This window comes from Syngnathus typhle, linkage group LG3, assembly GCF_033458585.1.
Source record: "Syngnathus typhle isolate RoL2023-S1 ecotype Sweden linkage group LG3, RoL_Styp_1.0, whole genome shotgun sequence".
Lineage (NCBI taxonomy): Eukaryota > Metazoa > Chordata > Actinopteri > Syngnathiformes > Syngnathidae > Syngnathus > Syngnathus typhle.
The window spans coordinates 2,101,118-2,231,699 of record NC_083740.1 but is presented as its reverse complement, the minus strand read 5'-3'; the positions used below and the strand labels follow the sequence as shown (position 1 = coordinate 2,231,699).

Below are 130,582 nucleotides of genomic sequence, written 5' to 3'. Positions count from 1 at the left end.
CAAGACAGGAAATCACACCTTCAGCCGTATTTTAAGCTGAACAGTTTCACACAGCAACACAGCATCTCGCAATCAGATGGCGTGATGATATCGTTGTCTGACGTGAGAATTGCTTCCAGTGGAGTGTCAGGTGTGAAACGTCTCAACCTGACAGATTTCAGCAAAAGCGCTTTTACACGCTAAAGCAGCGTCTCACAATCAGGAAATGAGATGACATCAGCGTCTGATGTCATCATTGCTTGCAACACAACAAGGCTGGAGAAGTGAAATCCCCGCAGTTGCAGAATAACCTGCCATCTTTTCGCGGGTGGTGTAAAAGGGGCTAGTGGACGACCAAATAACAAAGGGAAGAAGAGGAGGAGGAGGAGGTGGTAGCGAATGGCGATGTATATTCCCCTATAGAGCTTACCCACTACTACTTAGTATTGCAAAAAAAAAAATAATAATAATGGGAAAAAAAAGCATAGCATTATTATGATAGAGGGGGGTTTATTTTTCTAAGCGTAATAATATATGGGAGAGATTGGTGTTTATAAAAAATATGTTTTACACTAAGCTTTGTGTCCATTTGGTATACTTGCAGCTTGCTTTTTAAGCGCCCTTCCCCTAAACACAAAGCGCCACTACAGTTCCATCACGTTTTTGTTCAAAACGGTGTTTTTGTTTTTGTTTTTTTGTATTTGTTCACCTCGTTGAGGTGTTGCTGACATAATACGTCTACCTGGTCAAGTCCACAATGGAATTTTTATGCTGTAAAAGGTCTATTTTTTTGTTGTTGTTTTTCTTTTTTTGTTAGCACTTAATGTGAACGTTGTTGCATTGTAGCTGCTGAGTCGGCATGGTGTGAATAGAATAACCATTTTCATTATTTAAGTAGTAGTTACACAAAATGAGATAATTATTTAAGTATGTCATTGTACTGTATGTGTGCGGTTTTTTTTTCCTTTTTTAAAAATTTGTTTTGTATTCATGTATTGTAAATACAACTTAGGGATGATAACTTCCTCTTCAGAAATATCAATATGTCTATTAAAATTTATAGCATGTCTCAAATGTTGGTTTTTAGTGTTTACTTCCAACAAGACAGAAGCACAATCCATGTTGATTTTCGAAAGACGCCAATTTATTTTTATTTTTAAAAAGAGCCCAAGAGGAAAGAAATGAGATATTTATTTGAGGTCTGGCGTTAAATCTTTCACAAGAAACCCTCCTTGAAAACTTTTTATTTTTATTTTAATAGCCTGAGAGCAAAAAAGCAAGGATGCTGATAAACACAAGAAAATGTGGGTGATCCTTTTCAACTTCACATTTTTTTGGACGTATACGCACACACACCATGTAGATATTAATTTCCTTCTGAAAATACCAATGAGGTTTCGGCTTGTTTAATGATAGCGAGTGCAGACCACCCACCTCGCTGCCTCGCTCACACACATCGCAATATTACGAGAGGTAATGCAATCCTAGCCTTGTCTATTGGCATCCTTTCCAAACTCTGCGATCTATGTGAGTTTATACATCATATATCATCTGCGTGAATCATAACTTTTCATTTTTTTAAAAAAATCATTCCCCCTCACACAGGAGCCTCCGTGGTCCGGTGGTCTATCGTTTCCCAAACAGCACTGGAAATAAACATGGAGGAGGACTGTATACCAAACATTTGAACTGGCTTTAATGTTGTATACAACAACATCAACGTCCTCCATTGATGTTTTCATGCACTTTTTTGGTGATGTTTTGACACAGTCAAAACACCAAAGTGAACCCACAGAGGAGAAGTTACGACCCACCCACGACTGCTAAAAAGCCCCAATATCGTGAGATACAAAATGTATGTTTGGCATAAAACATCCCCCTCACCAAAAATGGACTTTGGAATTATTTGGGGAGACTTTTGCACAGCACAATTTTTCTCTGACCACCTGAAATATTTCTTAGTTACAAAAAAAAACAATTAAATGCAGCAAAAATGAGCAATGTTGGTATTGACTGTCAAATGATATTTCATATTTGATTTATTTCCTTATTTGTCATTACACGGCAGGTTCCAAGCTTGTTTATTTGCCCAGACCTCAGTACTGACTCTTGTCCATGAAGTGATGCAATTAAATGTCCCGCTGAGGCCCAATCTGTCATGTGAAGACCCCCGTCGCCGAGATTTGGACCACAGGTAAGACTGACAGTTTGCTGCTTTGTATGAAACCTTATTAATTAAAAAAAATGATACTTTCAAATTTGAAGATTTTTAAAAAATAAACTGAAACCAAAATTTGACGATATTTAAGACAGATAGCATTTATTTCTCAATGCTAAACTGCCAATAGGTGCCAAATAGCACCTTTGACCCCTGTGAAATATTATTTTACATTTTCTTTTGGGGGCGGGGGGGGTGGAATCTAGTCAGATGCAACATACAGGTATGCTATGCTACAAATTTGTAAATTGTATCAGTAAATTGATAAAAAGTTGACATACCCTACATGCTAAGCTAACATCTCTCCTCTTCCCAATTCAAAAACAAATTTCAGCTCAGAAGGTTGCACTGTAATAGACTTTGGGCTACATGCTAACCTGCCAAGTTGGCTATGCTCTAAAAACAAAATTTCAAACCCACACACAATGATTGATAGGCATTCAATCAGGCTCCAAAAATGAGCACGAAATAAATCCGCTCCCAAAGTGGAGACGCGTAAACAGCACACGGAGAAAATTATTGCCTATTCACTTCTTTCTTGGCGCTGCGCTTTTCTTTGCGCCGCCTTCGCCACAGCGCTAATCCTTGTTTTGGTACACGGGGCCGCCCGCCCGCCTGCGTCGCATCCTAATCTGTGCAAAGCTCCGTGTCCAAAGGCTGCTGCCGTGGCGAGCTGGCGGCACGGAGAACACGCTGATGCAAACCACCAAAGGAAAGCAAGGAGGCGGCGGAAAAGGGAAATGCGTACGTTGTCTCCTCCATCTCTAATTATTACATTGCAAATGTTTAAATGACTAAAATGTGTCTGTTCTATACGGAGATTTTGAAAAAGAATTTGTGCAAAATGCAAGGCGCAGTGAATTGAGTAGGATTTTAAACAACAATAAAGCAAAAAGAAAATCATGATTTCAACCAAAATACCGTAATTTTTGGACTATAAGTCGCACCGGAGTATAAATCGCACCAGCCATAAAATGGCCAAAAAAGTGAAAAAAAACATATATATGTATAAAAGTCGCTCCTGAGTATAAGTCGCCCCCCCACCCAAACTATGGAAAAAAACGCGACTTACAGTCCGAAAATTACGGTAATCAATTTACCCCCCAAAACATTATTGGATCTATAGGAAAAAAAAGTGGATTATTCAAACCAAAAAAAATGATAGAAGATCCGACAAAAATAGTGCTAATGATCAAAAAAATGATAGCAAAAAACATAATTTGGGGAAAACAAATTATATAAGCGGCTCTCCATCTGGTGGACCTCCAACAAGCACAGTGCTCCCCTGGAGCTTTTGCTCCCCCCCCCCCCAATCCTGCATGTCGTCTTGAAGCATCCAGACCACTTTGGTGGGCACTTTGCTCTGCTATTTCCTCTCCTTGTCTGTACCAACTCACATTTTTCTTTTCATGTGCACCTGCTTGTCTCCAACAAGCACACGTGCAAAAACATCAGTGCAATTGTAATAATGTCCTTCGAATGTCCATTTAGTTTGTGTGTGTGTCTCTGTGTGTGTGTGTGGGGGGGGGGGGGGGGTTGTGTTTTATGAAACTTTTTATGAGTTTTTAACTTTCATTCTGCAGGCTCACACCTTTTCACCTCCAGCACCCTGCAATTAGACCAGGTAACCTCCCCCAAGGCCACAATCATCCCTCCTCAGAGGACAACGAACGACCCAGCAGAAGAGCACTCAAATCAAAATCTGCTGGACTACTTTAATAGGTACTGTAAAAATGTGATGTCATATGTGTGTGTGTGTGGGGGGGCTCACTATCGAGTGCCAACAATCATTTTAATCACGCATTTACATTCATAGTATTGCTTTTGTAATGTCTGATGTTTTCATACCTCGCCGTCTTCTGCCACGGGCGGGAATATTTTCAGAAGTCAGGTGCAAGCCAGCTGGACTCAAAGAAAGACGCATAGACAGGTCAGCAACACCCGCCAACCGGGGATCTCCGTCTGGAAGGCTCTTCCTGTGTCGGGAGAACAGCAATTATTGTTTCATGTTTGATCTCGGGTCAATTTTAGAATTTCCTTTCCAGAAGACCCTTCGAGGGAGGTGCAACAACTTGACCAAAATTAAGAAAACAAAAGCGCAGACTCCCCAGAGGAGGGAACATATATATATTATATATTTCCGTATCTTCAGTATAATAATAATATTAATAAGTGTAATGAGAGTTGCTGTTGCTAGGGGGCGTCGCATTCTGCTTGCTGGGGGTCTCGCGGTGAGAACAAGCAGCTGCTGGAGGGCCCTGCCACTGACCCTATTCATCCCAACAGCAGGTGTCACAACGTGTCCCGCCTCACACACACACACACACACACACACACACACACACACACACACATACACTCGTTTTCTAACTGTGTACGTGCATGTGCGTGTGTGTGTTTGTGTGTGTGTGTGAGAGTCAGGGTTTGGGGGGCTGGGGGAGTCGAGGGGAGACCTGGAACTACTTACCGAGAACAAAGAGGCAAATCAGGGAAAAATGCAGCCTCCTCGAATAAATCTCACCACAATGCTGAGAAAAGTCCCCAGCGCGCCCTCGGAAAAAAGCAGGAAAAACCTGGTTTCTTTCTGCCCAAAGTGTCTCTCCAAAAGGCAGAAATAGAAAACATTTTAGATAAAAGCAAGCAGGCAGCCCCCCCACGCACACACCCCTCCCTCGCTGAAAAGGACCTCACACCAAGACAGGGTGTAATTCTGACCAGAAAACTGCTTTATTTACCCGGGAAGGGAAAAGAAAGAAAAAAAAAAACACTTCGACAACAAGTGGTGAGTGCGAGCTGGAAACTTTTTGCTATTTTCTGCTCGGCCATCAAAAATGTACACCAAGATAAATTTACATTTAAAAAAATATATATACATTACAAATAAATCAAATGTACTGTAACATATTCCATTTATTTATTCCTTAATAAATATAGAATTTCATGCCGGGGCCCCTTCAAATGACTCTAAGGAGCCACTTTGGAATCAAAACTTCCTGTTATCTTGGCCGTGCCCTCTGACTCACTTTTAAATCACATTACATGGGCTCCACACGCTCTCTCCTGTGTGACCCCCGTCCCTCCCCCGGCCCCGATCGGGCCCCCAAAAACCCACTCAAACATCAAGCTACCGTTTATCAGTGACCTTAATTCATCTTTCCAATCCGCATGATGTCTTTGAAGTGAACACACAAGTTACCCCCCACAGCTGCAACGGGAAAAAAAAAAAAAAAAGAAAAACATGAAAGGGGGAGACTTGACCTGACCGGAATTCACCGCGAATAAATCGTTCATAAGAGAGCCACACCGCCTTGTTCAGGGACGGGATTATCCCGGATGAAGCAGGAAAGATTTCCCCCTGCTTAAGATACGGAGGAATGCCCCACTCAGGACAAGGTGAAGGGAAGTGAGAGGGACCAAAGAAGTGCACTTTATTCCTCTTTTTGTGCACCAATTACGAGGAAAGAAATAGCTTGTGTTTCCGCCAGGAGATCCATCTTAGAAAACAAGAAGGAGCTACTCAATGGATATTCAATAGTAATGGAATTTATTGACCCTGAACATAAATTTCAATATGGACACTTGTTGCTTGGCAGAATTGGCGGGGCAAAATCATTTGTGCCCCCAAAGCCGAGAAAACGCTTTTGGATTTTTTCCTTGGCAAGTTGTGACGGAAGAAAAGAACAGGGAGAGGTGGCAGATTTACTGACGTTTTGTGAGCAATACTAAAGTCTCTCAAGTCTCATAAATTCAAGTCTCGCGAGATTTGCATATGCCCACCCACAGACTGGGCCATGCTGGCAGCCATGTCAAAACTCTGCAATCACACTCGCTAACTGCAGCCAACTCCCTTTCAGTAGTGTGTGTGTGTGGGGGGGGGGGGGGGGGGTCATGTGTTACGTTACCTTCGTGTGCACTTTGGCCCACCCCGATCACAGCGGCACGCTCCAAACCTCCTCGCGTGGATTGTTTGCTTTCACATCCACGGACTGACAGGGAATGTTTACACACAAACACCGTTATTGTTGATATATTCTGTGATTGCTGGACCACAATGAACAACGCAAACCACTGCATTGTTGAGGTTTTGATGATAGCAGCAGATATATGACTCTTCACTTGGCCTCCGTGCGTGCACGTTGAGCCTTTTTATTGGGATTAAAATGACAGCAGTGTTTACATCAGTTGGCAAGATGTGTTGGATTTTCCAGTGTTTTTCGTAGGAGTCCAAACAGGTGCTTGCCAACATGACGAGAGCAGAAGGCTCCCATTTAGGGGACTTTTTCACAGGTACAATACTGACATCTTGTGGTCATACGCAGGTGGTGCATATAATTACCATCGCTGACCAGTAATGAAGTGTTTTTTTTAACAAGGCGATGAAATGGCGACACCCCTTGGCAGCATTGAGTTACTATCTTACAAGACAGTCAACCGTTCTTATATAGACACACTGTCGTCGTTTCGCCACAAGAGGGCGCACTAGACAAGTCAATAATAAGAACATTGGCCAATGTTTGTTACGATTGATATAAAATGACTTTCCAGATGCTGACCCCCGCATACTCGCGCTTCAGCATCCACATATTCACCTATTTGTGGATTTCTTTTCATTTTTTTTTAAATATAGTTTCATTTATGTCGATTTTTTGCATTTTTGCAAGTCAAATGAGTGCGGCTGCCACATTTCTTTATTGGTTCAAGCACAGTGAAGTGCCTGGTGGGATGTTCTTTATCGTGCAACACATGACACCACACAGCACTCATGTGTCTTGATGCTATCCCACTGTCATCTATCATCTACTCTGGTCACATGACCTCAGGCATGGTTTAAGGATGGGTGACATCATCCTCAGCTATCATTCGTGTCCCTCCCATCCCCCTGGGACTCAGTCGGAATTCAAACATTCACAATGGGATGAGTTTAGAAATAGATGGCCCACACAACTGAATAGTGTTGCTAAATATAAAACATTGTAAGAGCTAATTTGGTACGCGATGTTACTACTAGCCATTGTATCCTAATACATATATATATATAATAATAATATAGACTACACATAATAACTACTGGATTCACACATGTAGTGTGAAGGACAGCTGATAAAGAAGATACAGGTGCAGCACCGCCCTGTGACCCCAATGCTGGTTTAACCTCAGCACCCCCCCCCTTCACTCCCAGTAGTGTCCAGACTTCTTTGAACGGCAGCTGCACTGTGTTTGTTGTCCCTGCCGGCATATGACTTGACAGCTGCTGTCACTCGGAGGCTTCCCACCCTGCACTGGGAAAGACCACCCTCTGCATGGGGGTCTAACTCGGGCGTCAATGCTCTTCTCAAGGGTGTCACATTTTACAACATGGGATTTAGATGAAGAAGCATACAGCAGTGTCTGGACAGCCAGCAACGAATGTGGTGAGTTGTCTGGAAAAACGAACAGTAATTTTGAAGGAAATGGCTCCCCTCAATTACAAATGTAATATAAATAAATTGTGTTCCTGATTAAAAAGACTAACAACTCACAAAACAATTGTATACAAGATGTTTTTATTGGACAATGATGATATTTTATACTTTTATTTGATATTTTGTACGTTTTGTGCAAAAACTTCTGTGCTTTTTGGAGGATTTTGTAGTAGTCTTATTCTCTAGTCAACAGATCCAATAGGTTGTACGTTGAATAGGAATTTGTACGACTTTGTAGGGGATATAAGTGTAAAAAAATAATTTTTGGAGGCGTTTTTTTCTGTCATAGCGCAACAAGAAAATAAAACATACATGCATTATAAAGTTAAGATCTAAAGATGATGTCCTCTTCTCATCATGTTGAGCATCGTCTTGCTCCTCCTCGTCCTTGCTCCTTTTCCTTTTTTCCTTTTTTAAATTTCACGTGCAGCGCGTTCCCGACTCACTCAGACATGCTGTCGCCAGTGGCGTGACGTCATGTGCAGCAAGCGCCTCCGCGCCCCCGAGAGAAACTAGTTCCCCTCAACTCCATGCAGTCAACTCCTAAGAAGTATTGCAACGTTTTTCTTTTGTCACCAAGCATCATTTTAAAAAAAATAATAATAAAATTAAAAAAAATAACTATTTTTTAGTTCGAACTTTTATATGCTGATGCACCCCATCCGCTGCCTTTTGCCCTTTCACAAAGACAATAAGATATTTTTTTATGCACACAGGACAACCATAAATAATCATGTTAAGTTATATTATATTTGATTGAAGAAAACAATAACAATATGTCAAATAAGGTTAAAAAATGTACATGTCTGGCTTGATTTGGCTCATTTCCAAGGCAGGCGGACAAATTCAGGCTGCTTCGCTCTCCTACCCAGGCTGATTTTCTTGGATTTGCCTGCATTATTAATGAGATGCTTCGAAATGTCCTGCTCTTGATAGCAAAGGATTATTATCCAGACTTTATGACAATCCAATGTATGTGAATATGAATAAAGAAGACTGTTCTTTGCACATATTTAATCTCTCACACTGATCAACACATTTTTACAAATTGTGACGGACATCCTGCACCAAAATCCATCATAATTAAAATTTCATATTCTACTGATCCAGCCCGTTGAATGTCCATTGAAAGAAAAGATCAATAAAAGATGATGCACATCACATATCAATTTTAAGAATGCTCTTTGCATTGTTTTTATTCCCATGTGAGCTCGAAAATGAGTGAAAACATGAGACAACCACATGCGCATCCCACATTTAAATTTATGTTTTTAAAACGGGGACTAACCGCGAAACAGGGAGGAGTGAAAAGACTCCAAAACTGGGCCAACCACTTAAAACTTGGCCACGAGACAGAGCCACAGTTGCATAACTTGCACGATGTGAATGAATGAGACGACGACAAGCTTTGGAGTTGCGTATGGAAAAAAAGTAGGTCTTGTTATTGTCGGAGGCGGCCCGGCGGCGTGATACTGGCGCCGGGGCGGAGGGTGATGAGGCCCCGCGACTGGCTGACGCCAGGCCGAATCACGCCGCCGCGAGGAGCTCCTGCGAGTGGAGGAGACGATAAGCCCGCCGCATCAACACTGGCACAAGGTAACATCAACTTTCTTTTAAATGCTTTTGTGCGAACTAAAATGCTCGTATTTCTCGGTGTTCTCTTTCCCCCGTCGTTTGTGCTGCAATTGTGTACGAGAGTAGCGCGTTAACGGTTCCCACTCGAAACTTTTCCCTCTTCCCCGCCTCCATAGTTGCACGTTTATCCCCATTTTAAAGTGAATTAAAGTGACATTTTGATACAGTAACATCGATAACAGTGAGTCTTCTACTGTGTGTAAAGTCACTTGCGTACCTGCCAGCAACACTCCAATGTATCAAAACACCAGTCAGCTCACACGGTATTTACTTTTACTTTTACACTTATAACCTTTCTAGACAGGTTGCTTTAATTATCCCCTTATAACGCACGTCTGTGTCTTATTTATTATTGGAAATCCTTATTTATGGAATAGCAAACCCCTTTAGCGTAGACAAAATGGATGCTCACGTGAAAGGTAATCAATCATTATGATTCATATACAAAATGGATGCCAACATGGATCATTGTCAATTCTATCCATCTATCTATCTATCTATCTATCTATCTATCTATCTATCTATCTATCTATCTATCTATCTATCTATCTATCTATCTATCTATCTATCTATCTATCTATCTATCTATCTATCTATCTATCTATCTATCTATCTATCTATCTATCTATCTATCTATCTATCTATCTATCTATCTATCTATCTATCTATCTATCTATCTATCTGTCTGTGATAAGAAAAATATAAAATTTTGTGCCATTTTCCGGTCTTCATTGGAATTTAGTGCACATTTTTTATACACGTCCATGCTTGTGCGTGTTCATCATGTGTCAGGGAATTAGTGTGCGAGCACTGACATCATTGAAGGTGACATATCAGATTACTGAAAGAACCTACATTTTGACCTTCCATCACCGAATTGTCGTCCTTTGTGGTCGAAATCGGCATCCAATTGTCTTGGAATACCTGAAACGAAACATTTGGAAATGTACTCCAGTGCGAATGCAGGTTTGTGGCATTCCGGCATGGAGCGAGGCAGTCACAACATTTGCTAGACGACATCGTACGCCGGCCGCCATGTGTCGCGTTGAGGTGTCCTTCCTAAGGATGCTAACTCCCGTGACGAGTGCCAAACGTGGTTGGAATACCTCGCTTGATCGACACCGACGTCGTGTCGTAGAGTTCTGTGGGATGATCCCAAAGTCAATGCTGCTAATGTTCTGATCATTATTAGGATAGATTTCCTAATGTGTGAAAAATGACTTATTGTAGTTCAGTCATGACTTTCTTCTACTTTTTATTTTAAGGGTGTATCTACATGCATTCGCCGCACGACGCTGCCCCCAAGAGGCCAAGGCGAACACAGCAGAAACAGCAGGTATTGATTTGAATGTATCCATCTTCATTGCTATTATTTTAATATATTCTTATTTTACTTGTTCCTGATTCATTTTCTGGTTGTTCTTTGTAAGTTTTGAAATCAAGGAATGATAGTTTATATTCATCGTCATTCCAATATCAATCGATTATTTTCCACAATCGCCCAGCTGTAGCTGGAAGGATCTTTATGGCCGAGATCAGTAGCGATCCCCGCTTAGTGCGTAAGATGTGTGTCATTACTGTCACTTTTGCTTAACGCCGACATAAAAGCTGTTCCTCCGCCATCGCTCTCTCTCCCTGCACTCCAGTGACCCCCTTAAGCGGGGGGGCTAATGGATGCCCAGTCCAGGACCCTGCTGATAAATAATGTAGCTTCTTTATAATGCACCTCCGCTTCCTCCCCCTTACTTGGAGGACGGCTGGAGAGCATCATTAGTGCCTCATCGTCCCGCGCAGGGCCGGGCCTAAATTGATTAGCGGACACTGGAGCGGCGCAAAACGATCCTCAGGGCTCGCACGCCGCTCCAAAAGCGCCGCTGTGTTGCTGTGGCCAATGTCGGAGTGTTTTTTACGAGACTGTGGCGTAAACGTAAACTTTTATAAGGAAGGCCACGGCTGCCGCAGGCAAACCTGAGCTATTTAATTGACAGTATGCTAATTGTTGTGGTTGTGGTTTGGAGTCAGTTTTGGCTCCACAACCTGTATGCATTTACCGGAACAGCTCCTGTATGAGTTTGAGGTACCAGAAGAAGGAAAAGCAAAAAGCAGTTTGTTTTTGCCGTGTTACACGCTCTGCAGCAAATGACCAAGCGCACTTTTCTAAAAATAGAACAGGAGGAAAATGCCGTATTTACATTTCAAATAGCTCTCAGATAACACCGGCGAACACATATCAGGGCCTGCAAGAGCCCGAGGGCGGGTGGAGATGTATGGGGCGGCCAGCTGCAGCGGCAACACAATAGAGGACGCGGAAGCGTGCTGCAGATGTTACACCTTTGTTGGAATCTTCAAACGTGCGCAGAAACAAATGTGCTTACCTCAGCACTTTTTTTTTTTGCCACCGTCCCATAGGGTTAAAAGTTCCACTTTGTAAGTCACTTGATTGTTGGACAGAGTTGCTTATTCTGTGTGATAAGAGGAATGCCGGAAATGTCCATGTTTTACTGTACCGCTTGTGAAGTTTAGCGACAACGCTAACAAATTCTTACTAAATTACGTGGCCCCCCACACAGGTCGCCCCGCACCTGTGGAAAAAAAACTGCACTGCTCAGCAAAAAAAAAAAAACTTGTTGTGATGGTGCTGACAGACGCGAAGACACAACCACGGCATCTGTTTCCTGTTGCTCCACCCGCGGCGGTGCTGATAGTCTCGTCCCACATGGCCCGCGAGGATTTTTTTTTCCCGACTTTCCCCAACACGTTCGGCATCTGTTCAGAATCGGCTCGAGGCACAAAAGCACCCCTGACGCACATTCTCCTTGCGGATTTGCGCAGCATCGCTCCGGTAGCCAAGACAGTCATTTCGGAAGCCGAGCTAAACGTAGCTCCAACGTTCCTGTCAGGATGGTCGTTTTTTTAGCAAGTGACCAACACACCCTGTAAAAAGCACCTGCTCCCGCCATATTTAACCCCCCCCCCCCCCCCCCCCGTTTGTCATTACCGCCTCGTCTACACGCGTGCCGCCCGACAAAGATAGCAATCGGAATTTAATCCCATAATCTGACGGGACCGAGAATAACTAAAGGGGCATTCTTAATCATCCTGCCGGTGGGAAATACAATATAGCGCCGGCTTTACTGTCAGTGATGCGCTCTGAGCCATGAGTCACTCGCTTGCGGGCGTAGAAAATGTAAAAAGATGACAAAGAGCTTCGCACCGTCTTCTCTTTTAAGAGCTGTGCTCTCTGCACCCCGCCCGCCCCCTCCCTCGGGAGTCAAACGAATGGACAGATTTAACCGCGCGCTTCCTCCTTATTGTCCTACTCGGGCCGAGTGTCGGTGTGGTCGCTCATATTTTCCTCGGCGGGCCGCTCGCTGGACTTCCTTTGATAGCTCCGAAGCATTCTTTTGCTATCTCAATGAGATACAGTAGAAGCAGAAAAATTTGGCCTTCACCCAAAATAACTCGAGTCAGTCGGGTGAAAAAGAATCCACGTGGCATATTTGCAGCTGTCTCGTTTTGAGATACTGATCTCCATGATGTGTTCTTGCAGAAAATCTGAGGACTATCTCCCCCAGTGATTCTCTCCTGAAGGATCTCCCCCCTCCCCCTGCCGCTCCACCCGGAGAAGGCGGGCGCGAGGGTCGCCCCGTCCATCATGAACGTCACTTCGCTCTTCTCCTTCACCAGCCCGGCCGTCAAGCGCCTGCTGGGCTGGAAGCAAGGCGACGAGGAGGAGAAGTGGGCCGAGAAGGCGGTGGACGCCCTGGTGAAGAAGCTGAAGAAGAAGAAGGGCGCCATGGAGGAGCTGGAGCGGGCGCTCAGCTGCCCCGGTCAGCCCAGCAGCTGCGTCACCATCCCCCGCTCCCTGGACGGCCGTCTGCAGGTGTCCCACAGGAAAGGGCTACCTCACGTCATCTACTGCCGCGTGTGGCGCTGGCCCGACCTGCAGTCCCACCACGAGCTCAAGGCGCTGGAGTGCTGCGAGTATCCCTTCGGCTCCAAGCAGAAGGACGTCTGCATCAACCCGTACCACTACAAACGGGTGGATAGCCCAGGTCAGTAGGCTCAAACTCACTTTTGGGAACGAGTGACGCACGCATATAGCGGGCTAGCTGCTAGCAAGTGCTAAGCGCTCAACTTGGTGTCCCGCTTTGGACACAGGGGAGAATTATATAGATGTCAAGAAGATGGAGTTTGGTGGATAAACAAGTGGCAAAATGGCTGCTTCTCATCTTCTTCCAGTAAATCCGCCGTTTCATTCGCTCTAATCGCTTTAGTTGTTTTCATGACTTTGGCGATTAAAACCCACACACTGTTCACCTTAGCCGCATTCTTTTGTTTCGATAATTGACCTTATCTGTGTGACAAATCAAACCTTGTTTGATCTTTGAGCACAAACGTAGGGTTGTGTATTTTTTTTCCTTCTTCTTTTGGAGAATGCTTGGAACGGAAAGTCCACCACCGTCCCCGGACAATTGCAGGAAAGACTCGGAGCCTGCCTCGCACACTTTTTGTTTTAGCAGCAGACGCCAAACCCACAGCCACCTGTCTGCCCACATGACCCCCCCCCCCCCCCACACACACACACGCGCTTACATACACACTTCCAGTCAATCAATTTGCACTATTCCGCATCAGCTGTCAATTTTCAAGCGTTCACGTCCCATCTAAACTGCGTTGACCGTTTTGTCTGCAGTGCTGCCCCCCGTGTTGGTACCGCGCAACAGCGAGTTCAACGCCAAGCACACGATGCTGCCTCGCTTCCGCAACCCGCTGCAGCAGAACGAGCCACACATGCCCCAGAACGCCACCTTCCCCGAGTCCTTCGCTCAGGCCAACCCCGTGCCCTTCCCCCACTCGCCCGGAAACAGCAGCAACGCCACTTTCCCGCATTCGCCGTCCAGCTCCGACCCCGGCAGCCCCTTCCAGATGCCGGGTGAGTCCTTCGCCGCCGCTTTGCCTCCTTTCCCTCCACATGGCATCTAACTCTTTATTTTCTTGCCGCTGCAGAGACGCCCCCTCCTGCCTACATGCCCCCGGAGGAGCCGATGACTCAAGACTGCCCCCTGGCGATGGACACCAACCTCATGGCGCCACCTTTGCCGATCGAGGCTAACAACCGGGGAGGTGATTGTAGCCACAACAACAACAAAAGTTGTCATTTCATTTGTTTTATTTAGTTAGGGTTTGATCGTTTTTCTTAGTTTTAGTTACTTCGAAAATGCAAACAGTACGAACTCAAGTAACTGCCAAAAAATTATTTTGAAAACAATTTCAAAACAATTGACAAAAACAGTTCACAGACTTTCAAGTACAGTAAGTGCAGTGCATAACACTTCTTCTGACATGAGAAGAGTCACAACTCGTCTTTCTTTTGTTCCGAGAGCGTGCCTGCGCATGACCTCTGCTCGTGTTCCCCGCAGTGGATGTGCAGCCCGTGGCCTACGAGGAGCCCAAGCACTGGTGCTCCATCGTTTACTACGAGCTCAACAACCGCGTCGGCGAGGCCTTCCAGGCCTCGTCCACCAGCGTGCTGGTCGACGGCTTCACCGATCCCTCCAACAACCGCAACCGCTTTTGCCTGGGTCTGCTCTCCAACGTCAACCGCAACTCCACCATCGAGAACACCCGGCGGCACATCGGCAAAGGTGCGGCGGGACGCAAAATGCCGCTCCAGCGGCTGTCATGAGACCAAATCCATCAACTTAATCGCTCTGATTCCTCAGGCGTCCACTTGTATTACGTCGGCGGCGAGGTCTACGCCGAGTGCCTGAGCGACAGCAGCATCTTCGTCCAGAGCCGCAACTGCAACTTCCACCACGGCTTCCATCCCACCACCGTCTGCAAGATCCCCAGCGGCTGCAGCCTGAAGATCTTCAACAACCAGGAGTTCGCCGAGCTGCTGGCCCAGTCGGTCAACCACGGCTTCGAGGCTGTCTACGAGCTCACCAAGATGTGCACCATCCGCATGAGCTTCGTCAAGGTCGGTACTGGCGCTCAAAATAATCTTATGGCCAGGAGGTCAGTCATTGAAAGAGATTTTAACTTGATTCAGGGCTGGGGTGCCGAGTACCACCGCCAGGATGTGACCAGCACCCCCTGCTGGATCGAGATCCACCTCCACGGTCCCCTGCAGTGGTTGGACAAGGTGCTAACGCAGATGGGCTCCCCCCACAACCCCATATCGTCCGTGTCCTAGACCTTCCTCGGGGTCAGCCCGGCCGTTTTCGCCCAGGTGGCAAGACGAGCAGATCCCAGAGCAGTCGACACCCCGTTGCCTCGCTTCGATAAAGTGTCTGATTGAAGCACAAGCGGCTGCTCTGGGATCTGCCGAGGAGGCCGGTTGTCTCCCTGGGGGTTCTACTTGAAGGACTTGTGGGCACATAACCCAAACTGGGAGAGGAGCGAGCAGAGAGAGCTTCATGCAACTGGAAGAAACTTGATCTTTGTGACCAACACTAATAATCCAAGCGTCACACTCTTTCTTGGTGAGCGCAGGCGTCCTCTCCAAACTCGTCTCCTTTTTTCGTCGTTGCTTGCATGCCCCCCCCCCCCCCCATACACGTATTCCCTCCTTTTCAAAGCGGTGAACGCCAAGCTTGGCTTTGCCGTTGTCAAGTTGTGACAGTGTGGTATGACGCCCCGACGAAATGCTGGATTCCCTTCACAGCTGCCGTTTGTTCCTGTTAAAGACAAGTTGCACAACGTGGCCAAAGGCTCCACGTGCACTATATTGTACTGTATGATTTTTATGAACAGCTAAGGACAAACATGAAAACGGACGCGGGCGAGAATGAAGACTGCAAGTTTCGCTGTTTCATTCACAGGTACATTTGAACGCGTAAGAATAGTTAAGTGTCGTAAAACCAGTGCTAGTAGAGTGCGTAAACAGATTCTGACGCCGGCTCAAGACAATGCTAAATACCGAAAATGCCGTCCATACCGGTTCTTTCAAACAAAATCCTCTTTTACACAGAGGTCCCGTCCAAGCCTGGCATTCACCCTACTTTGCCTTTCACACAGAACCCAGCCAAGCAGGTTATGGCTGACACACACCAACTGGACAAATACAACATTTTGGACAGCTACAATTGCTCTCTTCACAAAAAGGCCAGCTCAGGATTTACTGCTCCTAAACTGAACCGTCCTGCATGGTGGAACCGCGTTTCCACACACGCGTTGTTACTAGTGTTTTATTTTTGTGCGACATTCCAGGTCACTGGAATTGCAGTCGGACGCTCCAATGCAAAGACATTGATGTAGAATTTTCTTCTGTCGTGTAAGGAGACTCAAAGGATGACCAGTGTGAAATTTCAAGCATTTCCTCAAGAGAATATTAGGGACATTTAGGAGGTGGGGGCATTGCACGAAAAAGGCATTTCCGCTATTAAATAAATGTTGCTCGTGTTTTATTCTTGTGGTTTCCCCCATGGACTTAGGTTTAAATAGTGTTTCTAGATATCTTCATCTTTAGACAATGGTGCTGTGTTGTCTGGTTTGGCCATGCGTAATTTGGTTAGTGTATTACTAGACGGCGCATTGACGTGGCCAAGCATGTACTGTATTCAACAAAACTAAAGACACATCATGGATGGATGTTTTCAAGGACTGTTAACATGAAAATATTCTAATTGAAATCATTTCACAAAAGGCCCACCCATATCTTTTTTTTTTTTTTTTTAATAAAATATGCTGTTCTTATTTTCTTTGATAGGCGTTATACTCCATACATTCTTGTTGGTTTTGTCCGCACTTTTCACGTGTTTCCTCTTCCTTTTATGTTGCTGTTTTTCCACTTTTTTTGGCCTGGTCAAACTCCCAGAAAAGCAGTTTTATTCTACTAGAGTATTAAAATAAGTGTGTTTCATATTTAGTATTGTCTTTATTTATGCATCAGTATATGTGTATAGTATAGTATATGGAGTCCAAAAGAAAAATGGGCCTCTTCTTCCATCTACTGGTGTAAAATGTCACCGTTTAGCAATTTTGCTGTGAAGCGAACGTGCTACCCAGTGCAGCTACCCGAGCCAATTATGACAATTGTGAGGGCAAAATGTCAGCGTATTCCGTGTCAATTGATGGCATGAAAACCTCGGTTAATAGTGCCCCTACTAAGATGGCCGCCAATTGCGCACGTCGCTTGGTCATGTTAATCGAACGCTGGCATTATACTTGATATGTTATCTATTTATAAAATGTACAATCAATATCATGTTTGATTCTGAATATATGCATATATTTATTGTATTTATTTCTAATACTGAAAATTATAAAACGACCCAAAAAAACGGAGACGGAGGTAACTACGTCACCGGAAACAGAAAGCGACACCTCCGGAACCAGGAAGCAGGTGAGCCAATCATTTCCACGGAGCTCGTCCCGAGGTCAGCGTTATATTGAGTGTGGCACTTAGTTTATATATTTTAGCCACTAACGAATTTGACGTTTTACTAACTAACCGGTAGCAGTCTATGCCACATTGTTGTTACGTTACGTGTGCCGTTTTAAAGCTTGAAAACACACCACAGCTTTCGATAGTTTGTTTATTCATATTGTGACGCCGTACATTGCCCGGTAATTCCACTTTGCATGTCGTATGTACATTTAAAGGCTGTGTGTTCTGTTTAATGTCTGTTTTTCTAGAAACTCACTCACTTTTTTCTCTTTTAGGTAAAATGAGACTTCTGCACTGCCCGCTCATCCGCCACATTACTACGACCCACTGTTGCCTGTGTCACCCCAAGACTGTGTCCAAGTCCTTATGCAGACCATGGCGGGCTGTGAGCACAGCTTTGAACCAACACATTAATGACCTCAGCGGGGCCGAGCAGAGGTTGCTGAATAAACTCTACACGGGCCTCATCGGAGGTCAGCGAGCTTCTCTGGCCGAGTCCATCACGTTGGTGGAGACGCAGCATCCACGGAAGAAGGAGTTGGCCCAGGTGCTGCTACAGAGGGTGCTGGCCTACAAGGGGGAGCAGGAGAGCTGCAATGGTGGCAAGCCGGTTGCCTTCAGAGTAGGTTTGTGACTGCTTCATTTGTCTATTGTGGTATATTGGTACCTCAACTTAAGAGTGACACCGTTCTTCAAGATTGATATATTTTTATTTATTATGCATTCTTCTCAATTTTCAAAGGTCTCTCAGGTCCTCCGGGAGCCGGGAAGTCGACGTTCATCGAAGTGGTGGGCAAAATGCTGACGGGACGTGGACATAAAGTGTCAGTGCTGGCAGTTGACCCATCGTCCTGCACAACAGGAGGTAACGTCTCAGCCTCATATTTCAAAGGCAATAATTGATGAGTTGTCGATTATCGATTGCACTTCTGATTCAAAAGAATGATACGAGTATATTTTATGAGACCACCTTCCTACTTTCAGGTTCCCTCATGGGTGATAAGACCCGCATGACCGAGCTCTCCCGCGACATGAACGCCTTCATCCGGCCGTCGCCCACGTCGGGGACACTCGGCGGCGTCACCAGGACAACCAACGAAGCCGTAGTCCTCTGCGAGGGGGCCGGTTACGACATCGTCCTCGTGGAGACTGTGGGTACGATGTGCAGTCTACAAACAGTCGACACAATCGGCTGCTTCTCTCTTTATCTTCCCAGAGTTCACTCAAAATGTACATATGTTTATTTTCAGGTGTCGGTCAGTCAGAATTTGCAGTGGCGGACATGGTTGACATGTTTGTGTTGCTAATTCCGCCAGCAGGAGGCGACGAACTGCAGGTAATGTCCAAACGTTACCCGGAGCTCGCACGACTCGACAGTATTTACGGAACTAAATGATCGTTCAATATGAAGGGCATCAAGAGGGGCATCATCGAAAGGGCTGACCTGGTGATCGTGACCAAGTCCGATGGAGACCTAGTGGTACCAGCCAGGAGGATCCAGGCCGAATACACCAGCGCTATGAAGCTGCTCCGGCGGCAGTCCAAGTCCTGGAACCCCAAGGTCAGTGGTACATATTTGTATTCCCGGTTCACACCCCAAACATTAAGGAAGGGACAGGATGTGGAATTGTCATACGGCCATCTTATTTGCAAACAAATACAGTGCAGCTCAACCTCTGACCCACAGTCATATCTCCCCTTTTTGTTGAGAAACCGGTCTTTTTGGTGAAACTAATCCATGTTATCATCTAGTCCAGGGGTCACCAAACTACGGCCCGCGGGCCGGATACGGCCCACGGGACCGTTCAATCCGGCCCGCCAACCCTGAACAAATTGTATTAAACTTTTTTTTTTGGTCATTTTGCCTGCAATGACTGCGTTTCCCCAGTAGATGGGGAAGCGCTCGCTTGCGCATTTACTACCGGAAGCCGTGTCAGAAAGCTCGGTGCACACTCACAAGTGCGTGTACGGACATGGCGCACTCGCGCTCTATTTGTATCAGTCCCGAATTTAGAGCGTGGGCTGTGACGACAGCATTCTTGTAATTCGCGCGCTGAGCTTTCAGATGCAGTTTTGCGCTAAAGCCACCCACAAACCTTCCCCTGGAATCCTTCCATTAAAATGAGTGGCCCGAAAAAAAGAAGTGAGTGCCGAATGTTAAAAAAGAGTGGCCAATTTGGCTCGACGTACGCGACGTGACGTTCAGCCACATGAACGGCAACATCTACCCGTCACAGATCGAGGTAAACGGACCAACACCTCGGATCTCGCCTAAGAATTGCCACAACAAATTTTACTCCAGACTATGACGCACTATCAAACTTTAACAAAAAAGACAGCGGTGTCTACAAGCCTACTGGAACCTACAAAAGGATTATAAGGAAGGAACACAAGAACTTTAAGCGACTGCTCATATGTGTCAGAGAGGTTCTGCTCTGACAACTGAGCTGAACTTTTATCTGTTAAGATTGTGCATGGCACAACAGAAAGTTAATGTTCCATGGTTTTTTTTCTATGAAGAACCCAGAGAGAGTTATTTAGTTATTATTTATTTCCTGATTTTTCTGTGAAGAACTCGGAGAGGGTTATTTAGTTATTATTTATTTCATTAATAGTGTTATTAGTTTCCTGACTTTTTTTGTGTAAAGAACCTGGAAAGGGTTATTAAATAACCGTTATTTGGTTATGTGTGGCTTTCTGGAAAACAATGACTTTTTTAAGCTCGCCTACGATCGTCACACTTTTTCTGTTACAAACTGACACCGGCCCGCCATCAGAGAAGGGAAAGGTTATGTGGCCCTCACAGGAAAAAGTTTGGGGACCCCTGATCTAGTCTTTTGTTCCGTGGTTGTTGCGCAAAACACAATATTCTGTGGGCCTTGAAAAATCATTCTAAATGTTCTAAAGTCGCTGTCGCTAGCGGGAATTCTCACAAGGCACAACACTTTGGCCAAGAATTTTGGTATCAGCTTTGATTTCACGCCCCACTCATATCGTCAGGTGGTCCGCGCGTCCTCGGACAGCATTGAGGGGATCTCGGAGGTCTGGGCCATAATGGAGTCGTACCGGCAGGCCATGTTGGCCAGCGGCGAGTTGCAGGCCCGCCGACGGGCCCAGCAAAAGGTGTGGATGTGGACCTTGATCCAGGAGAATGTCCTGGCCCACTTCAAACATCACCCCGCTGTCCGGGAGGCCCTGCCTCACCTGGAGGAGACTGTCACCCGGGGGGACATCTCGCCGGGCCTGGCATCCGACCTGCTCCTCAAGGCCTTTGTGTCATCGTCCCCGTAGTCAGTGAGGGCTTCGTCCAGTAGAGGGCGCTTGTACAATGGATGCTTTCAAGACTTGACAGCCTATCCAAATGGAAGACGTGCGTATTTGTAGACTGAAACTTGGACAATCTTACGACACGAATCACTTTTGGGATGAACCTAAACTTCTTTAGGGCTTATCTTAAATACACAACTTGCTCTCCAACAAGGATTTGAGCGACAAAATACACTACTAGGCATCAATATTACATTTTGATGGTATGATAACTGAGCAAAAATCTTGCACAGTAATAAAATTGCAGTGTCTATCGAACACAAGCTATTTTACTTTTATTCTTATCATGAAGTCGCTGTGTGCCATCACCAGTGAGCTCATTTTAGAACACAACCGTGGGCTACTCATGTTGTCCTTGGGGCTAACTAGTACCTGCTGGTGGTGTTTTCTTTATGGCCTTAATTGACAGAAAAAGTTAGTTTCCCTTCTCCTCGTCCTTACAACCACCCACCCCTCCCCTCTCAAAGTCTTAAGTTAAACCGGTTGGGAACTACAACTTTTGTGGGTGCACATTCTTTTGTACTGATGGCCCTCCTGTTTGGTTCGTGATTTTTCTATGGCCTGTATTTTATACCGAATTTTTAAAAAGCCCACCTTCAAATGTAAGTGCACGTCCCAACTGGCCAACAACACTGCATCTGCTGGTGTATGGCATTTCACGCTCCTATCTTTTTGCCACTAGAGGTCGCCCTAGTTCCACTCTCGCCTAAATGGATCCCACGTCCTGGAGCCTCCATGACGCCCATCTTCCAGCAATCCTTCTATTTGGGTCAGTCAGAGGTGAAAACATATAATCAATCACTCTTATGCTTTATCCTTGCCTTTCTACAAGTGCTTACCTTGTCTGGAAATTCACAACCGCCCCCCAACGTCTTGAACGGACTCCTGTGGGTTGACGCCGGCGCGCGTTGACCAGGATGCCTGCTGAATGCGGATGGAGTCATTAGACCCGGCGACCCATCTCTGCCATTACCGTGGCACAAAGGCACCTTTTTTCTTCTTTTTTTTTCTTTTTAAGCCACTTGTGCAGCTGTGAACCCGCATGTTAAAAGTTAAAGTCCCAATGATCGTCACACACATCTGTAATTCGTCCTCTGCGTTCAACCCATCCCCGTGTGTTTTGGGCCATCCCCTGGGGGAGAGGGGAGCAGTGAGCAGCAGCCATGTCGCGCCCGGGAATCATTTGGTGATCTAACGCCCCATTTCCACCCCTTCCACTGAGGGCCAAGCAGGGAGGAAATGGCTCCCATTTTTATAGTCTTTGGTATGACCCGGCCAGGGTTTGAACCCACGACCTTCCAGTCTCAGGGCGGACTCTACCACTAGGCCACTGAGCTGGTACATGCATTCTGGATGGGGAAGTGTAAAAAGGAGAGCAGAACTTTAAAATCTAATGTGTAAAAGCCTTTGGCTAATTCTGTTGAGATGACAACACTGCAGGGAGTTTGTTGCGTGTAATTTAGCGGGGCTGTCCCTTCGGCAAGAAGGCGCGTACCGAGCCTCCACGCCGGTAATTGGACTTGAGAACTGATCGGGGAGCTTGATTGACCCCCGGTAATGGATTCGAGTGTATAATTATTTGTAGTTATGGTTACGAGATGATATCGAGGTGGACGGCGGTGGCTCACCCCTGCCGCCAACGCTGCCAGCGCTCAATTAATGAAATCCAGCTGCTCGGGCGCCACGAAAGTCTGCTCGGCTTGGGCGCCATCCCAATACTTCCCTTTTGTGCCACTGGCAAGTCTGTCATAATAGTTATTATAAAATCTTGGTTACAAGACATTAAGCTTGATGATGTGTGTCGCCATTACTTTTGAACACCCTGCGGCGTGGCTGGTGACGGCCCGGCAGCAGTCATTTTAATAACGCCGCTCGTGGTAGCGGGGGCAGCGCCTCCGCAGGACACGAAAGGCAATCACGTCTTAATCCGCAGCTTTAATTGGCGGCCGAGACCCCCGTTCCGCCGATAACCCGGCCGGCGAAGCAAACGTTTGGTGAACATTGCGCTTTGGAAAGTCAACCCTCGAAGCCAGTTACTCCTGGCGACGTGAAATTTGGTAGACATGTTTAGCATGAGTAGATCAGCGGAAAAAGAACAAACATTTTAAATTTGGAGATAGAGGAAACCACCATTTCGGTTGATTTTTGTCCGATTCCAAGAGTCCTTCAAAAGCTAACTTGCCTTTGAGATTTCGTCCGATTGCTCCCAAATTTGAATTTATCCGACCGATCGGCCGCACCAAATTGCGAAACATTTTCCTTTTTGTCACTGCTAAAGTGCCATCAAAATTGAATCCTTGCCAGAAAAGGGGGACTTGTAATCCGTCATCCCGCCAAGGTCAAAGCTTGAGCAAACGTCTGGGAGCTTTGTTTCTGCTACTAAGTCTTGGCAAGCCTTGCTCTCTTCCCGTCATGAGTCCCTTGAAGCCCCCTCCCCCCCCTTCGCCATCCCCCACCTCCTCTTCCGCTGATGTGCGTGACCCCTCGTTGCCCTCTTGCCAGTCTCTATTATTTCTGGCTGCCCAGTGGCCTGCTTACACTGGTGCCTGTTATGACAGGTAACACTGAGCCATACACACTCCAGCTAATGTTTGGCTCTGCCTGTCAGCCCCCTCCCAACCTCAGATGAAGTCCAAAGCCACGTTTCCATCAGGCAACGTTGTTCATCAGCCAAATGTTGATCTGGTTTACATTTTCTCCGCGACAAAAATTGTGCGCTATCATAACAGCGCGGTTGTCTCGGTGAAGGTGCCGGCTATCGATTAGCGGTCGACTTGCTAATAACCTCGCGCGGCTTGCTGCGCTGACAGGAAATATATCACGCGGGAAATATGTGTTTGTCCTCCGAGTCAATTTGCTTTGACCTCTTTTTAAACACGGCGAGATGCAAAGTTGAATTGATTTCAATCATCTCAACCACCTCTGCCGTGCTTGCAACTGTTACAGTTAGCTAAATTTGACCCTCAGCATAACAGGAGGGTTTAAGTTTGCGCTAGGATGGCCTACACTACCGCAGCAATCCCCGGAAAAATCAGATGAGTTTCAAGAACCATTTCCTACCAGACCTCACTGAGAGACTCAACAAAAAAAATATTTTATTAATCAACAGTTTGAAAAAAAGTGAGGGCTATGCTAAGGCATCTGTCAAGGTAATTGCTCGCTATGTTGTCCTTTTAGGCCAGAACAAGATGTATCGCCTCGGTAGTCCAACGCAGGTTGCTCGCATGCCCGGCTCTCTGTTTGATCCCGGGCAGCTGCCAGCAGCGCCGCGAGAAGGGCGCCGGGGCCAGCGTGGGTTTTGTCACAGCCGAGCGACATTTCGGAGGCGCTCTGCCAGGGCGGCGCCGCACATTTCTGTCCTCGCCGGACAAGCCGGGGCAGCGGCGAACGGCAACGGGCAGATGGGCGAGTTGTCCGCGCCAGACGCTCCGAAAGCAGGCGCGCCGCTGGCCCCGCCAACTGTCGGCCAGACGTTGGCCTTGGCTGGCACGACTGTGGGGAAGCACAGGTGTCGTCTGTTGGCCGTGTGAACTCCTCTCCTGGAGCTGCGGGATGATATCTTAAGTACGACGCTGTCGTTTTAACAACTCGGGGCTGGGAATCACACAGCGACGCAGGTCTTGTAGCTGATTTTCACTTAACCAACTAGTTGTCCAAAAAAGCCACGGATGGACGGCGTTTCATTTACGTGAGCGAGCCTCTTCTTCAAATGAAGACGGATGAAGGGATTCCTGATTGGAAGATGGATGGCTGTGCGGCTTTTGCTTTAATTGATGGAAGATGGCTGATTCACTTAACGTTAATGAAATCATTAGAAGGCTCATCAGGCGCAGCAGTGCCGCGTATCCGCCGTAAAACTCGTCTCTTCTGGAGTTTTCTTGGAAGATTTAGGGGGCACGTTGAAAAGTAATTCCGTTTGCTTTGTGATTGGCCGCCTTGGGTTGTGAGTAGTCGCGGTGGGTGCGGGAGGGAGGGGCAGGTCAGCCGGGGGAGTCGGCATTCTACTTCATTAGTCGGCGCGGGAAAATGAGAAGCTTGATTAGTTTGGTCTTGACCTCGTAGTCTTCCCTTAATCTCTCCTGGAAGTTCTTGGGCTGGGCCCAGTCGTCTTGGGGATTTTCCTGCGTGTCATCTACTTGAGGAAATTAAATCCTCCCTCAAATAGATGCCTACATTTTACCCATCAAGCCATAAATAGTGTACTATAGGTACTAGAAAGGTATTTGTATTGTCTGTCATTGGTGGATATCCCAGAGGTGCACCATCTATGAACCTTTTTTTTTTATGAAGTTTTTTTAATTATCGTAGTTCATAAAAAGTGGAGGTTCACCAAACCCAATCAAAGAAATTGTCTTCAAGGGGAGAAAAAGTCACCCGGTGACTCATTCATTTGAACAAAAATGCCTCCATCTTGTCATCAATAAAAAAGTTACAGTGGTGACTTGAGATATGACTTGAAATTGTCATAACGCTTTCGTCTCAAGTCATCTATTCCTTTGGACGCCGGCTGTAAAATGTTCCTGTCTCAAGCCTCCGCCCCAGGTAGTTGGTTTGTTGTTGCTTTTTACAGTTTAAAACTATTTCCTTCTGCCACGTTTATTTAAGGTGTCATTCCACGATCAACCGCTAGAAGGAGCCTTTAACGCTCATGCTGTTGTATATAAAGCTAATTGTTACTGTTCATGTGTATATTTATTCGTCAAACGAGACTGCCATTTTGTATTCACTACAATTATTATATACAGTTATATTAATATACAGTTATTAAGTCGACCTGGTAATTTTCCACCTAGGTAGTATAGGCAGTAGCTCCCCTTCCGTTGTGTGGACAGCAATTCTCATTTTTGTTGTTTTATATGTGTCAACAGATACTCCAGATAGATGCAGCAATATCACAAGGAAATGTGGGATCTTACGGCTCCAGATCGGCAATTTTGCAGAGTCTCTGTGTGAAAGCAGTGATGGGAGAAAAAAAAGAGGAGATAAACACGTGGAAGTGAGCGCGCAGTGGAGCAACAACAACAAAAAAACGGCGGGAGAGGGTTTGCTGGGAGCTCCCGCCGACGCGAGCTCATGTCTAAGCAGCTTTCCTCAGTCGGCTGGGTCGCGACGGGTCACAGCGGGATTACACTTTTGGCAAACAAGCGGGAGCTCCTCTCTCTCTCTCAGACTCCCCCGTGACGGCACATAACCGTAATAAAGCCGCGCACCTGCTAACAAAAAAAAGAGCTAACGCGCAATCGGTCCACGACGGCCGAGATGCTGTCAAAAAGGCTTCTTTGTGGAGACCTGAGATGAAAAAACTTAGCGGAGAAATTTCTCGATTAGTCGCCACCTCTGACGGACAGGATATTGCGTTATAGCTAACCAAAAAAAAAAAACTCCATCCATCCATAAATACATTTCTTTTACAAAATAATAAAAATGTAAACTCAATGTTTTTTTCTAATATTAATTATATAGCCCTTCATCTTCTTTATTTGTGTAATGTCTTACAGATAAACTAATACAAAAATTCTTTATTGATCTATTGAAACCATTTCTGTGTCCAAATCGGGTGCAAATGGCCTCATTAGTATTCCATTCACTTGTTAAAAAAAAAAAAAACGTGGAGCTGTCTCAAGAGTCGTCGTCCGTGTAGCTAACACGCATGTTTTAGAATATGTTGGGATAGCATAGCGCCCAAGGTAACATTCGCCTAGCGGGAAAGCTAATGTGAATGAACCCGCTGCAAAGGAAGCAAGCGCTCCTGTCCAAGGTGTTCCATAGCCGCAGGGGCTAACGCTGATGAATGACTCCCTTAATGTCGCCAAACACTTTATCTCTGCTTCATCTGTTTTCATTAGGCAGTGCTGACCTTTGGCTGGCCAGGAACGTGCAAGTGTCGGCTCACGAGTGAACGATTCGTTCAAAAGAACAAATGTTTTCAGTGAACGAGAGTGAACAAATACCTCCCTAAAGTGATTCGTTCCTTTTCCAGGTCATATGACTTCAACCAGTAGATGTCGCGGTGGTGCGTTTACGGGCAGTCGGAGAAATCAACGCCAACAAAAAGAAATTACATCCAGCCTAGTTAAGACCATACCAAAGACTATAAAAATGGGACCCATTGCCTCCCTGGGTGTGTGACGATCATTGGGACTTAAAAAAAATAAATTAAAAAAAATAATTAAAAATTAAAAAAAATTCATAAAAATTGGGTGCGTATTATACATGGGTACAGGCTTTTTTTCCAGCATCAGCATGCCATTTTTAGGGTGCGTATTATACATGGGGGCGCATTATACACGGAAAAAAACGGTATCTACTGCATTTTCACATTAGATTGCTGGTTTGAAATTTACTTTTATTATTATTATTTTAATAAGCATTAAAACCTGTTAAAATTTGTCTGGTGTTTTATTCCTTGTTTTAATTTTTCTGTGCATGAAAACAAAAATCTGACATTTGGGTAACTGCTTTATATGACAATATGTATGTGTTTTACGTTGTGTAATATGTGTTGGTGTCTCCTAAAATAAAGAGCAAATACACATTCTTGACATGTACAAAAAATGCATAAAGTTATTAGGTACACCTAAAAATGGTGGTGTACCTAATGGAGTGTCCGTGTGACGTCACAGATCAACCAGCCAATCAGGAGGTGGGGGTGAGGGCGGGTGTGGCACTTTTCACTTTCAGTTCAACCTCGACCATTACATTTCCCTAATAAAGTGGCCTGTTATGAGGTACACTTGAAAATGGCGGTGTACCTAATGGAGTGTCCATGTGATGCCCTCGTTAAGTGCACCTGCGTGAAAAGTTTTAGCTTCTGCAGAACGTGAAAGGAGCTAAAACTTTTCACGCAGGTGCGCTTAACGAGGGAATCACATGGACACTCCATTAGGTACACCGCCATTATCTTGGAAAACATGTTGGAATGCGGCCCTGAGGACTACAGCTTGACACCTGTGACCTTTGACCATAATATTTCCCTAATAAAGTGGCCTGTTATCAGGTACACTTGAAAATGGTGGTGTACCTAATGGACTGTTCAAGTGACGTCACAGATCAAACAGCCAATCAGAAAGTTGTGGCACTTTTCATTTAATCTTTGACCATGATTTTTCCCTAATGAAGTGGCCTGTTATTAACACCTGAAAATGGCGGTGTACCTAATAGAGTGTCCGAGTGACGTCACAGATCAAACAGCCAATCAGAAAGTGGGGGTGAGGGCGGGTGTGTCACTTTTCACTTTCCGTGAAGCTTTGATCATGATTTTTGATTATTTAATTTATAAAAAAAAATTCTATCACTGCCTTTTTCATTTATTCATCATCTTTGAATTGATTTTTAAAAAAGTCTAAAGTGGACCACCAAAAACTGAGTGTCCACATTGCGTCATACTCTGGACCCACAAGATATGGAAATGTAATTTTAATTTGACACTTAAGACACAATTGGGCCCAACAATAATGTTAAGTAACTGAAGTAAGATGTCAAGAAAGTGTGATAAAACAAAAGACAAGACAATAGGACAATATTTGATGTAAGCTTTACTTTGAAATCCTGTTACATTTAGATCCGGCATGTTGAACATAAAAAGAATACCAAAGAAAACAAATACAAAAAAAAAAGTACAAATGATCTATTTACCAGTTATCGTCACAACCCTGTACAGCCTTAACCATGGAGTAATAATAATAATAATAATAATCAGGTATAAAAAAAAAAGCTTTGTACAGCATATACCAATTGTTACCAAAGCAGATGCGGTGGGTTGAGCCTTTTTTTTTGTCTCGATCGTAAAAACGCTGCTAACCAAGAAGATGCTAACTCAGGGACTGAATGTTGAGATGTCATGCTAACAGCAGGGGAGTGCAAAGTAAGCAAACCAAAATTGATGAGGCAATGCTCAAAGAAATACTTATTATTATTACTGTGTTTTTTTAAGGAGGAGTTGATTGAATTGCAACTAGCGGCTAAAAATAAATGACACTGATAGAGAGTTGGCAAAACAAAACAGCACGTGACGGATTGCATCCTAACATCACGTCCTGCGGCTACGTACGTTTTGGTCGAAAACATTTCTCTCGTCCAATCTGGCATCATTTAAAGTAGAAAATGAAGCAAAACAAACGATTGAAAATGGACAAAAAAAAGGAAGAGGAGGAGGATTCTCTTTAAAGACAAGGGATCGAGGCTTTCAAGGCCACATGATGATGTCCAGTAAAAAAACATGTAGCTCCATATTTTAAGATATTTGGGGATTTTTTTTCTCCTTTAGAATTTTGTCCATTAAATAATAGCTGATAGCTTTTATCAATTTTTGAAAAGATCTATTTTTTTTAGTATGTTAAAGATCAAATTTAGAAAAAAAAGCTAAACCAAAACTGTATGTAATTACAAGAAAATCACAAAATGTGGAGATACATGTTTTTTCACTCAGCAATGAGTAACTTAACTGCTAAAGCTTTTCAAAAATCAAATTGAATTTGAAATCAAAAGCTCTGCCGCCCTACTCTAGTCAGAACACGTCTATCGAGTCTCATTGTGAAATAAAAGTGCAGCGTTGTGCAAAAGAAACAAAACCCACAAATTTAGCCTGGGGTCCCTTTTTAGCTCCCAGGATGAGCTTTATCTGTGACTCTCCGATTCACACAATTTAATGATAGTATCCGCATGGGCGGAGCTTAAGGGTGTCTTGATTGACTTGTTTTCTTGGCAAGCACGTTTGAAGCTTTTTAAGTGCTTTCTTTCTTAGACGTGTTAACGAATGTAAGTGCAAAGTTGATGTTTTAAGGGATGGGGTGAATTTGTGACTATAAGTGATAGGCATGATAATCGATGACAGGGGGTCTTCGGTTTACAACAGTTCAGACATTCTTTCCTGATAGCCTTCGCTGTGTTCAGACTTACTTACAAATTCGGGTTTTGTCACTGCGTACCAAAACAAAATTCAGGTCCTTGGTTTACAACGGTTGCACCATAGGATGTTTGGAGGCACGCTTAGTTAGTGGCGCACTTAATGTTTATCATTTGAAAGTTTTACGTTCTGATTGAGGCAGAAATAGAGTGCAATACTTGACTGTGATGTCAGCTCATCTCTATCGATCATTATTATGGCATTGCAACAGGAGTTCAGAACACTTGGGGGGAAAAAAGACAAGATTGTAAAATTCTGATTGAATTATGCCCATCCCGTAGTTGGTGTGTCTGCTGGAATTGGATCTGCGGATGTTAGTAAAAATGTATTCCATGACAAAGGCTCAGTAAAAAGAAACAGAAGAAAACATTAAAAAGTAAAAAAAAGGCATTTTTCCATCTGTTTACCAGCCCATCCGTCCCTGTTCACACTTTTTTTTTTACATCAACAAAAATACATTCATTCAAGTCATTTTGGAACTTTTTTTTTTCTAGTTATTTAGCTTCTTTTTTGTACATAAAAATTACAAAAGCTTCAAAAAGCACCATTTGAATCGGCTCTGCGGCGACCAACCAAACTGCAGCCGGCCGCCTCTGCTAACCCGTTAGCACGGTATAGATAATTTTATCGTTGGGGATCGGGTTAGTGCAAAAATGACCTTCAATCGGGATGTCAAATTTTTCGTTTTCATTCTCATAGCTTAGCAGAAAAAAGAAGTGACGTCAGGCAGCAGCTAAGCACAACATGGTTTGACCATCGTACAAAAGAAAATGAAAAAAATTAAAAAAGATGGACCAGGGGCTACAAAACTATGTACAAGATTGATAAATAAGTGCGCGGTTTGAGGCGTCTGCTTTGGAAACGAGCCTTTGTCCGTTTCATTGGTTCCGTCTGTGTTGCACCCGACCAAAAACTCCATGTCAGCTTCCTAAGCTAGCTTGAAACACAGAAAGAGGCATGCTATCTCGATGCAGCTTGAAAACGAGCTGGAGCTAAGCGCTCGTCCAAAATGAAATTCAATCAACTCGGGAGAAGAAAAAAAAAAAAAAAGCAGCTTTTGGATATAAATGTTTTTTTTTCTGTTAGCATGTACAACTCTTAGAAATGTTTGTGGTGGTCTGATTGAAAAGAAAAGGCAAGTCAAACAGTCTCAGCCCTCTTCGTGAGTCCCAGGTAGGCCATGAAGGAGTGTTTGTGGGAGACTGGAGAGCGGGCGACGGCAGGGAGGGGCGGGGGGTGGAATGTGAAACTGTGGGTGAACAGGGTGGTGAGGGGGATCAGGTGCGCTCGCTCGCAGTTCCTGTACGGGTCCGTGTCGCCGCCCGACGGGGGCCGGGCAAGGCGAGGCCCGCCGCCGAGGGTGCGGGTCAAGGCGACGGAGCGCAGCGCCCGGGACGCGGCGAGTCGGCCCGGTGTCTCCCGGCCCGCCCCGCCGCCTCCTTCTTCCGCTGGGGGGGCGGGCGGTGCGTGCTTGAGCCTCTTGTGCAGGTTGAGGTTGTCCTTGCGCTTGCAGCGGTACGGACAGCGGTCGCAGTGGAACGGCCGCTCGCCCGTGTGCACGCGCACGTGCTCGATGAGCTTGTTGGCCGTCTTGGACAGGTAGCCGCAGCGCTCGCAGCGGTAGTGGTTGCCCAGGCGGTGGGCGCGCGCGTGGGCCTCCAGGGAGAGGCGGTCGGGCCACAGTCCCTGGCAGATGCGACAGCGGTGCTCCGTCTGGAGGTGCGTCTTCAGGTGGCACTCCATGGCCGCCGGACGACCGCTGGAGTAGATGCAGAAAGGGCACCTGCAAGAAAGGGGGAGGGAGGGAGGGAGGGATGCACACGAGAACAGTTGAAGGCGGCGGCGCGACCACCGGAGACGTCGACGGAAATCGATAGTGATGGACAGGAGGGGCGTGGGTGAGGAATGTAGCGGCACTTACATTTTTAAATAGCACCTTTCATCTGCTCTGGGCCCCAAAGCGCCTCACAAACCCTGCAGAACAGAATCACAGGGTTTTTCCCGCGTGCGTATGAAATTTAGAGGCAGCCATCTCCGCCTACTTTCAGGCCGCCTCCGATTCGAAAACAGAACATATCTTACTATTTGATCGAACTGGCACTAAATTGGGTTGTCATTTTTAACTGCAGGTGGGAGCTGCTCCAAAGAAGACCGCCAAGAGCAAGATGACGATGATGAAGATAGAGGAAAATTACAATAAAAAGAAGACAGTGAAAAAGATCATTTATATTAAAAAAAATAAAATAAAGCTTTGCTATACATGGTCATTAAAAAAAAAAGCTGTACTTTTTTCTTCTTCTTTCAAATAAAAACCTTACCACATAGTTTTTTTTAAATAAAAAGAATTGCTATACATGGAGTGTCTTTTAAAAAAAAAATAAACATAAAAAGCATGGCCTTACATGGAGTGCAACCCACACTGGAATGGGAAGATCATGCAAATTCCACACAGGAAGGGCACAACCAGAATCAAACCCACAACCGCCGTGCTGGGAGGTAGACATGCAAACCAGTTGACCACTATCCATTGTTATTTTTAAAAGCCTTACTATACATGGGAATTTGTTTTAAAAGCCTGTTTACGGTCATTTAAAAAAAAAAAAAAAAAAAAATTCCGTTAGCGTTCAAAAGCTCTCTCAACGATCCCTTCCATAGTAGGTAAACATATTGGTATGGTAACACATTGTTCGCAGTAGCATTTTAGCACGGATTAGATGGCGCATTGGTTAGAGCAGATAGTGTGTGTGCGAGCTCACACTAGTTCAAATCCTGCCACAGGCATGTTTCTTTATCCCTAGTTTGAAATTCTACTTGGAAACCCAAACTCTAAGTTGAAAGTTTTAGGGTCTCCAACCAGTACTCAAGTACTTAAACTTAAGGCAACGATGCAAATTTGGAGTTACTCAGACGGGAGTTCATAAGAGTCCCTAATTGAATACTGAGCGTCATTCTCCTGTGGGCTCCCCCTACTGGTGTAAAGCATCATTGACATGTTTGTACTGCACACGATTGTGAATAGCAATTAGCGTTGATGCTAGCTTCGTAGCTTTGCTCATGAGTTCAAAGGTGTGTGTGATGAGTGAGAGAGGGAGGGGGGAGGACGGGCGGAGTTTAGGAAAGGTGTGACTGTACTTGCTTTCCTTACTTGAGTCCTCCGGTGGGGACGCTGTGACACTTCTTGTGCTCCAGCAGTTGCTCGGGCGTCTTCAGGAACTTGTGGCACACGTCGCACTCGAACATGCGGGTGATGAGATGGATCTGCAGGTGGCGCTCATACATGCTGCGCGTCTTGCACACAAACGTGCAGAACACGCACTCGAAGCCTGAGCACAGCGATGTCAAAGTTAGCGAGTGCGACTGCTGACAATTCAGACTTTCTTTTTTTTTACCTTTATCGGCGGATTTGTCCTCCGAGCCCGAGCGGCTCCCGGAGCTGGATTGGCTGCCGCCGGAAGAGAGCGGGGCTAGTAGACTTTTGAGTTCTTCGCCGCCGCTGTGCGTGAGGTCGCCGCCCTCCGAGCTGTTGAGCGAGTCGCTGAGGGCCGAGAGGGAGGACGACGTGCTCTTGGTTTCGCTCAGGGGACTCCTCGAGTTCAGGCCTGGAAGAGATGACAATCAGAAAACTTAGCAACAAAGATGCAGATGATTTTGAGTCGTCAGATGGTACCAAAATGAACCCTGTAAAATATGCCACTTGGCTCAATAAAAGTTGGGAAGATAAAAAAAAAATAGTCATTGTGCTGAGCGTTTTATTGTAGCATGCACAACGTCGTTGTCGTCCGACAGTGACCCGTAGCCTCACATTTATCCGTTATGTAGACACACACACACATACACACACACACATCTGTGATTGAGGCCCCCGCTTTGCTGCCAGACCAATCAAGAAGCAGCATGCTATTATCGATCCACATCTTTCATTCACCAGGAAGCGAGAGCGAGGGAATTAAAGTGTGTGGGGGGGGAGGCGTGGAGGAACAGAGAGGGTCACGGCCAAAGATGGCGGAGGCGTGCCTCAACAAAGGGTTTTTGCCAAAGACGTCAGCCACGGGGAAGTGGTCCGCCTTCCCCGCTGAGTCGGGTGGCGTACGCTCGAGTTTGGACTCCGCGGGGGATCGAGCCCCTTGAACTGCAGACGCGGCGCTGAGCTCGGCCGTTCGGATCCACGCACGTAGGCGACGTGGCGCAAACGACTAGAAGGGGGCGTGAAAATCAAGATTTGCACTCTGTATTGTTTCCGTCGCTGCACGTCCAGATGGATCGTGATTTCAAAACTGGACAGATGGACCAAGTCATTAGTATATATATTAAAAAAAATATATATATATATTTTTCTAAATTATTTATTATTTTATATATATAAGAAATAGTTACCACAGCGCCACCAAAAGAGCTGTTTTTGTCGACACCGGCAAAATCCCCCGACGGACGTTTTGAAATACGGGATTTGAAAGAGATGTACCTGCGTGGCCGGTGCTTATGTGACTCTTCATGTCGCCTTCCTCCATGCACACAAAGTCGCAGACGCTGCAGCAGAGCGAGAACATCCACTGCTCCTTGTCCACATGGAGCGACATGTGGCCCACGAACTGGGCGTTGAGCTCCGTCTGGAAGCCGCAAACGTGGCAGCTGCGAGAGAAGAGCGAGAGGGAGACGCCGCGTGTCAAGCCAAGCCAGCGCGCATTCGCTAAGTGGCACAGCTTGGCTTCTCTTGAGCGCTTCCGTGCAGATCAGGCCAACGATGGATTCGGCAGAAATCGTTTCGCTCGAAAAAAGCCAGTCACGACACCTGTCTTGATGCTAAGCTATGTCTCTTGGAAATAGATAAGTGAGCAGAACGTGTACCGATGGCTGAATTATTTTTAGTCCTGACAAATGGAGCACTTTATTAATTGGTTTACAGCCAGATCATAAGGATTAAGATCTTTTCATTTGAATGTTTTGGGGGCCAAATTTATCACAGCGTCTCCCAACACAGCCAAGACTGAACTCTAATTTATTGTTAAATAAGTCAAGAGACCTAACGGCCGTTGATGATCACCTGTAATAGTAGGCGCAGTTCTTGCGCTCGGCGCCGTCGTTGACGGCGGCGACGGCGCTGACGATCTGCTCGGCGTCCGTGTTGACCAGCTTGACGGAGTGGATGGTCAGGTGCTGATTGAGGTTAGCCCTGCACTTGGCGGCGTAGGGGCACAGATGACACTTGTACTTCCTCTCCTCTGCCGCAACAACATACACAAACCTCGCGTCATGTATTCACATAGCGGCACGTGATTGCTTTGTCGAAGCACGTACGCACTCCGTTTGCCCCAAGGACACCAAGCCAGGCAACCTTTATGTCGCTGGGAGACCAAAAAGACCACCACGGTGACATATGCCCCGACTTCTGCTCTCTGTGGTGTGGCCAAGCTGCTCGCAGCCAACACGCTCAGATGGTGTGTGTGTGTGTGTGTCCAATTGTGTCGGAGGGCATTTTCTACACGGGTCTCAATTTGTGCTGTCTTTGATTAGCGCTAGGCTAACCCGACAGCAGCCCTCTTTTCAAGTGAAATTCGGCAAACGACTGGTGGATTTGGGAAGTAAAGAATTCTGGCGTGTGTGGATGCATCCTTCAAGAAGGTAATGAGACTAATGACGGTTGTAATCTCTTTAAAGGTAGGCTAATCTAGTCTAGTCACCCTCATTTACCGATGTTCGCACCGGTGCGTGTGCGTATGAATAAAGCGCTCTGCCGATGAACCGTGATGCTCGTTCGTTTCAATACCGTTTGTGACTATTTTGGTGCGTCGAAACGGCTCGTTACCTGTGTGTAGGGCAAGGTGGCGCGATAACGTCTGTTGCCTCCCAAAGACTTTGCCGCACACGGGGCACGGGTAGAGCTGCTCGTTGAGCCGCCACTTGGCGATGCCGTTGCCCGGTTCGCCGTCTTCCTTTTCCGAGTCTACAACGCATACAAAAGGACTGATGCCACCTACAGTCGGAGGACGGCACTGCAATGATCGTGATTTCATGACCAGATTATTTGTGTATCTTTCAGGAATTTGTTTTGCAATTTCAAAATGATTTTTTTTAGATGTATAATTTTCCCCACTGGCGCCAAGTGTCCAGTAGCAGCCAGACACTTTTTGATACAATGCAGCATTTTTATTAAAAAGTGTCGAAATGTACGCGGTAAGACAAGTGGAATGAGCAAGCCCGAGTGTGTTCACACAAAGAGCTGATAACGACTTAAAAGAGTGCAGTTAAGGGGAGCGAGCGGCACAAGTTCAAACGCACAAGGGAAAATGTGTGTGTGTGTGTGTGTGTGTGTGTGTGTGTGTGTAGGGGGGGTTGAATTAACTTTCAGGCCACTCTTTGACACCCAGGAGCCAATCAGATTTCCATTAACTGGCAGAGGGACAGGTAAAGCTGGCACAGGCTAATTAACCTCTGGACCGCCGGCAGCCACAGGAACGGAGACCGGGGGCGACGCCCCCGGCGAGGGGGGGGCACGGAGCCCAAAGGCTCGTTTGAGATCTAAGCGGCGAGCTGGAGCTTGACACAGTGTTGTTAATTGAGATGTGTGTGTGGAAATGCCTTTGTCTTTTCCTGTGTTTCGTGTGTGTAATGGTGTCTGTGTGTGGTACCGTTGAAAGGCGGCCGGGTGGAGGAGCCGGCCTCTGCGGGGGAGGAGCTTTTGGAGCGCGAGTTGAAGGGTGATTGTCGAAAGCACTCGTCCAAGAACGGACTGGAAAAGACGCGGAGGAGACCAAAGCGGCGTTTTACAGCAAGCACATTTTTTTTTTCTGGTTTTGTTCTTCCCAGTCATTGACTCACCTGTTAATTCCCACCATGTTGCCCCCGTCTTTGTGGTTGTTGGCTTTGCTCACTTTTTCTGAAAAAAAATGAAAACGAGCACATTTAAGAAGGTTACACATGACGATGATCGGGCTAATTTGTCGAGGGAAAAGAAGCCACACGTGCCACTTTCAAGGAGACTAGGAGCATCTCCACATGCGGCCCAGCGTACCCCCCCCCCCTCGCCGACCTTGCCACCGACGCATCTCTGAGGTCTTACCGCTGCGGGTAATTCATATTGATTGCTCATTGTGTGACAGCCTTGCAGCAAGACCCCCGCACCCACCCTGCACCATTTCCCTTTGCATCCAGATCCTCCTTTGTGGCGGTCGTCGCAGTTTGCCAGGCCCCAGAGATGCCCCGGCCTCCCTGGGTGGCACTACCCCCCCCCCCCCCCAGTTTTGTCACACCGCTCGCCAAGGACAGAGGTCTCCTTTTCACGTTGCCATGGCGATGCGGCACGGGAGAAATGTAAAGGCGGCAGGGAGGGAGGGCGGGCGGGCGGCGCAGGGATGGGGAAGTGTGTGCAGCCAAGTGTGCTTGAGCCGCCATGTCTGAAAGCGAGTCAAGGGAGACAGAACGAGAGGAGAAGAAGCGAAGGATCGGTGCGGACATTTGTACATGCCCGCCGGAGAGCGTGTAAAGGTGGGCGTGTTTGCAAGACCACGCGCGTGAATATTGTGGAAAGGAGTCCGGCCAGATGGAGAAATACAAACAAGTCAGCTGAGGGGCCACTTGTGACTTTGGACATGATGGAAACGGAAGGAAAGGCCCATTTTAGTGACTGATGTCCAAGTTTATCAAGACTCAATGTCAGCCGTGTGGTCATACGTCGCGTCCTTGACTTTACGACGGCGCCGCCGCCAAAGGACGGGAAATGGAAGGTTTTACAGCTCACGCACACACACAGACAGCCGTCCTTGGTTGCTCAAAACACACCTGACAATTTGAAGAGGAGCTCGGAGGCCATTTTGACCGAGATGTCTTGGGAGAAGAGGTCCTTTTGGGGGCGCGCTAGATGCTCCGGGGGCTCAGTCTTCTCGCGTGGCCCTAAAGTGCCGAAAGGCAGCAGGCGAGCAGGGGGAGGAGCGGGCGACGAGACTTCGGCAGGGGCCGGGTCCACCTCCATGGGCTCCGCTTTGACCTTCACCTTCTGGAAGTGGCCGTCTTTGTTGTTCTCTGTGCGGGAAGAAGACATTTGCTCTTCAGGCTTTGAGCACAAAACGGTATTCCGTCGCACAACTAGCGATGCTAGCCGTTAGCATGTCAGTGGCATCAAACAGCTCGACACCTCTTTTTTTGATGAGTTCAATATCTGCCAAACTGCTTTTGAATTTGAAACTGTGGTGACTCAAACAAGACATCTTTTGTCAAATGATAAATGCGTACAGCAGATAGCTGTCCACCTCCAGTTTGGTAACATCTGCATTAAGCCCACAACACACAGCAGCTGTCTTTAAATAGTTTCAAGTCCCTACCGACTCGCATTTAACCTCGGCGAGTCAGCCGCCGGGGACATTCCTAACAGATGCCACATCTCCCTTAACTATTTTTAGCGGGCCTGCTTCTCGTCACCTTTTCAAGTCGACTCGCTCAGCCAATCAAGCCCGTTTGCGCTCAGTCAAGCTAATCGTTGACGTCACGGCTATCGTAAACATTTGGGCCGCCGGGTTCACGCCGAGTGTTTCGCTATTTGGCGTCGGCGGCCCCCTGACAGCTCTGAGCCGCCCTCTTCCCGTCAGACGGCGGCGTGCCCTCCCGGTGGCCTCTTGCCCCAATAAACGCACAGCGCCACGCTAAATGGCTAAGCCCGGCTATTTGGACTGCTCCTTGGATTTCCTTTTTTTTTTTTTTAAGCTCATTCATCCTCTGGAAAAATCTCCCGCAGGAGCAGGTTTGATTTACTTCTGCTGATACGATTGACAGAGCAGAGAGAGAAGTTCGGATGTACGCAAGGAATCTGTACGATGAATCACATTGTTGTTACGCAGGAATACTAATGTGTGAATATTGCGATGATCATTTGGTTCAAGGCCAAAAAAGCTTCCGCACATTTGACGGCAATTAATTTTGATAGGCTGAATTGGATTTGGTGGCAAACAGATTGCAACAGTTAGGACGTGTTAATGAATACACGCCGTGCTTTTTAATTACGTTCTTTTCTGATGGTTTGAGGTTCCTATAGGAGGTCATGGAATGTTTGCCTATAGCAGGATTGAATGCAATTTTTTTTGTCAGTACTTTAAGTAAAATTTTGTACAAAAACAAGCATCTTTTTTTTAAATTAAACTTCACAATTTTTTCAAATTTCCAACTGTAATTAAAAAAAAAAAAAAAAAATTGTAAATCTTTGTTTGCAAAGACATTATTATCTCCAAATATCTCAGCAATTTTATTGTATATTATTTAAATTTCCAATTATTTTTAAAATAATTGAAAAATGACCATCTAATGTAAAATTCTGTAAAACTGAAATGACAATGCTTTAACCAATCTGTGCTTAGGCCATAACAAAGCTATAAAGCAACCTATAAAAAAAAAATTATGCTGGCATCAAACAAACAAAGGCACAAAAAACCCTTGTGGGGTTCATAAAAGTCCAGGTGTCAGTTTGATTAGAGAGCAGGACAAAGAGAAGAGCCACAGACAAGCATCAAACCCCTCTAATCCCTTAATCAGGTGGTCGTGTTGGTGTAGGAGATGCGGCGGTGGGAGGGGGCCGTGCAGGCTTTAAGGGGGCATGAGGGGTCAACCAGGGGACGCTTGAGCATCCGTCACTGGATCGCCACCCTTAACAACTAGGAGGGGGAAAAAAAAACAACACTCTAAATGTCACGGCCGCGAACTCCCACACTTGGCTGACACAAACATGTTTAGCGGCGTTACCCGGCGATGGCACGGCGCGGGTGGGAGCTATCTGCTGGGGAACACCCGTATTCCAAAGTCCACCTGTCATCACGTAAAACGAAAACATATGGCTTCACTCCTACGCCCGTGACACTTTTTCCGCTGCCATAAAAAGAAGTCCATTGCAAAATACAGTCTAACCCCCAAAATGGTACAATTCGGGAAAAATAGGAACTCCAATTTTGTACATGGCACTTTTTGCTTAGTTCAAGCGAGAGACTCACCTTAGCTTTTATAACACGCACAGGAGTTACAGAGTTGTAAAACATCACTTTTCTGTCCCTTTTGTTAAAGTCAAGTGTTGGAATATTTTAGCGAGAATGCTATAAAATATTGCAAGTCTTCCGAGAGACAAGACTAATTGCAACAGCACGTTATGAAGCTTTTAAAAAGCAAGAAAAGTGCTCCCGTCGGAACTGCTAAACATGCCTCGCATAAAAATCGGTTTAATTAACGCGACATCATTTCTGGCGTTTTTTTTGTCGTCCTTGATTTTGAAGCCACTTCTTTGTCGTTTAACCTGTAAACGAGTCCAAGCATTTTCTAGTGTGAAGGTGGCTTGTCGTTGAATGAATATGGAAAAAGGGGGGGGAAAAAAAAACATGTAATATACAAAATTCTGATAGCAATTAATAAATGATTGATGTAAAAAAAAATATATATACTCTATACGGAATAAATAAAATAAATAATAAATAAAATAACTTTTGAGGTCACTTAATGGAAGACAGAAATTAATTACAGGCGGCTAATTTTATTGACTATATTAATGTGTAAAAAAAAAAAAACACAAATCTTTACTAATTGGTTTTGGTTCGGTTGCGGACAGAGTCTGCTGTGCTTCCACTATCAAGTACGAAAAATGAAAAGTTTATAGAACTGTAGGTTGAAACGCAAGTTAAAAAAAAAAAAAAAAGGCCCCATTCAATATATTACACATAAATTTGGAATAAATTACCAGTCATTTATGGTAAAACTAAGTCAGTAAGCGCCGGAGGTTATTATGTTTTGAAGCGATAAACTCTTGACTTGCCATGTCAACAACAAGAGTGCACGTACACTGACGGCAAAACAAAGTCACGGCATTAATAACCAAAATCCGTATCGGCCCAATTTGACACCTCGGTATGAAAACCGGGCCGGCGTAGGAGTAGACGGAAGGCTAAAGAGAGGGGAAACATTGTCAAGCGGTGCCAGAAAAAGAACACCTGGGGGGAGTGGAGGGGGAGACGGCTCGATTCAAAGTGACAACACCCTCCCCTACTTGGTACATCCGAGTCTACCCCTGTCCTTGCTCTGTTATTCCGCATCCCTCCCTCCCTCCCCCACAAGCACATCTCCTTCCTCCACTCTTCTCTTCTCTTCTCTCCAACCTGCTCCTCAGACTTGGGGTGAAGAGTTCGCGCTGCTTCAAAGGGCTGCAGTATGGAGACGGCGTGTCATGTGGGAGCCTGTAGACTTCACACGCATCTGCTGCAGCTAACATTGATCGCCAAGCCAAGCAGCTTGCGCCCGACCAGAAACATAAGTCACCAAATAAGGTCAAAGCGACAAAAAATGATAGAGAGGGGGAAAAGGGCGGGGGGGCAGGACTTCAGAGATAAGGGGACGGTATGGGGGCGGGGGGGTCAGTGAACGGCCACACACTGAAGGGGGCACGGCGAGGACAGCCGCCCAAAGCTAAGCGCTAAGCTTACGTGTGATGCCAGATTACGTCATTGTTGACGATCGACATGGATGGATGTGAATCATTAAAAAAAAAAAAGAGGATGAAGTACGTATGAATGTGCAGGCAGGTCAATGGTACTCGAAGTTCCTCAATGCTCGGACTGGCTTTTAATTTGCCCGCGAACAAGCGCCAGTTAAAAATCCTCAGAAGACGACGCGCTCCGTTCCTAAGGGGCGAGCACAACGTGTGATGTCAGAGCGATGGCAAGTGACGGCTGTTACCCGCATTGATGCCACTCACCTGAGGCGTATACCAGCCTTGCCCCGCAAACACCCGTGCCCATCTGCTGGCACGCTTTTAGCCGTCGGCGCCGGGGACTGTTTAGACCAGCATAATTAGCCCCCAGACACTGCCAGTCTGTTTTTTTTAAGCAGATGTGGAAGACTGCATGAACAATGCTTGATAGAAAAAAAAAAAGCGAGGAGCGATGGATTGTAGGAAGATGAGGGGTGGGGGGGGGGGGGTGGTAGAAGAAGAAGTGACCTAGTTAAAAACGGGATGATGCAACTCACGTTACCGCACAATGTGCAGTAACGATGACAGCATGTCTTGTGTTGATTGGAACCCCTGCTACCATATCGCCGCTGATCTTTTGTGCCAACGCTTTTCAAGCTCTTGTGAATGTCGCCGTTACCGCGGACATGACCAAAGCCAGAAACCAGGTGGGCTGTGATTGGTCGTAACCCGAGCTGAACCGTGATGTCATTTTCAGTCAACACTGGTGGCAAAATGGCTGTGCCCTGAGACGGAACAAATAACACTGGGAGGAACAGCTACGAAGGTTTTAAATGTGTTTAACGCACAGGGGGGGAGGGGCCAAAACACAACGAGCGTGGATTCTGGAACATAACTCAGCGAGAAATGTGGAAGCGCTGTAACGATGACAACGTGGGCTGCATTGATTTCCCGCACACAGCTAAGACTCGCCTCCGCCCCCCCCCCCCCCCCTTCTCGATGTGATTTGCGTATTATGCATCCTTATTGCATTACGGCTGCGCTGCCGCTGACCTTTCCGCCGTGGACACAGAGAGGAGGCGATTGCGCGGACGCCCTTGAACCTCATGACTGTAATCACATGTGACTGTGAACGCGCTGACCTTTCCGTGGCCCCCTTTCTCCTCATCCTCACCCCTCCCCCACCCACCCCGGGGTCACTCCAGGGTCCAGACTCTTGTCAAGGCTGTCACTCTTCCCCAATCCTCTCCGTCTCCTGTCCCCTCCACCGCCCGTTGCCGTGGCAACCAGACACTGCGCTCCGAGGACAGAGAGCGACGCGTCGGATGAACGTTTCGATATCTCTCGCCTAACCCGGGTCAGCCGAGCTGCGGCGCAGACAATCTGACACGAGGGGAAAGTAACATCAACGACATCATCGCAAAGCAAGCCTAACTAGCGCCCGAGGTGGTCAGCAATTTACGTTTGTGACCGAGAGAGGCTTACAGAAAGTCCGCCTCGCTTTTCTCACTCGCACCAGCGGAGTACGAAGGTTGTCTGCTTGCAACATCTTATTACCGAGTTCATTATAAACATGCCACCCGGAAGGTTTGTATTTCATTCGGACGTTTTCCAAATACCAAACGGACGCTGAACTTAGCCTCTTTGGCACCCGGTTGACATTTTTAAATTGCCTGAGAGTCACTTTGCAGCGGTAGACAAACAACGCACTCCAACTAGAGCCGACATTCGCGGCAGCTCATTTTGGATTAAAACAAGCAGTGGCCTGGGCGATTTAGCAATGATGCGTCAGTGTCCGGAGGCAAAATCACTTTGCTCCATTCGCGCTTAACCGGCGAGGGGAAGTCTTGGTTGGGTTAAAACGAGCATCTCATTTTCTAATTGTTGGCCTCGCTTAAGAAATGAAAGCAGTCGCAAGTACGTTTTTGGAGCTTGTCGGCAAAACGGTACAAACAATCTGGAACAGACCAGATTCACACAAATTATATCATTCAGATTGTTTTGCTCTCAAGTGGTGTTTGTTTTTCACATCAGCGTGGGGGGAGGGGCGGAGCCCAAAAATGATTTTGTTCCTTACATTTATCTTTAAATTAATTTAATTAATTGATTATTAGACTTGTCTGCATTTATCTGGATCTCAAAAAATAAAGAAAATAAAAATAAAAAAATCAACCTACCAGAGAAAGAAGAAGAATGCCCTTTTTGCCATTTTCTTTTTGTTAACGACACGTTCACCTACTCTACCACTGAGCCGTGAGCCTTACAAAATAGTTTCAGCCCGGCGGAGTACAACCAAGAATCGAACTTGCTGATCGGCCAAACTCGAGGAACACCACAGTAAAAAATATCAATAGTAGCGCGTGACCTGGAAGCGTCAGGACGAATTCTCTCGGTAAACGCGAGCGTTTGAAGGGATACCTCCACCGAGGAGGTCATGTTGTTGTCAGACGATTTATAGACAAACTACTGGCTGGAGGTTGACGTGTGGGTCAAGGAGGATTTTGATCGTTTAACAAAGGACTGGAGATATATTTTATTATGCTTCAAGTCGCGTCTTTGATAGCAATCAAGTTCCAAGACCAAATGATGGGATCTTAACGCGGGTTTTTTTTTTTATCCTACCTGATAGCTTGATCAGCAACTCGGAGGCCACTTTCATGTTGATGTCTTGGCTCAATAAGCTGTTGGTAGCCGGGGGGCTCCCTTCCCTCGGTTTGAGGGACCCCGGACGTTCCGAAGCCGCCGACCCCGTGATAGCGTCCTGGCAGAATGTCCCGGGGAAGCTCGGCGGGATTTGACACTGGGAGGCCGGTCTAGGACTCGAGGCTTCCTCGGATTTGGGTTCTTCCTTCACGTGGAAGGGCGACTTCAGTGCCTCCCTCTGGTTGGCCGCTGCGGAGGATAAGAAGTTGTAAATCAGCAATCTGAATTGCGTACATCTTGAAATATTGAGTGAACTTCTTTTATTAGTGTTTGAAAGTGGGAAGTCCAAGTTTTGATTCCTTCTGAATAGTTTTACGGTTTTCTGGCTTTGAACATCTTAGGATTTAGGAAACTCATCCCCAACTGACAATATTGAGTTTGTTGACTTTATTCTCAACTTGCGGCCTCCTACGAGTCTGTGATCCAGTTCCATAGCGCCATCCACAAGCAGCACCGATGTGAATCACGGCGTCGTCGTCCTTATCTCGCAATCTCTGTAGGAGAAAGCTGTCACACCGTCACCGCCGCTTTTCAGACGTCTTCAACGGAATCTGGGCCACGTCTAATCCGCCTTTAGATGAATAATTAATAATTAGCCACGGAGCAACTTCTAATACAAGTCCTCTTTGTATCACACGTCGCATCTCATTACACAGTGCCGCTACAACGCAAGACAACTAGCTTCAAAATTTAGCGAACAATGTTTTCGTTCACACAGAATCCCTCTTCGGGGAACATCGCTCACCATCAGACGCTTGTCTGTCCACCGGGGCAGGAATCTGGACCATCTCACCTAACATCTTTAACAACCAAAGGCCCGCCAACCCCTTCATCCCGCCTCATCCATCTGCGGCGACTCGGGGCCCCTCTGATTAATGGCCCTCATGCCATCGGGGTGGAGGGGTCAGCAAAAAAGGGGGGGACAGGTGCTGGCGTTCCAGGCCACCCGTACGGTGAGCGATGCCACACCATGGCAAGCTGGGATTGTGTGTGCGCTACATGTGAGAGGAGTGAGGAAAAAAAAAAAGGGGGGGCTGGTGGCATGGCGACCTTCAAGTTCACGGGCAGTGGCGTGGGGGTCACAGCCTGTACCAGCTGGAAATGTCACGTCGTCGGATGTCGGCGGACAGGCTAAGTATAACCTGGTCGGCACCTGGAAGGACGTCCTCTAATTAGAAGTGTGTCGGGCCATGTTGGATCAGACCGGGGTACAGGACATTTGCACCCCCACTTTACAAAACACCTTAGAGAAAAAAACATGAGCCCATACACACGCTCGGAGGAAAACTGAAGACAAATTAAAGGTGCAAGCGGAAACAAAGAGGCCATTGCTCCCATTCCATTTGTCACAGCCATTGTGTACAGTGTAGACCACCGGCATCAAACATATGGCACGGGGGCTGTTTTCCGGCCCCATCGATGAGATTTTGCGGACCTTTACTTGACGTCAAAGTTGAATATTATTCCAGCTCCCCCACATTTGTTGTTAGGAAAGGATATCCTGAGACCCCTTGCAGATAATAAAGACTATATGACTGTGAGTACTGTTAAATTTAATGTCAAAAAGAGTTTCTTAAAATTACTCAAGGAATCGATGGAGTAACTAATAGTATAATACATTTATTTGTGACTAACCTAGATGTGAAAGAAATATGATGGGTCTTTTTTTTTCTTGAATTTTGAATGATACTTTGCTGACTCAGTAACGGACTTCAAATGTTGGTTATATTGCACTTCCTTACAGCTTGTTTCAAACTTTTAACACCCTTCGAACGAGCAACAATTCCATCCCGACAAAACTGAGCTCACGCTGCAGCCTTTTGTCTGTCGGAATCTCACCAACACAACACGGGGACGGGCGTCCAGTTTTTCTCGCGTGTCATCTTGCGAATGGAGCCGAGAAGCAGAAGGAGGGCATGTTTCTTCGCGACTCGTCATCTCGAGTAAGATCTTTTTTTTTATGCAAGTTTGAATGAACATGATGTAAAAACTATTTGATTCTGTTTGCCATTTCTAAATGTTTCGATAAGGCATAAAAGTGCCTCTTATGTCAAGGCACCAAGGTAAACCGGACTTTGAGGCAAAATAACAGGACTCCGAACCACATAAACACATCAAGGAGAAGAGCATCGACTTTTTCCTCGCATGACACCTTGCGAGGTGAGCCGAGAAGCATCTTTCTGGGTGACTGGCCATCTCCAACTCCCGAGTCAGCTCCCTTTCTGCCGCCGCCGCCGCGGCGCTATCAGTTTGTCTGCGTGTTATCACAGCCTTGTGACACCTGCCAGCGACGCTACATACATCGGCGTTCTTTTCGCCCGCGCCTCCCACCCCTCCTCGGCCGCCTCCTGCTTTTCTCGCCTCGCGCCTCATCCGTCTAGCTGCCAGCCGCTTGTCCGCCGCGCCTCACCTCTCGCTCTGCGGCCAGGCCCGCCGTCAAATAACTTCATTAGCTTTCCACCTCTGTCACGCCGGCCTGCTCTCCCTCTGACAATTGGCTGCTGTTTTATACCGGTGGAAGAAGAAGAAAGAGGAGGAGGAGGAAAAAAAAAAAAAAAAGCACAGGGCTGCGTCGGGCGGGTTTGAGAACCCAACAGGAGCTGACGGCGTGCAAGACGGCGGCGGACAGCGATGCTGATGGCTGCAGAGGAGATGTATGGACAAGAGAGGTCACGCTCAAAGGGCCTTCCTGTGCATGTGCACTCAGGTGGAAGAGGAAATGGGACGGCTTTTCAGACCCACCACGTATTATATGGACAGCGACAAAGCGGACAAGGACTCCAAATATATCAAGTACAATGTCAGCAAGGACAGACTGTTTTCATTATATCCGTCGCACGCCCACTCCGTTGCACTCGCCCACTCCATTATGAATATTTGTCCAATGCGTTTTGACCTTTTTGTCGACACGCGTGCGACGCTTTTTAGGTCACCGAACAGACTTGAGCATTCCCAACCTCGGGATTAGACATGCCTTGACTTGCAAGTTTACTTTCGTTGGTTCCGTTAAATTTTCTGTAAAGGACTTTTTACGTGATTCAGACACTTTTTAACTATTTGAAATTGTGTTACGTAAAATTGACTGGTTTCTCTCCTTGAAGCTTTCGAGCTGTTCTTCATGCGGATGATTAGCTAAGGAGGTCAATTAACTGAATCGTTACTAGCAATTAGGTCCAAATTGATGATGTTCAAATATAAAGCTGCTTCTGTTCTAGATGTGCTGGACGGTGTTAGTTTTCCGCCTGCGGTTCGAGGAGAGAATAATATGCACGGTATTCTCCTGGGGGCAACAATCATAAGAGCGACAACACCTCCCACAATGCCCCGCGTGGCAATTACTCACACCCAGCCAAGGTCGAGCTCACAGTGCCTATGTCAGAGCGGCTGGGGGGGGGAGTGGGTGATGTCTGGAGGATGCCCACATGATTAGCTCTGGTCCACTGGGCACGGGGAAGGGAGGGGGCGAGCGGCGTGGCTTTCATCTCAAAATCAAAATGTGGATCACGCCGGACGGCCCACGGCTGTGTTAGCGTGCCGTTGTGCAAAATCAAAGTGGATCGCCGCAATGCTCAATAGAAAGTCCCCTCCAAAATATGCTGCTACTGTTTTTCAAAATGGTGTCAGAAGTAGGATCCATGACACCCTCCCCCTCCCAATATTATGTCATGGTTCAGGGGGAGTTCACTGGCTTGGAGTGGATACAACTCCTCGTTTTAACATCTCTGGCTCGCTCAGATGTCACTTCATCTGTCTGGTCTTTATATCTTTCACCCGCCGCCTCCCTCGCTTGGCCTTGGGGGACCGAGGCGAGGCGGGGAACCGGGGGTGTAAAAAGTAGGAGGAATGAGCTACCCGTGAACACACTCAATCTGGCTTGCCAGGGAGAAGTGGAGTCCCGAGAGGAAGTCCCTCACCTTCCCTTCGCTCCCACCGATATTTTGAAAAGATCTGAGCCCTCGCTTCTTCTAAGTAGCCATTTTTTGAGACAAAGTATCTACTTTGTGATCACAGGGGCGGTATTCATTAAAGTCCATAATCATCTGGACTTCATCTTTTATACCCATCCGCCCACATTCACCTTGAATGACGGCCTCAACGTAAGATGTCTGCCGCCTGACACTGCGCTGACATTGGAAGAAGTCACCGCTGGCTCCTCCCTGGAGGAGCCGGGGCTTGATTGCGCAGTCTGGAAGTGAAGTGCAACTGCCATTTGGAGTCGGGGGCACAAAAAGGGGGGGCGGGGCGGAGTGGGGTGGTGGGCAGTTAGTTAACCGAGTCCTCCTAGTCCCCCCGGCGCATACTGGCTGGGTCACAGGATGGTGAGCCAAGGGCGCTAATCATTTCAAATTATAAATTCCTTTTTAATTATGAATTATGCATACATTTTTAATTAATCTAATGTTCCTGTTTTTTTTTTTTCCCGAAGATCTCAATCTAATTACGCGGCATTAAGCGCGAGATTGGCAGCCGTAGCCTCGACCCGGGCGCCGAACCTCACCTGACCTTTTTCCATCAATCTTGCTGACGTCTCTGAGTGGCTCTTTTTATATTCTGCAACACTACAAAATGCCTCTAAACAGCATCGCGGGATAAACATTCCCAAAGAACGACGCGTTTGTCACGTTGGTACAAACTATCTTTGGTTCTTTTAAAATTCAATGGCAATAAAAAAAAACAATCTCGACATGAATGGCAGCTGATTATGAAACGTGGAGTCCCAGATTAAACTATTTATATTTTTCACATAAGCCAGGGTTGAAAAGTTTAGGTTCTTTTCTTATGCTCCGATTGCATCTGAAACTGAGAATTCCCCGCTGGTCTCGTAACCTCCGCATGGCATGCTATGAATTTGTCTTCATGCAAACAATGTTTCACGGTTCAGTGTGAAGGTCTTCAGAAAACAACGATAGACGCGAGTGGCATATCAACTCGGTGTACTTTTTCAGATGGAGTGGAGCTTCACGACGCTCAACAATCACTCTGTGACTGAAAGATTTGCCCATTGATGCTAATCAGTTAGTCGTATGCTAACAATGAGAGCCCAGTTGGAAGCACCTTGATCCACCTGACAATACATGTTACGCGTACTAACCTGATAGCTTCATAAGCAGGTCAGTGGCTGTCTTGGTGGTGATGTCCGGGCTGAAGAGGGAGGCCGTGGTTGGACCGCTTGGGCCGGAGTGCACCCCGCCGCCTGCGCCCGGCAGGTCCAAGGAGTTGGCGCTGCTCCTAGGTCGCTCCCTGCCCATGCTAAATGGCGACAGGACAGACAGGTCCCGCTCCAGCGGCTCCTCCTTGACGTTGACGTGATTGGACGACGCCTCGCCCGGCGGGGACGACTGCAGCCGGGCGTCCGGATGCAGAGGGGACAGCCGGTTCCCCCTCGAGTCGGCTGGGCCGCCGGCGTCGCCCATCAGGGAGCCCTCGCCTTCCGTGTCGGTGGTGAGCTCCTCTTTCACCTTGACGTCGGTGCGGGGAAAGTGCTGATGGCAGCGCATGTGGAGCTTCAGGCTGAAGTGACGGGAGGAAGTGAAGGGGCAGAGTTCGCACTGGAACGTCTCGCCCCGGTCTTGGTGCTGATGGACCTGGGAGGAGAAGCCCAGGCGTCAAATTGATTTAGTTCGTTAGTTTAGAAGATTTAGTCGTTTCTTTACACGCGAGATCAGATTCTGAGATGTTCAGGGTTTATCGGATAGAGACGGCGACTCACCTTCATGTGGGACTTAAGATTGTCTTTGCGGGCGCAGCGGAAGGGACACAGCGGACATTGGTGGCTTTTCAAGCCGGTGTGGATGACCATGTGTCTCTTCCAGTAGCTCTTGCGCTTGATGACCAGACCGCACACAGGACACTGGAACGGTTTGCCGCCGTCTTCCGGTGAGGCTTGAGGGAAGAGACGGCACGTTTAAAAGTGACATTTACAAAAGCCCAATTAAAAGCAGCCTTTTGATGTACTGTGTGATAATGCTGCAGCTTTGTTCCTGTTAAGAAAATCAAACGGAAAGCCTTTTCAGCGTGAGGCGGGTTGGCAAGAAAATTGAACAAAGACCACTGCGGGAAATGTCAGCTGGAAACACCGGCAAAAACTTGAGGTGTTTTTATTTTTTCTAACGTCTCGATTATTGTTGTTGGCTTTATATCCGGCATCCATTACGGCTTAATTGGTCTTATTAGAAGGAGACATGATGGCATTACAAATTCTACGCGGGGCTGTCAGGACGGCTTCATGAGTATTCCGGCCGTGTTCCTCGGTAAAAAAACATCTGGTAATCAGTGTTTGGCGAAATGACTGCGCTCAGCCATTCATTGACCTGAGGTGTAAAAGCTCGAGACTGCCTATTTGCAACAATAAATGGCCATCTGCAGCCAGAGCGGAGAGGCAGGGCGGGGCGGGGGGACATTAAGCTTCTCGGCCGAAGCAAAAAAAAAAAAAAAAAAAGGTACCTCGAGACATTCTAAGATTTCGATGCTAACCTAGCGAGTAAGATGAACAAGAAAATGGTGCAGTATGCTAGCATGCTTTAGCGACGATTCACAAGACTAGCATGAAAGGCAGAGAACCCAGAGTGACGTCATTGCACAATTACGCCTTCAATCTCGAGCGCACTGTTGATTAACACAAGTGCCTTGAAGGGCTTTTGCCGACAGCGGCCCGAGAGTTCGCCGTCTACCGCCCGCACTTAAATTGTGTCTTAATAGCTCCACTTCAAAGGTATACGTCTGTGTACAATACATCATGTGCTCGTGTACAACCTTTTAAAGCGCTCACTGGCGCAGCGACCGCCGCAGCCTTCGGAAAATGTACAGAATTAAATCAACGCCTCCGGGCCACAGTGAAAATGAGTATTTATTGCACGGGGTCATTTTTGATGGTGAAGGGCTTTTCCGTATGGCTCCGTTTAGCCCAGGCCATCACTTTGAATTGTGCCGTCGCGAAAATGCATATGCAAATTGTAGCGCGTTTGCTTTACGGCGTTAAATCAATGAACAAACGAAACACCGGCGTGGCGGCGACGCTATTTGGTGTCGCTTTACGTGTGTCGTTTTCCATTTGTTGTCACACCTGAAATGTCTTCTATTAAAAATAATTAGGCAACAGTCAGTAGACTTTTTGGTCTATTTTATATTTTTTTTCTTATAATAATGACAATGACCTTGAGCACCTTGAGAATTTCTGAGCACCGAGTCATTAAATTGATGAATTTGGACATTTTGAGCCGGACGTTGAGTTTATTATTTTCGAGGGAGAGTGAATTCTCACACGATGATTTTCTTCTCCTAAAACGTTTTTCCTCTGCCTTTTCTTCCCGTATTAAGCGTTTGCATCCGTTTCAACTTTTAAATCCACTTCAACTTCTTTCTTGTCATCACTACTCAATCAATGATTCTAAAAATCCTTCGCTTTTGTCAAATCAACCTGGGAGTTAATCATTGATCTTTGCGGAAGTGCAAAACAACAGCGGGATGACCGCGAGTAAAATCCAGTGAAGGAAAAACAAAATGGAGTTGGGAGCGCTAGATGGGGGAAAAAAAGAAGCAGACGGAATGAGCACTAAATGGGCTTTACGGTGCGAGTAGCGCGGGGAAGCTAATAAAAAAACAAGGCATGGCCGTCAATAATCAAGGTCACATTTTTCAGTCTGGCGACCAAACAACATACCTGCATTTTTACAGCAGCGCTCGACCTTGACGGCTCGCCGGGTTACAGCAACCCCCCCCCCCCCTTAGCCCCTCTTTCGGCACCACCTTTTTAACATGCACATCACACAATATTACATCGGCCGCCTCATCCGTCTCAAGTCAATTTCATCCCGCCATTTTAGATTTGCTCAGGGCTGCGACGCAATCCTTCAAAAAGTGCCCATCCGTCTCTTTGAAAACATTCTGTTCTCCCCTAAAGGTTACTTAGTCTCGCCGTCTCTTCTCTTTTCCCCTGTTTGGGTTACACGTGCGCGTTTTCCAGAATAAACGGCGCGCGGGCGGCGAATGTACACACATCTGTATCCAGTCAGGGGAAAGGATGACGCGCTCGGCCTTAAGGTCTGCCCTCCCGATCAGCGTGCCGACGGCTCCAGCGGACTTGGTAGCGCGCGAGGGAGGGCTTCCACCCGCTGCTTATTTGGCAGCCCCCCCCGAGCGCCATCGAGCCCGGCGAGGTCTCGGTCGGGAGCCCCCCCCCGTGGAGCTCGCCCTGGCCTTTTGCGAGACTTGCTTGGTTGGCTGGCTGATGCTTCAGTGTCTTTTTATAAAGGTAATTAAGACTGCGGCGGCTGAAACAAGTTTCAAGGAGTGTTAGGGCCACACTGTGAAGAAGGGCATTCATGATGCCAAAAGTCCTTGAGGATAAAGTTGTCATATCAAGTTTTTTGTATATTATTGAACTTTTTGAAATAACTGTCTGACCCTATTACTATCTGTCCATCTATCTATGCCGATGACATATAGTGACAGGCAGAACAATTAAATATTTTAAACATATTATAAATGTATTTAATATTTTTAAATATATTTCATATTTTTAAATATATTTAAATATGATCTGCATTGTGGTGAAATTATTCCAACAGCAATCGCTGCGTTGGCTCCAAGGTTGGGAAACGCTGCAGTAGAAGATACCAATTACCTGCTTGGTTGTTGGGTTTCCCTCTTCCTTTGGGTGTGGAGGGCAACAACAGGTCCAGGCCCTGGTTGGGTGTTGACGGCGAGGAGGTTTTGTGGTTCTTGTCCAGCAGGGGCTTGACATCCTCTTGGAGGATGCCGCCGCCACCGCCCGGCAGGGGGGAGCCTTCCTTCTTCTCGGTGAGCAGGTTCCCCGCCGCCCTGGCCGCCACCTCTTTGAGCAAGGCGGCCGACGAGGTCATGGACACAAACGACAGGAAGGACGTCGCAGAGTTCTGCTGGTCGGCGGGCGCAGCGGGCGCCGACGAACCGTGGCTCCTCTCGCTGACTTTCTTGGAAAGCGCGGCCAAAGTGGAGCTCGCCGACTGCGGGCTGAACGGAGAGTTAAAGGCATCGAAACGCACCACGTCGTCGCCCCGGGCGCCGGCCCCTCCGAGGGGCGGCACGACGGACGAAGCGTTGGTGGAGGAGGTGGTATTGGCGGCCGACACGGCGTTCTTGTCTTGAAGCACCGCGTTAGCCGCCGCTTTTAGCTTCTGGATGGCGGAGTCCGGGGAGAGGCTGGACCCGCTGGGCGTGGAGCGGCCGGTGGGTGGCCACTTGTCGGCGACTCCCGCCCATACAAAGCTACCGCCGTTGCTCTGGGAGTTGAAGTGGTCCAGCGGCTCTTGTTTAACGTTGGTGAGCGAGGGCGCCAACGAGGCCGGCGAGGCGGAGCCGCTGTTGTTGTTGGCCAGCTTGCGGGCGAGCGCGCTGAGCTGTTGAGCGTGGTGTGAAGATGGGGAAAGGGTGAGGGGCGACGCAAGCCCTATGGGCGGGGACTCGCCTCCCCGGGACGCCCGCCCCAGAAGGTCCCCCGCGTCCAGCTTCAGCGACCCGGCCTCCAGGAGGCGACGCAGGTTGCTGCTGAGGGGCTTCCCGAGGGCGCGGGACGCCGCCTCGCCGTACAGCGATGACACCACCGACGAGACGGTGTCCTGCGGCGAGAAGGCGCCGCCGCCCAGTCCCAGGAGTTCCAAGGAGGCGCGGTGGACCGGCGTGGGGCAGCCCGTGGGACTCTCGTGGTTGGCGTCCGGAGACGATCCCCTCGGCAGGAAGAGCTCATCCTGGGTGTCGCCGTAGGACGAAGACTCCGAGCGCGTGTCGGATGCATTCCCGAACCAGCCTTCGTCCTCCGCAGCGCCGCCGTCAGGCCCTCCTTCGTCATTGCTGTCCACATCTACAGGGGGAAAAACGAAGATTAGACATACGCCTTTATCCTTGCTGCTGTTTTGGTTAGCAACATGAGTGATGAATGAATTCACAGGCTTCTCCCCGTGAACTGAGGTAATCACGGCTATGGGGAGAGTCTGTGAAAAGAATTGGGCCAATGAAAATGAACGCCATTACCTTGCTTAAAATGAGCAACCATTTTGAACATTCACGACACAATTACCTCTTTATGTCAAAATTCAACGACCATTTCTCATTCAATTTTTTTCCGACATAACCTGCACTCTCTGCAAGAGGCTTGGGAGATGTTTTAAGTAATTTTGAGGTCCCTGACATTATTTTTTTTTTTTAATTCTTCCCACTCTTGGTCTCAAGGAGTAACGACGTTACCATGACAACCCAATCCATCTGGGAGGCTAGACAGCAAAGATTAGGGTAATGGAGGTTATGGAACTGCATTAATATTCATGAGCCCGCAAGATACCAACAGGGAGCCAATAAGGATAGGGTTAAGTTCACCCGGGGTCATTAATATACACTTTGTGTATCAATATTCATAAGCAAAATATTACAGCTTGCCAGACAAGGGCGAACAAAAGAGGAGTGAGCATTCCTGATACATATTAACAAAACGGACAAGGAACTGTTTCACGCCTTTGTATGTTACTGGACGACCCCCCAAAAAAAAAAATTTCGATCCAACCGATTGAGAAAAAGCAATTTTTCACCTTTCACAGGCCCAGCGGCCGCTCTGTGTTTACAGGCTAAAGCAAAACGGTTGCCAGGAAACGCAGCCCCGGCAGCGGCTGGGATCATTAGAGTTGGCTCGTGATCGGGCCCGGAAGGATGCGCCGTGGTCGTCACCGGCTCGCCTCAAAGGGCCCTCCGAAAACTGCAAGTTCCGTTTTGTGACACTTGGTTGAACTTCCGAAATTCCCAATCGGTAATCACGCGAGATCCCAATCAAAGTCACACAAGGGTAGACAATACTCAAAGCTAACTGACTAGCCTAGCATAGCACCATTTTACAATATCGTCTTTTCCGTTACTCGGCAATTCCCACTTCCCAGGATGTCAACGGAAAAGCTGCATCCAAAGGTTACTTTGCAACCCGAGTCGGGTTGAACCAGCGTTGAGAGAAAGTCGCAGAGAAAAGAGTCAGTGTGAGTCATGCGGGGCAGGACTCGACCCATTTCTACGTGACATGCGGAAGGGCCGCTAATGGCTGTAATGTGGTTAGCGGCAAATCACTAGATTGCTGACCTGAGGTGTCTCAAGCTTTGAGGGTGGGGAAGCATCTCAGCTCCGGCGCCAATCCGGCTTTTTGCGGCTACCCTTTGTGCCCCCCCCCCTCACAAGTCAGTCTCAAGAACAATAAACCAAACAGGCCAGAGTACCAGGACAAAAACCGCGAGGCTGACTTGCTCGCCATTACTCTCCCGCGCTAGCCCAGTACACACATTAAAGTCCAAATCACGACACTGACAAGGTTTTCATTTGGCACGAGCTCATCCCTGAGAGCACAGCACACGGAGCCGGCCGGAGAGATGATTTAAAGTGGATCGCACACTCGCGACAGCTAGAACTGCTTAGCCTGCGGTCCGGCGAATGGTCCCGCTGCTGACAGAGTGACGGCGACACGGGTTGCGGCAGCTAGCATCTGCCACAGAAAAGGTTGTGGCGGGAGGGAGGGGGGTTGTTTAGCGTTTTGTCGAGGAAAACGGCCTGCAGGGCGCAGTGGTCCGGACATGTTATAGCCCACCATTCGGCGGCAGCACGGCGGCCAGGAACATTCTCACCCAGGTCGCACGGCCGTTAGAACCGGCACATTGTAGACAAAAGCGGGAGCCTTAAGGAGTCAAAGTGCAAACGCCGGCTGCGCAAATGGTGACTCGGTAATATGGGAGACGTAGCGCGGGGCGCAGAGTGCCGTGTTTGCTGTATTAACCTTTCACGAGCCAAGCAGCGGGGAGTCAAAGCCTGGAAATTCAGCTAAAAGGGCCGCTTGGCGTATCACACTCTCTATTTGTGGATTTGGCAACATCATTTCGATGATTTGAGGTCAGCGGGGTGGCATCAGTCAAGGTCATGTCCACAAAAACATGTGTAGCCTGTTTTTTTTTCCTCTCTTACTATTTCTGCTCGGTATAAAATGGTACAACCTGAAAATGTCCCGCCTTTGGAGGCGCTGCATTTGGGGACGGCTAAAAGAGCAAGTGGAAGGGGAATTCCACAGGGGTGTGAAGTTTAATGCCAATCACTCAATTCTTTGGCCATGTTGAGTTGAAAGCAAGTGTAGCGCACACATTTCACGGACAACGCAGTTGCTGGAATAGAAACCGCCTGCGATCCGCCGGAATGACCGACGAGGTCGCCGAAAACTAGACCTTAACTGAACTCGCATCGGAACAAAAATGAAGGTGCGCCACTTTTTACGCTGAGCGGAAATCAGAGCCCGTGATGTTTGCTCATAACAGTGAAAGTTAAAGTCAGGAGAGAAAAGGGGGAGGAAAAAAAAAAAAAAGCAAGGACTAGACTAAAGGTAGGTCGAGTTGTGGGGGTGGTTCACCCGCCATATGACTTGTGTTAGGCCGCACGCACACACACGCACTCACACACACACACACAGATACAAAGCCATTCTGTCACTTAGCCAGGCATGAAAATTGGCCTCACTGACCTCAGGCCCTGAAGAGCGCAGAGGGAGGAGACGGCAAGGCGAAAGGGACGGATGGAAGGATGAGAAAGGGGAGGGCAGGAAAGAAGAGGAGGCCATTAGCCGATTAACGGGGGGAGAGGGGTGCGCATCAATACAGCGGCTATGTCAAAAGGAGAGAGACGTGTCCGAGAGTGAATACAGTGCAGAGGAGGTCGAGGAGGAGGGCGGCAAATGCTGACATCAGAGGATAGGCTAACGTGCCGTTCCGCGGCGGCCATTTGGAGAAATACAACTCGACGACCAAACAATTCTTCTTTTTTTATCAGACTTCATCAAAGGATGGCTTTGACCTAAATGAGGGGAAAACTGGCAGTATGTGTGATTAGCACCTGTTGCTAACCAAAACAGCAGCACAGCCCAAAGGCACTTTAGTCTCCATAGTCAAGCAGTAGCACGATGCTTATCATAAATGATGCAATGCAGCCTTGAATTGAAGTGGGTTTTTGTGGAATCTGTTTTTCAGCCTCCGGAATCAACTCTCGCAAAGAACTTGACGCGCGGCAGGTTAACACTTAACACTAGCCGGCGGTGAGTCACACTTACACCTCTGACGAATATGCCACCCATGCTGTTACTTAGATACTACTTCTTTTTTTAGCCTGACACTGTTATACAGGACAAGTGACAATATTTGTCAAAATGAACGTCGCGCCGCATAAATAGGAGGATGAATTACATCGGGGCAACAATGTAAATTAGGCGCTGACCCGCTTTAACGGCTATTTTCATTTAAATGTCTGCCTGGATGCACAAAATGGAGGCATTGTGGAATTTACTATTACAGCTGGCGACGCAGCGTGCATATAAACAGCTTGGATTCATATTAACAACTAGCGCACCCTTTTTTTTTTATTTTATTTATAGACATCACCACATGTCCAACACTTGCTCTAGTCGCAAAAAGATGTGCAGGTTTTCAATTTCAATCGTAAGGGAGCATCGCAGATTTTTGACTTTGACATTCGCTGGCGCGCCATCAAACACTGTCGTGTAATTATTATTAATTACAATCCTTGTTTGCAAGATACGCTACTCCTTCAAATCCCAATAAAGTTGGCGAATGACATTTTACGTATCCAACCTCGATGGAAAGGATGTGAGAGGGCGTGTGATTATGACACCAGACTGACATTCCACTTCACACTGTCAAGTTGGTGCACCCCCGTCCACTACACTCACCCTGGGGGGGGAAAAAAAGAAAAAAAAGAAAAGTCACGTGTAATTGTTAGACCAGATCTTGGACTCTCAAGTTGCACCCCCAGTTTTAGAATCCCTCTTTTCAAGTCATGCGCACCCTTCCTTACAACGACAGATCTGGCGCAGCTTTACGTCCCGATTGCACCTCGGGGAAATAAAGCATCCCAGTTGCTAATTACTTAACCAGACGAATTTTCACGGGTGCTTGCACCCCTCCAGTTTTGGAGGCCTTGCCCTAACTGGATGATTTAACACCATTACTTGATCTATTGTATATTTGGTCAAGTTTTCAAACGCCCCCTCTCTCCATCATTTTAGGCTTGTTGACTCAATGACACATCTAAGGCTATACGAGTGAGCGTACGCTGTGTTTTTCCTCTCCTCGTAACGCGAGATGCCAAAAAATGTAGGAGAAAAATAAACGGGTGGGGGTAAAGTGCACTTGGTCTGCAATGAGGAGGTCTGGCTGTTTTTTGGGGGACTTTTTTGGGGGGAGGGGGGGGTCTTGATCCTCTTATTCCCTTCCAAGAACACTTCTCCTTCCTGTTTCACCTCTGGCGCAACGCCCGACGTCGCCACAGAGGCCAAGGCCAAAAATACACAGATGGTAATTTGCGCTACATTTCGATACAAGTCAAGGACTCGATTGGACTGTCCTATATGGACACAATGCTTACCGTACTTGCTATCATTTCAAATGACCTTAAATACATTTTTTTATGTCCAGTTAGCTTGACTTGCCCATTTTGAGACTCAACCGACAAGAAGGGTTGCCTCGAATGCAGCGCTCCCAGTTAGCTTCTGCGGATAATGGTGACATTCAGAAGAGCTAGAGAACTAAAGCGAAGGATTCCTCGGCGAAGCCGTTCCCATCCGCCGTGTGCCAATTAATAGAATTACCTTCCTCCTCGGGAGGAGCGTTAGTCATTTGGCGAGACTCGGCGGGCGCCGGCGGAGCGTCTCTCCTACCATATTGTCCGGCGAGCGCTAATAAGGCAGTCCTGACCGCCGGGCGCGCTCATTAGCATAGCCCGCAGCCGTAGCAACCTCTGCCAGGGCCCAGCCGGACACTTAATTACTGCCACAGCTCCTTCTTCACGACATCCATACTCGCTGGCTTCCTTCCTGCGTTCTCACCCCCTTGCCCTGACCTTCTTAACCCACAAGCAAGAAAGACGCCACTTCGGGGAAGATGTGTGCTGAAGCATTTTTTCGATGTGAGGGCTTTAGTTAAGTATCTGCTGGTGGCCAAGGGTGAGGAACCTAGGGGTCGTGGGCCATAAGGGGGCCGGCCTTGAAATTGCTTTGTTGCTAGCATCATTTTTAGATTAGCGTTGCGAGTCCACAGGTGGTGGCTATACTTTGTTGCTTCGTTGGTCAGGATTAATTGATTCCAACCGAAGTCAAACTAACTGCGGCTTTTACAGTGTCGCAATTATTTTGACACCATGTCATAACCACATAAGAGGATACGAGAAATAAAAAATGGTACAGTCCATCTCCAACCGAAATACGGATGGGCAGCAATAAGCGCAAAATGTCCCTTTTTTGCCACTATGGCGATTTACAAACAATCCATGGACGCCTCACATACTCCCACCTTCCACCCTCCTACTCGCTCTCACTTTTCTAGCACACACACACGCATTCGGACACACACACACAAGCACACAATCACCTCTGTGAGCTGCTTCGGCATGCCAGAAAACTACACAGCAGGGTGATGGCCTGTTCTTTTCACACTTCCCTTGCCCAAAAGAATCGCAGGCTGTCTTTTCGAGATTGCCACTTTGACACTTTCCCGCGTCTGCTGCGAATGAATTAAAACGCCTTTTCATCAGCGGCGGCCGAGTCTTTTTTCGGAGTCGTCGCGAGATACGATGTGCCAGTTGTGTGCCATGTCAAGGTAAGTGTAAAAAAGAAAAAAAAAAATCGTTTGGACTTAAAACGAACAACCTCTTGTTTTTATCCGCCGTCTCCGCGTGAACGCACTCCCAACGCTTGTCTCTCAGCATCCCCCGCAATCAGCAGAGGAGCCAAGAGGATGAGCGAGGAGGGAAAACCGGGCCGCTATTGGTTTGACATCCGTTTGGCCGGGGCGCCGCTCAAGGACGACGAGAACACTAATCAGGATTTGTCCCGGTCCCTGCTCCTACTAGCACTCCGCAGCCTAAAAAGGCAAGCGAGAGAAAAGAAAAAAAAAAAAAAACGAGAGGCGCTAACGGCTAATTTACATGCAGGTCCAGGGAGGATGAGGCAAGTGGGTGGAGGTGTTATTCTGTTTTCAATCTCTATGTGAAACCAGGACAGCGGACGGGAACGAGAGACGTCGTTACGTCCGCACCCGCCTCGCTTTTCCAACATGGAGACGCACGGGCGACGATGCGCTTGTTTACTCGGCTCCGCATCAGCTCGGCGTAACCAGGTTGCGACCTCAGGCCGCCGCATTCCTAGGCATCCTTCACTCGCCCGAGCAGGCTCGGTGGCATAATGATCGCTATGACAACCGTCACTTAGGTAGGTGGAGGAGACGCGTCAGCTTCTTGTCTCCGCGATGATGAGCTCATTTCTGCCTGCCGGGTACGACAAGGTCAAAGCGCTCAAAGTGCGGATGCCCGTCACATGCTCAGGACGCGACGGCGTTAGCAAACATTTACGCGGTTCTGGTGATCGGGTGGGAAGACGGAATGCGGTGGGCGGGACTTTACCACGGCACTGTGAGTTGCTTTTTACCGAGTCACGCAGATTTCCCAAACTTTTAAAGTCACTTCCTTAATAGAAAATTCTGCATCCTTGTCAACCCATCCCAAAACACGCTATCGCCAAAACGATAGTAACTTCTCTGGATTTTTGCCGGCGGCCAAACACTTTGTCTTTTTATCCAGTATTAATAGAGGTGATATAGTGTTTCGCCAGAGAGCTACTAACGCAAGTGGATAAAATAAAATAAAAAAACTCCATGCCTGCTCTATGCGCTGTCCCCGTTTAACAGCATCACACGGGCCGATGTTAGCAGACCTGGTTAAAAGACATTAGCCCCATGGCTTCCTCTTGACTGCAATGTGAAAACACACTAAGAGGAAAGAGCGAGTAGAGGGTGGCGGCGGCGGCGTAGCCTGGCTAGTGCATTAAAGGCTAAATAGAGGCAGGCCGAGCACGAGATGCCTCCCGCACTCGTCTACCCACACAGGAAGTGAGGTCACAGCACAGTGCCGCGCCAAACGGAATGCGTTTGTTTGGCAAGAGCGGAGAGGTGGGGGGCAAAGATCATCGTGTTGGCCTGCAGCCATTTTTAGGAGCCGGCAAATATACGGAATAATATACATCTGCTGATAAGCACTACGTTAAGGCTTCGATTTTCTGCTACTTTAGTAAGCAGCTCTTGATTAAGTGCACAGCCTTAGTTGCAAGTCACAATATAACGTGGCGTAGTTGGCGTGGCGTCACAAAAAAACAAATCGAGTTTGTCGGGTTTTTTTGGTCATTGCCACTTAACTAGGTTAGGATTTGATTGGCGATATTGATTGCTCGATTTGAGCCACAAACTTTCCAGTTCCACGCGGCGGTTAGGCAATGCGCATGTTCCGCATTGGCGAAATGGCTCTTCTCAGATGATAAGCAGTCCCCCCCCCCCCCCCCCCCCTACAAAGTCATTTAGCGGCTTTCTAGGAGCGAAACGTGAGCGCCGGGCGATAAATCAGCACACCGTTTAGAGCGGGCGTCTGGCACAGACCACCACCACCACCTCCTCTACTTCCTCCCCCTCCTCCTCCTATGCTCTCCATCCCTCATGCCTGTTAAAGGCTTGTCCTGCAGGGCCTGGATGCACTTGTGTGGTACAACAACAACAGAGAAACCGCCCAAAGCTCTTAGCGGCTCTTCCTCTCCACTTCGCCGCCACCCCCCCCCCCAATCTATCTATTGCGCACTCTCTCCGCCACCAGCAGCATGCTCCATCGCTCTGTCTTTCCCAGCTGCACCGGCGAGCTGTTCCGTGTGTAACGCTGCCAGCTAAAAGCCTCGCTACTCCTGCGAGATTGCCTCTACTCGCCAAAACGGGCTCCTCCGTGAGCTGTGGATCTACATGTTGCGGTTAGTCAACACAGGACGGGCGTCATTCATGGTTCTGTCCGAATGTACACACTATTCCTTATTTCGTGCACTATTAAGGGGTTACGCCCTTAAGTAGGGGTGTCCAAACGTCGGACCTGTCCAAATACTCCCTACTGCGCTATTTGCGGCCTTGCTAATGGACGGCAACTATACTAGGACAAAACAGGTAGGTGACCTAAAAATACGTAAGCGTTTGTAAAGTGGATTAAATTGTAAACGTGATACCATAGAATGTGATATTAGAACTGCAAAGATTTGAAAGTGTGACTATTTGGACAGAGCCTCCAGGGAGCATACATGTAGGGCACTTTACCCACAATGCACTTAGAAAAAAAGTAGTGCCCATCGATGTTGGCCCGCAAACGAATAGTTTAGATAAGTGAGGAGAATCATTTTCCGAGCCATAAATGCTCGGTACATTTGCCCGTAAAAATGAATATCTTCACTTGAACATAGAAATATTGCCCAACAGGGTACGATAAAAGTTGTCATCTATACTCGAACGCTGGACAGCAACGAGATCGACAAAAGTGAAAAACGCGTGAAGTGCACTTTCAAGTTCAGGAACAAAAGCGGCCCGGCCCGACTTGTCTCGGTGCACTCTCATTTGTCTCCGGCTGCAAATAAGGTTAACATTTATGTGTCGCCATCGATCCAAACATAGGGGCCTTGCTACTTTGGTGAAACCGGGCCCATTAAACCTTACCCTGCTAACGGTTAATCCTCATCAGCCCTCAGTGATTTCAGGTACTATCAAACGAAACACACACAAACACACACACGCAGTAGCCGCCTGTGACAGCGCGTGGTGAATTCATTTCCCAGTTCAAGCTTGTGTATCATTATTCGCTTGAGCTCCGATCGACCGACACAGCCAGAGACCCCGATGACCATCCATCTGAGGAGGGGAAGGTGGGGGGGGGGATAGTGAGGAAAAGGGGGATTCTAGCCAGAAATTCCCCCTTATATTTTATGCCAAGGGTGAAATGGAAACCTGCTCCCATTTTCCTTTTCTCTTAATCCAACGTTTTCAACTCCAGGCCGCAGCAAGGTCATCATAATCATAGTGAGTGGAAGGCAGCCAGAGAGCCGCCCGGCGTGCCGCTGAGCTGGATAGCGAGAGCAAAGCAGAATTGGTGCGAATTCAACCCGACGACACAATGAGCCCTTCTAAAAAGTCACCGAAGCTCGAACGTACTTCCTGCCTGACCGCCTTCGCACGGACTCAAGACCGGTCCGCTTTCCGACCTCAACCGCACACGACACATTTCCCGCTCCATCCTTTGAGATTCAAGAGGACGAAAACAAATGATGACCTCGTGGATGATTTATTGAAAACTATTTGGTAGGAATCAAAAGCGTCCGGGAAACTTTTGGTTCCAGGAACAACCGGAACCAAGAACGGCAGATGTGATCGTGTGAAACTACGGCTCCTAATTGTCACGACGCCTTATAAGGCCACACTCAGTGCCCTTCCCACTTGCGCTTGGTGACAAACAATACTCGGTGGTGGCGGCGGCGTCCTTGTTTGATGCGTCCCTCGCGGAATTTACAGACGAGCGAGTAATAACGAAGTGAAAACGACACAAATAAAAAGAGCCCCGCAAGGTCACGGAAGAAGACGAAGAGTGCTTTTCACGGAGGCAACAAAGGTCATGTTTACTTGTCAAGAGTGACGGCGCCATACTGTACCGTGACCTCCATAGCTGGCTTATGGACTCGCGCGCGCACACACACACACACGTCTGCATGCTCATCTTTCCAGGCTGTGCACACAGACACACACTTGGGTGAAAAATCTCTCACAAGTTTTATGATACAAAGAAACAGAGAAAACTTACTAACACTTACTTATAAACAAAGTTCTGGATGATGTTTGTTTGTGGAATATAGATCAAATGAGCAAAATCCACTTGTTTTTAATCCATCACGGGGGGCGGCCATTTTGCCACTTGCTGTCGACTGATAATGACGTCACAGTTGACAGTTTTCACAACCAATCACGGCTCATCGGTTTTCTGAAGATGAGCTGTGATTGGTTGTGACCTTATGACCTAGCAACTGTGATGTCATTTTCAGTCGACAGCAAGTGGCAAAATGGCTGCCCCTTGAGCAGGTACTTCCACAAATGTAATATTAATCAGAACGTGTTTCGACTAGTGCGGGCACATACAAAATATTATTAAGAAGTTTTGGGTGATATCTTCCCCTTTAATAAAACAAATGTTCCAAACTGAATTTGCATTCATTCCTCCCACAACATGCAAACTCAAAACTGAGTTCCTGGTTAGCTTATCAGCTCCTACATCTGTTTGCTTGCGCAAATCCAGCCCTAAATCAACAACAACAATGTAAAACAAAAACGGACGGGGTGGGGAAAAATAGACATGAGGGCAAACATCTGTATGACAGCACTTTTGCACAATCATCCTGCGCATACTCCACAAGCAGCCCCTCACTCCGCACCCAAGAAGGTGACAACGAGTCTGACAAGGACAACCTCTGGTTGTCTGCCGCACGTGTGAAATGACAACAACACGGATTCTTCCTTTCGCATTGTCCGCCATTGATGTGTGAAAACCGACTTTACGTGACGAGAACACGGCAGGAGTCGCAGACAGAAGGAGTCAAATTCACCCTACTAGCCACAGAAGCTCCATATTAAAGTCCTTCCACCCACCTTCTTTGAATTAATCCGGGTTCGGGCCCAGCAGTGGCTGGGAATCAAACCCACGTCATGTACCACAACACTACCAGAGGACAAAACGGAGAACGCTAATTTGAGCTGGGGTGGCCGCCACATTGGAAGCCAGCGGGTGCACAATGCTCGTGGACGGGAGGGAAGAACTGAGGGGGAAAAAAAAAACCCAAAGAACCTCAGCTGAGGCGCCAATACTTCACGTACTCCCCTTATCCTGTAAACATAAAACACACGACGAAAAATAATGAACAAGACTTTTGGAAAAGTATTAGGACTAGAAAAGAAGCCATGCTAACTGCTAAACTATCGCAAAACAATCGCCAGAATAAGAGATGGGCAAAGAGCGATTCTTTAAAAAAAAAGGGGCCAATTAATTCATTTATTTTTACAAAGCCAACAAATTTTAATTGAAAATAAAATAGAGGAAACAACACAGGTGAATTGGATGAACGGGAGCGTGACGCAATTTTGCACCGGTGCTTGTAATTGGTTATCCGAGAAAGACGCATCACTTCCATTTTTTTGGGGCCATTCAACCCACGCAGTCCGCAAGTATGCTGCCGGTCGATGCCAAGCAACGATATACGTTCTGTACAATAGCAGCGCCCGGGTTTGCCGGATCCTTACACAATTCCGACACATGTATGGGCAACTTTTATCCAACCTGCAGCATTCAGACTAATCTTTAAAATTCGACCGTGAAAGATTTGAATAACAAATGCTTGAATTTCATCGGAATGCAACTTAAGAGATTCAAACCCCAAACCTCACAACTGTGAGACATACATAGTAACCACCAGAACACTACGCAGGCCATCCCCCCCCCCAAACCTAGTGCATATTACCTTACAGGTTCTGGGTTAGAATCCCGGCTCAGTGTGAGCCTCTTCAAACTTCCTTTACCCAAAAGTCGGAACCCAAAACAAACCAGCGCTACACTTCACATGTAACGTAACACACACAGTGCAGCATCATAACAATACAAGGAACCGAAAAAGCCTCTCCGGTCATTGCTCCACCATGAACCCAGAGCGACCCGAGTGTGCGACCGCAGCCTCCCCTTTCCTCCCTGCCTGTGCCGATCCAAACATATGATGGTGGGTCAAATTTGAAGAGACAAAGTAGGGAGCTGGCTAAAAGAAGAAAAGGGGTGTGGGGAGGGGGGGATGGTGTTATTATTAAAAAGAGGGCTACTGCGGCACGACATTGGCATTTGTGTCGCTTCCCCCCTCGTCTAACCGCGTTATTGATCCGAGTCTGTCTGCAATGAATGCCTGCGAAGGGGAAGAAGAGGAGGAGAAGAAGGAGGAAGATGAACAGGGGGGGGGGGGCATGAACTTCAGGTGACCGATCATGGCCACTCTTGACAGGCGAGAAACTAGAAAATGGTGGGGGGGAAAATCTTTTCATACTTTCTTATTTTAAGGAATGAAGTGGAGGAGCTAGCTAATGCTAACCAGGCTTCGGTGGGGGGGGGGAGTCGAGCCAGACTCGGGCTTGTCTGATCCGGCTGACCCTTCGTTTTATTGCGGCCACACTCCCCGGGTCCTCCCGGAGAAGCCACCTAAGCAGGCGGACATGTTTGCAAAAACACCGCGGTGGCGTTCTCTCTCTCCCCCCCAGCTTGGCTTCGTCTTCTTCGTGCTCCTCTTCCTCCTCCTCTGCTCCCCGCACACATAGAACCCGCAACCTTTGGCGAGCTGTTTTTTTGGGGTTTTTTTTTTTTTTGAGGAGGAAGAAAAATCGATTATGAACGTCTCGCTCGCTTACGGTTCCTCCCGCTGCTCTCGGGGGCTGGCTAAAGCGTCGCCAACAACATGGCTGCCTCGCTCGGACCCGCAAAAAAAAGAAGAACCCGGGGAGGAATATAACCTAGCCTCTTTTGTCTCTTTCACCTCTTTAACCCCACCGAGAATGGCGCACACAAGCCGCGAGACTTACGTGAAGGCAGGCGCTTGGGTTGCTCCTGCTTCCTCCTTGGCATTTTCCTCCCCAAAACGCTTGTTTTTAAATCACATTCTCGTCCTGGCGCGGGGAGACGGAAGAAAAGAGGCTCGCTCCCATTTGAAGGAGACCGGAGGGGACGGAGGGACGGCGGGCGGGCGGGCGGGCAGGCAGGCAGGCAGGAGGGCGGGCTGCCGCTGCTCCTCGCTCGGTCTTGCACCTGGCTGGCTTCGCTCGCTTCAGAGCGGGACCGTCGGTCGAAGGGGGAGACGAGAGATAGAGAGAGGCGAGAGGGGGGGAAAATAGGGGAGCCCGGGCCGCGGAGGAGGGGGCGCCGCCTGGGCCGCTTTGCCTTGCTCGCTCGGCTGTCTTGACTGCTGTGCGCCTCGGAGCCCCCCTAACTAACACTAATGCGGGGGATCAAAGGGCAGCAACAGCAGAGCAGACGGGCGCGCGCGCGCACGCTCGCTCACACGCGCGCACGCCGTACTGGCTTGCCCGCGCGCGCGCGCACACACACGCGGCGAGTGGCTGAGGTGCTCGCCCCCGCGACAAGCAAGGTGCCCCCCAAAAGCTTTGTAGTGTACGTACTGTATTGACAACAACAGCCATATTGTCATCTGCACATCCAATTGGATGAATTGTAATTCAGCACTCCATTTTATTTCACTGTCAAATAATATTATACTTTTCACTTTGTTCAAATATTACCGAGCTATCTATGTATTATAGTTTATTTAGTACTTATTCAACATCATCTTTCTGTCTGTCTAGTTGTTTTGGCACATCACCTTCCCACTGGTGCATTTCATGAAGCATGTTTTATTACTGCAGTACGATGCTCCACAGTCTCCACTTTGACGCAGGGCTGCCTGCCCTTAGTCTCCTTTTGTGTCAAATCTGTCTTCGATCAAGTAAGCACAGGAGACCCTTGTCCTGTGTTGTTGTTGGCTCGTGTGCCTCCTTACAACTGGCGAGGTCAATGTAGTATTAAGCACCACAGTCTCCACTTTGCTCTCGAGCTGCCCTCAGTCTCCTTGAGGATATTCCGTTCACCTCTTGACTAAAACAAAGTTAATACAGAACGCCTTTGTTGATGCTCAGCGCTGTTGTTTGTCATCACGTCTCCTCTCGACTGGTGCATCCAACAAGGCGCTTTTGTCCCGCAGTTTCCCCCACGACTACTGAACCTCCCTTCTAGATAAGTTTCGACTGACCTTGCGTCTACGAGAACTAGAGACTGGCATTCATCACATCTTATTCATACGCCCCATCTTTTCCTCATTAGTCGTGTTTGTTTTCCAGCCGGGAAATCTGAGAGCTGTCAATGGTTACATATCCCTGGAGATGTGATTAATGACCTTTAGGTGTGCGCCCCCAACAAGGTCGTGGCCGCGTTACCATGGCGACTATCAGTGCGCCCTCAAACTGCTGACGAGCTTTGTCAGAATAGAGCGAAAACAGACTGCGACCTACACGAGAGAGCCAAATTTAAGTAGATGGAAAATGAAAAGTGGTCGTGAATGCCATGGTGATCATAGCAATGTTTGGAAGAGATTAGATCCAGATTCATGTAAAATACGATGAATAGTGATGGAGTTGGCCTGGTGCTTGGAACAGTTTGTCCAGAGAATCGTCCGTTGTAAAAAGTCCAACAAGTACAAGGCCTTTAAAACCGTATTTATCTTGACACTTTGAGTCAAATTCCCAATTTTATCTTCATGGACAAATAAAAAGAACAAACATTTTTGGCCGCAGTGGTTTCGAACTATGGCTGACGTGTTGCTGTCTTTATAACACATCAAAGCAGACATCTGGAGAGATGAAATTGAGTTTACTTTAGTCATTTTTGCTTCTGGAGTTTGGGGAGAAAGACAACTAGATAGATCCAGGATTCTCCCAAAGATAGATTGATATTAGGGGTGTGATAATTCAGCGATTCAATCAATTTGTCTGACCTGCAATCCAGGTACATCAATGCACGCTGGACTTAACAAAAGTATTCATTTACTTATTTTTACACTTGAATGCCATGCGAGTCAAGAAATAACCTGTCCCATCACATCCCGCTCAGCCCCCGTCTAATCATGTTGTTCTGTTTCCCAATTAGCAGAAAACCCAACGTGTCTTTGTCACCTACAGGCGGCCAAGAGGGTTAATTTGAGTTTTTCCCACTAATTGCCACGGTAACGAGCCTCCTGCGCCGGGCGGGGGAGGCAGGGTGTGAGGTTGAGGCAATGCGGGACGCAAGGAAGGAGGGAAAAGATGGATGGAGGGATGTACAAGAAGGCCGAGGTGTGAACACGCGCGGCAGGGCGAGGAGGAGGCGGCCCAGAGGAGTCCAATGGCGACTAGCCTAGTGGGGGGGGTTACAACCTGAGCTGTGAAAAAAATCCCCTTTAAAAAAAAAACCCAGACCACTCTGATCAGGAAATGAGACGGGATAATTGCTGGACATCTTTGTGACACCTCTATTTGTAGCCGTGTGATTTAGGTCTGCCTCCCACATTCTCTTTGCCTTGTTAGTTGCTCTTTAAAACGGCACTTTTCAGATGGAACTCAGGAAGCAGCCGATACATTAACGGAGGGAGGCCTGCCGTGTATAATAGAGACGATGCGCTGACATTGGCAATGGCGACGTCTTGATGTCCAGTAGATGTACGCTTACAGTGAAGCCTCAGTTATGGCTTGGGATACTTTTTATAGGCAGGGCATGCAAGGACACTATACAAATGATTCATAAAAAAAAAAAACTCCTTTGAGAAAATTTGGGAAAAAAAGAAGAAAATTGTTCCTATATTTTGATTTAATTCAAAATAAATGTAATTGATTTTAAAACTACATTTATTAAGTTTAAAATTTACATTTAATGTCCAGTTATTTGAAAATGATTAAATTCCTATTCTAAAATAATACATTCAATTTTCAAACTTTAAAAAATTGAAATTGAAGGGACAAGCTTTTCAATGGACACCTTCAAAGCACTTTTCATGATGTCACCGTTCACATCTTACCGGAGATAACCTTGCTCAATCGTACAGTCAAAGTCTGTGCAAGCCACTTCCTCCCTCCTCCTCACTGACACCAGCGTGACAGAGGCAGGTGGCCAACTTCCTGCCCTTTGACCTTCAATGGCTTCTCTCTTCAACACACACACACACAGAGGAGGAGCCTAGGTTGCCCCGGGTGAACTGGGCCAGAGGTCTTGTGAAAGGCCCCCGGAGGGAAGTGAAGGTCCTGTGACACGGGGACGAGTTATTTTAAAGCTTGTAAACAAGGACATATATCATACATAGTTATATAAAGTTAGCTGGTATATCATATACAATTTGGTCAGTCATTTCTAAAAACTTCTGCTGAGGACAAACTGTATTTGTTTGTTGGCCTGTTTGTTGCCAAGCAGACTACTTCCTGGTTGATGGTGAACGACAAACAAACGCGTTGCACCATCGTGAATGATTGCAGTGGCGCGATAGTCGAGACTTTCATCATCTCCCTTCTTGAACAAGTGTAAGGGGGGAAGAAAATGTTTACTGTGAAATGGACAGATACAAAAGATAATTCAAAATGATATTTTCAAACGGCAAAATGATCAATGTAAGTAACAGGATAATCAATTATTCAAATAATTATTATTTACGGCCTTACTTTGCTGCCTAACTGCTGCAAGTAATGAAGGACAACGTGAAGGATGCTTTTAAGGAGGGCTTGGAAGATTTTTTTTTTTTTTATATTATCATGATTATCAGCAGGCTGCATGAGGGTATGCAGAAGAGAGCTGTTGCCTCTATTGCTCCCCCAAGCCCCGCCCCCTCCCAGGCAGCCCTCCAATGGGAGCACCTTCAGGTGCTGACCTTATCCAGAGGAGGTCAAAGCCAGGTCAGGGATCTGTCGCTAGGCAACCGTCAGATAAGCGGCGAGGCGGGCCGTTGTCGTAATCTGGTTGGTTTGCGGACAGGAACACGGGCTATTGGGGCGGTTGTGCGGGGGCGGGGGGGGGGTGGGGGGCAATTGAAATATTAAAAGCGGCCACGCTGAGCTCCTGGCAGCGCAGCTTGGCAAAGGCGCCGGTTTGACACCCGTGCCAACTGTCACGCAGTAACATGAACCCCTTCGGCGCTTTTGCGTGGCAGCCTCTCTGTTTGTTGTCGGGTCGCTGGAGTGTTTTATTATGATCAAGCTACACTGACGTTATCTACAAAGTAGGACTCGCAAAAGTATTTCATGAATTTTGGGCTTTGAGTTTTGGCTGTTAAGGAAGGTGCCAAGATTTTATTCAACCCATGTCAGAATGAAGTGCCTCAAAGGAAAACTGCTGAGCGCCTGCCCCCGAGTCTTCCAGTCCCCACGCTTTATACCCAGCGACTCTTGACCCCATGGCTTTGCCTAACAGCTGCGGGTGGAGCTACAACTCGCTTGTTCGTCCAGCAGCCCCTATACGGTCACCCTCTCGTTCTTTTCTGGTCGCAACCAACTGGCTGTTCTATATTCTGCCGTCGGTAACTATACGTTCCTGAAACCAAACCCCAATATCCCGCACAAACAGGTCACTGCCTGACCTGGTACATGACCCCGGCCTTATGAGGGAAACATACAAGAATAGGAGCGGATTAAAAATATACTACGTGTGTGTGTGTGTGTGTGTATATACATACATTTTAGAACTGAGTCGTACCGTATCAAATCGAATAATAAAGCCAGGGAACCAAATGACTCCTTCCCTGTTAGAATGTGCTGCCCTTGAATCGTATCTCAGTCCATGCATCAAGATACTGATCAGATTTGCACAGCCCGAGTCGCTTTGCAATACAAACGTTTGTCCACTTCAGGAAAATATTGCGTATTTGGCATTTACATGATGTACATTAGGAATGTACGGTTGCTATTGCATAAGTGGGGGGTTGGGGTCGGAAGGCAACTCGGGGTCTGCTAGCCTTCGACCTTTAAATACAGAACAAAGACTGTTTGACCAGAGATCGGAGGAAGAAGAAGATGGAGGAAGGGAGGGAGGGGGCTGCGAGAGGCAGACAGATAGAGAGAGAGAGTTGTTGCATCTTCACACAAACATGGTCTGTTCTCCCACTCTGCCATTCCGCCACCTGGACCCAGCTATGTGGGAGCGACACCAAACACGACCATTTTGTGTTTCACGCCGCGCTCCAAGACGATTCTGGCACGGCATCTGTGCGTCGCAACTCGGTTTACTCGTTCTTTTTTTTTTTTTTCTCGGTACATTCTGTCAGCATGGACCTGCTCGAGAAGTGGACGTCCGAGGCCGTGTATGGACACTCGGATGACGAGGCTTTATATAGGCCCGCGGTAAATAGCGGAAGTCGTATATGTACGAGTAAGTCAATATGTCAATATCTCAAGTCTTCAGATTCAACTTTTAGGAAAGTCCCAAGTTAGTGGGGGGGAATAAAAACGAAATGTCAAGCAGGTCAAGTTGCAGTAATTACAAAGTAAAACAAATCTGAAAAATATCCATCCATGCATCCATCCATCCGTCCATCCATCCATCCATCCATCCATCCATCCATCCATCCATCCATCCATCCATCCATCCATCCATCCATCCATCCATCCATCCATCCATCCATCCATCCCTCCATCCCTCCCTCCGGATCTCTCCCGCTATATTGGCGCATTGTGAAAAAGCGCTTCTCCGCCATCTGGATGGCAGCCAGCTGACATTCCGCAGAGACAAATTGAGAGAGAGCGGCGCTCGGGCAGATTTATCGGCCCATTGGCTCGCCTTAGGAATTCTCTTGTAACATGGCACTCCTGCGAAAAGGGATGAGGGAATTAGTGTAAAACATACCCCCCTACCGTCCCCGCCATCGTGCCCACCCCTCTCGCACCATTTTAAGATCTTCTATTACTTCCATATATCCCCCCCCCCCCCCCCCTGAACGCTTTATATCAGCGCAGATGGATACAAGACGGATGGGTCGTAAGTTTCTTCGATAGCGATGAATATTCAAGAGGCGAGGAAAGATGGCTGTACTGTACTCTGGAGTTCTATTTGGCACTCAAATTCTGTCGTGAAATTTGGACTCAAATGTTCTGATTTGTACATGCTCGTGTTAAAATTGCCAGGCAATTACAAGACTGGACTTTTATTCCAGTTGCTTAGGTGTCAGCATGGATGGATGGAGGGATGGATGAGAGACGGCCGGATCCTAGCTTATTTTGCTATGCATGAATATTCAAGAGGGTCTGGCGAAGGAAGATTGCTGTACTGTATCCCGGCTGTTGAGTCACAGTTCCACTTGTGGTCGAAAGATGGAGGGGAGAGATGCATGTGTGTGGGCTATGAAAGGAGCTGCTCCCGGCTGTCTCTCAGTTAGTTATTCTTCTCTGGCGTGATGTTTGGACAAAAGAAAAGAAAACGGAAAGGAGATGTCTATAGTGTCTATCAAGCAACAACAAAAAAACGACTTGGTAGCGTTCCACTCAGGGTTATTGGGAATTTTTGTTTCAATTCAGATTATTATTATTATTATTTTTAAATTAGTTAATTCTAATTAGTTTTAATAAGCTGTGTTAGGTTTAATGAGTTGCATTTATTTCCAAAAATGCTTAGTTTTAGTTTGGTGTCTATTATTATTATTTTAAATCTGTATATTTGCTTTGTGTCATTTTATAAAAAGGACATAGAGCAATAGATAGCTAGAGCAATAGCTAGCTAGCGTGCTAGTTAACTAGTGTGATAGCTAGCTAGCTAGCGTCGATACAATTGCAGCGTTTAATGAGATCCAGTGATCCAGCCCTATTAAAATGTCACCCTTTAACACAACATGGGGACAAAGAAAAGTGAGGGAGATTTTCTCCGTCTTAAATGAGAACACGGGGGGCATTCTTCTTCACGCGGTGGTCTCTGAATGTGGGAACACGCCTCCACCCCCGACCCGCCGGCGATCAATAGAGTAATGTAACGGCCTTCACCTCCAAACTGTCTGGAGAACGCCGTCGTCTTCATCGGAGCAGACACGGCACAGCCCATTAATTACTTGTCTTAGCATCCATTTTGGGAAATAACGTGGGCCGGGGTTTTGCATGCGCGTCATCTGTCAGCGTCTAGAGGTTATCTGCCAACTTGATGAACAGAGAGATTGGCTATGAAACACAAGGTGGGACAGTATGGCAATATGTTATAGTACGCCGGCACAGCTCATCAGGAAAGAGAGGACGAGTGGCTTTGTTCCAAATGTCACCATGCATATTTATGGGCGCGCTGGAGTGGCTTCTTGTATAAGCACCATTCACCATCCATCAAGCAAAAAAAAAAAAAAAATCCCAACAGCGTCACTCTGACAACTTGGTAGCGGAGTGACAAAGTGGAAAAACGTGCGGGTTCTATTTGGCGCGCTACACAAATTTGGGGATCATGTAAAGTGCTTTTTGATATTTTCCCGGTGAATAATTATGTTATTTATGACATCTCCCCGTTGAGATGTTACCATTGGCTGGTACAAAATAAGGCGATGTGAGGAAAGGTGGGGAGAAGAACCTCAAGAGTGTCACGTCTGTGCTCTGTAGCGCAGCCCGGCCAGTCAGACTGTCTGCTCGCGTCGTTCCTCGGGGACGGAACTGGGCTCCGAGCGGAGCTGCCGGGACCCCCCCGGGGAAATGAGCATCAGACGGAATTGTCTACGTCACTATTCGGGCCTTGGTTGGGAAGCTACGTAGGTTAGCTAACAGTTATTTTGATTCAACACAAAGATACCATTCCTGCTTTCACGGTGGACTACAGAAATCAGAGGTTGAAAATTCTGAGGATTTGGACAAATTTGAATCAAACAAGGTCCGTGAGTTCAAAACTGGAACTGGTCTGTCTTTAAAAATGATCATAGGGGACTCTTGAAACAGAGTCCAAGCCTCGGGTACTATATGTGTTTAATTTTTTTTTCATGGGACAGCGGGGACGGATTGCTTCCACGGGGGGGTTAAAACAGTCCCTAGAACTGGGTGTGTGTTTCCACCACAATTGGGGAAAAACACACCTGTTGTTCCCTTTGTGAGGGACATTTTAGAAAATGATCACAAAAACTAAGCGTGAGGAAAATAAGGCATAAACAGAAGTGACCCAGAATAAAAGGTTGTGGCCAGCCTTTCATGGCCCCTCAAGGCCTGTCAACAGCCAGTTGTCAGAAGCCAGTCAGTCATGGGAAGGGGTGCCATGCGTCATTGGCATACCAATAATCAGGAGCAAAGCCCAAGGGGGAGGGGGGTAGCATGTGGGGTTCTACGCAGACTGACCGTAACATGTTACATAACCTAAAGCCAACATGCCTGTAAACGTTGACATTGTATCGCTCTATTTAAATGATAGACTGAGAACGGTCAATCTACCGACTTTGCTAGTCGGATCACAGATGAATTCCCCAATATTCAATTTTAATGATGAATATTGCAAACAATCAAGAGACATTTGGACCATCCTGGGTTATTACAATCCAAGTATTCCACTGGGTCTCTCTCAATCCACACATCTGTTTTGATATGAAAAGCCCCCCAAGCTTTTCCATTATCCTCCCCATATCAAGTTTCACCTCCAGAGAAAACGTGGCCTCGACGGGGTCACGGCGGTCCAGACGATCGCCTCATCTTGCGCCGACACCAAGCCCCACCTGTGGCCTGCTTATTGCTTTAGGATACACGGCGCCCCAGCCCGGCTCCGCCCCTCCCAACCAGTGCCTCCACACCGCTGCAATTTCTCCATTTCCAACCTACAATGGAATCTCCGGTCGGCGTAATCTTTCTATTTCACAAGGCTCTTTCTTGGGGTTAAGGGGCTGAGAGATGGAGCAAGGATTTGTCGCGCAATTGATAGCGCTGCCTGGCGCTTTCTGTCCAACAGGTCTTATCCGAGGTGGCGGGCAACGGTACACAATATTTTTGTTCCCGAATCATTACGAAGCCTGTACAATCACGTATCACGATGAATTTTTTTTTTTTTTTTAATTCATTTTTGCCGCTCAGTTTTATACACAGTAGTTTAGATGTAAATTTGATTTTAAAACTGATTACTAATCCGGCTCTAATAGAAATGTAATGTTTTGGGAAACAAAAAAACAGTTCTACAGGTCATTTAAGAAGAATCTAGTTGTTATTTTTCTGAAATAAAAGGTAAAGCACTGAAAGCAGTCGTGAGAGAAATAAAAAAACATTGAATATTCATGAGCGCTACCTGTACATGGCTCTCACCCACATGTGTTTATGACTTAAGGACTTGCTGCGGTGACCCAAGTTGAACGCAGCGACAGATAGCGAATTAACCTCTCGCCTCGCCGGCGCTAGCCATGCCCTGCTAACAAGGAACCTGTCCGAATCCATTCTCTCGCTCCGTGTTTGAACACAAACTCGCACGTCCGTCCTCCTGTATATTTTCGCCCTATTTCCTTCCCGTGACATCGTTTTTCATGTAGCACCCAAGCTGTGCGCCATTTGGGTCACGCACTCCGGTCGACCGCGGCGGCCGCGATTAGATGCGACACCATCTCTTAACCTTTGTCCGACAACCTGGACGACGCAGCAATGACAATGGCAGTAGAAACAGTATATATAAGAAAATACAAAATAAAACGTCAACATCATGCGTTTTTTTCTCAATACAAAACTGTCCCCAGGTGTCATAACCTTTGCTTTTAACAGTGTTTTTTTTCCTGTGTACCCATAGCATGTGCCAGATAGATTTTGTTAATGGCTTCTGTTCCTTATGTAAAACAATTTCCATGTTGTTTTACACTTTAGTTTCGAGATTGAAATCCTTCATAGACCAACAGGTGCATTTGTCTGCAGGAATTTATAATAAAATCATAGTGGTCAACTAAACAGTTTATGGAACTGGTTGAAATTATCCCAAGAACACTGTCTCACGGTCCAGAAAATATATAAATTTAAATTATTATATTTAAAATGGTATAAATATTAATTGCAGGGAAATATAATTGAGCATTATGCTTTCTTCCTCACACTTTGCGCTTTCGTCTTTTTTGCTCCCGCTCGTCTTCCGTACCATACTCGTATCTGATTGGTCAAACAAATACTGGTCCGGTGCTACTTTCGCATCGTCTACACAACGTTTGATAGGTACAGTGGGATTTTATCACTAACATGTAATCAGATGATGCTTAAAAATACAAACTACTGCATGCGCTTTGCAGTACTTAAATTCATTTATACATTATACATATTCACCTAGTCCTCAAGTTGTCCTAACTAATTCGATTAGCTTGATAGCTGCTAATTAGCAAGCGCTATCTACAGGCATTGAATCCCACCAGTCAAGGCGGTTAGCCTCTCCATGCTAATGTAGTGGTACGATGCAAAATTGAGTAAACACGTTATGGCTAACGGTGTAGATATCAACGTTGGTGTAGCAGCTTGTTTGGTTAGCCCAGCTAGCGACTAACGTGGCGAGCAGCTCGTGTGGCTAACCGAGAAAAGACGCTAACGTGTTCTAGTGGAGTTTATGTTTAAATGTATACCCTCATTTTAGGTGAAGTCAAATTCTAGAAGTAATTATTAGTCCTCAAATTCGATATATTGCCAATATTTTGATTAGATTATTTGGAATGGATTAAATCTAGCTTTAAAAATCAATTTATATTATTTGTATTTAATTCAGTGATTTTGTTTTTGTACTAAGAGACCTAACCTGACCCGTTCTCCTTGTAGCTATTTAACGCTGAGCCAGGATGAGTCTCAGAAAACAGACACCCAGTGACTTCCTGAAGCAAATCATCGGCAGACCGGTGGTGGTCAAGTTGAACTCGGGCGTCGATTACCGAGGTCAGCTAAGCCATCCTTGATTAGTTTTGATACGTCTGATAGCTAATTACCCAAATAATATTGATCCGTGTTTATAGGTGTCCTCGCCTGCCTGGATGGTTACATGAACATCGCCATTGAGCAGACGGAGGAGTATGTCAACGGGCAGCTCAAGAACAAGTACGGTGATGCCTTTCTAAGAGGAAACAATGGTAAGAGAATCATCACGTTCTGTAACTCATTATTGTTCCACCTTGTGTTGCCAAGATGTTGCGCAATAATAATGATTTATGTCTCCACAGTTCTTTATATCAGCACACAGAAGAGGAAAGTCTAGTGATGCTCTTTTTTTTTTTTGGGTGCCATTTTGGTTTGTTTCTTGTGGCTGTTATTTTAGCTTGACTGCAACATGAGTACTGAAGAATCTTTTGTAAATGTTGAATTGTGAATAAATCCTGAGTTTGGAGTTACATCCTGAGTTTGGAGCCTTGTTTTCATTCTATTTTGGGGGCTTCATGAAAATACATTCATTAACCACACAGGCGGTGTTTTAAATAACATTCAAATAGTCATTGGTGGTACTTGGCGTAATAAGTTAGAGAAGCGCTTCCTTTGATAAAACGCCTTAATATCTCGTTGCCGGTGGCAACCTAATGAAGCAATCATTCAGTTTATCCCTGAAGCAAGCAATAAAAAGACTGAATACTGTTTAAAAGCGCGTTTCTTCTTCGGAGGGATGAGAAGCTAATATTGAACAAATTGCTCTCACTGACAGAAACGCATAAGGAATTTATTTTTTTTAGGGTGGGGGGCAGAAAATATAACGGCTAGGGACAAATTGGAGATGCACTGGTGGTCACGTAGTCTTGATGCCTGTTCACGTGCCGCAAAGTGCGGCGGAAATCCGTCACTTAGACACGGCCATTCAAAAATCCATTACTGCTTTTGGCGCGTTAGGAGCGCGGGACGCATATAACACGTCAACTTCCACAAGCACTTACGTAGCTGCCGTGGTCAGTTATTGTCTTAACAGCAGAGAGGAACAAGCCTCGATTAGATTAGATACAGTGGAAGCATAAAAATCCGCAAATTGACCCTTGATTGTAATTGATGTGAAAAAACGGACTGAATATTTCCTACGCATTATTTTTTTGTCCCCTCAAACGATACAATTTCTCTCAGTCATGTTTGATTTCCCTTGTTTGTCCCGATGTAAAACGAGGGGCCTTATTTGGAGAGGTGCGCGATTATTAAATTTTTTTTCTCAAGGCCATTACACTTTGTAAATGGAATACTGTATATCAGGCGGCTATTTTGTAACTTAGTCGCTGTTATGGCCTAATTAAACTCAGACCTCTTTCATGTGATTCATGAGGCTGCATGGTCATCGAGGGAAAAGCATTTTCTCAAGAGGGAGGTGTTTTTTTTTTTTTTTTTTTTACTCTATGTTTTTTCCCTCCTGTTTTACAACCTGTACATGCGTGCTCCGGCCTCTCGGCAGGAGACAAAAGGCTGCCAAGGTCAGCAAGGCCCAGCTTGACAATGAAGGACACATTATTGATCAAACCGTGTGGAGCTACAGCTGTAAAGAAAAAACAAGAGTGCAGGGGTGGAGGGAGGGAGGGAGGGTTGGGTGGGGAGGGGGGGGGGTATACAGGAAGATGTAGGCATTGACTAATGTGGACACACATAGAAATGCATTGCGCAGTCCTGAGAGCCATAATGGCGCCTGGTGATAGTGTGAGGCAAATATTTACCCACTGGAGCTATAGCCGAGTGTGACCCCGCGGTGAACCTTTCTAATTAAAAACATTGCACACACGTGACATGACATCATGTGCAGGGGGAAAAAAAGAAAAGAAAAGGAAAAGACAAGCAAACAGATGCTCTCCCACTCGGGTGTGCGGAATTATACCGTATATGCATACATTATTTTTTTTTGTCTTTAGCTGTATTATACATCTTGCTCTGATTTGGTGATTTCGAACGGTTATTAAATGGCAATTCCACACATACTTTGATACGAGGAATCCGATTTGAATGCGGAACGATTCGCTTTGGTTCCATTTAGTGGTATTCTAATCGTAGAAGGTACGAAGGCTCAGTTGGTATAATGCAATTATGAGTTTCTGGCTGAAAGCAGAGCATTTTTCAATATGGATTAACTTGCCAGTCCAGTGAATGTGGCATGTATAAAAAACGATTCTATCATTCAAATCCGTTTTCATTACACCCGTACTGGTTATGTGTTAGCGGATTGGGGCTGAGCCGAGCAGCAAATAGCAAAAACCGGTGTCATGTTAAAAAAAAATTTAACACCTGCCTACCTAGCGACTTCTGGTTGTTTTAATCAAACGTGAGCATGATTATGTTTGTACTGGAAGTCATTAGATTGGCATCCTATGTTTTTTTTTAGCACAAATATGATTGATGGAGGCGAAAGGACAAAGGCGACTGGTGTTAGGTGGCCACTTTGGAATTGTGTGAGGGGAATGCAATGCTGGGAGCACCACCATCTGTCTAAACCGCAGCACTACACCAATGGATTTGTATGCTATGTGACTCAACCGCTACTACAAAGCTTGAAGTCTGTTGCTAACCAAAACAGCAGCGGCCACTAAAGTATCTAAGAGCCATTTCCTTCCACGTCTTCTTTCTACATTTCTAATTAAAATCATTCCAACTTCAAATTGTTATCTCATTCAAGACATCTATCATGTTACTACTTCGCTATTCGTTAGCATATGTACTGCTAGCCTAGCATATCAGCTCGTCGTTACAGATCATAAACCCATCAAATGCTTGCGTTTGTTGCGATTCGAATTGCGTGCGAGGGCCGGAGCGGGTTCTTTATTTAGCCGGAAGGACGGTCGACCTTCAGCAAAAATGCAACCTTTGCCCTTCTTAACGCGGGGAGGGAGTTCGGCCCGCCGCGCGTGCCAGCTTCCCCTGTGCCGCCTTGGCCATGCTAGCGGAGACGGGATGCAGATGGCGAGGGTCGGAGGGTGCGTGACCGGCAGGCGGCCTTCGGGGGGCCCGAGAACAAACAATATCCGTACCCTCGCTGCGCCGTCATATGTTGTTGGTTAGTTAGCACGAGCCAGCGCGAGACAAACAGGCAGGAGAACAACTGTTCCGTAGGATATTGTACCAAAACAATTATTTTGTTTGAGGAAAATCGGATCAACAGGAGCTAGCTTGTCCTGATTGTATTGTACAACAGGATTGTTATAATGCTACCAAATAGCACGGAATCAATGTTTAAAATAGTGGCTTCTTTTTTTTTCTCCTTGCTAATGGCTGTTCGTGCTCTCATCCAGGTTGGCCTGCAATCTGTGTTTGAAACGCAAACTAAGCCAGCACTCAAGCAATTAGCCTCCATTACTCTGCCACCTCAATTGCCAATTTGTCTGCGGTGCGAGGTAATCCACGGCTTGTCTGGCAAGCGCCCAAAACTTTAATATGTTTGTACGGTGGGGGGAAAACGAAGGGGGGAAAAAAAAGAATAATTCGTTGCGGCTTTCTCGCCAAGATAGACGGCGCAAGCTGCTGCTGTGTCATCGTGCATGAAATGTTGAGGAAGTCTTATAGTATCAACACAGCCACCACACGTTTTGTTACATTTGTAACATTAAAGTCGGTACTGTACAAAACAGCGGATGAGTCACAAGGTCGGGACTGGAGATTTATGACTGCATGCAAATGCAATTTGGATATGAGACAGTTTGTGTGTGCGCGTGCGTGACATCACATTTTATGAACATGTGTGTGGCAATATATTCCGATGCAAGCATTCTGTAAGCCAGCTGCTATTTACTTATTTATTTCATTAATGACGGATCATTTATTTATTTATGTATTTATTTATCTATCTAGCTGTCATTATTTTAGAAATATTTAAAATAATTAAAAATAATAGAATAAAATCATTTTGAAAGAAGATATTTATTTTTGGGCAAATAAATGTATATTATGTGCCTGTACTTTTTTTTTTGGTCAAACCTTTTTGGAGTGCTTGAATCTCTATTTTCAGCACCAACCCTATTGCGCCATCTAGCGGCTAATATTGGCATGGCACCAGCCGCTTCCCTTCCACAAATTCACTGAGGTCTCTTGAATCCTCCTGGCAATTGACCTCGATTTTCCACCTTTTTTTACACTGTCACCAAACAGTAAAGAGCCACCGGGAGATGCCAAATTGCTGTCAACTTCTCCCCACGCCTATTTGCTGACACAACCACCCCCCCAAAATAATAATATTAATAATAATAATAAAGATAATGACAAAAAGTGGGTCCCTTTTTCATGAGAAATCTCGTTTGAAGCCACTCGGAAATGAAAAATTTAAAAGACCTGGCTGCTTCAATGCCTCTGCCATGAATAATTAAGAAATACGCATTCCCGGATAATGGAGAAGTGGGACTTTCAAACGCGAGGATGTCAATTCATTGAGGAGGCACATATTTATCTGCGTGTGTGCGCTGCGTGCACTGTGTGTGTGTTTGGTTGGTTGGTTGTCTGGAGACTAGACTGTAAAACGGTCAGCTCCAGTTTGTCTCAGTGATAAACTTATTATAGAGGACAAAAACGCAAGAGCAGTTTAAAAAAGTAATAAATCAAAATGAGTTACTCAACTGCAGCCGTGGGTGGGCATCTAAGATGGAGGGATTCATCTGTTTATGTTTTGGGTTATTGTTCGGCATTTGCAAATTTTTAACGGGGGTACACCTATTCATCAAAAAACTCATCTGAATGCTCTTTTTATACTCAGGCCAAAACGATTGGGTTGGTGCTGCTGTTTTGGTTAGCGACAGAGTTCAAAAAGGGCTCCAGTAATTGGCTTTTTGCACAAGGGTCCAATCGTAGCTATAAGCGCCACATGGTTGCTGCGTAAACGATGAAGATGTAGCGCATCACCAAGCGCCGTCCCCTCCCGCGCGCTCTAGCGGGTCACATAAAAATCCTCTTTAAGGATGAGTTCTGGCCCGCCGCCTCGTTGGCTTCATTCGCCTCCCCGCTTTGCTCGCAGCCCGCCCCTTCCTCATCCCTCCCTTGAATCACGAGTCCTCCTTTAACACGTCTCAGCTCCTCCACTGTAAAGTCCGCCGACAGCTTTACGAGCATTGAGTGCGTGCGTGCGTGCGTCCTGGGCTGAAGAGAAGTGAAAGCTCAGGGCTGTTAAATCAGGACAATGTGCTTTTTGTGTCACTACACTGATGCTCTGACCACATTCTTCTACTGTGTCCTTGTTCCCTCTCTATTTTGCCTGCTTAAGTGTCCCCTATCTATCTCACCTTCCCCTCCTCCTCCCTCTGTCCTTCTCACAGTCACTACCGCATCCCAAAATAAACGGCAGCCTCCCAAGTGCACGGTCAAGGCCAGGCGAGTTGGCGGCCCTACTGGTAATATTTGCTCTTTAGCCCCCCCTGGCTCTCAATTTATTGAATTCTTTCGAGCGCGAACGAACGGCGTGCAGTGCAGTGCAGCGCCACTAGGGGTCAGGCTGACACCAAATATAATCAAATACCACAGCGCTTCACTTTGTACTGTGACAGAGAAGAGCCCCATTAAAGATCAGGATATTGTCAAATTTAATCTAAAGATAAAGAAAGCAATAATATAATAGCTTTGAGGATTTAATTAATAATAATTTAATAATATTTTTATATTAAAAATAATCATAGACTTTTTTATACAATGCAAGACATTAAACATTTGTATTTTTTTCCAAATCTATTTTTGCCTTGTTTATCTTAAATTTTTCCCACTTGAATGCTTATAAAAAGGGGTTTCCGCAAACTTTACAAAAAATCCCTATTTACTATTGATTTTATTTATATTGGTTATTTGTTTCCTCAGATAGTTTACTTCGAAACTCAAGCTGTGACCTACTTATTCAAAATATTGATGTTGTTTAAACCGCATACACACTGGACATTTTACATGACATTTAAGTTTTAACCATATCAGAAAAACACAAATAATATCAAGACAAAAAGTCCAATTATTCATATATAGGTCATCTTTTCACCTATCGGGGGGGGGGCCATGTCAGGGTTCCTTGTGCTCCGTGTATGGCCCACGGGCCGCAGGTTGCCCTCCCCTGCTAGTGACACCTTCCAATGCACTAACAAAGCCCCTTTGTGGTTCACACACAAGATGGTCCCTTCCCCTCTACTTTTCACTGGCAGCCGGCTAACGGTGTTGTTGCTTAATGGCCGTGCAGGTAGATCGGCCCCTCTGGGCAAAAACACATTAACCTATATGGAGGGCGTGAATTTGTGATGGTGTTATTAGCGGAACACTTGGAGCACCTCCAGCTTGTATGCTCAGCGACGCGTGTGAAGGATCTTTGCACGATCCGTCGGCCTTTTTTCTGGCAAACGGAGCCGGGGTTCAACTTCATTTTTACGAGGGGGGGGGGGGGGAAGCAATTAAGATGATGCCATCCAACAACTCCATCCAATTAGCCAATTAAGGCTAATTACAGTTTGAGCGTTTGGCACTTCCCATAATGAGCCATTTATCACAAGGATTATTCTGCAGAGGACACCCAGACACAAGAAAAAAGGAAGCGGCAAACTCCCACCTCGACGTCCTCTAAATGCCTTCTTGAAATTAGCCGAGCAAGGGGGCGGAGCCTGGGGCGAGCGTGGACATTGCCCAAAGAAAAGTGGAACCAAACAAGTTGAATTGTGATTGACAATTGACAAAAATGTAGATTGTTTTTCTGATTTTTCTTGATTTTTTCTAAAGTTTAGATTCACATTCTTAGATTTTCTTTTTTCGGTAACAAATATGTCGCTCACGTCAAGCACAAACCTTTCACCTCCATAATCGTCACTTTTCAGCAGAGCCCCAAAATGCCATGTTTGTTCCAAAACTGACTTTTGGACCAAAATGATGTCCCAAAAAATATAGGATGACATTTCTGTTGGCATTTTAACTCGAATATTTATGCATTTGAACTTTTCGACTTTTGGATCCCATTTTTGCTGAAAATTGCAGGTCAGAATTCCAAGCCGTTCCACCTTTGGACCAGATACTACATCACAGTTGCAAATTGTTCAACTTTTGGACTGTAGAAAGTCAGAGTGGCAAACATGGGGTCACCAGCAACTCAACTCACAGCACCCCGATTGTACTTTGGCACACAAACTACCTGGAGTCCTCCAGTTTCACCGGTGTAAGTGAATTTCCGTCACCGTGTGCATTATTCAAGCGGCGGGAATTATTTATCCGACGTTCATTATTTATATTTAGACAAGTTAGCTTGTCCGCGGGGAGCAGGTCTCATTTTCAGGCTGCTATTTTGTAAACAGCCAGTCACACGGGCGACAGTTCCTCTGATTTAAAGAGACAGGCCTACTTACGCAGAGTGATGCCTACCTTGAATTCAAATGGAAAGCCCATCAATTTTTCATCGTCCTCTTCCGTGCGACGTTTGCGTCGTCGTGCTGTGCGCGCTGCGCTCTCTTTTGCATCCCCCCCCCATAATCTGGACAATGGGGGACGGGGAGATGAGCTGGAAAGGCCACAAGTGAGGGAGGGGCAAAATGTTTACATTTCTCAGAATATGAAAAGTTACTTAAAAATTAAACCGATGCCATTTTATTTGATTCAAACCTTAGTAACACTTGATTTAAACTGTCTGAACTTCTTTTAGAAATCAGGAACTTTTGGAAGACTTTTACATGTGGTTGTTGTTTTGAGGGGGGACAAGGTTTTTAAAATGTTTCTGAAAATTCAACAGTTAGAATTCTAAGATTTTCAAATTTTGGGCCCTGACCTTGGCAGAAGAAAATGTAATCATTTATATCAAGGAAGATTTGTGCAAAAAAACAAAAACACAATTCCGACTGAAATTTTCATAATAATTTGGTCCAAAAGTAGAAAACCTAAAAATTGGTCTAAATGAATAAATAAATTGACAAACTGAAAAAAAACATTCTGACCAAATTTCCATGTAAATATACATATTAAAAAACAGACAAACTTATGACATTTTGATTTTTTTGGGTCACATGGACATACATTTTCTTTCCAAAGTTTCACCCTCATCCAAAAAAAGTAGGAAATATAACATTAAAATTTCTTAAAAAACGACCCCCCTCAAGATTAACCTCAAAGGGTAGTTTTAAAAAGTTCTCATGGACCAAGTGGAGGTTGCATGTTGGTCCACATTGCAGCTAAGCGGCGGACTAGAAAGACGGGCCGCATGGTCGGACCAGACAAGCGTGCGTGTGTTTGCTCGCCGAACAAAATGGCTTTTCAAAGAGAATAACGTAGAACAACATCTTGTCAGCTTTGAGACGCGCTTCTATATTTCTTTTCGGGTTGGCATTAATTTTGAAAGGGGGCGTTTTTTTTCCCCACTCTTTTTTTTTTAGAGGAGGCAAAAAAAAAAAAAAGGCAAACGTCTCCAAAAAAGAAAAGCACGGAAGACACGAAGCGGCGCGAGTGTCAAAATGGCGGTGAAGAATTGATGAGGACAGAGCGCGTCTTTGGGCGTCTGAGAGGACAAGCGCCGCTCAAAAAGGAAAAAGAAGTTCCACGCAGATAAATTTTAATGCCCCCCTCGCCCGACTCTTGACAATTCTTTGTCACCCTTCTTCCCTCTTTTCTTTGTCTTCTTCTGCAATGACATCCAAACAGTCACATGTGGCGTGTACACACGGAGAAGAAAGATGATGGAGGAAGACTTGGGCGGGGGGTCGGGGGTCTTTATAAAAGATTCATCACAAATGTCTCTAATCCACGACTGCATTGTCAAGAAGATGTTATAAAGCACACATTGTAAATGGATTCTTCCTTCACTGACTAAAGTCGTTTCAGTGCAGACACGGGAGGGGGTGGGGGGTAACCGGGACAATTGAGGGGGGCAGGGGGCAGAAGACGAGAGCGAGCAGATGAGCAGCACTCAGCGTCGGGACGGATTCCGCATTATATGACGTCCCGTCCCCAAGCGCATTCCTGCTAATGTACGAGCTGGCCTTGCTCCCGCTTGGCGAGGTGGGGCAGTGCCCCCTTCCCACTCCGGAAAGTAGATTGTTAGCGAGAAATTCAAAGTTGTTTGACTTTTGGACTAAATTGTGGCTCAAGTTTGTACTCTGAGTTCTAAAATTTAGGCCGGAATTTTACTTTGGTTTTTTTTTTGTTCAAATTCTGAAAATCTTTGATGAAAATCCTAAATTTGGACTTGCCTATGTCATAAAAAAACAAGCAAACACTTCATGCTTTGGATGATTTATAACAAACTCAAAGTGTGGTTGTTCCCACAGAGCCAAGCGGTGGCTTTGACATCTTCGCGGCCCGCTTGGAAAGCTGAGACCTTTCGGCGCCGCTCGCCCATTTATTGGCCACCGCGGGCAACGGCAGGTAAAACAATATGGATGCTTGATAATGTTAGCTTTGGCTGCGGGCACCCGGCCATCAATATCACACATCCTCTGCTGGAGGACACCAAATTTGAGCAGCAAGGTCCGCGGCGCCTTTCATCTCGCATCAAAATCAGGCGCCGTCGTCCCGCAGCGACGTGACACAAAGCCTCTCGTGCTTTTAGTGGCACTTTGGAAGATAAGACCTCAGCGGAGCAAAGAATAATCACGCCTTTCTACTCTCTACTCGATCGCATTCCATATCACGTATGATTTATTCATTCCTTCGTGGGAGAGATGTGGAAAAAAAGAAGTCACAGCAAAGGTGGTCCCCCCCCCCCCCACCAATAGGTAATGAACTGGAACGAAAATACAAGTATGAAAACACTTGATTGACAAAAGCATTACTTCAAAATCATATTTAAAATGAAGGCAAATTTAAATCGATAATACATGAAACAAATCGGACCTAAAATTTCAACAAATTTGGAATTCCTTGCAACTCTGAACTAAACTTTAAAAAAAACTTTGGTCAAACAATAAAACTGGGAATTAGGATCTAAAATTTGGCAACTGCGAATTCCAACCTGAAAATCTAAACCGACAAAAAATATAAACTAAAATCTTAACTCAACTTGGGTCCTAAAGTCAAACAACTCAGAATTGAATTTGATCCAAAAGTAAAACAACTTTTGGGTAACAACCTAAAATGTGACTTTCTGTAACCGTGACAAAAAGTGAAAATGCACTTTCATATCCACATCGTTGTTTGACTCCTCACCAAACAGGATTTTTGATTTGAAGAACTGCCACAGATCTACAAAGTTTTACAAAAGCATCTTTTTTCACCATTTCTCTATGACTTGTAACTCTTTTCGTGTCCACGCAAGAACCACTTAAGAGCGCCGATCTCCGCCACCCTTTCCTCACATCTGTGCCCGCATCTGCGTCCCCAACTGGTGCAATTAAAAACACATGAACTCGGCGCAAGTTAGTTTACGGCGAGGATAATGCAGTTTGTGTGTCACCGTCGATCCGGGGCGCGACGCCCAAACTTTCAAAGCGCGTATGAATAATTGGAGAGGAGCGCTAAAAAAAAAAAAGGGGGACGAGAGGTTGTCGGCGGGGCTGCGTCGAAGACGAAAAGGAGAAGTGTATGTGAGAAAATGACATTGTTATTCATGCGAGTCTTTGTCACATGTCGAGAGGCGGCGATGCGTTCCCCCAAGGCGGGCTTTGACACGCTGACGTTCAAACAAAGTCAACAACTGTTTTACTCTGATGCTCACTTTCAGTCTTGCTGGAGGCGAGGTTTGCCTGCCTGCCTGCCGTACATTTGCCTGGAACTTGAACATCTCCTGCCAGCAGAGCGACTTTGCGGTACTTACAGTACATGAAAGGAGCAGGACCTCCGGGGAGAGGGTGTTTAACGTTGGAGGCGTTCCTCATTGCGGCTTTACGCATTTAATGGTGTCAATAACGTGGAGGGTTGAGTTCACGCCGCTAAGGTTAGCTGATGTTCACTGAGAAAAGTTTACCCGACAACAAGCGCCATTAGGAACAAACATGAGGGTCGAAATTGAAAATGTTCTTCAAGATTAAAAGTTATTGTTTTGAAGAGAGTCAAATAGTTTTTAAAAAAAGAGAATCTGGTCCAATAGGAGCGCAAGCTACACATTAAAAAGGACACAATAAATAACACGTAGCTGCAAAATGAACCCATTTTCCTTATTTTTCACTTTCAAATGCAAATTGGCTGCTGCTTCATTAGAACGCGTGGCAAAATTTCATTAGACACATTGATTTTCGGGCGGCAGGCCCCGTGGGCGCAAAGGTTTGTCTCCGTGCTAACTAACGTAAGTCGCGGCTTGGGGCTAGCGCTATGCGAGCGCTATTTGGCACATCTGGAGAGGTAACATTTACATAAGCTTCTCTTTGTAAACGGGAACCTTCATTAGCATCGTGGCGCTTTGAACTGGAGAGAAGGCCGCGAGAGAGGCGCTACGGCGAATTAGCGAGCCGCGCTACCGTTTTCTCGCATCCTGTTTACGACGAGGGTTCCGGGAAGGCGGTGGAGTTTCACCAGTAAAGCAGATACTGATTTTCAATATATTTTTTACATTTGTTTTTCAATATATATTTTTTCAACAGCTTTCAAGAAATTAAAGCGATAGCGACCTAGCTTTTATGATAACAGACTAGCTGGCTTGACAGCGAGCTGATATAAGTAAACTAGATTGTTGGCTAAGTTGAAGCTAGTAAGTTAGAAATTAGAAAGAGAAATATCACATTCGGTAGATAGATAGCAATGTGGGTTTCACCTACAACCAGTAAACACGTTTCACCTGAGGTCATCCCACCAGTCAAGTTGAATTATTCAACACTTTATGCATGATAAGGCACAAAATCACATTTCCCTCCTTCAGTACGGTCGCTTCATTTCTGCTTTTATCTCCATCTCACCAGTGATCGTTTCTCACGTCAAAAGGTCACGACCCGAAGCGTTGGAAATTCAGGCCTGAATCTCGCTCTGAAAAATTGACAGATTGGAAAAAGAAGTGAAAGGTTTTCTTTTGGGGATGCTTGCACTCAGTGCATGTGTGTTTGTTGCTTAACGCAGTCTGCTTTACATTTTTAAAAAGCAACACACACACAAGACACATGGTGAGTAAATTATTGAAATTTTCTTGTCTAAAACCTGTCTAGCTCTTGTAAACAAGTGTAATTCGGTGCACGGTGAGCGCAAATACCGCATGTCCGTGTGTAATTTAGACATCATTTATTTATCCGGCCGCCTCCTGATGGGCTGACAGAGGTGAGAGATGCAGTGCGGGACTTGTAATTCTAATTTAGGAAGAATATCTATTTTTTTTTTTTTCCTGAAAATCTGCAGTATAAAGAGACCAAAGCTTAATGTTTCACTGTATTTCAGATTTTTTTTTCTTTCTATTGGAGCATGTACCAAATTCAAACATGGAACACGTTGGGTAAGGGACAGGCAGAACGACTATATCGAACCTCTTGTCAAAATGTCGACCTCAGGATCAAAACGTCCGGGAAAAACCCGAGCTGTTGTTTTAAATCGGATGCTACGCGACCCTTTCTTACCCAGCCCCAAGCGGAACGATGACAAGCGACCGTCCGATTTCCTCCTTCGTCTCCCCTAAAAAACCTCCGGACTCACCCCCCCACCGGCTTCACATATGATTAAGGGTCAAGCGTGCCACCTCATCTCCAGGCACTCATTAAAAAAAAAAAAAGTGGGGTGGGTTGGACAGAGGGGTGTGATCGGCGACAGGGAAGAGAAAGCGAGGCCGGGACGTCTACCCTGGCACACGGGCGCTAATGAAAGCCATGAATCACCGTGTGCTCTTTTTTTAAAAGAACATATTAGCGGCATCATTAACTCTGCACAAAGGCCAATAGACAGGTCGCCCCACCAGCAGGCTCCCTGCCCCACCCACTCGGAGCGTTCTTTGCCTTTCATATCCCCTGGAGCCACCCCTCATTAGGGGGACCAGTTTGACTGTGTCCCCCCGGATGGATTTGACTGAGATCTAAGGCATTAGCGCCATGCGCGACATGTTTAATTATATCTATGGAAACGTTAGCAAAAAAAAATAAAAACAAAACAAAATAGACAGCTAAAGGTATTGGGAACTGTAGTTAGCGCAAAAGAGAAGTAGCTAGTTAGCCAGAGAGCGCAAAATGGCTAAGTTGAAGGGCAGCTACAGACAAACATAGCAAAGAGAACAGCTTAGCTAATGAGCTAGCAACTAAAAGCTAACACAAACTGTCCCAACACGTTTGATTATCGTGCAAGTCACTTTTGCAGGGAAACGGTCAGAGCTAGCTATTTGATTTCTCGAAACCCATTTTGGCCGCCACGCTCCCGTTAACCTGCCACTTCCTGTTTGCACCAAAACAAGCCCCCCCTTTCCCCCTGCAGACGCCCTACAGCGCCTGCCTGTGGTGAGTCTTCAGGGGCAGTGACCTTTTCACACAGCCTCAGGACAAAGTGGCTCGCCCTGGAGCGACAACCACCACTTTTTACACCCACCCCCTTTCCCAAATCCAAGTCAACCTCAGCTACTTCAGGACCTGTTGTTATCGCCCCCCCCCCCTTCCAACGTACATTGGGGAGCAGACCCGGGCCTCATTAGGAGCACCATGATGAAACGAGCTGAAAGTCCTGAGCGCTGACTTGAATCACAGCAGCATGAACCGGCAGGGCTCATCTCATCGGCATTAAATCATAGATAACCTTTCTCCCCGCTATCTTCTAACCATCGACCCCCAATCGTCTCATTTTTCCAACCCCTTATTCCCCGCTTCCTTCTGCTGCGCCTATTACCGCTACGCCGCACAATTGTTACTCTTACCGCTCGGCTGGCATCAAAGTTTAACGCCGACAACTCGGCGCAGTTCTCGGTCGCATTGCGTGGAGTTGGGATTGTCTGAGATTTTCATCATGCGGTGCGATTCCATTTCTTATTCTTCACTTTCCCGCCAAGTAACACGCAACTTTCACGCTAATAAAGGAGCCATATTGTTGCTGCCCCGTGAAATTCACGTACAGGGGAGCGAAACAAAATGGAATAAAAAAAAAAAAAGTTAAAATGAAAATCAAACTTACCACAATGACAAGTCAAAACTATTATACCTGTTTGTCCGCAATCCTGACAAGGTTGTGTGACTGTTTCACTACTCTGGCTCATACAATTATTTTGGGGGCAAATAATTCATTAGGTCCCTCAAAGAAAAATCAACATTCTGTAAATAGATTTGTCCTGCTCAGCAATATAAATAATTAGTAAAAAAAAAAAAAAAAAGATTCTATATATTTATGCCATTATTATTCTGCATTTTAAGTGTCTTTTTCTTTCTTCCCCCAGTCCTCCTTTGGCTTCTTTAATGTCGCTGCACTTTTTCTTTTGCGGGTCGATTATCATATACCCGCTCTTCCATCTTAGGGCTTATTAACCTTTTTGTTGGAATATCTGGAGCATAAAGGGCTCATTAAACATTTAAACACACACTCACCAGTATGAAAAATTAAGAAAGCCAAAGTTTTATTAACCTGTCGTCATACTACCAATAATAATAATCTGCTCCTGTGTCTTTTTTTTTTTTTTTGCACATTAAAGGATTTGCGCTGCATAATAAAGTATCTCGTCTTGCACTGATTAACTCCGCTTTAATATAACATTAGGTTTTCCCCCTTAAACTGGCTTTGTCGTAGAATTATGCTTTTAATACAAGGTGCAAACTTAGCAATGCGCGTTGCCCGCGGAAATACAGATTTCTAATTATCAGCCGCAGCTGCACCAATTTTTACGAATAGATTAAGAACGGCAGCCGTCTTGACCCCTGCATAGGTGCGGTTGATCCACGACACTCTGGCATTCCAAAAGCGCCTTTCAATAATTTAAAGGTATAGTCGGTATAACGCTCGCGGTCGTTACGCCTCGCTGCTCGCTGATGACATTTTTAGACTTTTGGGCACTTAAACGTGTCGCTGCCGTCTAAAGAAAATCAACCCCCCCCTCCTATTCCGTTCCCGCTCGCTCTGATGGCATATCAAACCAGAGAGGTGTCGCTTTGATTTTTTGGGGCGCTTAGCGTGCCGAGCAGACTGGGAAGGAAGGATGGATACCTGCGGGCGTGTACACCTGCGTGATATGCTTGTTGGGGGTGGGGAAGCATATGGATGGCTGGGATGGGATGGAGGACTGGGATGGAACAAAAGTTTTGAAGAAATGTTTTAGGATTAGGGTTTAGTTAGGGATTATTATTCTCAGGGACTGCCATAACAAATATGTAAAGTAATTATCAGTCAAGTCAGAAAAATAAAAACTAAGCTCTATAAATACGGCAAAGTATGCAAAGTTATGCTGATCTAGTGTGGATACAAATATTGGCACCAAAATAATAATAAAAAAATAAAATAAAATCCTATATTTTAAATTGCATGCAAATATTTCAATTGGGGCTTTAAATTGCAAATAAATTAATACATAATACAATATAAAAAGCAGATCGAGAAATCCATTAAAGGACCATTTATGACATGATTTTTTTTCACATTCATATAAAATAATTTTCATTTTAACCGAATATCATCACGTGAACAATTGAATAGCCATCCACGATGCTCCAGCCAACTCCTCAAATCAGACATTTCCATTTTCCCAACTAAAAGCAGAGTGCAAAATAAAGCCCAAGAAATGGCCGTCCGGCGGGACGTGTGGGCAAAGCCGAATGTCATTCTCCTTTAAGTCATCTTCCGCCATGAGGCTGCGTTGAAAGCCCCCCCACCGTCCCAAGTGCGGCATACAGTATAGCTTGCTTCCTTAATTAACACTCACTCTGTGGTGTAGCGTTGCAATAGCCAATAAATATTTCAGGCCCCCCACGCCCCCGCCATTTTGAATAGGTCTTTAATCGAGACATTCCCGTCGACCGCTCGAGCATGAAAAATGCACCAGCCACTTAAAAGCAATGGCCGGTCGCAAGGAGACACTCCGACACCCCCTCAAGACCCGCCGCCGTCACTCAGTCTCAGATGATGAGGAACTGCGTTTTCATCACACGCGTCCAGCTGGCGAGATTATCCTAAAATGGTTTGATGGTGAAACATTAACTCCCTTTAAATCTCGCGCCCACCCGGCATTTTTCAAAACGGAACGCCGGGTTAATAATTCAAGCCGGGCACATTCGCCTCCGAAGCCGTATTAATCGTCGTGGCGACCCGACGCTCCTTTTGACGTATTTCAACTGTTATCTTGGGGACGAGCTCATTACCCACAGACAGAGACAAGATGGGCAAATGTGAGCGGGGTCTTAATGGAAAAAAAAAGAAATTAGCCCGGACACCCAAATTGCTTTAAAATTAAAGTCAAAATATTCAATGGCAGAAAATTTTACTGTATCTCCATGCGGCAAATGATAGCATGTTTAATACTAGCGGCTAATGTTAGCGGTAAACCGGACTTTACTCTGTATCTTTTCACCTTTGAAATGTGTATAGGAAATATTTAAAAGTTGAGAGTGACATCTAGGAACGTCTTGATTTGTTTTGACGTCGGCTTTGTTGAAATAAGGTGAACACTCGTGTCTTCTTTGTCGCTCACATTCTTTTTTTTAAAGGCAAGTCAATGTCTCTCACGCTCTACTTTGACCTCCTAAGTCATGTTTGACTTACTGTCAGCTTTAATATTGAAGCGTCTACGCATGCAGGCCTCGTCACATGCTTTAAACATGTCATGTCGCTGTAAACTTGCTTGTATGTCGCGACACCTCCTCCTCAGCATTCTGGACTCATCAAAGAGACCAGCAAGCTATAAAACAAAAAAAGAGGCAATAAAGCAAGCCTTGTTGTTGAAATATAAATAAACCTTCGACATCCCTTAATGAGCGTTGCCTCTTCAGCCTTTTCGCAATCACATCTGGTCCAACGCGTGCGACCCTGCATTAAGGCCTCCCCCCCAAGGTCCGCGACGCACGTCCCCCTTTTGTCTCTAATGGAGTAGTCGACTGCGACGACGACAACAAACGGCGACGAGAGTGATAAGACGGGGAGAAGTGAAAGTGATGTGGGTGGGAGGGGGCGACGGGGGGAGTCGGTGGCTGAGACAACAACTGACATCTCAGGGAATTTCACGGCGCCGGCTAATCCAATGTGATCGGCGGAAGATTTTAATATTTGAATAGGCCAGCAGAGGCACCAGAAGTTGCTAATTAAATTATAACTCATGCTTGAAAAGCAAAAGTGCATGTGTTGTGGGAGCCTGAATTATTCACGCCCGCCCTATATCTCGTCTTTCTGTTAACCTGCAGACAAATGGCACTTGCGACGGGGGCTTTTTAGATCTCTCGTTCCCTCTATTTATGTATAGGGTGTGTGTGGTGGCAGTGTCAGATACAAGAGCAAGGCGGCCTTGTTAAAGGTGGGGCTCAACCATCAGGGCCCAAATCCAAACAGACTGGCCCCTTGATTGAACAAGCTAGGAATTAATGCCGTGCGCTTAATTGATTCCCTATTGCGCAGCAGTGTTATAAAAGTAATTACAGTAACTACAGTAGTGTAGGGGATTACTTATTAAAAGGTGCCATCTCGGTAATATTACTTAAAGATCACAAAAGAATTATGAAAAAAGGAGAAAGAAAAATGCAAATGATACATAAATAGATTGTTCACTAATTGTGATGATCCAGACAGATGAATTATAGTTTTCTAGATTCATAAAAAGTTGAATATGTCAATAAAACATCATCTCTTGTATAACTGATAAATCCGAAATGTGTTATTTTATCATTTCGTTATGAAAGTAAAAGGCCTAACTGACGATATTTTAAATGTCTCTTAACTTTCAATAGTTATTTGTTAAGATTTTAACCAAGTTGAATGCCTGTAAAAAAAAAAATGTAATCATGTAGTGTACTATGTTGTCAATGGAAACAATCCCAAAAATTATCTTGATCTTTTCTCCTATTATTGGGTCTTTTTCCAGTGGCTATTGTGCCATTACAGTCATTTTAATAAATCCCATAAACATGTCATATTTATCGTATATTAATTTTGCGAATCCCTCAACCCAACATTGCCACATTATAAATAACATGACACGAGTCCGTTTCTTAATAAGGTGTCAGTAAAAATACATTCCAGCGCACTACATCATCCTCCTCCTCACCTGCTTATTAAATCTCCAAAAAGTATCAGAAAAAAAAAGTTTATTAATGAATATGCCCTTGAAGGATGTATGAGACGCTCACAATATCTACGAGAAGTGTGAAATATTAAGCGCGGCCGGCATTCATATTAATGGCAAGATTACACATACGTCGGAGGGATTCAATTAGAAGCGGGAGCCGCCATCGATGGCGTGTTCGTGTCAAGCATATAAATGTACTTATGGCTCCGGGTTACAAGATTTCCATTCATTATTTCATAGATATTTATATATATTTTGTCCTCGGCCAGGTATGTTCGCTTTGGGCTACTCGGCCCCGGCGGCGTTATTCCCGAAAAAAAAAAAAAAAAGGAATTACATTTTTGATGGGAACTAATTAGACGGACCCTGAAAATCCTCCAGACTGTTGCGTCTTCCTGAGCCTATCACTTATTGAGGGGTGCTGGCTGTTCTTCCCGGGCCGCCGCCAGTGTGCTACGCAACAGTGGTAAATAAAGACAGAAAAAGTTTGGAATGGCTGTTTGGTTGCAGTCTCTTGAAGCAACGAGTCACGTATGACCTCAAACTTTGCAAAAATATAACAGGAGGCAGGAAAAAGTCAGGAATTGAACAGGAAGTCGGCCATTTTAGTTTGGAGGAGGCCTGTTGAGGGCAAATTAAAAAAGAAAGGGAAGGGGGAAATTTAGAATAAAAAACAACTTTCTGTTTTACAGATGGAGCTGAAATTGTGTGGCCATGTCTATCTTAAAAAATTAAGACCAATTAAGTGGGCCATTTTGGTTTATTGGTGGAAACCTTTACCAAAAAGGGGCTTTGAAATGTAGAATTTTTTTTTTTTTCTTCTTAAATTTTACAATTCATGGCTCTCCGGCTTGATAGCTGACATGGAAAAACATTTTATGTTAGCACCCTTCTCAATTTATTTGTCCGATTTTGATGAATCCTTTTTTTTTTAGACATTGATCAAGTCTGACTGATGTCTGGATTAAGAGTCAAACTTGAGAATGTTTTTTTGAAAACTTTTGAGGACACGGGAACAAAAGACTTTTGGGTTCTATTGTCGTATCCGAGCAGCCTTTAGCCTTTGTCTCCTCAAATAGAAAATCTGCCCTCCATCGCCTCGGGCACGACAGAAACAAATAAACGTACTCAAATAATCGCCTTTAAGTTTGTAATTGTTGTGATCATAAAGCAACAACTTCTCAAGGAGCTGGCGCCGTTCTTGATTAAAGGCGGCGAGCTACTTGGGTGACAAGGAGGCATGATTAATTGATGGCAAACAGTGGAATTTGTGCGTGTTGCTTTGAATAATGTTCAAAAAGCGGCGGGCTGTAATAAAAGCGCGGCAAGAAATTCCAGCTCATTAACATTTCATGGCTAAATTCTCTTTCATATGAAAGAGCCAATATAGGCTGTCACAATCCATCAGGTGTCCAGAGAAAGTGAGATGACACGCTGAAAGGATGGGGAATATGTCAACGGCGGCGCTCTTTCCACTTGTCACTTTGCCCGTGTTTGCCTTTAAGCCGACGCTGTTAGGGAATGTGGCGGCTTTCAAACACTTGGTGGGGCGGAGGAAAATAAAAAAAATCAAAAATAAAAAAAGTGCTTTTGCCATCTTTGGCTGACAGGAGCCGCGGGAGGCGCGCAAAGTCGACATCGCTTGTGATTTCTTTTCCGTCAGCTGCTCGTTAACATTCGCCATCGGAGAATCGTCCCGAAACGAGACAATCGGCCGACAATCGTGCCTAAACCGAAAAAAGCGACCAGAATTTGCCAAACTGCCACAAAACGACGATATCTTGTGGCGAGCACTTTGGCTCAAAGTTTATAAAAGAAACATTTGCGCTAAGTGAGAACGAAAAGTACATCGCAGGTGCTTCGTTTCCTGACAGACTTGTGGATTTATGTTTTTGTTTTCAGCAATGTCCAATGCGACTTTTTTTTTTGCAAACTTTCGAAGATTATGTAATTCCCGATGAGAATCAATGACGCAATCACACGGGCGTTATAATTTAACGAGAGAGCTCGGTCAGCAGAGAGGCCGAAGCGGAACGAGAAGGCTCCATTACGACACTAATGGCAGCGCGCGGCTCTCTAATGGCGCTCGGACGGAGTAGAAAGGAGAAAACAACGTAATCTTCGAAAATGCTGACCCCGGAAATGAGCCGCTTTGTCATTTTCGACTGTTTGCACCTGCTCGGAGTTCCCGCGGAGGCTATTCCGGTGGACCTCAATGCAGAACCGCTTTGGCTACGACCCAAAAAATGGCAACGCCGACCCCATGGAGTCTGTTTCTGACCGCTTTGGCAGAATTTGTAGAGCGCCTTTGTTGCTGATCTTGCTACGTTACTACACCAAACCCGAAACGACCAGCCCCCCCCCCCCCCCGAAAGTTGTTGTAACCTTGTCGCTAACATGCTGTGACCCATTGCCTCTATCACACCCCTCCAGCCATTACCTGTGTCACGCTGCGGCCGTGGGGGAATAGCTTGCATTAGTAGGGGGAAAAAGTGTGTAGTAGGTGTGATATGGATGGTCCTCACTTTTAGAACAGTAGGGGGCCGGTAAAGCCACACGAGGGTGATTGGGCAACGGACAATCCAAATATTGGCTTTTCATCGTGAGGGAGTTATTATTGCATTCACCTCATCAACGTTATGACAGTGAAACACATTTTCTTCCGGTCAGATAACTCAACCTCATGGTGGCGTCAAAGCACTATCTTTACATTCATAACTTTGATTTGACCACAAATACAGCAAAAAAAAAAAAATGGGATGAAAGACAGATCCTTCCATTGCAAACACACGTCGGTTGACTGGATTTGAAAATACGATACCGATCTTTCTGTTTGAACGCTACGGAGAAAAACAATAAATATGCGCAACATCACGCCGGCCTCCGCCAGATAGCGGCACGCTGATTAAGAGCGACTCGTACCTCATCAAGCCTCCTCTCTCCTGAGACGAGAGGGCCTCATTACGACAGACAACAATGACACCGTGACTCTCGCGCTAATGGAGTCGCAAAAGTTGCGTCGCCGCCCCGGACCGAGAGCTCGCGCGAGCGTGAAAGCCGACGCGATGGCAATGCCTCGTGGGCAAGTATTATTCTGACTGTATATCATTAGCGGGAGTGCGTTTTCTAATTAGCGACGGGGCGGAATAATGAATACGGCTCCATTAATCAAAAGGTAATATATGTAAAAGTAGTGTTTCGTGGCCTCGGGGAGGAAAGTGAAAGGTAGGAAAGAGAAGAAGGGGGGGGGGGGGGGGGGGGTGAAAACAGCAACGGTGACGAGAACATTGCTTTTAATATCCATTTACACGTATTCTTTTTTTCTATTGACGCTCTTCGGGGGCCAAGCGCGGTAGAAATTTACAAGGCCTTGTGTGCTTTCTCTTCAGATTACGCCACAAATTGTCATTGTTGTGTATTGTGTGTGAATTCCCTCGCTTGGACGTCCCGGAAGGTCCTTAGCGGTCCAAGTCCGGGTTTTTAATTATCCACAGGCTATTCATAAGATGAGGTCCCCGGCGATGTGATCATTAATTAACAGCATTGTGTTGCCTTGCCTGTGACTTCATCATTGGTGAAAGAGCACATTGGCTCCACATTTCGGGAGTTTTTCTTTTTTATTCAACGGAGAAAGAGTTTTAAATTGATAGTAAAATAGCTCCACTTAACTAATTATTATCATTATTATTTTAATTTTAAAAAAAATCAATTTAATTTAAGACATTTATTCCTTACAAAGTCATAATAATTGAATTTGATGAGATGGAATTTCTTACTTGCGGTAGATGCAGAGGAGGCTTCACAAAAACATCTAAGTGATTTCCCGGCCTTGGAAGAAGCCTCTTTTCAAACATTTGCACCTCGCGGCCGAAAGTGAGCCCAGCCGTCTCTTCGTGACAGTGGCGGCTTTTCGCCGCATCCTCGGATATAAATAATCTGCAAATGCATAAATGTGTAAAAGGGCAAGATGGGGAGTCAATCCCTTTTGAAATATACATTCGTTTTTCGCAAAAAAAAAAGACAGCTGGGGGAACACAGAAGTCAACTTGGATCACCTCAAGCGACGCGACACGGTTTGTTAGCGTTTCAAATGTATCAACACCTCCCTGACTGTAAAAACGTGACATTGTGTCATTTTATGACATAATTTTCTTCAAATGGGGCCTCCGCTTCAAATGTCCGCTTGGAGAAATAAAGGCCTCGCATTGCATAAACAACACACAGCTGGGTGGCCATTTTTCATTCCGAACAACCTTGCTAATTAGCTAACGCGCTAACTAGCCAACTATCTACAGGACTGGAGCAACCAGTTTAAACTCAGATTGAAATGTTTAGCGTGGCGTTGAAGAAGAAGAAGGGCTGAAGCAACAGACAAAAGAATAAACTTTTGCTGGATAATTCTGAAACTGCTAAAATTGGGTGTTAACACAAGGAAGAAGTCAGTATTACAAAATACGCACCAAACTTTATTCTTTGTAGTTTTTAGTTAATTAGTTCGGAAGTAGCGGATTTTCCAGTTTAAGTTAGTAGTTTGCAGGGTTACAATTCAACTAAACATAACGTGAAATGAAAATGTTTGCAGAACTGTTTCTCGTGTTAGTATGTATTATATGTTAGATTAATCATAATTATGAATAATGTCACTAAGTTTAATGAAGCTGCAAATTAGGAGTTTCACTTTTTGACTTCAACTGCTGACATGTTCCACAAATTGTCTTTTTTTTTGAGAGGCACCTGTAAACGCCCAAACCCCTTTTCAGCGCACGGTCGGAACAAAAATCCCCCAAATTTAGCCCTCCCCATCACCACCAGATGGCGCTTTTGGCCTTCACATGGCGCTCATGCAAAGCGGCGTTGCCATGAATGAAGTGATCAGGTATCAGGCCCATATGGGAAGATCCGGCGTGATGTTCCCGCACTCCTCGAGGTCCATTATTCATAAGGATGCCTCGCGGATGCTAATGAATTCTTTCTGCAATTATTAGCATTCTGTCAAATATTTAGCATTATAGTTTATTCATCCGACACGCTGTAGCCATTCGCTGTCGCGCGTGAATTATGCATACGTCTGCTTTAATCCAGCGTGCGCGTTGACACCGGCAAACTCTCCAGTCAAAATACATCGCATCCTTGTTAGCTGTTTGAATGTAAAGCATTTGTTTTTCTGGAGTATCGGGTTGCGCGCGGAGAGCAAGGCTCAAGGAAGCGCCACTTCATGGGGCCCCGATTCCCAGTGGTGGCGATCTGGACACCGACTTCATTACTTGTACACGATAGAACCAGTGATATACAAATATTGTACTTTGTTACTATAATGCTAAGGTCAAAATTGACAGCGATAAAAAGATTCTAAATATCTATCCATTTTTTGAATCACTTATCATTGCTAAGGTCGCATATTGTCGGATTCTCTCTCTCTTATGTGTATACTCTCTCTCTCCCTCTTGTGTGTACTGTATATACTCTCTTTCTCTCTCTCTTTCTTTCTGGCTCTGTTTCTCTGTCTCTCTCTCTCAAAGGTTGGAAATTAATTGAATTTATGATAAGCGATATCATAAGTATAGGTTGTGAGTAGTTCTGCAATGTCTGTGCAAAATGCCAGAGTTGCTACGCAAACAAATGGAATGTCGCGAGCCCACGGCTGCAGCCCTTCACGCTCCCGCGCTCATTGCTAGGCCACCCCGAGGGAGCCGTGTCCTTCACGGGACTTCCACCTTGAGCTGCCCTGTTAGCGCCTTTTGCTACCTGCCTTGACGAGCATTGGAAACAGGAAAAAGGCACAAGGCAGGAGTCGCTAACTCAAATGACGCATGCTTGCCCTCGAGAGGAAAGCAAACGTGTTTTCAGGAACATTTCAACGGAGTGGAAATTTGGCGATTATTACTTTTTTTCTCCAATTTTAAAATGTTTCATAAAAAACGTAATCGTACAAATAAAATGCTTCTGTGCGCCCGAGCATCAACTGAGCAAACAGTTGTGTTGCTTGCAGAGGCTCAGAGCAGTCTGCCCTCACTCTACCTCCCGAGAGGAGGTCACGGCTCACGTGGCCGACACCAAGGACCACCACAGAGGAGTGCTAATCACGACAATAATGAAGCTGGATCGCGAGTCCTCGTAGGCTTCATCTGCGCGTGCTAGCTACCGTCGTGCATTTCGCCTGTTGTTCCAGATTAGCTCGGAGCCGTACCCCGGAGTCCACCTCGGAGAGTGTCAAAAAGCAAACGAGCGCTAGCCTGGCTTGGCTAGCCCTTAATGAGCAGACGTTAGCGTAAACACACAACAACGCTGTGGGGAAACAGGGAGGGTCAGGTCAGGGAAGTGATGTTAGCGGTAGGGTAGCTAGCAGACCGGAGCTGGGGGTTCCTGATTAGTGCGCATAAATAATGCAACGGACGACACTGGCGGGAGGAGGCGATTGGATGGGTGCGGTGGCGGGGTCGTAGCTTTTACGTCAATTAAAAAGAAAACCTGAGCATGACTACTTTGTGTTCATAAACCAAAGGTTTGACAACCCTGGGAAATGGATGTTTGGCCTTTCCGGCATTTGCTATGCCTTCATTATGTTTCTTAGCATTGTTAATGAAGACTAATTCGCTAATCTGAATGTATGACGGTATTTTGTGTTTGTAATCCAAGTTGAAGCAACTTTTGTCAACTCCGCTTCTTACCTCACATCTTTTGATTGATTACGCAAAGACTCTCAAAACTGTCAAATGCAAAGACATAGATGAAAATGTACTTTGCCCCTATAGCCTCTAGCATTAGCCTCACCTGTCCACTCCGAGAGGACACGACAGCGCCTCATTGGCTATTAACCCTTGCGTGGCTGCAGGCCGCCGTCACAAACGGGGATGCCGGTCTGCTTGAGAGACAGGGTTCAAAGGTCAAACCCATTACAGAGAATTGAGAGACTCTCTGTTTTTGCTGGGAGGACATGTCAAATGTTGCTATGGAAACACGGACTATGAACTCTGGCCTCTGTGAACTTCAGTCGAGACTGGTGGACTAAAGTAGAGCGAGACACGGATTGGTTGTAGGAGCACTCAATCAATTTGGACAAGAGTATTTAATGTGGGAGGAGGACAACATGGGCAGTCAGTTGTCACCATAATGCAGAGTTCAGATTGCCTAGCCGAGCTTTCTTTCTTCTGCTTTGAGGACCACCTGCTCAAGATTTTGTCTAGCAAAAGCTAATTTGCCAGATTTCTGAACACATTTCCAACAAACTTCAATATGGAAGAAGAGCAAACTGTGATATTTGTGACAAATCCAAATTCAAATCAATTTTTAAATCCACTGCACAGGTCTGCGCCCTCAAGCTAGAGAGTGCTAGAGGGCCCGGACCTCCGCCGAGGCCAAAATGTCACTTAAGTCTATTTTTTTATTTTTTTTTAAACAGACAAATGAATAAATAAAAACAGGTGACTCTCTTGAGTGGTGTTGTCCAACTATAGATTTGTTTACACAAGCTCCATACATGTCAATGTGACCATTCCAAAATATATGAATTTTTGTCCCATGCATTTTCTCCAAGAGGAGACAAAGGGCAAACAGGAAAGAAAGTGAAACTATAACCTGGGCTGGATGACCCGTTTGCGAATTTGAAGGCACAGTTTATGGACAAAGCAACCAAAGATGAAACAACACCAGCAATTGCCAACCAAAAGCCGATACAGCCTTTTCCCTGCGTGGGCACACGCAACGACAGCCGAGAGTCAAGTCCAGATGAGGGCATGCATCTGTAACCGAGAGCGAATCCATATTACATGTGTAGCGCTCTGTCTGTCTGGGTCCCGGCCATCAATTATGAATAGAAATATACAGCCTGCACAAAGCAGAGGCCCTGGTGTCAGGCCGCTTGTAAAGGATTTCATAAAAGGGGCGACAGACACGAGTTTTTGTCATTCACATGCAAGCCAGGTGACTTAAGAGACAACCGCCGAAGGTTTTTCCCCATTCCGTACACGATCCATGCCCGGGGAAACTTTCTGTTGCTTTTATACTAACTGCTCCCCTGTTGTGTCCGGCTTAAATCGGACACCGACGTATACTACATGGACACAAGTGGTGGGACTGTGGGAATGATGTTCTGTATTTGAATGACATTCATTTAAAGTCACAACAAACAGTGGGGAAGAATTTAGAGTGGCATCCCTCAGGGAAGTTCAATAGAGCCATTTGTTTTCATTTGTTTAGATTTATTAATAATAATAATAATACAGTGCAAGGCTGTTAATCTGCATAAACGGAAACAAAAATGACTCCATTTTGTAGGCGTTGCCAGAAGGTGGTTGGAAAATTCACATTTTGTCCCATTTTACTTTACATACTGGACTTCTTACCTTTCCTGAAACTTTTGTCAATATAGTTTCGTTTGCATACATGATTTTGCACGATGACGGCTCAAACATCCATCCAAAGTAACAACAATGGAACGGCAATCATATTAGAAAGGCGTTCCTCAGGGAACTGCACTAGATCCATTTATTTTCTAAAAAGACGCAGCTCCTCCTTTAAAATATAGTACGACGATCACTATCAACACGCTTGAGGGTCTTGCAGCGGTTTCACAAATGTTGTACTGGGGAAAAAAAAAATAAAAGCAGGTACCAACCTTGTACAAACACCACGTTTTCTCCAATTTTCAATGAAGTTCAATCAGATGGCGGCTGCAATGACAAGACAACAAAATCCAGTTTTAGTCAAATAACAAACACTTTACCTGGTTGTTTCATTTCACACTTGGTGGGTGGAGGGCCACTCCAAGACACCAACTATTTATATACTAGCCATTAAAAAGTCAACTATTCATGCTGCCTATGCCGCGTATTGTGCCATTTTGTTCCGACGAAACAACAACAGCATCGAACGAGCTTTGTAGACGAGTCATTAATCAAAACAGTGAACCTCCCGGATGCTCGGCAAGAAAAATAAAACACCCCAAAAATTAAACAAAACACTCCACCTTTGAGAGTGTTTATGTACAAAACACTCACGTAGAGTAACATGGCGCTTGTCGCCGGCGAAAAACAAATTTGCAATTCTCCTTGTCTTATTCCCAAAGCGCCCCGGTGTACGACACCAGGGGCCCCCGCCGGAGCCAGAACAAACAGCGGCTAAGATGTTTAAAAAGCCCTCTGCTGTCTTAACATACCTGTGCTGCTGAATACCAATAGACTGCTCTTACGTTAAGAGGATGAGCAAAAGGGGAGGGGGGGGGGGGGTGACAAGCAGCTAGCGAGTGGAACGCTAACTCCTCCGGGTTTCCTCAAGGGCAAAAATGCGCTTAAATGAAAAAAAAAAAGTCTTTGTGTGGCGGTGTATAAAAAAAAAAAAAAAGTGTGTGTGTGCGCACTGTGATAACTGGCAAGGCCCCACAAGTGAGACGTATCCCACTGATTTCGAAAAGGTCACTGTCATTATTGTTGCCTGGCAACCAGCCATGGGAAGCCATCGAGGTACAGTAACTTTGTGTGTGTGCGTGCGTGTGTGTGAATTGTGATTAAACATTTGGGAAATTTGGGTTTAATGGGGTTAGGCTAAACCTCAACATTTTCAAAGCAGCAATTCAGAGATAATACGGACATTTGTTATCAGAAGAACAATTACGCGGCGAGTTTGAAGACATCTCTGATGCTAATTAGACGATATTGATATGGTCAAATTAATTTCAATTTTTTTTTTGGTCCAGGTCTGTTTCATGTCTTTGTTTTTTATTTAATTATTCTGTTTACAAACCAGGAAAGTGGTACGGCCCAACCAGCACAATGTGATTTTGACACTTGTGACCCCCAAGAATTGAGCAAAAATGGTACGATCCAGTCACCAGGATGTAAACACAAGGTAAACCCAGATTTGCCAAGCCGACGCCCCCGAGAGGAGGTGCAGTGCGGCGTTAAAGCCGCACCTCGCCGTGTACACAAGCGCGTTGATGTCTGAGTCATGTCCTATTTGTGGAGCGTGATGGATTTCCCCCCCTCGCTAGCCCGCCTCAGCTCAGCGGGGAGAAGGCCGGGGCCTGATAAGGTGATTTATCTGCCGCCTTTCTGCTGGCCGTAATGGATGACACAACCACCTGAACGCTGAAACTTCATCATCTCACCCATTACACACCTGCACCCCCCCCACCTCCGCCTTGCTCCCGCAGAGAGAGAAATGAAACACACATATAAGGAAAAACAACACACCAACTTTTTTCCCCTTAACATAAAAATGAATCAGAAATTATCATGAATTGATGCCTCTGCAATATATAAAATATAGATTTTATATATATAAAATTGAAATATATAGATTTTATATTTCCCCCAAATCATCATCAATGATAGGACAGAAAAATTGCTGTCAGGTGCGTGAACATGTCAAATGAAAACATTTTACGCTCAATTTGAAATAAATGAATTGAATATTGAATCGTATTTTTTAATTTCATTATTTTTATTGTACTGGATTTTATTGGATTGATTAACTTATCATTCAAAATCAAATCCAATACAAGTGTATCCATAGCTGTTTATGATTTTCTTTTTCTTTTACAGCGCAGAGAGGGTATCAATTAACCTCGCCGCTGTGCTTCAACGCCTCGGGCCGTCGCCAATGTTTTAACGGGGGAGTGATTGAAGAAGGCGGGAGCAAGGGGAGGAGGGGGGGAGGCGATCAATATCAGATCAAAGTGCGATAGCTCACCTCGCTGCGGAGAGAGACACTCTTGTTTACCGGCCATTGTCAAGAGGAGTTATCATCCTAAATAAAGGATACAAATGATCATACATCAGAGCCGTGGCGTCTTGACTTTTCTTTTCTGTCTTTGACTCTAGTGGAAAAATGTCACCATTTCTGTTGCGGGCACGAGAAAGGTAACAACGGCGATGGTGTTAGGAGAATTACGTGGAAAATGACACAAGTTCTCCACTGATGGGAGCATTACAATAATTATTATCAATTCATTTAGCTTTGATGGTCCAGGAGAAGAACATCTGGACAGGCCGTCTCGGCTGTCCTTCTGTGTGCCAAAGGAAACATCTGGCTGAGTGACATTGACCCATGACACCAAGCTCTCCCACATCCTCCGAGCTGTAAAAAGCATGTCTGGAACACGGGCGAGTGGGTGGGTGGGGAGGGTGAAGTGGAAGAGAGGATGAGGAGGAAGGGTGTTATGCTGAGTGTCCGCGGAGGAAAAACCAAAGTGCTAAGACTAGCCGATGATTCAGGACGCTTGTTTTATCCCGGTCGTCATCATCCCAACCTTCGTTTTATCACGTTTGCTTTCGTCGAACCCGACCGCCGGAACCGAGCGGACGGGCGGGACCGTGGCCGTGATTGAGCAAACAAGCGCCCAATCAATGGTGCGCCCGAGCGTGTAACACGTGCCAGTCAAAAGCGATTACGTTCAAACTGCCCTCTTCTACTTCCGCTCCACTAGCTGCCAGTGGACGGACGGCCACACGGCAACCCCCCCCCCCCCCCCTTAGGTGCCAAGTCACCTCAAGGAGGCTGTCAGAGAAAGCTCCTCTTGATAAAGACATCTTGAGCTTCAGCAAAAGGAACAGGCTTCTCATTTGGGAACTGTCTGATGCTCAAAATATTGTGATGAAACTGAAAGTCTCAAAAGTTAGGTTTCAAAGTCTCGAGAGCTTAGGACCAAATCTGAACCGCAACGCTTTAAGAAAAATATAGCCGCAAGACTTTTGATTGGCTCTCGTATTTATGAACGGGCAATGTAAACAAACGCCTAGTTCTCTCAAATATCCTATCGAAATCTCTGCAAGCGATTCTTTCCTCTGCATCCGCCTCAGCACGCTGACGGTACAGGTGCGCCTCAGGTGAATTTGCCAACACGCAGCACGAAAACAGCCAAGCGCCGGTTGGGAAACACACAAAGACGCCCGCGTGCGCGCACGCACAGGAGGCAGGCTGCGAGCGCGCCGGGTTTGCGTGTAGCGCGCCACATGCGAATGAGGCTAAAAGAAGTGAAAGGCGGGCTTTGAGTCAAAGACGAGCTCGGGGCGCGCCGCGGGCGCTCGGCTTGGCAAGCAAAGGCGCCTTCTGTCCGCCGCGGCTTCCGCTCGGCATCTAATGGCGGGCCGCCTTTGCTTTTCGGAGGCTGCCTCTCAGCGTAGTTTTTCACGAGTCGAGTCGCTCGTTCCGATTCAAACGAATCCATCCCCGTTCGAAAGGAGCCATTCCCATTCGCGATACTCCCAAACGAAGAAGCCGTTTGCAAACGGTATTTATCTCTTCCTTCCGCATTTCCCGACCGATGCCGACCATTTCGACTTGTGATTCATCCCCATGTGCAAAATTCCAAAACAACATTTGGAAAGAAGGAGACACTTCCCCTCCTCTTCCCCGAACGGCTTGACCGATTCAAACCATTCCAACGATTCATTTCTTTCAAGACCTATTCGGAGTGAGTCCCATTCAAAACATTTACGCATTTTCAAAATAACCGTTACCTTTAACATTTCCTTTCAATTCATTCCACGGCATTAAACTTCAGCGGTCACATTATTATTATTACTTTTTTTATTATTATTTCCATCACTATTTTCTTCTTCATTATTATTATTATTATTATTATTATTATTATTATGGCTAACATTGTCCCTCTTTTTCCTGTCACAGAATGCGCAAGATTGTTTTTTTCCCCGTTCCTTGCAAGGAAACTTCTTTTGTTTCTGTTCAGAGTTTCAAAACAGGGGCTGCTTCTCAGCGCCGATGCCTTGGAGACTGAGGAGTTTTTTCTTTTTTTTCCTCCCCTGCCTTTTTTTCTTTTTAGAAGGAGTTTTATGTATTCTTTATGATGTGATATACAGCCCGGGAGAGAGAACATTGGGTAACAACATCGCCACGCCAGTTTTCATTCTTGGCATGATGCGAGGGATGAAAATAATGCACGACGAGCGTGTCCGTCTGTCGGTACCTGAGGTTTTATCTTGAAGCGTGGCCAAGGTTGCGCTATTTTTTCCTTCTTCATTTTCTTCTTACAAAAGAGTTAATTCCGATCACTGTGGAAACAAGAGGAACTCACAACACGATTTTTAAGACGGCTACGCAGACACCTAGCTTAGATACAGTAGATAGCTTTGATACATAAGAATCGTAATAAATTGACATTTTTAGAAATCTAAAATTAATTTGCAGGCATTCTTAATTGTTCATTTCCGCTACTACACAATCAAAAATAATATAAAAAAATAATCAAATGGATTGATTACAAATCTGGCACTATATTGGATTTTTTTTTTATGATACGGAAACCGATGTGTTCCCGATAAACTAAAAATAACCCCGAGCCACTTCAAAAATGTTGGTACGGGCACCAGTTAGAAGGCACAAAGTAGTTGTAGCGATCTTTCAGGCAGACCTTCTAACAAGTGATTATAGCCAACACTCTGCACTACCTCGTCTCCCGCCTTCCTTTCGCCCCCGGGGGGGGGGAAGGCGACAAGAAAGCGGCGGGCTGGCAACCTCCGTAAACGTGTGTGTGTGTGTGTGTGCATGTACCCTGCCTGCTTCAGCATATTGTGGCCTTCCAACACAAAAAGATGATTAGGGGGGATTTTCTCCGAGGCTGAACAGCATGCCTTTAAGACCCAGACAGCTGGTAAAAGATGTTCAAGAAGAAAGAGACATTATACACTTGCAGGAAATAGAATTTTAAAAAAAAGGAACTGTTTGCCAAGGCTATAGAAACCAGCTTTACGCAATGAATCGATTAATCGACAACTCATCGATATCCGGAAACTCGATCCAGGTCGTTTTCTTTGCAAAAAAAATCTTTATAAAAGGAATTTTTTTGCTTGCGAGTCCATCCTGCTGCTAATCTCCTGACTTGGACTATTAAGTGCAGGGTGACCCCCTCTTGAAACGCACATATCGACTTCAATCAAAATAAACTCCTACCCCAATATTAAAACGGCGTCTCGGAGCTCATATGAAGCCCGCCAACAATATCTATGTATTCCTTTATGCAATCTGCCTTTAATAAACATAGTGTCAGAGGGAAACCAAATCACGGGCGGCTGAGAGCATGTAAAAAAATCAATTAAAACCAAGTCAGCGAGCTGGCTGCCCAATTGTCTGTGGCACTTATTTGATATAATATGGTTAATACCACTGGCTGGCTAAATTAACACAATTTCGTCATCGCTCGTGTGCGTGTGTGGGTGAAACGGGGAGGGGGAGGGCACTTGGCTCCAAGGGGACCTCTGGGAGTGAGATTAATGCAACACTTGAAGTCAACAATAGGCCTGACCAGAGAAGAGTTCAGATCTACCAATTGCGGATTTGCAGTTCCCTTATATCACAAAAGATCCTTTTAGTGATCAAAAGTGTATTCAATAAAACTGTAAATTAACGAGGATTTGAGCCAAACAGGAAATGAATCAAAAGGAGGACGAGGTGCCCTGGGCGTATTTTCCTGAAAATGGTGGCTTACTTGCTAAATGGCTGACTTCCTATTTGAACTTTCATGGGGCCTTTAATGCTAATGTTATGCTAACAGTGACAACCAGCAGACTGGAGAATCTCTGGTGGACTATTTCACAGATGCCAGGAAGATCAAGACATGAGCCCTTTTCTGCCAGATATTTGTGCCAAAATGGTTCTTTGATGACCTTGGCTGGTTTCAACCGGTAGGTGTGCAAAGGTTACACAACAGCCTGACTCAAGTCAACGTATATGCGAAAGAATCCAACAATGTGGACTCCATGGTTTTGACATTTTCAGACCCATTTCTACAGAAAATTAGGGACCTTTGGGGAATTCCTTCATTTTACCACATGGCAAAACAGGAAACAAATTGTCCAAAGTGCCAAAGTGGCTGACAAGCCACACCAATGGTCACACTCCATCTTGACTGTGTTTTAACACTCCCCAGCCACGTGGCTGGTCATTGTTGGTGGTGCAGTATGTGTGTGTGTGTGTGTGCACGCAGTGATGCATGGGCTTCACCGGATCGTTTGTATGGTGTTGCAGAGCAATTGATTCCAAAAGGGGCAGGGGCGGTGGGATGAGGTGGGGAGAGTGGAGGGTCCAGCATCCAGCACCTCTACCTCTGGAGGCCTGCTGGGAGTTGGAGCTGCAGGGTGGTACTGACAGAGGGTCACAAGGCATTGTTCACCACCCCCGCCCTACTCCTCTCATTCCGTCTGGAAGCTGTCACACACTTGTAATGGATGGTGAAAGAAACACCAGAAGGGGGGGGGGGGGGAAGCGATGTGCTTTTGAGAGTTTTTCCTACTCGGCGATGTTGACGAATGGATGATCAATAGGATGGCAGAGATGCCACAGTGTCATCGCCGACCGAAAAAAAAATAGCAATTTTAGTTGAATTACACCTAGATAAGCTTAATTGAGGAATTTTGAGCCAATAATATGACACTAATGTTCTGTGGCAGTAGAATGATGGTTTGGGGCTGCTTCGTTCCTTCAGGACCTGGACGGCTTGCTGAAAATGCTGAAGCTGCTGCTTTTTCCATCAGAAATCAGTTTGTGACCTCGAGCTGAAGCGCAGTTTGCTTTCAGTACAAAACGTCATGTAAACACCCCCGCCTCATGCATACTTGGGGGGTGGGGGGGGGGTCCACTGAAATCAAACAAAGCGTCAATGAGGCTAATGAAGACGCTTAAGCGTGCGATCACAGCCGACAGATGGCTTTCTGTCGCGCGTCCAGCTCGGGACACCTCGCCGAGTTGAAAGCAAGTGCCAAAGGCGGCGCTGCCGGTGGGCTTCCATCCTCGGTGAGGGTCAGCCACAATAAAAGGAGAATCCCAAAGTCGGGGTAAGTAGCTGTGTGAGATCTGAAATTTGAGACTTACTAAAGCTATCCTTGCTATCGTCACTGGAAAGAGCTCAAAGACAGCGAGGTGTAGTCACATTTCCAGCAGGCCCTGGGATCAGAGGATTATGTAAACCGGGTGCCGGCTCCGAGCGAACAGCTACTCGGAGGTGCGATTTGACAATCCTCATGTCAAAGCATGGCCCCGGCCAGCCGGCCCGAGCTACTGTACTACGCAAGATGGGCAGACGGCGGCGTTCACATATCCAGAGGGGGCAGCAGGAGAGCAAAGCGATATTTTTCTCGTGTTTACTCGCCCTGTTTGCTCTCCTTGCCGCCGCCGCCGCTCTGTTTGCTGATTTTGCAATCGGGCTGAAAGGGAAAGAGGACGGATGGAAGGAGACAGGGAAAAAGGGATTTTGTCGCGGCGTTGTACAATTTCAAGCGTTTTAATCGTAAAAATACACCAGCGCTATTCGGGCGGGCTACATGATCATTTTAATGTTTATTCTAAACAACAAAAATATAAACAACTCCATAATAGAACTTTCTCTACTTGAGTTTAGCTTGCAAAGGACAAAGAAATAAAAAAGAATTGTTGAGCTATTTGTTCTCTGGTGTTTGAAGTCACTTGTTGCTAGGCAGAGTTTAAAAAATATGAACTACTTAAAACCCTATTCTTCATTTACCCATTCTATTGTATGTTTTGAATATATATGTATGTATTCATTTGCTTGAGTTTTCATTTAACTATTTAAAAAAAAAAAAATACAGGCTTTTTAATAATATAGTTTGAAGTTCATTATATCGTTCAACAAAACACTTTCAAATATTTATTGGAAATTCTTCTGTTGCATGTTAACAAATAAAATGCAAATATGTATGATCTTTGACCTTTCCAACACGTTCGCTATTATGCTAGCTTATCTTGCATAAGTAGCATACACGCAACAAGTGTACACGTGCGCATCGAATCACACAATGACAATGGCCCGTTTGAACTCGTGGCATGGTTGGGAATCAAGCCGCGTCCGTTCTTTTGAAACAACAACAACAAAAAACAAAAGCTAACGGTACGCCGCGGCGTGGACTATTCCCGACCGCTGCGTCGCTGTCAACCCAAACGCGTCTCTTCCTGCTGGTCATTTTTAAGCCTTTGCCAACAACTGCTGATAAACTTGCTTGAAACGTCCTCTCAGCCGGAATTTGCAATGAATTGCCCAGGGGCGAAATTGTTTCGCTCCCTCCACTCTCCACCCGCCTATACGCAGAAGAAACAAACAAATAGGGAGAATCACAATAAATGAGGATTTCTTTTTTTTTTTTTTTTTTTTTACCCTTCTTTCATCGAATTTATCCGTCTGGGGGGGGGTGGGGGTGGCGCTGGGGGTCTTTATGGCAAGGCAGCACTTGTTAGAGAGAGGTAATATCAGGGTATAAATAAATCCTGCGTATCACAGATGTGTGAGGTGGAGCGGGTTGGGGGGTGGAAGCATAAAGAGAGCCATCCATCAGTCTCCCAGGGGAGCGGGACAAATTAAAGCCCATAAAAGGGCCTCATTACTGGGGGCAGCTCTCTCCTGTCTCGGCCTCCCCTCATCCTTCCACATCAGCTCGCTTTCTCGCAATCGCTCTCTCTCATTTCTTTCGCTCACACAAACACACGCACGCACTAAACGTCCTACTATCAGGAGCAAATTATCCACATAAAACAAGGAAGGAATCCAGAGATGCTGCTAATACGGCCGGATGACAATGTCCAAAGGCGCACACTGCATTAAGCGCATAAATATATATATTTTTATTTTTTTTATTTTTTTTTTAAATTTGTATATATATAACTATTATTTTCATTTATTTATTTATTTTTGGAGAGGCAGGTCAAGGGTGAAGAATAACAAATTGTCCATGAAATTAGCCAGGAGCGTGAGTGCAAATTCCACAATAAGCCTCCTGTAAATAAAAGCAATTCTCCGTCCATTTGGACAAAAGTATCCGCTCAATCCCGCGCAGATCCCGCACATGAATTATTGAAGCGTCGAGGGAAGCGCAGAGCAGTCGAAGCTCCAAAGCACCCGAGGGAAAGCACATTTCATATCTTTTTTTTTTTTCTTTCTTTCTTATTTTCTGTGTGATGTGTGGAGCCGCCAATCAAGCGATGATTTGGTTCAAGTATCACTTTTGACATATGGCGAGGTAAGAAGCCAAACATCAGGGCCAGGCCACAAATTCTACGTAAATACTCACGGCAGCCATTGTTGGGTGTTTCTATTTTCTATTTCGGAGATCTTTCCGGAATCCCAGTTGGGTTCAAAATGGTGGAATTTTGGTGCGACAAGTAGCGATTATCTTTACGTCGGTGGGAGGGGCTGAGTAGCTTCGACACATTCCGAAGGTTGAACCGAGAAAGAACGGCGGGATGTAAACCGACGGAAAGTTGACGAGCTGGTGCAGACCTCGTGGGGATTTCCCGGCAGGCACGCGGGCCCCGCGGAGACGCCGGAAAAGAGGCCCCGCGTAACATCTCACTTTATTTTCCTCGACGCAACGCCAAGGCCCCTGCGCTTTCATACTTTTGTCTTAGCAGCTCCGAAAACCCGCGCGTCAAAGCGCATAGGCGATGATTATTTGCATTAAATTATTAATATGCGTATGGTAACCCAGCTGGGCTTTGGAGTCGGCGCAAAAAAATAAAAAATAACGGCGAGCGCATTCTTTTCATGATGAGCACGGCGAGGAGCAACTTCAGAGCCGGTAGCCCCTCATTTAAATCAAGTCAGAGAAAGACGAAGACGGTATTGATTCCACGCTCTCACCCACACACATGCCTTTCCAAAACAGTTTTTTTTCTTCTAATTCAAGGAGGGGGTGCGCATGAGGGGGTCCCCATAGAGATCCAAACAAAGAGGACAGACTTGTTTGAGGGTAATACTCTAGCGCACAGAGTGAGGCGTACACTAACAAGAACGAACAGATTGAAGGAAAGGGGGGGGGGGGGGGGTGCAAACTTCTTCCACTGTACATCTCTGCCCGACAACATTCGTGGTAGAAATGTTTGGATTTTAGGGGTTCTCAACATGAATGCTCCAAAAGTTATTCATAGGTGCCATCATTGATTTTACCAACCCACACTGAATTAGGTGGACCATAATAGGATGCACAAAAAAGTCTCAAGGGGACATGGGCAAAGTTCAACAGGAAGTCGGCCATTTTGGTTTTGAAGCAACCATTTTGGGGCGAGGGCCTGGAAAGATTTAAAAAACGATTTTTCATTAACAGGTTAATATTAACATAGAATTGGGTGGACGCACAAAAAAGTCTAAACGACCAACGTACAAAAATGAACACTAAGTCTGCCATTTTGGTTCTAAGCAGCCATTTTGGGAAGATTTAAAAAAAATTAAAAATAAATCACCAGTTTCACAGATCAATATGAAATCTGGTAGACATGTTGAACATCACAGGAGGCACCAAAAAGTCTCAAGAAGTCATTGAGAAAGTTGAACTGGATTGAAAAATTCTTTCTATGGTCATAATCTGCTTGTTTGTTAGCCACCAAGATCAAGTCAAGTTTTTGTCAACTCGCTAGACGGTCGGTGTCCACCATGTGCGCACTCGTTATGAGAGTGGCAGCCTTCCGAGGACTCGGGGCTTATTATTGATGATTTGACGCAGTTTGATGTGCACACTCAAAGCCCCGTTGCAGTGGCTTTGCGAGCGAGGCTTTGTTTATGGATCGCCTGATCAAAGTGCTCGGCGTGTCTCTTTGTTTGTTTCATGTGTACGCAAGCCACAGTTGGGCTCTTTCACCAAGCACAAGGCTGGAGCAAAACAAAACAAAAAAAAAAGCAATTTTCAGGTCGTTTAGAGAATGATGAACATTTATGAGTGGACTTATGATGACTTTATAAAGCGGAGATTCAGGAGGGAAACTCAGAAAGAGAGTAGAGTTAGGAAAAAAATTAACACAAATTTATCAACCGGAACGTTAATTGTCATTCGAGACGATTTATGGGCTCTAGTAGGTTCTGCTGTTTTGGTTAGCAAAAAAATGATTGTAAATATGAACCTGAGAGTTCCAATGAGATCAGGAGTTAAATAATAATTAATGTAAGTCGCCTGTGTAGAATATTAGTCTTTGAATTGTATTTTTGTTCTGTTTACACAGTCAAGCAAGTCAATAACAACAGGGGTGACGGGATCAAAAGTCTACACACCCCTGAGAAAATGGCACATTTTTATGGTGTACAAAAAAAGAGAGCAGGATCAATCTTCAAACTTTTTTTTCCCCGAAAACAACATGATAACATGATTGCAAAAGTGCACACGCCCTTACGCAATCTCAACTAAACTGACTCAAACTCAACTGAAGTCGTTTCATTTTTCTTTGCATGCTTGCTTTCTCTTTCACGCGTTTTGATTTGTGTTCCACAAGATGCAATAAAACAAATTGACCGGTCGGAATGAATGAGTGCAACCTTTTCCACAAATACATCTGAGCTGTCGCTTTTAAAAGTCACCGGGTCACACCAGGCGTTTTGATCGTTTTAATTCCGCTCCAAGTGAACACAAGAAGCAATTAATAACCAATTCATCCTGTCGCAGCAACACTTGTTTTTCCGACCTAATGATCTTTTCCGTACACAGCAGACTGACGAAATGTCACACGTGTATTACCTAGAAAACCATGACATAGTCCCTTCCGTTCAACATCTACAGAGCTTAAGAAATGTATTCAGTTTGAACATAAAACATGGTTGATGCCACTGTTAAATATATAAATAAATGCGTAGATAAATAAATATAAACAAATAAATATAAAATATAAACAAATAAAATTACCTAAAATTAAATAAATAGAAATAAATAAATAGAAATACCCAAAAATTCCAGAATATTAGTTTTAGTTATTAGTTTTTCCGTCATAACTATAGGAAAGTTGAAGCCGTTTTTTTTTTTTTTTTCCCCTGGAATGAAACATAAAGAGCTCCAGTAAGTGGACACCTAAAAGATAGCAATTAGCATCCAAGGGCCAAATTTCCAAACTTGCTCAATGGTCTTTTTTTGACAAGAGCTTGGGAAGCTGAAATCAGCAGCGCACGCACAAAAATAATATATAGATAGATAGAAAAAAAGTAAAAGGGGGAAAAAATCTGGCTGAAACTACACAAGAAAGCGAGTGTGTCTTTTAATGAAGCAACCGTGGTCCTCGGTCGTAATTTTCAAAGAAGCAAGCCCAAGATTAAAGTCAAAGGAGTCTCCCAATGGCTTCAACTCGGCGCTGCTTTGAAAAATACCCCCAGTGTACAAAAATCCCCCCCCCCCACGCCACTCCACCCCTCCCCTCCCCACCACCTCTTCACCCATCCCATCATCGTCATCATCTTTTCCCTCGTCTTGCTTTCTTTTGGCGCTTGAGCCACCAATTCTCACCCCCTGATCCCATCATTAAAAAGGCTCAGGCAGAACAAGGGGGCCTCTTTTTTTTTTTCCTTTCTGCCAGGCGAGGTGGCGCCCGCCTCTTTAAGTGCAACAGACACCTCCACCTCGGCGACGAAACGCACAACGGCATGAATAATGGATGGGCCGGGGGCTTGACGCGTTAAGAACAGAGGAGGCGTGCCAGTAGCGTTTCACTTCAAATTTGTATTGTCTTTAGTCTCCGCCAGCCATCTACATTTCTAACACCTGCCTCAGTCAGATGTGCGCCGGTGCACTAGCCCCGGAACTACCTTTCATCTGCAGCGCACCGATGGCGGGGAGAGAGAGCGGCAGGGGGAAAAACACACACTTTCAAGTGATCATTATCGAGTAGGGAAACCAGGACACAAGTTTGCCTCTTTTCCTTTGTAACCTTTTGTTAGATCGCTGCCGTACCTGCAACAGGAAACACGCCACGCGCTCGACTAAGGTTGACTTTTAAGACGATACGCCGGCGCCTTGACTTGACTTTAGATCAACCGCCGGATTGGCCAATCCGGGCCTTCCCGGTGAATTCCCGCTGGGCAGAGTTAATGTAAAATGCGATGAAAATATTCAAATGTCATCGTTAAACAGGTGTGGTAAATAGTGTCTAACTTCCGACTAACTAGCCCCTAAAATGTGAACCCGCCTTTAAATGTAGCGAGAAGTTTTCTCCCGAAAAGTTCCTCCGAGCTCCTCGACTTGGCCGCCAAGCTTCTTCATCACTACGTAATGTCTTCATGCATTATGAAGTCTTGGCCAGGAATGAAAACGGCAGTCAAAACAACAAGTGATCAAATATCCCGACTTAACTAGCTTGACAGACGCCACGGCTTGACCATAAACACGCCTTCCCTCCCCCCCCCCCACAAACTCCCCCGTTGGAACGCGCACCACAACTTCCAGAGTGGGTAAACATTGCTGTAATATTTAACACACATTGCTGTAATATTTAACACAGGCAATGCCGAAGGCCTTCCAAAAAAAAAAAAAGTTTGCTACCCGCCACTGCGGTTTTGGGATGTTTTGCCCGCGGTCGGTCGTCATCCCACCATTATGACATCACTCAGGACCCTGCGCAGGAGGACTTATCAAAGGCGTTCATCAATGGCAAAATATTCAGACCCGCCCTCGCCACCCCGAGAAGGGAAGCGTCTCCTTTTTTTGCAACGGGGGCGGTCCACTGGCAACACATGAAAAAGTTACAAAACATCAAATGAAGCGCTGAGGGAGAAAAACGGGCATAAAAAAATGATTAAAAATACAAAAACGTCAAGCTTGAAAGGAAGGAAAAGGGAGGAATTTTTTTTGCGTAAAAAGAAGAAAAAAACGGTGAAAAAGACGCGATGATTGAGCAGAACTTGATTAATCAGCTTTCGCTTTCCTGGCTAACTGTTCAACATAACTTTTGATTTAACGCGGCGGCGATCAATAGAAAGAGCTGCGGGTGATGTTTTTAATTAAGGTAATTCATGGTCGCACTGATTTGGTAAATCGCGAATGGTTTTGCACATGGAGAGAGCACATTAGGTGGAACCCTAACATCTTTGGAATGGATGTAGATGTTACTTGCTATTTTTTAAGTGTCCACATGATTGCATTTAGTTGGGCAAATATACAAAAAAAACTTACCTTAAGTTTGGATCAATATGTTATTTTTTGAGTTCAGTAAATAAACACACACTGACAAAAATGTCAACATTTGAGGTTCAAATTAATCCATTTATCAATATCAATTAGTATATATAATATAATATAGTAATATGATAAGAAAGAATATGATAAGAAATAAAATAATAAAACATCACGCTTAAATGAAAAATTAATAAAATTTTGGTGCTTGTCACGTGAAAAGATAACACTTTACCTTTACATTTTAATTTTTAGGTAAAAAAAACAGGTAAAATCTTACCTTTAAATTTTCCATTCTTTGTACAGCCATCGTGTAAACCATTTGTGAGCCGGTTTGTTCACTAAAAAGACGAGAGTTCTTTGTTACAGATGTTTACTGTCGAACGGGTGAGATAACATATCAAATAAACTTAAATTTACAAACATACACATCAAATTCAAAAGTAAAAGATACATACCACTTTGGCCTGCAAGTGAACAAGCGGGTACTTTAATTAACTTATTCAATTTATTAACTTACCGATGTCGCGTCGTAGGTCGGCCGTTAGCTATAGCGCTGTAGCGTGACGTCATCTTCCCGCTTCGTGCTCAGAAACAGGAAGTGCCTTTGAAGTTGGATTTTTTTTATTGTAACTTAATATTAATAAGACACTTCTACAAACTATATACAAACATCAACAAATGAAAAAAAAATTAAAAAAAATAATTTGCACAATATGCAAAACTTGAAGCTTCGCCAGAGCCGCAACAGCTCCGCCCAGCGGCCAAAGACACAACTGCTTCGACTTTGGCAGTTACAACGTGTTTACAAACTCAGTCATGTTTTTGGATCAAAATTGCCATTTAGAAATGTATTTAACAAATGATACACAGATTCAAACTAAAAAGCAACAAATATTTTTCTTTTCCAATCTCGGAACCACATTAGCCTGGGTAGAGTTCATTCTCCAAGCTAGGCCTTTCCAGCTAACCGCACAAAAAGGCAAATATTTATCGTGACAACCATCCCGCCTGAGTATCTCGCGATTGCTATGAGTCCATTCCATCTCGCCATTACCGAGAAGCGTGTTTGATGCTTTATTGCTGGAGAGAAATGCTTTCAATATCTCCCCGCAAGCCGCCTCATCAGCCTGCAAGCGTCGCTACTCGTCGCCGTTCCCCCGAGCGACTGCAAATCACGCTGCTTAGCGCATGTGGAGGCCCGTGATCCGCGCCGAGCGTCAGGAATATGAAATGGCATGTTCTCAAAGTAACAAGGTAGGTTAAGTGGCAAAGAGCGGCGAGGGGAGTGACAGCCGAGCCGCTGCGCTTGCATGCTTATGCCAGCAGAAATGGCTTAAATACACCCGCATGAATATGCAATGACGCGAGGAAGAGTTTGACAACAAAGGAAGCCGGCGCATTGTTTTTGATGAGGCCACATTGCTATGCTTGTGTGTGCCAGGTTCTACCTTTCTAACCTACTTACATGTGTCATCATGTCCAATTAAGCCAAGAGAAGATGTCTGAACTCTATTGTCGACTATTTTTACTTTTGGTATATTATTGACTGAAAAATTTGGTTGTATTATTGTCCGAAAATGTGTCTTGGGTGCTTTAAGTTTCTCTGTTTGTGACGTTGAAGTTTGCCGGGGTAAAGATGCTCAATTTTTGAGCGTTATTGTGTCAAAACCAATGACGTAAGCAAAGCCAGCGGGTTGCACATACGTATCAGCAGCATTTGCTAGTAGCTAGCTTAATACAAGATAGCTCTTTCCTAAAATGTGCCTGTGAGTTTTGCTAATTTGAATAATCCCTCCACACACATTTATCCGCCCATAACTTGAAAGGGAGGCTTGTTGAAAATCTGATATTTTCAAGAATTTGAAATAAAATTATAATTTAAATTTGAATTCTGTCCACAAACCAGTATGACTGCCTTGTTTTGAAAACTATAATAAAAAACAATTACTCCCAATATTGGGTCAAATCAAATGGCCTCCCTTCTTGAGGTGAGGCGTGACAATTAGCATGCCACAATTAGCCTGCTAGCTCCCCATCGGTTGCCTCATACACAGATTGAACCGGCCGCACCATCAATGCTTTCCTCCCTCTGCCGGAGATTGGCTGCCGTAATTGGTTTGCGCTCTGGAACGCTCACATTCCATCACACTTTATTAACGCCCGTCATGCCGTCCCGGGCTAATCTTTTATTCTGTTTTGCAATTATTGCAAAGTGGCGAGGCTTTTAAACGACGAGGAGGAGGTAGAGGAGGAGGAGGAGATAATGAAATTAACTTCCCTTAACTTAGAGCAATTCTCTGTGGCGCAACAATCACATATTCTCCCAGTCCGGGGAAATGTATGCTAATTTTATGCATCTATCGTCGCCTATTACCACTGCGGCAACATAAAACACTGTTTTCCGCAACAATTAGACTTAAAACGCCGCATGTTAATCAGGCCGGGGATGCGCGGCTGAGACGTAATTGACAAAGTGTGAAGTGTTGACAAGCGTCTGACAGGTTGTTTACACCCCCGCCGCGTTGGTGTTGCCTTTCAAAAGAGTAGCGCGCTAATACCTGCGAGCTACCTCGGGGAATACTCCAGGGCATTTTCTTTCGTCTGTCTATTGTTGGTATATCAGCATTGTTTTGTTCTTTTTCTGCGTGTTTGTTTCATGGGTGTTTTGTTGTTTGGTTTTATATATTTTTTTGGAGGGGGGGGGGGTTTACAATGGGGACGATCATGTCGACCTAAGGCCTCTATTTTGCGAACGGGCGAAACCTGCTTTCAATTGAGGATCAATGGGTTGAAATTCCCTTCTAAGGATTTGTTAAAAATCACCTTCTGGAATGTGCTACCAAAAGTCTGCTCCAAATCAAAATGGCCGACTTTTCAGCAGGCAACAAAAAATATAGCGTTTTTGGGCATGATGAGAGATTTTCCCTAAAAAAAAAATTCAGGCATGTTTTTCATTGGGCAGAAATGATTTGTGACTGTGATTAATCGTGATTGATCTTTGCAAATTGGTCAGTCAATAACACAAATCAGTTGTAATTAGATGTAGGGGCGATTATGTAACCTCTTCATTTTAGCAAAGTCAACATTTTTTTGCCTTCTTTTTAGGAAAGCACAACAGCATGAGCTATCCCGCTACAAAAACACAAATGCAATTTATTTATTTTTTTTGCTTCATGGATTACCAAAAGCATATCACGAGCCACGACTTTTGTTAGCCAGAATCTGAGCTGCACTGCATTTGTTTACCCAACCGCCATATCTTCCTCATAGAAACATTGGTGGCAAAACGGTTCTAATTAGATATTAGCCGCTCCGTTCCGCCGCAAATTAGCTGGGATTTGCTTAACTAATGACCTCGGCACTCAATAACCGACCTGTCCTCTCGGACCCCTGCGCCCTCTCGCCCCCACCCCCGGCTCATCAGTCACCTCGGGCGGTCGCTCCCTTAACATCCCCCTCCTCCCCCCACACCGCTAATGGTTGTTTGATGACCCTCATAAAAGCAGTCAATGTATTGACGGAGCCCTTCGAGGACACACCTAATTTGGATGAGGATCAATTCACAACAGGGGGAAGAAAAAGGGAGGGAGGGAGGCGGGGCCCGTTCGGGGGTCTGACAGGCACCTGTGACCACGCTTGAAAATATGCTTCAATGGCACTCGGTTGTGTCACCATTAAATAATTGAATGCCCCCTTTCGAATCCGATTATCACATCAGGAGGACTCGGCGTTGTGGTCGCGGCTCTGCTGTTTGGTTCTGCCACAATAATCCAGGCAAAACGGAAAAATAAATTCCAGAAAGGAGCGGTCAGCGTTTGGGTTCGATCCCTCCAGATATTTTCCCGGGCAAGAATAATCAACGACTGGCCTCTGCTTGGCTAATGAGACCCCGACGATGAAAGTGGGGGCGCCGTCCTTATCATTTGCATGAGCTGGAATCACTTACGTTGTCCACAGAGACAGAAAGAAGCGAGGTATGTGGAAAAAAAAAAAAGAAAAAAAAACCTCAACTTGTCTTTTTCAAGTGGTGCAAAAGCGGAACGTGAGAAATAAGGCTCGTTGATGGTTGCCAGTGTCGGGTGAAGAAAAGGAGATAAAGATAAAGAAGGTGGTAATTTTTGGGAATGGGATTCAATGACAGGTCTTGATGTTTTTTTTTTTGCCCCCCCTCCCGCCAGTGTCGGCATCTTGTCCAGAAGAGGACGTGATGAGACTGCATGACTAATGAGGCAACGCTTCCACTCTTGACTCCGCAGAGAGAGCCCCTGCCTTTTCTTATTCCCATTCATCATTTATTCAGCAACGTTGATCATTTCATTAGGACTCTTCTTTTTCTTCTTCTGTCTCTTTTTCTTTTTTTTTCCTTTTACGGCACGTTTTCCAAAGAGCCATCATCAATAAATGATGGCTGACGGACCGCGGGCTGCCCCGACTTAGCTAAACACACTCTAAACTCTTTTCAGTCAACCTAATGTGTGTGTGTGTGTGTGTGTGTGTGTGTGTGCGCACCCATTCATATAGCATGAAGACGTTTTTTTTCTTCAAGGGAATTCAGCGTAAAACTATGTATTAATAATCACTTAAATTATAGTAATACACAGTAACCCGGATTTAACGGACTCATGTTAGCTAGGTGCTAACATGCCTATCACAACGACGCAATTTAGCCATTGACTAAACTTATAAGTCGTTTTCAGTGATTCAAGCTAATACGCATTTTCATCCAAAAGATTCATAATAAGACAAAGAATTTCTGTTTACTTTTGTTTAATACTAATTATTATTTTTTCATTTTATTATCTGAAAATGGAGTGTACATTACGAAAGATATAGCACCAGAATAGACTCCATTGCAATAGTTGCAATTTGTGATGTCATAAGTAAATAAACCATTATCTAAAACACACACACACACAGACAGACACACGAGCAGGCGCAGCTCTGAGGGGCAGGATCCAGGGATTACTCTAACCACATTTATTTATTAACTCTCAATTAAATGTAGCTGTCCCAGGGCTTACTAGTGGCTTAGCGAGGAAAGCGATGACAGTCGAGCCCCACCCTCCTTCCTTCCTCCCTCCCTGATCTCACTTCCCTCCATTTTGCTGATTAAATAGAAGCGTTTCATGTGCGGACACAATGCTATTAATTAAATCATTAGACGAGCGCTTCGCTTATGAGCGTTGGGAGCAGCGAGGAGGCACACGAGAAGCTCGTTGCAATAACTACTGAAATATTCATTAATAATGTAAGAAAAAAAAAAAAGCCTAAATTCATCGACAAGGATTACATGTGTAGAGACTTTCGCTGGGGGTCCCTTTTGGATGACGACGTGAGGGGGATCGAACGGGCGGCCCCCACACACACGCACGGATACAAGGGCGCAAACCTAAAATATTAAGATTTTTGCATTTTAAATGCTTGTTTAATGAAATATGATAGTGGAGTTGTAATGCTGAATTATAAAAGCAAACATAGCGGAAAATATAAACACTGAACTCCAGCAGAACCTCCAGTGCGAATAAGAAGGAGGAGAAGAAGAAGACATAATGGCAAGAATGGTCCAATCAACTTTATGCCATTCAGGCTAACTCAAGGAAAGATTGTAGAACACAAATGGATCTAGTACGATTCCCTGAGGAACACCACAACAAACTATTCAGTCTTTGTTTGCTATATAGAGAAAGCTTTTGAGATTGTCCAAAATGGCCGACTCGGTTAAGAGTCAAGATTCAGGATTCCAGTCTGCAGACCGAGATGGAGTCTGCTGTTGAGCAGGTGTTGAATCACACACCCGGGGGGCTAAAGGCCACGCTGTCAGCATGGCGGCAGCTGCTAGCAGTAGCCACGGCGAAAGCCAAAGCAGGAAACGCCGAAATCCGACAAGCGCCAATAGAGTTGACTGCCAGAGACGCCGGCGCGGCAAGGCAACAAAAGCAGAAGAGACGGCTCGATAGAGACGCCGCCGCCGCGCTTTCCAGCATCTGCCGCTTCGCCACCCATCGGGGAGCCTCGGTGGGCTCTTCAAACACCCCGTGTGGGTCCTCCTCTTTTTGATGCTCCTGGAGAGGACGAGCTGGGGTGGAATGGCGGTGCTTGGGTGGAGGGAGGGGGTGAGCGATTCTCCACCATCAGCACGGATGGATAAAACAAGAAAGAAGAGGAAACTGTGAGGAAAAAGATGGAACAAAAATAGGCAGCAGGAAGATTGTGCCTGAGTGAAGCTGAAATGCTGTCAAGTGACCAAAAATAAAAACAGCAGCAAAGTCTTATTTTTATTAACAGCGACTTGGTTTTTTCTTTAATTAGATGAAATTATATTCATCTAACATTATTTTTTTGGATTTTTTTTTCTTACTGGATGATTTCAGGCATGTCCTATATAATATATATATATTTTAATTTTCAATATTATTTCCATGGCAATACGACCGAATGGGAGTCAGATGATTGACCAAAGTGTGAGATGTGAAATGAACCCGCGAGTCTTTTTGCCATCAAACTCCGTAAAAGCTATGACAAAAAAAATGACAACAGCGATCAGTTAAACGGACGACGAACCGTCTCCAACGGCAACCGCTCGACTGACGGCCCAGACTGAAAGGTAAACTACGGAGACCGGCCGTCAAACGGACAAAAGGAGAACATCTTACGCCGTGTGATCCTCGGAAAGACGAGACAAGCGGTGTCGGGAGTGCTTTTCAAAACGTCCTTTTTGGCGAGGAGCCACGCTCAGTAGTGACAACATAACAAGTGGCGAGGGACGCCCGTTAAAGGCCTACGTGTCAATAGTCAACACTGAAAAGAGGAACGGATTACAAAACAAAAGTGTTGGAATATCAAAGGGGGATATTCAACCTTACTCACGATGACGGTGAGAAAAAGAGCGGCGGGGGCCCCGTCCGGTGAGCGATGGACGCTGTGGGCGAGACATGAATCATGTGTCTGGGAATTATGTCGGCCACATTTAATATAGCCGCCGCGTATTCCTGTTGGGTCGCGCGAGGGGCCCGTGGGCGAGGCGAAAAACAAGTGCGTAATGGGCTGGCAATTGAATCAGGTGTCCGCTCCTCTTAAGGAAATTAAGTTGGGGCTGGAGCGACGCCACTTAATGAGAGGCGGCCTCGCCGACAGTGACGAATGACGACTGACACGGGCGGCCCAGGCCAGATCTGCATTTGCGGCCGGGATGATTTTTCATCTCCGAGACCCCCGAACGTACCCCTCCTCTCGCCCCGTTTCCTCTCACACGCTTTGTCTGGGGGGACGCATTTGTGCCCCGTGTGGTGCCGGCCATTTATTTGCACATATGTTCCCGGAGAATGATGACAGCTAATAAAGAGGGGCATCTTCTTTGCGTGTGTTTCCGCTTTTGACGATGGCCATTATGTGATGTTGATGGATGCTAATGTGCTATTGTCACGGGAAGCCACGCAGAGCAGGGCCCTTCCCATCCAGGATGTGCGACTGGCACTATGAAGCCATATTTTAATATCAACGTTATGGTGTGTTATGCTAAGCTAAGCTAACACACCAAAAGCTGATCAACGTTATGGTACGTTATGCTAAGCTGACACACCAAAAGCTGCCTTAGATCTACATTTAATATTGCCAAGTTTAGATCAATTTGGATGGGGTAGCATTGGTTAGCTTAGCTTAATGTAGAAAGATCGAAAGATTAAATATATTCAACATAAACAGAAGGAGTAAACACTCAAATCTGGCATCTGACAAATCAACATTTATATTTTGGATAGCATAGCATACTTTAGGTTAGCTTATTGTAGTTTGGTTGTATTGTAGTGCACCAAAAGTGAAAAGCTAGCATAGCCTGGTTTAGCATAGCATAATTTTGCATACCTTAATGCATCATCGATTTGTTTTTAACAATTTCATATTTAAAGGTGATTAGCCTCTTTTTATACTATATATAGGCAAAGAATGGTTTGACTTGATCTGAGGCGAGTTACATGTGCCGCTGCTGTTTTGGTTAGCAACAGATGTCAAATGGGCACTACAGTTAACAGATGGTTGGATAGGTAAGGAAATCCATGTAGTGAGGATTGTTCAACTCCTCTGCCTGCAACTTTTCTCGCACATGGACTTCCGCATCAAAATGTCCTCAACGTAACACGCATGTTCCTCTAGTTGGAGCGAGTGTCTGCAAACTCCACGCCAGTGAACTTTCCCTACTTGTCACATTTCACTCTCCCGCCTTCTTGTATTTGATACCTCCTGCCTCCCATACCACCCCCCCACAAAAAAAATCGTCCAATCCACAAGAGAATCTTTAAAGAAGTCCGTCCTGGCAAGCGGACGGTTCCTGCCTACTGCCAAGCAGATCTGCCACATGAAGCGTGGACGGCTGGAGAAGTGGATCACAGCGCAGGCCATTAAAGATGAAGGACGGGTGGAGGGAGGACACCGAGGCGGGAATGCGGGCGCTCGTAGCCTCACAAAACCGGGTGGACGCTTCCCCCGGTAATGAGCCAGTGCCCGGAATCCGGGGGTCAATTATTCATAGTCAGTCAGATACGAGCGATGAGGGGCAGAGGGAAGACTACTGATGCCTACACAGCGCCTGCAACTACACAACTTTAAAAGGCATACGTGAGTGACCACCGAATCAAGTGGACGTCCACACAGAACAAAAATGAACGCTTCCTGATTCACCCGCCACAAGTTCTCCACACCGGTGCGGCCAACTCGGAGAGCTCAAGGGTGTGCAAAGAGTTTGGTGTTAGAAAATATGAGCCAGTCAAATCAACACAGTGATTATTTTAAGTAGTAAACAATTTAGATTTTTCTACTTCTACTTGATTGGAAATTTACAGCAATGCTAATTTTCAGTAGCAGGTCTATGACGGTTTTCATTCTATAGTAGCATTAAGCTAGCGGATATACGCAAATGTGAATTGTGTGGACACAAAAAACTTGTCTCACACACTTTCCAGCATCACACGTGGAGAAACAAAAACCTTCGAGCGGCACAAAAACGAACAACAGCATCTTTTTTTTATTTTTTTTTTATCATGTGTGGAGGAAGGCGCTTATCAGAGCTATTCCTGGTTGCTGCCGAGATTTTGTTGGGAATTTTGCCGAGCTGTCACAGTTATCTCCCCGAGACATTGTTTGAACTGGGAGTGTAAGCGCTGCTGAAAACGGCAGAGCTGGCATATTTACACCCCCGGTCGGCATCGGAAGGAGGGGAGAAGATGGGGGGTGGGGGGGCGGGGCTTCTGTCACCTGCTTGACACAATCATCTCACCACATTGTTTTGCCCCACGCCTCATTAGAGAGGCCGCGGTTAATTGTTTTCTCAAAATGATGCCGGGGAGGGGACAACCTTTGTTTATTCAACATGACCTAAAAGTTGGGGAAAAACAGTTGATCTGATTTTTTTTTTCCTCTCATATGAAGAAGTACCAACTTTGCCTCCTGCACGTAATTGTGTAAATATGTCAGGCAAACAGGCAAACTTTGCCTCTCACGTTTTTCATCTCCAGTCCTCAGGAGCGTGCCGCGAGCTTTGTGTTATTCCCACACCCTCCTCCTTCCTTCCCCGCCTTCCCTCCTTCCATTCAGCAGGCCCGTGTTTTGTTTGGGTTTTTCATCAAGTGCAATTGCATCTCCATCAACTCACTCGCGTCTCACTTTCACGTCCAGCCGGATTAAGACGAGGAGTCTTTTGTGAGGACTCCTTCCCTCTCGTGAAGGAAGCGGAGAGCCTCTCCTCGTAATTGGAGAGTAAATAGCAAAGTAAACGTCAGAGTTCTGCTTTGGAGGTGAAAGCAAAGAAAGAAAGAGGATGGGTGCTAAAAGGGAAATGAAAGCCTCTTTAAACTGTGTTTACAACACTTTTTTACACTGCACACAAGCTCAGACTTTGAAGCTTTTCAAGAAATGAACGTTTACTTTTGAAGGGGAAAAAAAAAGTCCATGGGTTTCTTATGTATATTATTTCCCATGGCAATGAATGGATGTATGAAGATATATATGGAAAAAATATATAATATGAGAAAAATATATAACATACAAAACATAATGAAACAAAATTAAAAAAAATATATTTAACAGTTTTCATTCCGTACTAACCCTCTCTCAGCTTTTCAGTACAGCAGTAATATTAGTCATTCTTTGCAGAGGATAAAGAATATATGCCTGTAAATAATGAATTTTTCTTGAATGTGTAGGCCCGTCATATTTATGGGTGAACCGTGGCGGGAACATAATGAAAGAGTAGACGCAATAAAATTACAATAAAACCGACTCGTAATGCTATGGGCAATTAAAAGGGCGGGGGCACGAAAACGCCTCATCCATATGCATGGAAGAAATCCATAGGAATTGCTCAGTCATGCGCCGTGTGTCTAAAGCATCGACACACAATGGCACTTTTATCATATGCTTATCGGCGGCTCTTGTGGAGCTCGATCTTTTGGCCCCCCTCAATCACGGAGCATATTACTCCTCTGTCAGAGCAAAGCACTTCCTAACGACAGCCGGGCCAGCTGGGACCGAGCAGAGGGCAGGAGGCACATGCATTAACATAATAATCCAAGCGCGCTCCCACAGGCCCCGCGGCCAGACAGCATATTAGGTGGAGGAACCCCTCGCGCATGCTTCTCAGCCGCCGGCCGGCCCGCCCGCACGATTCCTCGTGGAGGTCAACGAAAAACCTGCATGGCGAGAGTGTCAACCTGTGGCGAGGCCCTCATGATGTGGCCCTTGATGTCGACTGAAGGAAAATCATTGCCAGAGACAAATTGAGTAAAATAAAAAAATCTAATGCATTATAATAATATTCATAAATATCCGTAATAATAAAAGACCAAGCCAAATGCTATTATGAAAATAAAATATGATTGATTAAAAAAACGGACTAAAAAAAGGGAATTCATGTGAGATCTGTAAGAATTTCACATCCCACCGATGTCAGGAACTCTTTCCAACAAACTTGCCGCCATGCTAGCAGTTGCTACGCTAACGTACAGAAGGACGCAGTACTGCCAACGCATTGCAACAACACAAGTCAACACAAGTATAGGAAGCATCTCCTCGTCTCAAAGCTTTGAGGACAAGAAAGAGCAAGGGGTTGGGGGGTAGGAGGGAGGTTTCGGGGGTCCTTCTTCCCTGTGGCATTAGCTCAGGCCTGTGATCTTTTACACTACCAGTCCCATGCTGCCAAGCTCGGCCTATGAAATCTCATGAGAGCTTTGGTCTTGTTGTTATAATAAGGCAAAAATAGTTTATAAAAAAAAAAAAGTCATGCAGCTATGTCGCACTGCACATGCCCGGAGACAAGACAACAAAAAGCACAACGCAACAGCGACAACAAAACAAGCCAGAAGAAAGTATCCTCTATTGGAGAATTGTTTCATGCTAACATGCTAACAAATTGGAGGCTAATGTAGCATGCTGAATGCACTTGATGGTGGAAAAGGTTTTGCAAGGAATTTTTTTTCTTTTAAATCACAAAAACCTGACATTTGAACAGGGGTGTGTAGACTTTTTATATCAACTCTATAGGTTAGCCAGGCAGTGAACAGGAGAAGGCCTTGGAGGGTCCATCACAGAGACAGAAAGCAGTTATAATTCTCACTCCAGTAAAAATCACTATAATGCTGTTTAATTGTGTGGGCAAAAGAAGATTTTTTTTTTCTTTCAAAAAGAGCATGGTAATTTTAACCTGTTCAATTATTCAGCAGACATTAATAAAAGTCTCGGCGCAGGCTGGAGTTGAGGAAATCTCACCGAGGAAGAGAAAATATAATCTTTTAGGCTATAAACATGACAGGATGCACAGTGTATGGACAATATATGGACACAAAAAAATACATGCTAAAATGTCTCTTTTTTTTTTTTTAATCGGCCATGTAGATTCACACACAAAAAAAAGGAGGAAAAGGTCACCCGGGGGATGCGATGAAGGGCAGCGTTAACTATGAACTTAAAGAGACGGCGCGCTCAAAAAGAGCAATGCAAATGAGCATTAGCGTGAACTGTGCACGAGGAAAAGGTAATATGCATAATTGGAGAATATGGGGAGTCGTGAAGCAACACTTTGCCTACTTCGAAATGCACTGGAATGTGCCACATAAGATCCGACGACATGTATGTTATTATTTTGGCCATTTTTGGTTCAACTTCAAAATCAGGTCAAAGCATAAAACGCGTGGGAGATGCGGGAAAAAGTCCCGATTAAACCGAAATCTGCTGACGCCTCGTGTGTTTGTTTGTTTACGAAGGGGCAAAGTCAGGAGGTGTTTAAAGCT

The 130,582-nt window shown here is 45.7% G+C and overlaps 5 protein-coding genes and 1 long non-coding RNA gene across 14 annotated transcripts in view; 4 read left to right on the top strand and 2 right to left on the bottom strand.

Moving 5' to 3' along the window:
- hhip (hedgehog interacting protein) overlaps positions 1 to 1,053 on the top strand; it is a 23,254-nt gene extending 22,201 nt beyond the window's left edge. For all 3 annotated transcript variants that reach the window (XM_061275094.1, XM_061275095.1, XM_061275096.1), the window contains exon 13: positions 1 to 1,053. This exon is cut by the window's left edge and continues 787 nt beyond it. The gene's annotated coding sequence lies outside the window, so the exon portion shown is untranslated.
- A 7,882-nt stretch (positions 1,054 to 8,935) lies between these two features.
- On the top strand, positions 8,936 to 17,161 carry smad1 (SMAD family member 1). The gene is made up of 8 exons (XM_061275057.1): positions 8,936 to 9,255; positions 10,560 to 10,630; positions 12,845 to 13,349; positions 13,991 to 14,230; positions 14,305 to 14,421; positions 14,718 to 14,942; positions 15,021 to 15,277; positions 15,350 to 17,161. Exons 3-8 carry the CDS (start codon positions 12,950 to 12,952, stop codon positions 15,491 to 15,493), a joined length of 1,383 nt encoding a protein of 460 aa, XP_061131041.1. The 5' UTR covers positions 8,936 to 9,255; positions 10,560 to 10,630; positions 12,845 to 12,949; the 3' UTR covers positions 15,494 to 17,161.
- Positions 17,162 to 17,623: 462 nt separating this feature from the next.
- Positions 17,624 to 27,405, top strand: mmaa (metabolism of cobalamin associated A). Of its 4 annotated transcripts, none has more exons than XM_061275034.1 (7): positions 17,624 to 17,644; positions 17,965 to 18,315; positions 18,432 to 18,554; positions 18,674 to 18,844; positions 18,940 to 19,025; positions 19,101 to 19,250; positions 20,690 to 21,279. In XM_061275034.1, the coding sequence occupies exons 2-7, from the start codon at positions 17,970 to 17,972 to the stop codon at positions 20,978 to 20,980; spliced, it is 1,167 nt and encodes a 388-aa protein (XP_061131018.1). In that variant the 5' UTR covers positions 17,624 to 17,644; positions 17,965 to 17,969; the 3' UTR covers positions 20,981 to 21,279. The 4 variants fall into 4 exon arrangements, with proteins under 4 accessions (XP_061131018.1, XP_061131017.1, XP_061131019.1 ...); XM_061275033.1 differs by having other exon boundaries at positions 17,637 to 17,678; XM_061275035.1 differs by lacking the exons at positions 17,624 to 17,644; positions 20,690 to 21,279 and adding exons at positions 17,685 to 17,868; positions 25,885 to 27,405.
- Positions 27,406 to 28,533: 1,128 nt separating this feature from the next.
- On the bottom strand, positions 28,534 to 67,011 carry znf827 (zinc finger protein 827). 4 transcript variants are annotated; one of them, XM_061274553.1, is made up of 15 exons: positions 66,555 to 67,010; positions 52,676 to 53,890; positions 49,763 to 49,935; positions 49,145 to 49,637; positions 43,972 to 44,241; positions 37,698 to 37,937; positions 36,738 to 36,795; positions 36,548 to 36,648; positions 35,725 to 35,862; positions 34,963 to 35,140; positions 34,384 to 34,550; positions 33,311 to 33,520; positions 33,067 to 33,244; positions 31,843 to 31,895; positions 31,564 to 31,704 (listed from the first exon to the last, which is right to left on the bottom strand). In XM_061274553.1, exons 1-14 carry the CDS (start codon positions 66,595 to 66,597, stop codon positions 31,847 to 31,849), a joined length of 3,513 nt encoding a protein of 1,170 aa, XP_061130537.1. In that variant the 5' UTR covers positions 66,598 to 67,010; the 3' UTR covers positions 31,564 to 31,704; positions 31,843 to 31,846. The 4 variants fall into 4 exon arrangements, 3 of the variants coding, with proteins under 3 accessions (XP_061130538.1, XP_061130537.1, XP_061130536.1); XR_009713914.1 differs by having other exon boundaries at positions 31,616 to 31,704; positions 33,058 to 33,244; XM_061274554.1 differs by lacking the exon at positions 31,843 to 31,895 and having other exon boundaries at positions 28,534 to 31,704; positions 66,555 to 67,011.
- A 9,552-nt stretch (positions 67,012 to 76,563) lies between these two features.
- On the top strand, positions 76,564 to 77,803 carry lsm6 (LSM6 homolog, U6 small nuclear RNA and mRNA degradation associated). Its single transcript, XM_061274519.1, has 4 exons — positions 76,564 to 76,652; positions 77,241 to 77,354; positions 77,432 to 77,545; positions 77,636 to 77,803. Exons 2-4 carry the CDS (start codon positions 77,261 to 77,263, stop codon positions 77,668 to 77,670), a joined length of 243 nt encoding a protein of 80 aa, XP_061130503.1. The 5' UTR covers positions 76,564 to 76,652; positions 77,241 to 77,260; the 3' UTR covers positions 77,671 to 77,803.
- Positions 77,804 to 99,209: 21,406 nt separating this feature from the next.
- Positions 99,210 to 106,172, bottom strand: LOC133151180 (uncharacterized). Its single transcript, XR_009713867.1, has 3 exons — positions 106,114 to 106,172; positions 104,042 to 104,096; positions 99,210 to 99,363 (listed from the first exon to the last, which is right to left on the bottom strand). It is a non-coding gene; the product is annotated as an uncharacterized LOC133151180 (long non-coding RNA).
- Positions 106,173 to 130,582: the final 24,410 nt, after the last annotated feature.

Coding starts and splice junctions, on each gene's coding strand:
- lsm6 (XM_061274519.1), top strand. CDS start 77,261: ATGAGTCTCAGAAAACAGACACCCAGTGACTTCCTGAAGCAAATCATC. Junction 77,355..77,431: donor CTCGGGCGTCGATTACCGAG/GTCAGCTAAGCC, acceptor CCGTGTTTATAG/GTGTCCTCGCCTGCCTGGAT. Junction 77,546..77,635: donor CTTTCTAAGAGGAAACAATG/GTAAGAGAATCA, acceptor ATGTCTCCACAG/TTCTTTATATCAGCACACAG.
- smad1 (XM_061275057.1), top strand. CDS start 12,950: ATGAACGTCACTTCGCTCTTCTCCTTCACCAGCCCGGCCGTCAAGCGC. Junction 14,422..14,717: donor CGAGGCTAACAACCGGGGAG/GTGATTGTAGCC, acceptor TGTTCCCCGCAG/TGGATGTGCAGCCCGTGGCC. Junction 15,278..15,349: donor TCCGCATGAGCTTCGTCAAG/GTCGGTACTGGC, acceptor AACTTGATTCAG/GGCTGGGGTGCCGAGTACCA.
- znf827 (XM_061274554.1), bottom strand. CDS start 66,597: ATGCCAAGGAGGAAGCAGGAGCAACCCAAGCGCCTGCCTTCAC. Junction 44,242..49,144: donor CCTGCTTATGAAGCTATCAG/GTTAGTACGCGT, acceptor TATCCTCCGCAG/CGGCCAACCAGAGGGAGGCA. Junction 36,649..36,737: donor AACATGGTGGGAATTAACAG/GTGAGTCAATGA, acceptor CGTCTTTTCCAG/TCCGTTCTTGGACGAGTGCT.
- mmaa (XM_061275034.1), top strand. CDS start 17,970: ATGAGACTTCTGCACTGCCCGCTCATCCGCCACATTACTACGACCCAC. Junction 19,026..19,100: donor CAGGAGGCGACGAACTGCAG/GTAATGTCCAAA, acceptor TTCAATATGAAG/GGCATCAAGAGGGGCATCAT. Junction 19,251..20,689: donor CCAAGTCCTGGAACCCCAAG/GTCAGTGGTACA, acceptor TCATATCGTCAG/GTGGTCCGCGCGTCCTCGGA.